At 37.9% G+C, this 140711-nt stretch overlaps 12 protein-coding genes across 17 annotated transcripts; 6 read left to right on the top strand and 6 right to left on the bottom strand.

The window, feature by feature from the left end:
• Positions 1-20439: 20439 nt before the first annotated feature.
• RB195_012192 (uncharacterized protein) lies at positions 20440-21690 on the bottom strand (the record flags this gene model as incomplete). The annotated part of the gene is made up of 2 exons (XM_013436552.2): positions 20440-20663; positions 21594-21690. 2 exons carry the CDS (start codon positions 21688-21690, stop codon positions 20440-20442), a joined length of 321 nt encoding a protein of 106 aa, XP_013292006.2.
• A 354-nt stretch (positions 21691-22044) lies between these two features.
• Positions 22045-22393, bottom strand: RB195_012191 (uncharacterized protein; the record flags this gene model as incomplete). The annotated part of the gene is made up of 2 exons (XM_064193939.1): positions 22045-22052; positions 22108-22393. The coding sequence occupies 2 exons, from the start codon at positions 22391-22393 to the stop codon at positions 22045-22047; spliced, it is 294 nt and encodes a 97-aa protein (XP_064051522.1).
• A 2791-nt stretch (positions 22394-25184) lies between these two features.
• On the top strand, positions 25185-26190 carry RB195_012190 (uncharacterized protein; the record flags this gene model as incomplete). The annotated part of the gene is made up of 2 exons (XM_064193938.1): positions 25185-25254; positions 25709-26190. 2 exons carry the CDS (start codon positions 25185-25187, stop codon positions 26188-26190), a joined length of 552 nt encoding a protein of 183 aa, XP_064051521.1.
• A 372-nt stretch (positions 26191-26562) lies between these two features.
• RB195_012189 (uncharacterized protein) lies at positions 26563-29295 on the top strand (the record flags this gene model as incomplete). The annotated part of the gene is made up of 3 exons (XM_064193937.1): positions 26563-26913; positions 28496-28669; positions 29257-29295. 3 exons carry the CDS (start codon positions 26563-26565, stop codon positions 29293-29295), a joined length of 564 nt encoding a protein of 187 aa, XP_064051520.1.
• Positions 28579-29429, top strand: RB195_012188 (uncharacterized protein; the record flags this gene model as incomplete). Its single annotated transcript, XM_064193936.1, has 2 exons — positions 28579-28669; positions 29257-29429. 2 exons carry the CDS (start codon positions 28579-28581, stop codon positions 29427-29429), a joined length of 264 nt encoding a protein of 87 aa, XP_064051519.1.
• A 1806-nt stretch (positions 29430-31235) lies between these two features.
• RB195_012187 (uncharacterized protein) lies at positions 31236-36352 on the bottom strand (the record flags this gene model as incomplete). The annotated part of the gene is made up of 14 exons (XM_064193935.1): positions 31236-31367; positions 31452-31575; positions 32511-32578; positions 32730-32810; positions 32870-33038; positions 33276-33365; positions 33577-33668; positions 33742-33855; positions 34061-34180; positions 34536-34652; positions 34893-35005; positions 35381-35489; positions 36105-36230; positions 36290-36352. The coding sequence occupies 14 exons, from the start codon at positions 36350-36352 to the stop codon at positions 31236-31238; spliced, it is 1518 nt and encodes a 505-aa protein (XP_064051518.1).
• Positions 36353-37863: 1511 nt separating this feature from the next.
• RB195_012186 (uncharacterized protein) lies at positions 37864-46589 on the top strand (the record flags this gene model as incomplete). Of its 2 annotated transcripts, XM_064193934.1 has the most annotated exons (12): positions 37864-37948; positions 38305-38411; positions 38754-38870; positions 38968-39097; positions 39251-39423; positions 39749-39904; positions 39969-40136; positions 40205-40342; positions 41415-41599; positions 44643-44689; positions 44776-44841; positions 46570-46589. In XM_064193934.1, 12 exons carry the CDS (start codon positions 37864-37866, stop codon positions 46587-46589), a joined length of 1392 nt encoding a protein of 463 aa, XP_064051517.1. The 2 variants fall into 2 exon arrangements, with proteins under 2 accessions (XP_064051517.1, XP_013292004.1); XM_013436550.2 differs by lacking the exons at positions 44643-44689; positions 44776-44841; positions 46570-46589 and having other exon boundaries at positions 41415-41603.
• A 33-nt stretch (positions 46590-46622) lies between these two features.
• On the top strand, positions 46623-72712 carry RB195_012185 (uncharacterized protein; the record flags this gene model as incomplete). Of its 4 annotated transcripts, XM_064193932.1 has the most annotated exons (57): positions 46623-46730; positions 46791-46940; positions 46995-47162; positions 47274-47403; positions 47863-47969; positions 49956-50099; positions 50173-50302; positions 50402-50507; positions 51259-51343; positions 51405-51565; positions 51619-51756; positions 51828-51963; positions 52144-52251; positions 53514-53615; positions 53678-53824; positions 53883-54077; positions 55958-56102; positions 57313-57447; positions 59001-59030; positions 59092-59207; positions 61321-61410; positions 61549-61653; positions 61760-61876; positions 62018-62125; positions 62184-62267; positions 62330-62451; positions 62506-62635; positions 62691-62885; positions 63120-63161; positions 63304-63462; positions 63532-63711; positions 63876-63998; positions 64284-64394; positions 64960-65061; positions 65198-65401; positions 66086-66253; positions 66360-66423; positions 66483-66598; positions 66697-66816; positions 67641-67730; positions 67889-68073; positions 68134-68317; positions 68734-68875; positions 68931-69088; positions 69150-69308; positions 69395-69697; positions 69760-69944; positions 70142-70385; positions 70464-70563; positions 70620-70767; positions 71094-71256; positions 71396-71548; positions 71613-71683; positions 71770-71879; positions 71966-72084; positions 72273-72421; positions 72643-72712. In XM_064193932.1, 57 exons carry the CDS (start codon positions 46623-46625, stop codon positions 72710-72712), a joined length of 7614 nt encoding a protein of 2537 aa, XP_064051515.1. The 4 variants fall into 4 exon arrangements, with proteins under 4 accessions (XP_064051515.1, XP_064051513.1, XP_064051514.1 ...); XM_064193930.1 differs by lacking the exons at positions 55958-56102; positions 57313-57447 and having other exon boundaries at positions 59001-59207; XM_064193931.1 differs by lacking the exons at positions 55958-56102; positions 57313-57447 and having other exon boundaries at positions 59001-59207; positions 61312-61410.
• A 1244-nt stretch (positions 72713-73956) lies between these two features.
• RB195_012184 (uncharacterized protein) lies at positions 73957-76566 on the bottom strand (the record flags this gene model as incomplete). Its single annotated transcript, XM_064193929.1, has 7 exons — positions 73957-74113; positions 74182-74270; positions 74551-74664; positions 74785-74893; positions 74965-75166; positions 76204-76283; positions 76502-76566. The coding sequence occupies 7 exons, from the start codon at positions 76564-76566 to the stop codon at positions 73957-73959; spliced, it is 816 nt and encodes a 271-aa protein (XP_064051512.1).
• A 614-nt stretch (positions 76567-77180) lies between these two features.
• RB195_012183 (uncharacterized protein) lies at positions 77181-79997 on the top strand (the record flags this gene model as incomplete). Its single annotated transcript, XM_013446184.2, has 3 exons — positions 77181-77319; positions 79618-79704; positions 79837-79997. 3 exons carry the CDS (start codon positions 77181-77183, stop codon positions 79995-79997), a joined length of 387 nt encoding a protein of 128 aa, XP_013301638.1.
• A 74-nt stretch (positions 79998-80071) lies between these two features.
• Positions 80072-97490, bottom strand: RB195_012182 (uncharacterized protein; the record flags this gene model as incomplete). Of its 2 annotated transcripts, XM_064193927.1 has the most annotated exons (18): positions 80072-80167; positions 80446-80652; positions 80705-81453; positions 82168-82301; positions 83294-83446; positions 83527-83693; positions 84176-84238; positions 89903-89992; positions 90053-90157; positions 90309-90484; positions 91755-91914; positions 91973-92078; positions 93054-93124; positions 93197-93414; positions 96064-96142; positions 96241-96372; positions 96432-96549; positions 97453-97490. In XM_064193927.1, 18 exons carry the CDS (start codon positions 97488-97490, stop codon positions 80072-80074), a joined length of 2862 nt encoding a protein of 953 aa, XP_064051510.1. The 2 variants fall into 2 exon arrangements, with proteins under 2 accessions (XP_064051510.1, XP_064051511.1); XM_064193928.1 differs by lacking the exons at positions 80072-80167; positions 80446-80652; positions 80705-81453; ... (12 more) ...; positions 96432-96549; positions 97453-97490 and adding exons at positions 86364-86495; positions 96917-96945.
• Positions 97491-101611: 4121 nt separating this feature from the next.
• On the bottom strand, positions 101612-118990 carry RB195_012181 (uncharacterized protein; the record flags this gene model as incomplete). Its single annotated transcript, XM_064193926.1, has 19 exons — positions 101612-101725; positions 103096-103812; positions 104294-104348; positions 104450-104543; positions 104674-104773; positions 105020-105158; positions 105218-105317; positions 105377-105497; positions 107841-107939; positions 109002-109111; positions 110000-110065; positions 110523-110700; positions 110914-111023; positions 115468-115603; positions 115675-115810; positions 116162-116387; positions 116470-116577; positions 116661-116847; positions 118919-118990. 19 exons carry the CDS (start codon positions 118988-118990, stop codon positions 101612-101614), a joined length of 2868 nt encoding a protein of 955 aa, XP_064051509.1.
• Between the last annotated feature and the right edge of the window lie 21721 nt (positions 118991-140711).

Raw genomic sequence — 140711 nt, 5'->3', positions numbered from 1 at the left:
TAACTTAACAGATGTGTTCCTGTCTTTTTTCTGGGGATATTTCTTCCATTTCCAGATTTCCTCGTTCAGATTTTTTCTTCGAATTTTTCAACTTTTTCTTCGGAGTATCCAGGAATCAAATGATCAAAAATCACTTTGAAATGCTTAACAACAAGAAAATGATGTAGAATCATAGGACATAAGAGCGTGAAGATTTTTTTTCAATTATCAAAACGTTAAGAATTCAAAAAGAGGTAGATTTTGCTGTTTTTTTTTCCTAAAGAACAAAGTTCAACAAAAAATCCATAATTATCATGTTATTGCTACGTTATTGATGATTTATTGTCCAAACATCCTATCAAGGTCTTCAGAAAAAGACAAAAATCTTCTTCAACATCTCCATTAACTTCCCAGTTTTGTTCTCGGAGACTGTGGAAAAAAAACATAATAAAAGCAACAACGTTTGAATTTTCTTTTGATGTCAGTGGGTCACAACCGAATCGAAATTGTTCTGGAATAAATTGTAAATTGTAAACAAAAAAGTGGTGAAACATAAACAAAACACAAATAAAATATAATTGAATAAGTCCAAATTTCTCACAGAGTAGGTGTTATCCGCAAAATCTCTTTCTTCCGTTTTTCTGTTCGAGAAATCTTTAGAGGTTCAAAGTTTGAGTTTTTCTCGAATTAGGTTTTATTTTCGGTTCAACCGCAGCACCAGTTATATTTTTTTGCAAGACCTGCCGAGGTCCGGAAACTGTATAACTGTACTATTGTAAAGTATTGTGACAATACTATGTATTACTGTGCTTAGATCATAGTAATTCATACGGTATCTTTGGCGATTGAACGTATTAACTATGAAGGAAGTTATTAAAAAGTAAAAATAAAGTGAATAAGGTAAATAAATGTATGCAATATAAAAGTGAAGCAAATCCTAAAACTATTATTGTAACTCCTTTAAATATTTAAAATAGAAAATAGCAGAAAATATTGGGTGGAAAAAAATCAGTGAAAATAAGCAATGGAAGGGTGAAGAGGTGATGTACACTCATTTTAGTGGCATTTAGCAAAAATTCTCGTACTCAGGCCAAAAAAGAATTACATTGAAGTTATTATAATAACATCTTTAAAGATTTGAAATAGAAACAAACAGAGAACTTCGGAAAAAATCAATGAAAACAAGAAAAGGAAAAGTGAAGGAGTACTTTACGCTCAGATAGTTACATTTAGCTGAAAGTACCACACTTAAGCTAGAAAAGGGCTTACATTGAAATGTTTAATTAAATTATTTAAATTAAATTAATTTGTTATTTATTTATTTATTTACTTATTTTAAATTTATTTAATTATTTAAATATTATAGATATTTCTTGAAATATTATATCGTCTCAAGATATTTGAAATAAAGAATATCTTTGAAAAAATTGAAAAAAATCAATGAAAATAAGCAAAGAAAGGGCGAAGGGTACGCTCATAGCAAAAAAAATGTTGGAAAGAAATCAATGAAAATTACCAGAAAAAGAGTGAGGGGGTACTGTAGGCTTGGATAGTTACATTTCGCTTATTTAAGTACCGTACTTAAGCTAGAAAAGGGCTTACATTGAAATTACTATTATATCATCTTGAAATATTTAAAATAGAAAATGGCAAAAAAAAATTAAAAATCAATGAAAATAGCCAAAGAAAGAGTGAACGGCTACGCTCATAGCAAAAGATGTCGGAAAAAATCAACGAAAATAATCAGAAAAAGAGTGAAGGGGTACTGTAGGCTTAGATAGTCACATTTAGCCTAAAATATCGTACTTAAGCGGGAAATATCGTGCACATCATGGATATTTCCCGTAGCAAGGAAGCGCCGATGCGTCGGTGGTCGTTATACACATCATATGCGGTGATTAGTGCGGCGAAAAGCAGAGAGTAAGCGTGGGAAAGGAACCTGTTCACGGGACAAAACGAATAATCGAAGGGGTTTAAAGAACTCCTCCAGGAGGAGGACGAAAAAAACACCCGATGGATTTATTTGGATCCAGAGATCTAAATGCGCGGAACACTGAAAACAGTCCGGAAATGGAAGTTTCGTTCCTCCGAATTGAAGTCACTTTACAGTGAAAAAAACCGTCGCACGCGCTCTCACGAAAATGAAAACACTCTGAAATGAGAAATTTTCCTTGACGGCTGGTTCTGGATACCAGCTAATAGGGTACCCAGATTAGAACGAGATTTTACAGCTATACGAGTTTCTACCAGAAAAAAAATGTGTATTTGAAGTTAACGCAGAGAACTCACTTCAATTAGTTCATCGTTAGTCGATTTTGATATTTTTACCTATTTTTAAATATTTTAATTTTTTTTTCGTTCTTAATTAATGATCAATGATTGATTAATCTTAAGACGAACGTGAATTTTATTGATTTTTAATTATACTTTGCTATAATATTTTTATTTTTAAACTATTTTTATTTTTCGTTGCTTTTGTATACGTAGTGTTTTCGTTTTTTTTGATTAATTTTTGTTCCGCCTCTTTATTTTTTTTTTGTTTTTACCTATAAAAGAGTTTGAAAAAACGAAACGAAACGAAATGAAATGCGAAATCATTAGAAACATAACCGCCTCTTACTGTTTATCTATTTATTGTTCTTTTTTTCTTTTGAAAGAAGATTCCGGAAGCAAATGTCCACTATCCATGAATCAGTGGATTTGTTTGTTTAAATGTAAGCACTATAAGCATTTTTTCAATTTTCAATCAACTTTTCTTTTTTTTTCGTTTCTTTTTCTTCCTCCCTTATTTATAAGTTGTATACTAAATCAAAAAATAATAGCAAGATTTTTCCCTTTAAAAAATTTGTCTACATCTGAAATTTGGTGATTTAAAGGAACTTGATATTTTTCAAGGAGTATGCCTGGTGTCTGGTGTAGACGTAGACGACAAACATAAGAAAAGTAAGAAAAAATGCTGATTTATTTCGGTTTCGCTTTTTACAAAATCGATCGGAAAAATAGAAAGAATTACTTATTACACTATGTACTATTATTTTCAAGTGTTTACAATTTTATCGGCAGATGAATGAAGATTTCCGCGGTGCAAAAAAAGTGCATTGAAATTAACTCTCTCTCTCCACGAAAAAAGAATACTTCAACAGAACGATTTCAATCTCGCACATTCACAGAGTTCAACGAACTTGACTATTCAAGGACTGTCTGCACTTCTTTTATAGTCTGCTACTAGCGATACGGTACGTTGGGTCAGGCGACGATCTTTGCTCATACTTTTTCCTATGAGAATACTGTACCACATACCATATCACATCGCAAAGGATGCTAAATTTTAGACGAAATTCTGTGCAGTTGCGGTTTACTCCAAGAAAACGGGTTTGTTGGTGTAAAAAAGTATTTAATAACTAATTAATTACCACCATTCTCTTCCAATTTTTTCGTCTTCTTCCCCTTCGGAACTAAAATATCTAGAAATTTGTCTGAAAATTAATTTCCAGAATAAAATTCTGAATCGTGTACGTGAAGTTCTTGGATTATACTCAACAAACACCTAAAACCGTGGTTTCAAGAAAAGGTTAAAAACAGTGGTTTCAGGTAAAGTTAAGTGAAGTTTTTTTTTAAAGTTTTTCTTTAAGTTTCCATCCTTTTTCAAGCAGAATTAATCAAATAACGTTTAGTCCATAAATTAATTAGATTTATCGCTTTTTTTCTGTTTTGAAATTGCTGACACCAAGCGGGTCCTTCAAATTTTCTATGGCGTATCAAAGTGTTCTACTCAGCACAAAAAAATGAGCACTTATAAAAGGAGATATTTGCATCGTTAAATTTTTTTGCTACTTTTTTCATTTTCTCATTTAATATTTAATTACGTCCCCAACCTCAATTTTTCACTTATTTTTTCTCTCTGCTAATTGATCCTTGAATTCCATTATTCCATTATTCAAATTCCATTATTAAGCTGAGAATGTGATGATCTTGGAAAGAAGAATAAGGAAATTCGAGGAAAGATTATGAGTTATTGGACCCCTTTGAGAAAAAAAATCTATACAAGATGAACAAATCCACAAGGAAAAGGTGTACGAGTGCAAGATGGACAAATCTACAAGGAAACGGTGTACGAGTCACCGGGAAAAATCTGGAAACAAGTACTGGAAAATGATTCCAGCCCGTCTAGACAATTACGTGAGAAATTCGGACACACACGAGGACACGATCATTCGATCAGGCGCATTATGTCGTCAGCGGCTTTAACGAGAACAATACGGATCAACTACGGGACGAAAAGAAGAGGAAGACTGATCCTTAACCAGTGAAGCTGTAAATACAAATACGCGCTCGCGCACACACACACACAAAACTATCAAAACCTCTCCACAGGGAGGAGTAGAAACTCCAAGTAGTCGGAAACCTGCTTCTTTTATGGATGAACGATTTTAGAAGTGAGTGATGAAACCTGTTGGTTGTATAATTCGCTTCGTACAAGAAGAACTGGACGAAATCAGTAGTAGCGGGCTGATGCTGGATGCGATGATGACGAGAGAATGAGTGCGATTTTATCCAGATACAGATTATATGTGACCGAGTAAGAATTTTACGGTCAGCTAAGAAAAAAACATCAAAAGAGCCAAAAAATTTGTGCCAGTTGTCCGTGATACGTCACCTGGCAGTAAACAATTTTTTGGAGGAAAAAAGCGACGACGATGCACTACCATAAGCTATGGTGCAATTGAACTATAAAAAAAATATAAAATTATAAAATAAATAATATCCCTTTGAGCTATCCCTTCGAGTTACTGTATATTTTCAGTTCCGTTAGTTTTATACAAGCCCATTGTCATTGCTTAGTATTTTTAACTTTCTAAATAACTGCTCCTGCCTTTTTTCTAGGCTTTTGAGCCTCCCTCCCCCCCTTTCCGGTCCTCGAGGCTTCTAGGCCTTCTTCTCACTAACCTTTGAGTCAAGACTATCCGCAAAACAGGTTTTCCGCGAAAATCCTCAATATTTATTGGGTTACACTAAAAATGTGAGCCTAAGAGAGAATTCCCATCGAAAAATAGGGGAGAAAAATAGGTAAAAAATTACAAAAAAATTACTTAATCAAATAATACTGTAAGTAGAAGTGAGTAGTACTACAAGTTAATAGTACTGTTTTCTGAACGAACGATTGACTGATTGACATGACAATTTCCCAAAAAAACAGAATAATTACTGGAATTAATAACTTTCTGAGCTTTTTTTTCCTGAGCCTCAGAGCAGTTCAAATTACAGTTTTCTCGCAAAAATCCACGATAGTCATTGGATTAGAGTAAAAACTATGAGCAACAGAAAGGAATTCCATTAAAAGAATCTAGAAAAACTACAAAAAATCAATTAAATTGCCCCTTTTGAACCATATAGATGGATGTGAACAGTTTTTTTTTTTGCCCGTACTAAACTTATTCCTAAAAATTATCCATAAAGAAATTGTTTACAAAAATAGGTGGTGAAAGGAAAGAACCTCATTAAAATTATTTACTTGCATATTTATTTACATAATTCCAATTGCCATGTCGTAAACATGATGATGAAGAACAATTACAGGAAAACTGGATGGTTTTGCACGATGTTCCTTGCTACGGTAGAAAAGCTCGGAGCGGACGACTATTAAAGGATTTGAAAGGGATTAAAGTCGAACAAAATTAAGTGAGCATAGTGTAACACCGAAAAAAAATCGAAAAATTCAGAGAGAAAAAATAGAAATTCAAATTTTTCCCAATGCAAGGAACTTCTTTTACGTTGTATAAGCCAGAGCAGCTACGAATTATCGCCTCTTGAAGGGTAACATAGAGGAAATTGTAGAGTGTAGATCTTTTTTTTTGTTTTTGAAAAAAAATAGTAATTGAAATATTATTTTTCGTATTTCTACGAAAATGTTAAATAAATAAAAAAAATAAAAGGAGTTCCGATAAAGGTGGCAATCCCCAAACAAGATAAAACAAACAAAAAACTATAAAAATATATAAAAATAAATCCAATTCTATTCTAAGTTTTATAGTTTCTATATACTCCATTCGTATTTTCGATCATATATTCTTTAAAGTCGAATCCCATAAAGGTGATTAATTGATCACAATTGAAAGAGCGAATTACTGTATTCGGAAGATCATTTCCGTGTAGGATCTATCCAGAGGACTACTTGAATTGTGACCACTAAATGCTTGAAAAAGAATCTGTGAAAAAAAAACACCCAAACAAGACAGTGAGAAAAGAAAAGAGGACTGGATAACCTAAAATCTAATTGTGGACGTAATTAGGACCAGTACCACTATCCTAGGCCCTCATACATCCATTCGAACAAATTTCCAGTGTGATATTCACCTTATGGACACTGCATAACTCAATCAATAACTAACTTAATCAATCAATAACCAATAACTAACCTAATAATCCTACAAATGAGGTGAGGTTAACGCTATTAAATGTTAGCCGAAAGAAAAAAAATGTTGTTAAATTTAAAAAAAACTTAAAATTAACCTAATTAAATTAAGTTTCAAAAAAACTATGTTAAATTCTTGACTAGCGAAAGAAATATAACCACTCCATTTTTTTTTCTCTATATCTAGAAACATGTAGATGTAATCGAGAGATGACAGGAAAATTATCGCGCAGCTGGTTTTTCCTTTGTTCCCGAGTAGGGTAAATTCATTGCACGCTACATAGCTTAAGTGCCTTTGATCGATCAGTCTCCTGATTTCTCGGATGTTTCTTTTTTTCTCTATAATCCATTCAATGAGGACGCATCAAACGCTCGAAACGTTGTGACAACGGACTCCAATAAAAAAAATATTTTAAAAAATGTGTTAAATAATTCGACAAATTGGTTTTACACTTGGAAAAAAGTGTTCAGAGCTCCACGACGAGGACTTTGAAAACTATGAATAACTTTAATGAACTAGTTTTTTTATACCTTTTTTCAAAATCGAAGCAATATCACCTTAGCTTTTCTTAGAATATAGTGCCCAGTCCGATCAGAATGCTTTTGTCAAACCTTCAGTAATCCAAGAATTATCTTGTACTCGTCGTTGATTCGCTAATATTAAATAATCCATTTATAAATCTAAATAAAAGACTCAATATAAATATATAAATAATCCATTAAACAATATTTTTAGTTGCATTATCATCATTATTTATTAACCTTCATTATTATTATTATTATTATTATTATTATTATTATTATTATTATTATTATTATTATTATTATTATTATTATTATTATTATATTCTCACTACATTATTTTATTATTATTGTACTACTAATAAATTATGGCTATAATGAATATGCATGCCTATTTTATCTTATATTTATATATTATATATATTATATCTATAATTTATTTTTATTTTATTTTTTTAATTTCATTTATTTATTTATATATATTTTATATATTTATATTTTTATTGTATTTATATCTATTTATAGTTATATGTTTACTAAATATTTATTTATTTCTTTTAAAATTATATTTTTAACGGTAGCTGAACAAAAATTCAAACACACTATATATTCTGACAAAATTAACGAACGATACGATACGGTAGCTGCCGCAGGGTTCCGGCCAAGAAACGCTTAAAGACGCGGCGACGATTCCTAATTCTCCCATAAATACCAGTTCGGCTGCTACGACAGCAAACAAAATCCACACGATACGGTCATTGAAGATCGTTGGATGAATGGCTGCTATTCCACGATCCATGCTTGGAGTTGATCCATTTTTAGTGAAATCGCGTTGAAAAACGCGACAAGCGGCAGAACATCAATCGATCGATCGATCATAACTAGTTTGTAATTACTTTTTCATTGAAAACTTGCTTCACACTTATGAACTCACTGAAAACGAGTACTCTTGAGAGTTAACAAAAGGCCACACACACGCACGCACGCACATCCAGAAACAGAGAAGGAAACCGGCAGAAAACAACACAGCGAAGTACGGATGGCCCCCATCAGAAGCGTAGATAAAAATAGCCAAAAATTTGAAAAAAAAACCCAATGAAAATTGAGGTAAATCCAGAAAAAAAAGCGCAGATTAAATCAAACGGACCATGATCATTAGGAGTTGTTTTGAGGCGAAGAATCAACGCGATAAAATCTTTGCATGACGTGAAACAAGTTTTAGGAGAACGAAAAAAAAAACAACGGAAAAACCTCGTTTTTTTTTTTGCATAGAAGTCACATCGATCAAAACCAAACTCTAAAAACTTGAAATTTTTCTAGATAAATTCCAGAAAAAAAGAGTATGCACTTCTTCCATAGCACTTTAAAAGGTCGCTTTTGTTCATTTATTGACGACTGCGAAAAATCCGACATGTGTCGGAACGACATATTTTTGAATTATCGAACGGTATGGAAGGAGTGACCAATTAATTAACTCATTAATTACGCTCAATGGCATGCCAAAAGGACGCCGTCTATCCAGAAATCCTGGTAACGGGGAACATATTACAACGTAGAATATAAGAGTACAAAATTTAAAATAGTAATAGAAGAAAATAATAGTACAAAATGGAAAACACGTAATGTAGTAATTTGTTGCACTTTCAGGGTGTTTTTGTTTTTCTCGAAATCATCCGGACATTTTATGAATCTCCTGAGTTTTCTGGTTTACATCTTTTCATTCATTGTTTTTCTCTTCTTTAGCAGGGAATTGTTTTGAAACGAGCGAATAGTTTGTTTTTTTTTTTTTTTTTTTTTTTTTTTTGGGGGGGGGGAACGAGGTGGGAGGAAGGGGAAGAAAAAGCGTGAGCAGCGGTAACTCGATTGAAAATGATGGTTCCAAACAATAATCTAAGATCATATGGCTCCTAAACGAACATGGAAAAATTATCCGTACCCCAATGCGACGAATCCGAACCTACAGGTGAACAACAGCTAAATGTGCAGTTGTCCTCTCCGGGTAACACTTTGGTCCTCAAACTTCTAATTCTGTCTGTTAATAATTTAATTACCTTCTATTTATTCTGTTAATAAATTAATTAACTTCTAATAGTCTTACCTCAGAAAATGTGTAAAATAAAATAAGTACATGTAAAATATGGATAAATAAATAGTTAAAATGTAAATAAAATATAGAAAATTGCATTCTTCATCTTTTTCAGCACAATTACTCATACTATTATGTAGAAAATGTGAAGAAAAATTTCCTCATCTAATCGAAGAATTCTGCCAGCTTTCATTCCTCTTCTGAATGATTTTCACCTTTTAGAATCCTAGAATTTTTGAATAAAACTTTTTTGCAATTTTTTAAACAGATGTTACAGAAGATAACCAGAGTCGTAGATTTTTTAGTGTCCCGCGGGGAACAATCGTAGGTAGCACTGTCAAAATATCTCCTATCCCTCCAAGTTTTATTGGTTGCAAGATTTTTGAAGAAAGGTGTGGTACTATCTGATTTCTAACCTATTTTTTCCTTAAAAGGTGTAAGATATCGACTATTTCTCAAATGTTATTCAATTTGTGATGGTTGAACACTGATACTTCGGGACCGGTGCTTCGAAAATTCAAAAAATTCGTATATCTTTGAAACAAAGGGATGACAAGAGAAAAAGCCAGCAAAGCTTCCGTCTTCTTCTCCTCCCATCCAAAAATATTTGGAAATTTTCAATGGATTTCAATGCGGTTTGCAAATAAAATTAAAATAATTCAAATAAATAGTTAAAATAAATAAAAAATAAAATAAAATAATGACCAGCATAATAATTAAATTAAATGATTTGAATGGGTTTCTCACTGCTTTCTTTAATCATTTTTATTTATTTGTACTGATTTTTACATCAATTACGACCTGCTAACCTGCCTTTCTTATTTCTGTTTTCTGTTCATGGCAAACCTATGGGTGTTTTCAAATAACTAAATAAGTAAATAGAGTTTTTTTTTATATTCGACCACCCTTTTTTACGTTAGAAACGCATCTGTCCCACTTCGATCTCTTTGAAAAATGTTTATACGATCGAAATCATTAGCTGAGAGAAGCTGAACAACTTTAATGATTTTCGCGAAAAAAATCTCTTTCGCTAAACGAGAACTGTTCCCAATCGATAAGACATACAAAACTTCGAGAGAGAGAGAGAGAGACGAAGAGAAGCAAAAAATGAGCAGCAATCCATACTAACAAGACAATACAGCTGTTCCGTAGAAAATCCAAGACGAAAACAAACCGGATGAGAAAATCGGATCAATACCGGCTATTTTCTACCGATTGATCAGCGTTTATGATTTTTCAATTGAAATCATTCTTTCTTCTTGGAAAACAAACTCAGCGATCACTTGTGATCAACAAAATCCAGGGCGTCAGAATATCAAAATAACATGTAAACATAAACAAAACTTATCACAAAGTGCTAAAGGAATAGAGCAGAGCTAAAGGCGGGACTTCTTGGGAGACCACGCCCACCTCCACAAAAAAAAACAGAAGGTCCTTTTCTTAAAGTCATAATTATTGTAGGATTCAATCAAAAACAGCTACTTCACAAAATCATCACTTCCAATTCAACGATTTCTCTCAGACTTGTCGCAAAGTATAAACGTTACAATTAATTCAGCAGCAAAAAGAGGTTTTCGTGACGTTCCACAAGGCAAACCACCAGAAAAAAAAATAAAGACACATCTTGGGAACGGAAAAACACACTAAACGGCAAGCAATTAAATTTCAATCACGTCAGTTTGAGTGTGTCGTAATTACAGAACCAGATAATATGGGGTTGTTGTACATACAAAACCCAAATAGCTTGTAGGTGTATTTTGTGTCGAGTAAAGCGTCAGCGTCCAAGATCTTACAACCAACAACAACGACAACCGCCAACCGTAAACAAAAACAAGAAAAACAAGAACGAGCAAAAGCTAGACATCGGTACGGTAGAGGCAATTAGAACAGAGTATGTATGTTATCAGTGTAACCTCTACGACTTCACTCAGCAAAAAAAGTGGGAAACCCACGTAACTTTCCTAACCATCACGCGCGTAGCTTTCCTAAGCTCAGTGAAAAAATGAGATGGTGTTCTTCCTATCCTTCTTTCTTCTACCCTCTTTTTCTCTAAAACTAGGAAAAATATAACAAATAAATATAACAATATATATAAATATAAAAATATACGTATAAATCAATCAGTGAACGTTAACTTTGGTCCAGAGTTCAAGAAGCCGAAGCCAGCACGTGAATACTTCGTAGGCGATAAATGACGGCTTTTTCTGTCTCATACGCGGATCGACCGCTAGCCGAATCCATGCAATCTCATCCGAACAAGTTCTCGTATGATCGAGATCTTAAGGAATTGATCTGTTTAGGATTTCTGATAGATTTCTTGATCAGTCCTTTCAGGGGATCATTTGCTATGTAGCGTAGTTAAAGGTGGAGTGTGAAAGAGAGACGAGACGTTAACGTCGTGGTGTCCTTTGAAGTCCTTTGACGAAAAAAACATAAATAATCTTCCTACAAATTCAGGATAACTTTAAGAAGAATATCTTTCCGGTAGGGAACCCCAAAAATTTTTCCTTCACTGGTTATGATTTGCTTGGGAGCGTTGAAAGCGTACATCCAGGTAGTACCGCTATTTTAACAACCATTTCTAGTTGGCCCCGCTTTTTTTTGGTCAACTTCGCTGGTTATTTACCCACTATTTTATTTATTTCTTATTTATTTGAAAACATCTGCAAAAGTGCCAAAAACGAGTGAAAAAAAACAGCTCATGCTGTTATGCTTGTATAACTACTAGAAAATACCAAAATTCCATTTCATGAGAGGAAGTCAGCGTGAAAATTGTTCTCAAAAAAATTAATCTAATAGATAAAAGAGTGGAGGTGTAAATAAATTTTTAAATACTTATAAATATACAAATGTAAGTAAATAAGTAACATAAACAACTGTACATTGATATAAATACGCATATCACAACACAAATAAAAACACAACCATATATGAGCCAAAAAGGAGAAGTTGTAGAAGGAAAATAATAAAAGAGTAGGAATAGAACGATTTTCACAAGGCATTCTTGAAAAAAAAAACCGCGTTTAAAAAAAACAAGATCATCGTTATAAAAATTAAATAATATTAAAATAAAAACAAAAATGTTATAATAGAAAGGAGAAGTAAAAGAAAAGGAATAGGATTATAGAAGGAAAATAATAAAAGAGTAGTAATGGGACGATTTTCACGAGGCATTCTTGAAAAAATAAACAGCGTTTAAGGAAAAAAACAAGATCTTTGTTTAAAAAAAAAACTAAATAATATTAAAATTAAAATTAAAATTTTATTAAAATAGGCTGATACTACTATTAGTAGTAGTTTTAGTAATGGACGGGGACCATGGTGTATGTGGACAACAGATATGGTCTCTACCTATCTCGTCCCACTTTGTGACCGTCCTGTTGATTAGGATCTTCACGATGAATGAGCACGATACGGGAAGATCGGCATGGATCTGATGTTGGTCACGTGGAGCGAGTTTTCATCGGGGCTGGACGACATCGAATATTCAACATTAATCCGCTTAAAAATCAACTGTGGATCTTTTTTTTTTGGGGGGAGGGGGGGAATTGTGGAAATTCCAGATTCTATTTGACATTTGTGTTCAGCTCTTTTTCCAACAATTACGGAGGGAAACAATCCTTGAAAAAGTCTCTCTTTCACAATTATTTCATACGGAAAAGGGAAATAGTCTGTAGATTCACATGAAGCAAAAAAAAAAGAAAGCAGCAAAAAATCCTTTCGGAAAAAAATCTGGAATAATGTAAATTTTTCAAAATCTGAAAAAATCTAACACCAGATCAGTAATTTAAATGAAAACAAGGTAAAAATTCGGGGCTCCCGGGTTTGGAAAACTGGTTTTTATTATAAAAAGAGGGATTTTTTAGAAAAAAAAACGAAAAAAATTTCTCCTTCTTGTCACGATTTGGACAATTTCATCCTTTATATGAAATATCATATAGAAGTAATGATGAATAATAGTAATAATAATGATTATGAGAAATATGAAATTCATATTTTTTCTTTTTTTTTGAAAATTGATAACAACCAAGTACATAAAAAAATAAACTAGTAAATGGATGAATGAATAAATTTCGAATGAACAAACCAATGAATGAATGAATGACTGAATGAATGAATGAGTGAATGAATGAATGGATGAATGAATGAATGAATGAATGAGTGAGTGAATGAGTGAGTGAATGATTGGATGAATGAATGAATGAATGACTGACTGAATGAATGAATGAATCAATCAATCAATGAATCAATCAATGAATGAGTGAGTTAATGAATGAATGGATGAATGAATGAATGAATGAGCAAAAGAATTAATGAATTAATGAATTAATAAATGATGAATGAATGAATGAATGAATCAATCAATGAATGAATGAATGAATGAATGAGTTAATGAATGAATGAATGAATGAATGAATGAATGAATGAATGAATGAATGAATGAATGAATGAATGAATGAATGAGGTGGAGAATAAACAATTAAACAAATAAATAAGTTATGAAATGAACTGAGGAGTGAGCCAACGACAAAAAAGTAAGCCAGCCACTAAGATCCATCAGATGTCTGAAGGTTATCGATTGAATGATTTATGTATGACCGTGTGACCAGAGATAGCGAAGAAAAAAATTTCTGAAACTCGAAATATCAATACAGTATATCGGTATCAGTATCAGTCATATCAGTACAGTAATCGTAGCAATTGATTGATTGATTTTTTTTAGAATAATACAATAGTAATTGAATAATAGTGGATGAATAGTAATAATAATAATCGAGCTTTTATATCAAAGAAAATAAGAAAAATTAAGAAAATAAATAAGAGAAAAAATAAGAAAAAAGAAAAAATAAGAAAAAAGAAAAAATAAGGAAGAAAATTAGGAAATTTGTTCTATTACTAAGTGAAGGGTTATGGATACACTGATTAGTTTACTCTTGAAGATTCTAAAGAGATTTTCGGTACCCTCAGCCGTTCCACTGAAAGTTTTCATTTGAGGTGTAAAAGTAGGTAGTGTCCATGACGTTACCCCCCTAATGTTAGCAACAGATGCGTCGTACAATAAAAAAGTGGTGCCGCGCTATGGAAACGAAGGTTTATGACCTCAATTAATCCACTCTGTTGCTCCATTCGAAGGACATCTGCCTAGTTTATTGCGTGCCAAATGTAAACGTTTGAAAGAAAGCCAGAAAGTTAGAGAAAATTCATCCCAAAAAGAATGAATATTCATCCCGAAAAAGAAGGAAAAGAAAAGAAAAGTTAGCGTAAATTTTGCGTTTATTCTTTTACTTGAAACAGTCGAAGAAATATCCTATAACCGTTGAGATAGGGCCATTCAACATTCAAAGATAAGCTCACTGATTTTTAGTGAAGAATAATCTAAAAAAAAAACAAAAAATAATACAATGAGAAGCACAGGAGATAAGATAACAACAGGATCGGAGGGACATTTCATCCGCACTATTGATTACATTCCACTATAGTTCGTAGATCACGCTATTTTTTTCTGACCTATACCTCCAAACTACAGCAATTTCAGTCTCTGGCACATGAAAGGATACTGAGTTAGAAAGTGAAGTTTTTTTTTACTAGTACATATCAATAAATACTTCTTCCTGACAGTTTAAATTCATCTTTATTCTGTTAAACGATTTTTTTTTCTGGAAAAAGTGGAATGTGTTTATCGCTTCCTCTTCTGGACATGCGTTTCGATTCTACAAAAGAAATATATTCTATCAAGAAAGTTTTGAAAAAAGAAACTTTTGTTATGTTTAAAATGATTTTTTTAATCAAAATTATTTTTTTTTTAGATCAGAATAATTTTCTTTTTACTAACTCACCTGTTGTCTCAAGTTTAAGCATGCAAAAAAATGGCGAAGCTTATAAGTTAGATCAGAGATCAAAATCAGATCTCGTTCCTGGAACAATTAATTTCAATTTTTTTACATTCAGAAAATGCTCAACGACGCGTCGAGAAAGGAACACTAAGCGTATATTTTTTCCGGAGAATTTTTGGAATCTAGATCTATCGATAGAGCTTCGAAAGATTTTGCATCTTTTCTAGCTAAATCACACTCGTAGCACTTGAAGATAAATCGCGAAACATGATTTCATCGAGCAGAGCGACATTCCACCAAGTTTTTGGATTTTATACACTTAATTGAACTATATTCTATTGTGCTGCATTGTTAAAGGTTTTGTACTATTATTTATTTTATTTTATGTGTAAAATTTCTATTTCTTTTTCGCCTAAAATTTAGTTTTAGGCTAAATTTAATACATATTTCAAAAAGTAAACCCATTTCGGGGAACAGAATGGAAAAAAAATCCAAAATGAACAGATCTGAGGAAGATCTTAATGAATTGGTACTGTATTTGTTGCCGCTTCCCGAATTCCTTGTCCTTTCGTAGTCTCTGTTTCAGAAAATGTGCTGCAGTGTTTCGTTATGTAAATAACAAATAAACATATACATAAAACATCTATCGCAGTCGCTTTCTCGTATCCAGCGAACTACACAAAACGTGTGAGAAACCAATGAATCACGTCCCAATCAAAATTTGACGAGAAAAAAAACAAAAATAATTTTAAAATTCAAGGATAATTTCGATTGGAAACAAGAATAAACAAAGCGGAAAAAATAAAGGATCAAAAATCAGTCATATAGAATTTCTTAATAAATTCAGATATATTATATACAAATATCTGGGACTTTTTATTATTTTCCGATCGTCAGTGAAGGACTACGCGTCTCGTTTCCCATCCCTCTCTATAAGACTGCCACTATTCTTTGTATTTTTATTGTTATTATATATTGTTTATTATTATATTATATATTGTTTTTTTGTTAGTGATATACTGCAATTTTACTTATTGTCTTTTTATTTTTTATATGTTATTATATTATTTATTATTATTATATTATTTACTACGATATTATTTATTATTATTTGTTCTATTTACTAGCATTTTCTATTTGTTTATTACCCCATCTCGATCGAAAAAACGCTCGGTTGCCATAGGGCAGTTTTGAACTATCGACTGTGCAGTATGTGAAAGTCCAAAAAAATTGATGGCAAATTAAAAGTATTGGCAGGTGAAACGAAGTTGGTAAGAGTTTCTAATGTGTCTACACGATCGATCGTAGGTTCGAATCCGCCCTGGAGCCAACCAAGCCTTTCATTCCTCCGGAGTCGATAAATGGGTACCAGATTTGTCTGGGAGGATAAAAACACTGACTTCATACATGGGCTAGCCCCAGCAAGTCATTGTATAGGCTGATTGCACGTTCATAAACCTAAAATAATCCTGAATTGAAGTGAACGTGGGGGCGCATCCCTGGGGCCACAGACAACACAGGATATTTTATTCTTTATTTTTATCCTCCATCATATTATCCAACTCTATTTATTATTATTTTTATTTTTTCATCTCACTGCAACAGTTTTGTACTTCGAAAAATTATCAATAATTTTAAATTATTTTTTTTAAATAATTTTTTAAGATAATTTTTTAATTTTTTCAATGTTATTTACTATTTGTTTACTCAACTCGTTGTAACTACTTTGAGGTAGAAGAAATATCTCTAAAAACCGGATGTGAACGAGTACAAAGATAGTGAATTCGACATAGAATCGACCATACAAGTCGCCCGCATTCCTCTGCTACTCCAGAAGAAGAAGAAGAGAAAAAGTGGCGCTGACGGCTGACAAAAAAAAAGCGAAGAAAAGCGACAAGGTTGTGTTTTCAATTCGCCACCATTCCATTCCATTCCATTCCGAGAGTTTAATTGAATGCCGCATTTGTTTGATGGAGGTCATGTTGCGCGCGATACGTCCTCCTCAGCAGTTACTAGCAATTTCGATTTAGTGGAAAATGTTGTAAGATTCATTAAGGGACAGGGCATGAAATTGTCTTGAAAAATCTCAAAAATCCTTGGGAAAATTTCCTGGAAAAACACATGCCATATGCCTTCCTTAAACGCATCACCCCACGAATCTGAGCTGGTACGGATTTCAAGTGGAGTATTCGTATACGGCATAGTAGATTATGGGAAGGGGGGTGATTCCGTCCATTTCTTCCTAATTGCCGTAAAAAAACGGCCCGGAAGATGCGGCGTGTGCAGACGGCTGTCGCGCTCCAATCGAACTCCTTGTAGAAAATAGCGCGCTAGAACGCCCGAAGCCGTATCTTCCGGGCTGTTTTTCGCGGCAGTTAGGAAAAAATGGACGGAATCACACCCCTCTCCATAATCTGCTATGGCGTATCCTGAAATCCACCACCACCTCTGCCTTTAACTAACACTAGTGGATCTTCTAAGGTCAGAGCTTAAGTTTTAGGGTACCGGGGACCTTAGCAACTTCACACCCCCACCTTAGTAGCTTTATCCCGCACCTTACTACATAACTTTAGCCTATTCCACAGAGGAATGAATCCCCTCACCCGGCAACCCGAGGCACAATGAGCTAAAAATTCTATCGAATCAAATTAGGAAGATAAAACTAGTTGGAAGATGTTCGCATAGTAGAGAGCGCATAGAAAAGCCGAATTGAAAAAAATCACTAACTAGGCTTAGGCTTGGAACGTTCCAGAATCCTCTAATTAAACCGGAATGCACCGTAATAGAATTAACGAACCATCGATTTAATCACTTACTCTTTTAACCGAATACTCTTTGCAGTGATGTGGAAGCTTGCGCTCGTCGTTTTCTGCTGCTAACTATGTGGATCTTGAGCGAAAGTCGGGAGGAGAAATGACAGAACAAAGGTGGAAAAAAGAAGAACAAAACGAAGAAGTTAAAACATATGTACTTCCGACAAGTTATTGTCAATATACCTTTAGTCAATATAGTTTCTTCCCACGAAAAGAGACGTCATCGCATGCCAACGGGTTCTCTTCCGGGGAACTTCAGGATCCGTTCCAGAGAGTTTCGTGTTATTCCCGGGAGAGGTACTCACCTATTTATATCGCGCAGAGTTTGCACTGATCGTTACGATTTTAAGACACCACCCCACGAATCTGAGGTGGTACGGATTTCAGCTGGAGTATTCGTATACGGGATAGAAGATTATGGAGAGGAGGGTGGTGGTTCCGTTCATTTCTTCCCGATTGCCGTAAAAAACAGCCCGGAATAGACGGAACACTTCGAGAGTTCCGGCGCACTATTTTCTACAAGGAGTTCGATTGGAGCGCGCCAGCCGTGTGCACACGCCACGCGTCTTCCGAGCCGTTTTTTACGCGAATTAGCAAGAAATGGACGGAATCACCCCCCTCTTCATAATCTATTGTGCCGTATACGAATACTCCACCTGAAATCCGTACCACCTCAGATTCGTGGGGTGATGCTTTTAAAAGGAGAGATGTGGCAACCTGAAACTACACTAGCGATATTTTTGATTTTGATTTTTTTTTTCGAAAAAAATAACCATTAATCTTTTTGAGACTAAAGTAAGCTGAAACAGTGATTATGATTATACAGTGATTATTATTATGGTTATTTATTTATTTATTTCAAATACTTGCGTAGTTACTTATTTATTTGCCTATTTATTTATTTACTTATTCAATTATTTCATATACAGTCCTACAGAAAATGTGGAGGATTAAAAGACGTATACCATAACTTCCTTAACACCTTTCCACGAATGAGAGCTGAGCAATTGTGAAAAGTGTTCGAAGTGAAATTTATTCATGTGTTCTAGAAAAGACGGCAGGCAGGGTGAACATCCAGTGAGGAGCCCAGCTGCAGTCCCAGAAATTTTAGTTGAATATGATTAAATTGAATAAAAACCTCATCACATCTTGAATACACAGATGCACCGAACATCATTAAACTCTCTGTTCTGCGCCGGACCCTTACCGTACACACTTTATTGCGAAAACTGCTGTGAATGGGCGGATTTTGTCAATTGACTGGATTTGTCACATTTGACTGGTTAAATTCGTCAAGAATGTTTGTCTGTGTATTTCTGTCTGTCCATTTGTCCATCTCTGTGCATTTGTTTACGTGTGTTTACATCGCATTCTGAATCTGTTCCATTGATTGTAAAACAGCTAAGAAAAACATAATAATACGACAGAAACACTCAGAATTCCTAATTTTATTTTATTGGGAACACTATTGTTGTTTACTACATAGTCAGTGATATAACACATTGTTTTTTTTTTGTTTACATGTGTTTCTTTTTGTTTACATGCTTAATTTTTAAATGAAGGTATATCGACGGAACAACCATAACTTACTACGGTAATGACCCACCCTAGTTGATTTGAACTTTCTAATCAAAGCAGAATATCTTCAGCAGAAGGAGCGGTATTGAGCGACAAGGTGAAAATTACTGGTATTGATTATTATTGATTACAAAAGTTGTTAGTGTGGGTTTTTTTTTGGCATACTACCTTATTTTGTTCACTGTACTTTCCCCGAGAGGGTTTTTTTTTTTTTGGCTTTAGGCTATTTCTTTTAAATGGTGAAAACGATGAGGAGTTTCTAACTAACATCTGGTTACGGACCACCCCTCTCTGGGAAAAGCAAAAAAAAAATCCAACATCAGTCGTTATCAGAAACTAGCAAAGCCTGGAATCGTGGATAACCTCTTCTGGTACCTTGCTGTATTTTTTCACCATTAAATGTCTGCTTTCAAAAATTTCAATTTATCATGTTTAGCAATGTTTTCTAATTTTTTTTCTCGTTTTCGTTTTTTCGTTGTTTTTTTTTTCGTTTCGTTTTTACGTTAGCAAATCATCGTGTACATCAATGGAAGCTCACGGACGGAGCTGCGATCAGAGAATAGAAATTTTTCCATTGCGCCAATGGCTTCCCGTTTTAAAATTAGTTATCAAACAAATAATAAAATGATGAAGTGTTTGGCGTTAATCAATCCGTTCGGGATGCGCCACCACGTTCCATTCAATTCACAATTGAACCAGAAAAGATACGAAGCGGCAGCTCCCCTCTCACGTCCTTTCTGCTTGTCTGCAGCGCTCTCAAATCAACAAAATACTACTCCATAAATAAATGTTAGTGTGTATTTTGTAAATATTCTATAAATAAGTATTAAAAGATACGTAAAAGAATGAGGGATAAAGTGTCTGGCGTTAATCAAGCCGCTTGGGATGTGCCCCCACGTTCATTTCAATTCAGAATCGTTCGAGGTTTACGAACGTGTAACTGGCCTCCCAGACAAGTCTGGCACTAATTTGTCGACCCTGGAAGGATGAAAAGCTTGGTTGGCCATAGGGCAGATTCGAACATCCGATCGATCGTGCAGCCACAGCAGAACCTCTAACCGACCACGCTACACTCACCTCTACATAAATAGTGGGCCGCGAATATTTATCGCTACAGTCTCAGCTTACTTTTTACGCGTAGTACAGGTAAAAATATCATCATAATAACGAATTTATTGTGAAATCGTAGGCTATAAATGGTGGTTTTTCCTGTTTTTACGAGGACCGATCGCTAGCGGTATCCATGCTGATAGATTTTTCGGGAGAAGATGAAGAACGATCGTTTATTTCAGTAGATTCCGAAAGATTATTCCGATTTTGGGGAAATTTGCGACCACGACCACGTGAAGAAAAATACTGATACTCATCCGCTCCTCTTTTCTTTCTAACCATCGTCCGGAAATCACAACAACGACCAGATTTACCGCTACAGCAATGACCTGAATATTTCTTTCTTTTTATTCAGAAAAAAATGCAACAACAATTGATTTACATGAAACCATGACACACTTCCTAAGAAAATTCTCGTACTTGTGAGGATTTAAAGAACGAAAATGTTCTTGAGATACTTCTGCTGCACTGACAATTAAAAGGAATGCTAATGACCTTTTCCAGAGCTCACTGAAAACAATCAATGCTACTAAGGAAACTGTAGCTCATAATAAGACAGCAACGAAATAATCTGTAATATTTTTGATAATAAGAAAAATGAATATTCATGTAAAAAATTAAGAATTAACCAATGACAAAGAATTCTGCTCTTAAATTTGTAATTTTACGAAATTTTTATCCTAAAAATATCTATATATCTAAAAAAATCTCTCTATCTAAAAAATATAAAATATCTTTATCTTAAAAATATCTAAATAAAATTATCCTCATCAAAATCAAATCTTAAACGTTATTTACTAGTAAGGTACATACCATTCACCAAAATCATCTCCATTTCGAATATTCATTTTCTTTTACTTTTCTTTATTTTCTTTTGTTCGAATTAGTTCCACTACCTATAAAGTTCGAATGCTTAGGTAATCATTTCTGAATGGATTCGAAAGAAGTTTAAAATTGTGAGATGACAGTTTTAATATGTATACACTTATATTTCAATTAATACAGCTGTTGCTATTATGTTGTTATTATTATTACTATGTTGTTTACATTGGGATTGGTAGTTTTTTCTTCCAGCTTCAGGATTTTGGAAACTAAAAATTGTGGAAAACTTTGTGGATTTCGTGACAACTCTTCAAATCTTTTATAATTACCCGAAATTATATGACACGCTAGATTTATGGAATTCACCAACAGTGATGAAAATTTGTCTTCAAAGAATTCAAGAGTTATTTATCCATAGAAAGTAGGAACAGACTCACTTGGTGCTCGAGGAATGCATTCGTTACATGGATTACCGAGAAAAACTGTTGGAAGTAGAACGCCAAGCAGAAGCAGTCTAAACACCAGGCGGAACATCATGGACGTAAGTCTGAATCCAGCCGCACAGCTTTTTTGGCCTAGGCGGAAATGATTGTCGCCATCATTCCCCGTGACCACTGCTTAGATAATTTTGCTCAATTTTTTTCGCACGCTTTTTTTTCTGTCGGAACAGATAGAATATCAAACTTAATTTAAATTCATGAAACAAGCAATTGTAACGTGGAAAGACGAGGTAGCTAATAGAATAGCAATAAGGATAATTATTCTCCTTTTCAAGTGTGCAAATTGTAATTTTAGTTTTTTTTTATTTAAGTGTTGTATAGAATATTTTCCATACCTTTTCACATAACGTCATTCACAGGTACATTTAACATGGTACCGACATATTTTTTACTTCACTGAAATAAATGTTTTTTTCAGAGACAAATGATCGTGTATTTAAAGGCAACATACCACGAATCTGAAGTGTTACGGTGAATTTCAGGTGGAGTATCCATATACGGGGTCGTAGATTATGGAGACCGAGGTGGTTCCGCTCATCTCTCGCTGAATCACTGCAAGCAGCCGGCCCCTGCGTGCTGTTTTGTACGATGCCTTCTACTGCAGCGCGCCACCCTTGCACGCGTAGCGTCCCCCACTGCCTATCAGGGCAATCCGAATAGATTTTCGACGAATCACGGGACGGAGGCGGCGCACGAGGGTGGAGCGTTGCGGTGGATGGCGTCGTACAAAACAGCATTCTGGAGGCGGCTGTTTGCAGTGATTCAGGGATAGATGAGCAGAACTACCCCCGTCCCCATAATCTACGACCCCGTATACGGATAGTCCACCTGAAATCTGCACCACCTCAGATTCGTGGTATGCTGCCTTTAGGAGATGAATGGCTGGAAGTCGATATATTTCCACCCTTTCATATCACTGAAAATGATTACGGTTTAGTGAAGAAATGTTGTATAGAATCAAATCAAAAATTCAAATGTTGTATAGAAAATATTCCATACAACATTTGAATATCTGAAAATTTGCATACTTGAAAAGGAGAATAATTATCTTCATCTATTTATCTCCCTTTCCATGCTATATTTGCTTTGATCATAAATTTGAATGAAATTTGGTATTCTATCAGCTCGGACAGTGACAATAGCGTGCGAAAATTTCAGCAATGGTATAAAAGAGACAATCACTTTTGCGCAGACGTAAAAGGTTGTGTGGCTGGATTCAGACTAACCTCCAGGATGTTCCACTTGCTGTTTAGACTACTTCTGCTTGGCATTCTACTTCCAACAATCACTCTCGGTGGTGCATGCGATGAGTGCACCCCTCGGGCACCAAGTGAGTCCGTTATCTACGTGATATGGATAGATAACTTTTGAGTCCCTGTGGAAAAATTTGATCATTGTTGTTCGTCCAACTTCCATAAATCTAGTTTATCATAATTTTTGACAATCCTAGAAGATTTGGTAAGATTAGTCACGAAATCTTCAAAATTTCCCTAACCCCACTTTTTCACAATTTCTGGTTTCCGGAATCCTTTTTTCCCGACGAAAAAACACCAAACCCACCGTAAACAATGCAGTAATAATAATAATAATATCAATGATAATAATAATAATAATAATAATAATAATAAAAATAATAATAATAATAATAATAACAATAATAATAATAATAATAAGCAACAACTAACTAGTATTGAGTAAAAATTAAATGTTATACATCAAACGCTACCAATTCACATCTCGAAAGACTTCCAAACGGACTCAGAAATGATTGAATATAAGAACTAATAATAAAAATAATAAGAAATAATAATAAGAAAACAAAAACCATAGCGGACTTTTGTGTTCTGTTAGTTAACGATGACCACATTAACGAGGAACCATTTTTTTCATGACTGTTCCGTGGGACGACACATTTTTCTTTTTTTTTTCTTTACTGAAAATTTGTTAACTTTGAAATAAATGAGTGATTACTTAGACATTTAGAGTTGGATTTTTCCGGAAGAAACATTCAAATTGAAAAATAGTGAAGATTAAGGATACCAATCTGGTACCAGTTTATCGACCCCGAAGAGATAAAAGGATTGGTGAGCGCTAGAGAGGATTCGAACCTCCGATCAATCGCGCGGAGACGGCAGAACCTCTGCGCTACACCCGCCCCATTGAGAGATAAAAAGATATCGAAAGATACATAGGTATAAAAATATACAATAATATATTTATGTTAAAAAATGGAAGTGGCCTAAGAACTAGCAGATACTGGTACTAATTCGTAGGCGAAAAAAATTTATATTGAGGTTCGACACGATTTTAGCCAGTGGTATTCCACCAGCACCCAACTTACTCTTTCTTAGTTCTTAGCTTCGTTAGTATGCCTTTGCAGATCTCCAGTGCAGTGAAATTTCCAAAGATTTGTAAAATTACAAGTTTGAAAATGCACTTTTTTCGGTCTGGTTACGTTTTTCGAGATTATTTCTTATATCTTTCAAACGAAAAAAATTGGATTTATTATTTCGCTTAAAAATACACTATTTAAACCTTGAAGAAGGTAGCCAATATTCGTTTTCAAAAAAAATCTTCCGAGCAGCATGTATATCTCAAACTAACTGAATTGCAGTTCAAATCTCCAAAAATATGAGAAATTTCCTAAAAAATGCCGTGGTTCCATAAACACTTTTTTTATTGTTACATTCTTTCTGAGATAAAAAAAGAAATTTCAGGTTATTGCTGTACCGGTCCATCTGGACGATGTTGTTTGGCTAGAAAGAAGAGAAGCGTGAACGACTTTCGTTATATTTGAGAGGGAAAATGCTTATACTCACCACTATTCCCCATTCGGGATGAGATTGATGCTTCCGCTTGACAGCACGTCATCTTCTCTCCACTGAACTGTGGAATTCACAATAAATTCGTTATTATGTTGATGTTTTTAGCCACAACATGCACCAGAAGTGAGCCTAGAGCTTAGCGGTGAATGTTTGGTTTCAGGATTTCTAATATCAGAACGAGAAGCCACCAGTGCGAACGAGACACTCTTATTAACTTATCACAGCTTTGTCAGTGAGCATCCATGAAATTTTATGAGGATTTGCTAACCTAAACGAAAATCAAAAGAAGGATAGAGACCATTACCAAATTAGACTGATGGAAATTTGTAAAAAAAAAATTCCGCAAGGGGAAATATTTCAATGGTGACGAACAACTGCGTACCAGGAGAAGTTGTACGCGATCGCAGACTTAGCTAATTCCTGTACATCGTTGATGTTAGCTACAGCTTTTTTGCGCTTCCTAAAACGTGGCAAACCGTAGCCAGACGTTAACCAGAAGGATAGGATTGGCTAGGTTTGGCTCATAATGCTACTGTATCCCGTACTTCGGTCCGGCCAAAAGCAAAGTGACTGAGAGGTGCAAAGGAGGCGGTTTGGAGTCGCTTCCAACAAATAAGGTCCACCTCACCATTTCCCAAAACCTCATAGCACTAGAGGTTTGCAACCTGCCCATTGGTTTTAAATTTTCATGCAAAACACAGTAATGGAAAAGAGCCTCCTGATAGGAAAACCTGATCCAGAAGCGCTAGGAAAGACGGGGTTGCAAGAATCATGTAGGTTACCAAAACGGAAAAAAAAAACTAGGATGACAATCTGTACTTATAACCCCTGTACGCTTGTATCGGATGCGACCACTGAAGATCTAATCATGCAAGTCAGGACGTTTAAAGGCATCACTCCACGAATCTGAGGTGGTACGGATTTCAGGTGGAGTATTCGTATGCGGCATAGTCGATTATGGGGAGGAGAGTGATTACGTCCATTTCTTCCTAATTGCCGTAAAAAATGGCCCGGAAGATACGGCTTCGGGCATTATGGCGCACTTTTTTCTACAAGGAGTTCGACTGGGGCGCGCCAGCCTTGTGCGACACCGCATCTTCCGGGCCGTTTCTTACAGTTAAAAAGAAATGGACGGAATCACCCTTCTCTCCATAACCTACTGTCCCTTATAAGAATACTCCACCTGAAATCTGCACCACCTCAGATTCTTGGGGTGATGCCTTTAAGTACGACGTCATCGGAATGACCGAGACGAAGCGACGCCACCGACTGTATGGCACTGGAGAAGAACTGTTATTAGGAACTGTTTCGACAGTAGAGGAGTAGGTGGACGTGGTGTTCTCTTCAACACGGATGTGGCAATAAACATCGACTTTTTCGAACAACGTTCATGGATGAGAAAATGTGGTCTAACGCCAGCCTTGACAATCTTCGTCGCTTACGTTCCAAAATCAAGCTACGAATTAGACGAAGCTTTTTATATGAACTTGGAGAACTTCTACAGAGGAGATCATACCTTCTATAAGGTCATAATTGGTGATTTCAAAGCCAAAATTGGCCCCAGAAGAACGCCTGAAGAACTTGACATCGTAACCCCCGGCCTTCAATGGAATGAGCAGGTAGAGAGGCTTTCTGAGTTCATCATGACGACTAAGACCATCCATGGAAACTCGCAATTCCAGAAGCCCTTCTCTCTACGCTGGACGTGAGAGTCTCCAGATGGAGGGTATAACAAGGAAATTGACCCATCATCGTAGCAGTAAAAGGTTTTGCCTGACGGATGTCGCTGCTGTACCAAAGTTTCATACGGGATCGGACCATCGCCTTCTTCGAAGAAGATTTCCTTTCACAAAGAGAAGAGAAAAACCCGCAAAGTTCACAAAGCTTTTCCCCAGAACCATCATCGACTGAGAGCTCTTCGCTTTGTTTGTCGGGTTTTGAGAAGATACCGCTATTGATAACATCGACAATGAATATGAACGACTTCTTCACGACTGTACGACGAAAGCGAATAGTTTCAAAACCTCCTAGAGACACCTGTCTCCGAAAACTCTAGAGCTGATACGTCGGCGTGGAGCTGCATGAGCTGCAGGCAACCAAGAACTCACGTGCAAGCTGCAAAGCTTTGCAGAGAGGTGATAAAAGAAGACCTCAAAGAAAGAAGAGCAGAAGTGTCGGATGAAGATGCAGAGGCGGGACAGAGCATTCGCTACGCCTGTCGGAACTTCTTCAATCACAAAACAATAATGACTGCTCTCCGGACCCCAGATGGAACAACTATAGCATCGAGAAGGGAGATGGAAAAGGTCATTCACGACATCTACTCAAATCTCTTCAACAGTCACGTCCACTTTCCTCCTCACCATCTGAAGGAAGATGGACATGTCATTCCAAATGTTCTCCCTTCCGAACTCCGACATGCCATCATGTCGGTGATTAAAAATATAAGGTTGTATTTGATTACTAAATATAAGGTTGTATTTGATTACTGCATATGTCTTTGTTTTCTTGAGTTGAGCCAGGAACGAAGTTATTTTAATCTTTTATTCTTGTGACGGCTGACTGTTCGGTGAGTTTGGCTTCAAAATCTGAAATGGTGAAGCCGAAGCGCCTTATTTGCATTGCTTTGCAAATCTGTCATTCTTCTAAAAACTTGATTATCCTTAATCTTTTCTTGATTCGCGTCGATGTTATGCAATCCTCATGAACCTCAATGGACTGGGCTGCGATCAGTTAATAAAAATCTCTCCATTATACGGGAGGCTTCTCGTTCTGAAATTAGAAAGGGCCCAAATAGTGATAGTTAATGTTCACCCCAACACTCTTGGCTCATTTTTTTAAATGCATATTTTGGCCAAAAATATCAGTATAATAATGAATTTATTGTGAAGTCCACAGTTCAGAGGAGAGGAGATGAAGTACGATTGCGTAGCGGTAGACTCCCAATGATTTTTCCGGCTTGAGAAAAAAGGTGAATATGAGAATGGTTCAGGGCCAAATATTCATAGCGATCCATTCATGATTTTCTGTCTGTCTGTCTCACACTTCATCGTCCAAGTGGACCATTTCAACAACATTTCTATTTCTTTCTTTCTTTCTTCTTTTATTTCTTTTATTTCTAACCATTACTACAACACATTGTACATTTCTTTTTTCAGAAAGAATCCAACACAAAAAAATATGCATGAAATGATCACATTTCGTTGGAGATCTCTGGTATTTTTGAGGATGTAAAATACCAAAACGTTTTTCTAGGATACGTTTGCTACTCTCTAAGATGTTTCCGCTGGAAAAGGAATACTGGTGAGTATTTCAGAAACTAAAGAGTGTATTTTTGTGAAGAAAAATCCTTGAAGAAAACCGACATCATTGTGCGCACTCAGATGAGTCATTACGTTGCCACCACGGAGAGGTAGCAATCAGACTTGTATAGGCGGCCCGCGCTCTTTATTATTGTTATCATTATTCCTATTATTTTAAAGGGATCACTCCACGAATCTGAGGTGGTACGGATTTCAAATGGAATATTCGTATACGGGATGGTAGATTATGGAGAGGAGGTGAATCCGTCCATTTCTTCCTAATTACCGTGAAAAACGGCCCGGAATATACAGCTTCGAGCGTTCCGGCGCGCTATTTTCCACAAGGAGTTCGACTGGAGCGCGCCAGCTTTGTGCGGCACCGTATCTTGGAAGAAATGGACAGAATCACTCTCCTCTCCATAATCTACTATCCCTTATAAGAATACTCCACCTGAAATCTGCATCACCTCAGATTCGTGGGGTGATACCTTTAAAAAAATGCGTTCAAAAAAAAGCAGCCAGAGTTCAATCCAACATTCAAATATTTGGAAATTTCCGTACTTGAAATTGTGGATAACGTTTTCTATGTTAATACTTGCTTGCTTCATAAATTTTAATGAAATTTGGTATTCTGTCACCGGCATCGAAAATAGCGTGCGAAAATTTGAGCAGTGGTCACGGGAATGAAGAAGATAATCACTTTTCCCCACAGAGACAATACGCTGTGCGAATGTATTTAGACGGTGTGAGGACGTATTTAGACGCTGTGAGAACGTATCCAGACGCACTTCCAAGATGTTACTGTTTGGACTCCTTCTACTTGGCGTTCTACTTCCAAGAATCGTTTTCGGTGGCGCATGTGATGAGTGCATACCTCGAGGACCAGGTGAGTCCGTTTCAACTTACTATTGATAAATAACTTCTGAACCCCCCTATGGAAAATTCTCACCTCCGTCCGTCCAAATTTCATAAATTTGATATAATTCTCTGATAATTTGATATTCTGATAATTCAAAAAGTTTTGAATGCCGCGTAATTCAAAAATTTTCTTATGCAATTTTTTTTTACATTTTGTTTAGTTGCCGAAAACCTAAAGCTGCATGATAAAGTAACAAACTCGACATGAACAGTATACAATAGTAACAACAACAATAATAAGTAAAATATAGTTGCTACACATCAAACACGTGAGCATAGTGTTTGGCAAATTATCTTAATAGTGACTTTTTTTTTAATAGTATAGGTTTTCTTCAAGCAAAGTTTTCTTCACAAAAATACACTCTTTAGTTCCTGAAATACTCACCAGTATTATTTTTCAGCAAAAACATTTTTGAGTGTAGCAAAGTTATCTTAGAAAAATATTTTCGTATTTTACATTCTCAAAAATACCAGAAACCTCGGACGAAATATAATTATTTCATGTGTATTTTTTTATGTTGGATTTTTTCTGAATAAAAAAAAAGAAATGTTCAGGTCATTGCTGTAACGGTCCATCTGGACGATGTTGTGTGACTAGACAAAAAAGAGCAATGGGTCGGTATGAATATTTGGCCGTGAACCATCCTAATGTTCACCTTCTTTCTCAAGCCGGAAAAATCATTGGGAATCTACCGCTAAACAATCGTACTTCATCTTCTCCCCCCTGAACTGTGGACTTCAGAATAAATTCATTATTATATTGATGTTTTTGGCAAAATATGCATTTAAAAAGGATGAGCCAAGAGTGTAGCGGTGAACATTAACTATCACTATTTGTGCCCCTTTCAATTTCAGAACGAGAAGCCTCCCGTATAATGGAGAGATTTTTATTAACTGATCGCAGCCCAGTCCATTGAGGTTCATGAGGATTGCATAACATCGACGCGAATCAAGAAAAGAATAAAAATGCAACCTTATATTTTTAATCACCACTTCGGCAACATTCTTTGCAAAGTTAATATGAAGTAAAGCTGTGAGTCTACCTAACCGCTATTCATTATATCATGGCGTGTCATTGATGGCAAACCTCGGACGAACTCGATTCCATAGAGAGGAAGCTGTTTGGTTGGCTGTATGGCTACTTCTGGATAAGCGTCAAAATAGGTGCTGTGGACGAGTTTACCCGTCATAACGATTGCTTAACACCATTCCTCGATTCGAAATCACGAAAAATGAGCAAGACCAGAATATACCATCATTCGCTTTTTAAAACGTGGGACTGGTAAGATCACGATGCGAGGTGATCCTCGATTGTCACGCCCATTTGCCGTAACTTGACGGGCGGTTGGTGGGCCTCTAGCAGAGGTAAGGGAAGATTACAACTGATCATAATTTCACCATGGGACCTAAAAATCGAGAATAATAATAGGATTAAATTAAATTAGTAAAAGATCGCCTTTGACGTTTTTACACTCGTTCGATTGTGTGTGTGTGTGTGTGTGTGTGTGTGTGTGTGTGTGTGTGTGTGTGTGTGTGTGTGTGTGTGTGTGTGTGTGTGTGTGTGTGTGTGTGTGTGTAAGTGCACAGAAGGGTGACTATAATGCACGATCTGGAGGAATGCCTTATGAGTTGCAGCGAACCTCTCGCTGTGGATCCGACAAACATAAGCATTGGTGCCTGTGCAACAAACATCGAAATGTTCAGAATCTGTTTCCATGTACTTCTTAGCTCCAATATCCACGCTGGGCTGTTACGCCGAAAATTGAGGTCATTCTGTAGACCGATGGCGACTTTCCTAAGAATCAATTTGCTTAGGCTTCAATTGAGCACGATTTAATCAAACTGCATGTAATGTGGGCAACCATAATTATTTCTTAATTTTGACATATATTTGACATTCTATGCCCTATAACCGCTCATCGCCAAAATTAGCCTGCCCACATAGATGCAGTACAATTGCTTAATACGAGTCATTAAAACTCAGACATTACCAATCGAGTTTGTAGAGGGTTTGAAAGAAAGAAAAACGATCTGCTGCACCAATCTAAACCACCCGAAAGTCTTCAAATTCTTACATTTCTTCTTTAACCACCTGTAGATCATACTTTAATGACTTCTTTCAGGATCACATCCGCATTGCACTACAGAACCATTGACAATGATAATTTTAAAAAACATCAATACTTAACATACTTACTCCACCTTCAAAACAAAAACAAATGCACAGCAACAACAAGTACAGTATCAACAATCCACCCGACGTGTGCCAACGCTTAAAATTGACTGACCTGTGGGCAGCTACCCGCTGTCAACCCAGGTTAAATTTACCCAATCGTGATTTAAAAAAAAAAACATAAAAGAATTCTTCGTTCTGTAAAACTTCACCCACAATCGACAAAGAACGATGAGACAGAGAAAACAGCGGAAGTTCCACGAATCAATTTCTCTGCATTCGCACATACCGAGTCGTTTGTCTCTACTATATTTCATGGTTCTGCCTAGTGAATACTCTTTATTACTTCGTCTCCTCTCCATCAGTTGTAGTCTCTCGCAGGCGACTCGCCACGCAATTCTTTACGTTCCTTGTTATATGCGGCCCATTCAAAATCAGCCGGCTTCGACTTATTGATGTGATTCGCTCTGTTATCCTCGGAAAACTGTTCCACCTACGAATATTCATTTCAGTAAGTGGCTTATAACTAAGGACAACAGGCTTCCTAAAATAGAAGCTGATAATGATCAAGGTTTACCTGTACTAGAAGTGAACCCTCCTCACTCATATTTAGATCGGTTATCATATTAAACAGCGCCACAGGGGTGGGAAGATCAACGATGTCCAATTTTTGGAAGAACGCCAATACATTTTCTATATCCCTAGAAAAATCAAAGTAGAAAATTACTCTTGAATTAAAACTGATCTGTATAATTACGAATAGAGTTAAAGGCAGGAATTCTCAAAATTGACGATGTTTGGGTCTCTAAACCAGATTCAACAGAGTTCAGGTTGTGGATTAATACGAGAATATGAATATGAATAATATGAATACGAGCGTACCCGCGCTCAATTTCCTCTAATCGCAAAAAAAAAACGGCGCTTGAACTCCTATACGAGGTACGTGGAGAGGTACATCCTTGTACACGCGCTGTGTCCACGAGCGAGCTGTCGAAAATCAATTAATTTTCCTTACGAGCCTATTCAAGTAAAACCAATGAATTGGCTGCTGAGGTGACCGAAGCGAGTACAACGCAGCGCATTCTAATGTACCTCGTAGGAACAAACGCTATTCCCACGCGGTTTTCTTTTTTTCTTTTGATTAGAGAAATTCAGCAGTGTCACCCTCTTATTCGTTATCTACATCCCAAAATCTATGTTTTCCATTAGGTTCATTACCTTTGAAAAAGGTTGAGCTCAACTGGAACAGGTTTTGAGAATCAAGCCGATGTTTGGGTCTCTAAACCAAAAGAGTAGTTGTGGATTAATAAAAAAAAAAATAAAACCGTACCCTCCAAAATCTATGTTTTCCATTAGGTCGAAATACGAGTAACAAACCAATAAGCTGGTATTTCCAACAAAAAATGACATTATAGTCACGAGAACGAAAAGTTTCTAAGTAGTTAAGAAAACAGTTCTATTCATCATCTTTATAGATCACTCCTACCACTTTCTGAAATTGTCGATTTAAACGTAGATTTCTTGGAATCACTTAATCACTGTTCAATACTTCGCAATAATAGTTATCCGGAACATGACTTACAAGTGGCAATTCATCCCCGAAAATTTCCGCGAGTTTCAAATCTACGTCTCTTACCTGATGAGGTAATGGAGATTTCTCGGATGTGACAAATCCATTGCTTGCGAGACATCAATAACGAATACCTGAAAAACAATACAATCCACACGCTGAAAGAAATGCTATGCATTTCGAAAGATCAGTCAAAGATTAAAGAAAAAGAAAATGAAGTTCAAAAACTGGTCAAGAAAGTAAAACAAAGACAGGAATTACTAGAAAGTTGGCACAAAACTCTACCTTTCCAGCAGCTAACAACAAGTTGAACTCGCTCAAGTCCCCATGCACTAACTTACATTCTTTGTACATGCGACACATAATCTGAATACACCAAATTCAGAGAATGAAGAGGAATGAAAACCAATCATAATACGACTTACATCCTGAACTTGCAAAAAGATATTCTTCCTTTCTTCCGTAGTGAAGAAATCCCAATCGATGTTTTTCAGACGAGGAGCTGCTTCACCTTGTTCTCCAATGAATGACATCACCAACAAGTGACGCTTTAACTTCACTGGCACTGGGCACGGCAAACCTACCTTTGCCATTCTGAAATGGATACAGTAGGTCAGGCAGTTATAGCTGGAGGCACGGTGTCCTTGTTGGAATAAGCACAGCGTTCCAAATACTCTTAACTTCACAGTGATTTTCTCCCTTCGTCCTTCAAAAATGAAAATGGAAGAACTCACTATCAAAAATAATAACTTCTTTACAGAATTTCTTTTTTCTAACGAGATACACTCAAACGGATGAGATCACTATGACACAACATCAAAAGCTACTTGCCTTGAAAGATTCATAAATTCTCGCTCAGCCCAGATTTTCAGTACTCCACGAGGATTTTTGAAACGAAAATCATCTTTGACATATTCAGATCTGGAAGCACCAGTATACATATCCACAATTGCCACACCACACATTAAGCTTTTTCTAGGTAGAGGTAGAAGAGGCAAACTAAATAAACTAGAGCAGTTGTACAGCCTACTCTAGTTAAATAAATTGTAGATAAATCATATAAAAATAAATAATCGACAAATAATAGATGATAATTTTTCAACACATTACTACAAAAAAGTGCTGAAATAACCTGTTCTTAAATTCAGTTAAACTGGTCTTGTAGACTTTCACCGCGAACCTTTCACCGGTTTCATCACTGGCAACGTTAAGAACAGCACTCTCCTAGGAAAGGTTACTTTGGAGCCGAATAAGAACTTCTTCAAAATCCCAAACTAACAAATAGAATATTTCATACTTTGCCAGTCGCAATGATCCCTTCTACTCTGTCGAACACACCCTGATTAATCCATTTGAACAGATGGAGACGAGTCACAGCATCCATAGAAGTTTCAATGGTGGCCTTCTCTTCCTGAACTAAGTTTGTAGTTGATGAATTCGACATGACAAATCAATGATAGTACAGTGACTTATAAGAACACAGCACAATCACAGAAATAAACAGAACATCCTTTTACAAATAGGAAATTCTCTCAGTTTACAGGCTCACGAACTTCCCTGACAAACAAGCACAAGAAGAGGAGAACTGACAGGGAATAAGAGGCCCATAAACTCACCTTGTCCTTCAGTTTGTGATGTCTCTTTGCCTCAGTCTTTGAGAAGCTCCTCAAGGAATTGTAAACACGACTGTTGATTTGTTCTTTTCGCATGTCGCCAAATGCCAAATTCACTTGATCCTTCAATATTCAAGAGTTCATAACTTTATAGGTTCTAAACCATAAGAAGTGATGCTACAGACACAGTTGGAACACATATACTCCTACAGTTTGAATACATATGATGAGATTGTGCCTTAATGGCCAAAAATCTTGGCTTTGCTCATGGGAATTCTTCTTTGTAGTACGTCCCCTTCGTGAAATTCTTCGCGGGAGATTTCCCTTGAAATCCTAGCCAGATACGACAAATCATTCCCCATCACTGTTACACATCCTCATTCAAAATCATACAATACACAATAACAGCAGCATTGTCCTGTACAAGATGTGTGAACTAAGAATACCAGTAAAGAAATCATACTACTATCCAACTCACATTCATTGTCTTGTCCGCATTTCGCCTAGCTGAGACATTTGCGTCGTGTTTAGTGACGAGTTCACCTCCGGCATTACGATACACACTTCCACTGTGTGCAGGCACGTCATCCGACAACTTAACAAAAGCTGAATGAGCAAACCATTTAGGATTAAGAATGGCAGCGTTGCGATAATCGAAACATTTTCCAATTTACTTTAAAAGGAAACTTGCAAGATTCTTATTTGTCACAAAGTACAACATTCGGAAATTTTAATTTTGAGAAGAAAACGTGATTAGGAAGCAAACTGGACTGTACTATCCGGAAAAATCACAACAACAGAGATGAAGTAGCAAACAGAAAATGGTCCAACAAACCTTAGCATAAAGTAGATCAGTAGCAAACTGTCTTACGTCCTCATCGTCACTCGACTGGTCTGAGTCTTGGGTGGTTTTTGGACAATAACGGTCGGGTGTCACAGTAATAGTGGCTAAATTCAAATGGTAGCCAGATGAACATTGTGAGAAATGAAATAATCTAAGCATTAAATGCTTCATCAATGTACATAAACATATAATAAGAAAAATATGAAAATATATTGAAATGAAACTAAGTTTTCGTTTTTTTTCGTTGACCACGAGGAACGCTGCAGGTTCGCGTTATCGATCTGCACGTACCCGAGATCAAGACGTACCGAAAAGTAGCAAAATAAAAAACAAAGTCATGTTGTGTGATTTTTTGACGTATCCGTGAGCTTCTACGTACGCTTCAGTCACGCATATAAAAAATAAAAATAAAGTGGAAAATTCCAATACATTATATGATTAAACTGATGAAAATTGAGGCTATAGCGGGAGGAATTTACCGGTACTCTTTCCTTTTTGCTTTTCCTGATTTAGCCTCACAGAGAGATCGTACTCACGGTCAAACTCACGCTGCAATGCCCTTGCCATCTCCTCGTCATTGCTGTACACCTGAAAGATCAACTAAAACACTTCAATCGAATGTTTTAAACTTTGTTCGGGATGAAAATGCAATTTTTTATCCTAATCATTTCTACCACATGTCCACATAAACTAAAATCGTACTCTTCAATTAGTAATAGCCAAAGGGAAATGAGATCTCTGGCTATTCATTTTTTCTGCAGAGAAGGTCAATAGGCCAAAGACTCTTACCGTATTTTTCAAATGTTAGAAGAGAATAGCTTCTGAACAGTGTACCAAAAGTCCATTAAAAATATTCTTCTGTAGATGTTTACATGTTCTCAAACATAGCAGGGTCAAAACGAAATGAAGCTCGGTGCAGATGCGTAAGCTGCTGCGTTCGAAGCAGTGCGGTGAAGATAACGGTTGGGACGAGGTAGAACCATCGCGAGCTGCAGAGACGAATGGTGTTAGCAAGGATCCCCGACCGATCCTAATCGCTGCGCTCCATCGCATCGCTTCGAGCGCATCTGCCAACGCAACTGCGTGATGCTACACGTCGTTTCGACCCTACTATACCTGGTATGACAAACGACTTGATTTCTTTAGAAATAAACCGTTCTCGCGGAAAAATTCAAACTATTGCATTTATTTTGTACTTCTTACCGGCGCAGATTCACTGAGCGCAACAGTGTTCAGATAGTCCTGTTCTTTTCTCCGTTCCTCCTCATTCAACGAATCAGCCAACTCCTCACTCATTATCTCCACGAAAGAAACAATGGGCTCGCAATCCTTAATCGATGTATGAGTAGAGGTAAAGAGAAGGTTCAGGGAGATGCACAGTGAATTACCTCCTCTCGACGTCCCCACGCTGTTTTCCCACCCCATGCGCTGCATTCTCCTTTCCCCGACATTTCGGCTGTTGCAAACAATAAATAATAAAGAATTCAAATTAAAAAGGAGTAAAAAACCGGAGATGTTTGCAACAGATCCGAAATAGAGTCGAGGATTAAACCCAATAGCTTTGAGGGAGATGTTGGCCCTAAAAAAGCAAATTTTACACAAATTACGCGATCAGAACTCCTATTTCAAAAAACAAAACAAAATGAAGAACGTCGCACACACTACATAAAAACTACAAATATCAAGTAGTTATCGACTCGTGTCTGAAGAAGAATAACATTGACAAGACAGAGACTGGTAGAGTCCAGAGGATTCCTTACACGATATATTGAACTACAGAAGCCAATGGAAACAAACTGACAGTAAACAACCAAGAATTCCAACCGAAATGTTTTGAAATATTGCATCACAACGGAGCTGCAAATGATTGGCACGAATTCAGCGGCCACAGTATCCGCCCGCCTGCGTATCTAACATGTATTCGTGGCTTGCATATCATCTGGCTTCCTTCAAACAACATGCAGCTGTTGTTTTCCACTTTAACGCTTGGTTCTCGTCACGTGTGGAAGCATCGTGTGCACGCCGAATACAGTTTCGGTTACTAACTCACTGATACTGAACAGTATCCTGTGGTCTCAGTTGATAACACGGCAATATAGCCACGAGAAAGCACCGATATGTTGTTTCTTATTTCGTTTGCTTGAAAGGAATGTAATTTTACTTCTCCGACTCATTATTAGAGTAATAAATGTCTATTCCCAATCTCCTGACTCCTCCAAAGACCGGGAACAGTCAATCTTGGAAGTCATGAAGTTTTTCGCCATCGTATTATGTCGTATTGAAGGGTATTTTTTATTAGCAAAAAGTTCAGGTTGAATCCAACAAATCCAATTCAGTTAACACAGCAGAACGCATGTGTTACTGATCTTTCAGATCCATACCCTGTAATTGTTGACCGTGGAGGTCCGCTGCTTAAAGAAAATATCTGTGAGCCGATTTCTTCTAATCCCTGCGTTTCCACAAATTTTTACTTGGTTGCACGTCGAGTGTCGGATAGTTTTTTTTTTTTTTGAAAAGGCAGGGAATTTTTCGTGGATGCCGGAACAATCCTTTTTCCATGACGTTGATACTTCTTGTGATGTAGAAACTCGTACTGACGGCTTAAACAAAGATGGAAAATCAATGTCCCTTGTCCGCTATAAGCATTTCACCGTCTTGTATGCGGAAATTTGATGGTTTTTTGGCCTTGAATTTTTTCATGCTGTAAAGCTCAATTATGAAGTCGTCCTAGTGCAGAGATCTTATGTATTTTTTATATTTTTCATTGTTTATATTAGACATTTATGTTGTGAGAGAATCAATCATTAATCTTTATTAATGTAGATTTAGATTTTTTAGATGCGTCACTTCCGCTTGTTAGGTTGCAGTGATAGGAGAGCAATAACAGTTTTACAGGTTTTTGATTCGCAACGTTTGTAAGCGCCTTGCTTCGTTCGTTCGCTAACAGTGAAACGTGCTAGAAATGTCAGGAGGGACTGTAATGGATCACATCACGTCTCTTCCTCACCAGAACGAGCAAAATGTCATTCGCCATCTGACAAATTTCGGTTCGTTACTGTTTTTTTTCATAAATTTCCTGAGGCGGGTGTGGCGCAGTCGGTTAGAAGTTCGTTGTAGCCACGTAGTCGATGGTTCGAACCCGACCTATTCCAAACCAAGCTTTTCATCCTCTAGGGCCGATAAATTCTTACCAAACCTGTCTGGTAGGATAAAACCACTGATTTGATCATCGACTGGCCCCCGCCAGTCGTCATGTGTAGGCAAACACGCGTTTCAAAATTCCAATGATTACGAATTGCAGTTAAACGCGTTTGTCCATCTCCGCCAGTAATTTTATCCTTTTTAAATTTAGGTTTTCTGTCTGGTGATTTTTTTGGGCACGTGAAGTAATTTCCTGTTTCAGTAAAAACACCAGCTTCTGGTGATGCAGACATCAAAAAGAAAGAAGAGTCGATTATGGAGCTTGGCAATATGCTCGCTAAGAATAAACAAACAGAAGAATTGCGAAAGGTTTGGTCTCTTCACAAATTTTATGCTGCTCTGGTACGACAACAGAACTAGGTTTAATTATTGTTACATTAGCTTTCGTTGAGTTATCACACACAGTAAGCGATGAAAAAATTTTCGAAAACCAAAAAAAAAGAAAATCAAAGATCCGACTGTTTCGCAGTATTTTTTGCTCAAATTTTGGGAGTTAAGGTTCGTTCCAGCTTGTAGAAGTGAATCATAATCGATTCCATTGCGCCAATATACTAATGTGTAGGAATGGAAAGTTTACTGATGTTCCAACGAACTGCGCTTAAGTTGTTTACACTATTCACAGTTCTACATTTAGCTGTCTCATCTTTGCAGATGATCGAACAGACTCGTCCTTTTCTCGTTTCCTTAGGAAAGGCAAAAGCCGCGAAGCTTGTCCGAAATTTAGTGGACTTGTGCCTCATGATAGATGACCAGGATGGTGACATTAAGGTGACCAGCTTTTGGTTTTGTATTTACTTCCATGAAGAGTTATTTCCATTTAGTTTGGCTTAATTATTTGTTCATTACTTAAATTTTTCGCCTCCAGATTGAACTGGTCCGTGAATGCATCCAGTGGGCTATGGATCAGAATCGTACATTTCTTCGTCAGACACTCGAAGCTCGGCTTATACGACTGTTCAACGATCTCCACAGATACACACAAGCCTTGCCTTTAGGTGAGCCGAATTCTCTCTACATTTCCTTCCTAAAAACTAGCGTTTCTTATTTCGTTTTGGATCTCGTGCGTTAAAATTTCGGGGTAGACATTAGCATATGCGTCTACTCTTCCTGACCTACAGTTCACGTGTCAAAATCTGGTTTTTTTATAGCTGCTGATCTTATACGTGAACTAAAGAAATTGGATGACAAAGACGTACTTGTGGAAGTGGAATTGGAAGAAAGTAAAGCATTCTATCATCTTGGAAACATTGGAAGGGCTCGCGCTTCACTCACTGGAGCACGAACAACAGCGAATGCAATTTATGTGCAACCGAGAATGCAGGTATATGGTAACTCAGTTCGAAAAGGAGCAGCTGTTAGCTATTCAACTCAATTAAGCGAATTTTCTCATTGCAAGGATTGGTATGGAGCCGTTTTATCACGTGCATTCCTATACTTTTGCTTCCCGAAAATTAGCATCGGGGAACTTTTCATGTGTAAATTTTATTGAATTTCGTACGATTGACACAGAGGAAATGAATGTGAGGGTTGCCTCATGAAATTTGAACGTGAATATGTGAATAAATTTGCTGTGGGAGTATATGTAAGGTATACTGAATGTGAATTCGATTCGGCGATTCTCGTTTCTTGAGTAATCACTCTTACAGGCAGCTCTAGACCTGCAGTCCGGGATTCTCCATGCAGCCGACGAAAAAGACTTCAAAACAGCGTTTTCTTACTTCTACGAAGCTTTTGAAGGTTATGACTCAGTTGATGAGAAGAGTTTAGCATTGCTGTCATTGAAATATATGCTTCTTTGCAAGGTAACATTTTTCTAATTTCTTAATTATTCCAAGTCTCACCAATCAAATCATTATCATGTTCTAGGTTATGCTTGATGTGCCAGATGATGTAAGTACGCTGCTAACGGGTAAACTCGCCCTCAAGTACTCCGGTTCTGATTTGGAAGCGATGCGTGCGATTGCCGCGGCTGCAAAAAAGCGTAGTCTTGCTGATTTTAACACCGCTTTTGGTGCATATCCCCAAGAGTTGCAAGTGAGTTTTCATGATCGTCAAGGTGTTCATTAAGTAATTTCTTTAAAGAAGTGGAATTTTCCGTTTAGATGGATCCAGTTGTACGCAAACACTTTAACTCCCTTAGTGAAAGAATGCTCGAGAAAGACTTGTGTCGTATCATTGAGCCCTACTCGTTTGTTCAAATTGATCACATTGCGACCAGCATCGGTATCGATCGGGAAAAGGTTAGCTATTGTTTTCGTGATTTCATGAATCGTAATGCTGAGTCAACAGCTCAGCAACACCAATACCCTTTCACAAGCAGTCAGTAAAGGAGTACTGGTTTGAATTGAAGTAATCGGAGGAAAGACATATACACTTCACTAGGGATACATAATAACTGCGCAAGGTTTGGAGAACACATCTTTATCAAATTTTTACGGCAATGATCCTGCCCACTGATGTCTGCTCATCAGTATATATGGTATAGTAGTATCAAAGTGTCAAGAAGCACGGCGTAGTTGCGCAGCCGGCGCAATGGAGCGCTGCGGTTAGGATCGTGGTGGAACCCCTATTAACACCAACCATCATTGCGATTTGCGTTGGTTCCAGCTCGATTTCGCTGTGGTCCGCCACGCCGCTTCGAGCGTAGGCTACTGCACCGAGCTTCATGTCGTGTTGACCCGACTATAACATTTAAGTTGAATCCGTCGTATTTGCTCCTATTTTAGAAGTTCATTCTCGCTCCTTGTCCGTGTTACATCTTCACCAGGTTGCACTGCATTTACGTTCGTCCAATCTTCGGTCATCGCTTTTTAGCTAATATATATTATTCCTTCCTTATCTGGCTAGAAGTTGTACAATTTCACTCGGCTTTGTAGAAGATGAAGGATCCTAGCGACAAGGACAACAGCTACCCGAGTTCAGCGCAACACACATGGTGCCACTCTAAATTACATTGCTCAAGTGTAGCCCCAAATTATGGTCTTGACGCCTGTCGGCATTTCGTTCAGTGTTGGCTTCTCTTATTCAGACTACCTTTCGAATGACAAAAATCTGCATTGCCTCCAAATTGAGGGCTTACTATTTCATCTACACTTAATGTTGATGTCAGTTTAATGGATCGGGCACGGTTAGAAAAAGGTCCTTCATTATTCCTTGTATCCTTTCGATCAGCATGTTAATGAGAGTGGGTTGAACTGCACATAACAAAGGGACAAATGCATAAAGAAACATTTATCCACGTTGATGCACTTTCCCATTGCTTTTTCTAGACCGACTATTCAATTTTTTTAGTTGATCTCAAAGTGTTTTCAGGTTGAGAAGAAGTTGTCCCAAATGATTCTCGACAAGAAATTCAGCGGTTCATTGCACCAAGGTGACGGAATGTTGATCGTCTATGATGTCTCACCACCAGACGCCACATATGAAACAGCATTAAAAACGATTCACGCGATGGGCGAAGTGGTTGATGCCCTATACCAAAGAGCGAGCAAAATTCGGTAGATTAGCCATATGTTTACTGTTCATTCTCATTGACCTACCCGTTTTCTCAACTTTTTTTTCTCCCAAATTAAATGTCGAATCGCCTGCCTAGTTAAATCGATTGTCGTCTGGAACCTCAATCTCTCGTCACTATTGTAATATACTTGAGCATTCTCCCTACTGACGGATGGTCAACGTGGCGTGTGTTTAGCTGATACCATTCGTGTATATTTTCTGTGTTTCTCTTACGTCATTTTCCCGCTGAACTGTACTGTTGAGTGTTTGATTGAATGTGCACGAATGTGCAATCCTGGGTGATCCGCTTAGATTCCGCCGAAACTCCCTTAGGTTTTGCCATTTAATCTCCTTTTAACCGTATTGAGAAACCTAGGTGTTGATACGGTGTGAACGCTGTTTTGTTTGTCCCTACACAATTTTAAGATCAAGAAATCAATGAAGTTTAACGTTCTTCGGATGTACAATGTTCAAGGGTATGTCGCTTCCTTGTGGATACCTGAAAAACATTTATGGTTCGCGATGAGCAGGCCATGATGGATTAGACTTGAAATGAATCAATAGATCCTGATGAAAAGATGCATGACAGGTCGAAGGGTGCTTGTGCTAGGGTATCTGCAGGAAGTAGCTATTTTTCAAAAAAAAAAAAAGAACTTCCTCTTAAACAAAGTTAAGGCGGGAATGTGTTGTAAGGTGCAATTCGATGTCTGTTAGGATATTCCCCATCCTCAGGTGTTCATCCATCATTTCTAACCATGTTTTTTTTGGCTTGAAGGTGAAATATAATCTGGAAAATAGCATCAGGTCTGCTAGGATATACTGAGTTTTGTAATGCCGTAAGAACGCGAACATTGATAGAATAGATGCTGTCTCAAACTCAAATTTCTGGCCGCAATTGATCTCATCGGATGAGAATGGCCCATAGATTTCTTGTTTTGAATGAAGTTCAATGAATTGAGAAAGGTACAGTGTGGTAAATGTGTAATTTGTGGCATCACTAAGCCTGCCAGTGAATGCAACTCTACAAGCAGTAGTGATAGACGAGCACTTATGCTATACGATCGATGAGGATGTAAGGGGGGATTCGTAGTTTCGTACAACCGTGGAATTTACATAAGGTTTGAACTTAGCGACTTCTAGATCATAAAACATGTTATTTTCTTATTATGATCTAGAGTTTCTGACTTGGCATCTCGGTTTGCTGCCGCAATCCATTATAAGGCCGCCCATGCGTTCATAAACCACAAACGACTTTAAATTGATGTCGAACGCGTAGGCACATCCCTAGAGCACTTTATCCTTTACTTTTTAAAATCCGTGGAAAATAATTACAACGAGCATCGTCGAGGCTTCTGTTTTGCGCCGAGTTCGAAAAAAGCTCTTAACGACATAATCTGGTAACGAAATTTGAATTTTAACGGTACAACCTGTAAGTTTCGATTCATTAACAACATTGTAATCAAGTAAGTTCACTGATAAGTTGCTGCTTTTGCCTCTCTACCTTCCCACGCGCTAAAGAAGGTCCCCTCGTTAATCAAGTCGTATTCAGGCAAATGTCGTTCGCATGGTGAGTCTTCTTTTTTTTTTTTACAATCCTTTTGGTTTCTTGCGTATCATTTTTTTGCGTGTTTGCTTAAGGTATTTTGAATAGTTTTTTTCTACAGCATATCTTTTTTCACTTCGAAACCAATTGTTGCGGCTAAACGTACATTTTGAAGTAAAACCCGTCTTCTTTCCGACTCCTTATGCAGAACTGTTTGATAACCGCATGGTGTTCACATAAATCCTCAAATTTACACAAAAAGGGTGGGGTTAACGAGAACAGCGCAAAGATTTACTTTTCGTTATCTTTCCAACTAGTTTTAAATTTCTTTAAATCTTTTGCTTTTATTCTGGATGGGTGGGGGTGTTCTGGTTCGATCGACTGATAATTCTACACTAGAGTTAGAGTGATTGTCTTTACCTTCAGAGTGGCTCTTCTTGGGTAACCATGGTTTGGTAGAATATTCTGACAGTGTGCTATCCTCTACATGAGCATTTCTAAAAGTATTTCTTAACGTAGTCTTACCTACTCTTGGGGCTTTTTCATCTCATTTTTCTTTCTTTCTTTTTTCTATGCAAGTGTTGTTATGGAGCGGGTTAGACCCAAGCAATTTATTTATTCCTTCTGGTAGTTAGCGAATATTCTGCAGAAAAGACCACACTCAAAAACTAATTATATTCATGGTCGTCACAATTTAATAAAAACACTCTTGAATGAGATATCAATCGAAGTGTTCCTTTAAAATGTCAAAGTCAGTGCAAATGTGGTTGTGACTCATTTTCTCTTTGTGTTCTTGGTACGATACAGTATGCTTAAGAGGGAATCTAGGGGGAAGGAACCTAAGAAAATAACGATAAAATGTTATCGATCCAAGCGTTTCTTTCTATTTGCAAAGTAATTCAGTATACGTACACCTTATCAAAAATTTCTACATGAAAACAAAAGTAAATAAAACACTGGAGTTAATCCATGACAACTAAGAATCAGCGTAAGCAAACAGGGACTCAATATTTTCATATTCTTTCGAAACATACGATTAGTTCTCGAATCGCTGTTGTTTCTAGCCCAACACATGACAGATTTTTATGAATTTGCGTCGTCTGTAAAGCATCTCGTCTTATTGTCATTCAGCTCAAAAGAATTTCGAGGCCTACATCCATTTATTTTATCTCTTATCGTGTGGGCAAACTCATCCACAAGTTTCTTTTCAAATTTTATTCTTGTTAGCAACCTTTTTTCTTTTTCTGAGTTCTTAGCTGAGTTTCCCATTCTATTGTGCCAGTATAGTGTTGCTTTGAAGTGTAACAGGGCAGATTTGAAGTAATTTTTGCAAGGTAATTTTTCCATTCTTAGTTCCACGAAAAAAACTTTGACTACACCTGGGCTTCACTTCTCGGGAAAATTAGGTTTGATCGATTTTGAATTCTATCCAGTCGAGGTTCAAAAACGACATATCGATCAAACAATCACCCATGGAGCATTTTTTCTTTTTTTTTTTGAAGTGGAAAATCCAGCACAGCGCCCGCCAGTGTGCTCTGCTCATCGTACGGTCTGTGGTGTTTGCATTGTGTCATGTGCTGCCAGTCAGCACGAATAGCTGCTGTCGTGCTAACAAGTTGTGTTTTGTTTTTGCAGGAGCAGGGCTTACCTACGGGTTTCATATCCGTTTTTCTTGTCCCGCTGCTCGTGCAAGCGTACAAGGTAAGTGATAGTTAGTATTTTCTGGATATGACTTTCTTTTCCCCATTGTACACCACAATCTTTTTTTGTTTTTAACAGCATGTGATTATGCTTCATTGAAACAAAACTTTGTTTCAATGAACACCTGAAATACCGCGAAGGTCAGCTGATTTCTCGTTTGTAGTAATGAGAAAATACCTTTACAGCTAGAGAACTGCGCATATAAACTCGGTTTATGATCCATAAGCTTGTCGAATCTCTGAAACCTCTCCTAACTGGCCTATTTGCGAACCAAAATAACCATTAGAGACTATCCTCGTACTTTTATACGCTCATTTTCATATTTGATCCAGATAGTTCCTGAACCTGATAAATGGGTTCGAGATGCTTAATTTATGCTATATATCTCCGCATTTTCTCATTTTCGCAAAGAGTGAGCCATCTTCCGAAAAAGTAAATCATTGGTTGATCTCATTTCTTTGCTCTTTAATCAAAATATCAATATTTACTTTATTTGAGGTCTAATATTCCACTTTAATCATCATAGTCATATCTAAGGTGTTCACGTTGACGCGTACTTTCATTGAATGGATAAGATTTTGAAAGGAACATTGAACTTGGTATATTTCTTTTGAGGAAACCCGACATGAGCATTGAAACAGGCGACTTTATTGGTGTCTGATAGCAGTAATTTTGTTGATGTTCTCGTTGATTTTTTGCAGTTTCTATTTCTGCTTTTATGATAGTGTAGGAAAGGCTTGTTTCTAATATTAAAATGAATCACGTTTCCTTTTCAATATAACAATTTCTCCCGTTTTAGGAAACTATTGTTAATACAATTGACAAAACTTCAAGAAAAAAGCTATCCGTAACTTAAGCGTCATACAGGAAAAAAAAGTGTAATTTGGTGTGTAAAAAGGTTTAGAAACCATTTTGATGGAAGATGAAGTACTACGTGATATGACTGACTGACTGACTGCCTGACGAAAGCTAAGTTTGGCCCCAATGTTCGTAACGAAGACTGCTTAGTCCTTTTCGAGCTTTTGTTTTTCTTATTCACTTCTTCATTAAAAATACCAATTTCTATCTTTTTTTGATGGGCCTTTTTCTAGGCCGAATCATTTTTCTTCGGATTATTCACTTAACTGTGTTGCTGGGTTTGCAGAAGAAAGTAGAGCGTTTCTTTGCCATAAATTTAAAATATGAAAGAACTTTTGACATGTCCGTATTGTATGAAATGGTGCGAAACTTTGTTTCCTCGTAGTCCTTTCGAAACTACCAAGAAGATTTTTTTTTTGTGTTCTTGGTTATAACAGTTTTAAATTTCTGCAGTGAAATCCTCAAAGCTATCCAAAGTTTCAGTTAATAGTGATTTTTACATTATTTGAACTACCTTCCTCTACACCTTCACATACACCAATTAGTTCAAGAATGTTTGTTCAATCATTCTTCAGAAATACATCCGATATGCTGTCAAATGATTTTCTGCTGCTTAAACCGGGAAAAAGAATATGCTTCCTGCACCTCACATTTTTAGGGCTAGAGCTTGTTCTACTTGTGTATTTTCAAGTTATAAATCTTTTGCTGAGGTGTATTGCTTCGTAATTTCGATGTGGATTTCAACAACTAGGATGAAACTACCAGAAGACGAATGTTATAACCAGTTCCGACATGACTAGTTATGTCACGGGCAGAGCTGGCATCTGCTGTAGTTGAGTGTTGAACAGCGATGATATTGTTCATTTCCAGGAACACTCAAAGGTGAATGAGGTGGTTCACAATCGACGTAGTTGTGTATTCGTATGTCGATCGGCCTGTCATCTCCGGCGCGGTACTCGCTTAGCTACGTTGATTCGTTACTCACCGATTTCACCCAGTATCCTCAAAAATCCATTCAATTTGTTTTCCAAGTGGGTACTTTCATAATGTGATTTTTTTTTGCTGTATTGCTTGCTCAACTATACATTTAGCGACTACTTGTTACTTGTGGTGCGGACTGTGGTTCGCCAGCGGTGCATTGCGCGCGGGTACTTCTCTCCGCTGTAGGATTTGGTCAACCTCTTCCACCTGGGCCGCGTAGATCACTGGACGAGTCTACTGCAGCCCAGCTTATATTTTTGGTAGGTTTAAACTCATTCTGATTTTAAAAAATTTAATTTTCTATCCTTTCTCAGATTGTCAAGTTTGCAACAGAAGAGCAACCAAGCAGAAGCGTCCTCGAGCTTGCCGGCGCTCGGAATATCTTCAACGCCCTCACCGACAGAGTCAGCGCAGAGCTTCAAGAAGCTGAAGCGACCAACGACGGTCAACTTCCGCTATTGGTTCAGTCTGTGTCATCGAAGGTGCGTATCGATATTCCAACGGTTTTCGTACAATTGACTTTTTTTTCCGTTTCAGTTAGAACTGAAAAAACTTTTGTCTTTCGTGGTTTTGATCTTCCCCACCTCTTACAGGTTCTTCCATCTGCATCTGACGTTCAACTCTGCCTTTTCTGGGTTTCCGTCACTCCAGGGAAAGCAGCAAGTTTAATAAACCCATTTATTGGCCAATTGCTACATAATTTCTTCGTCATCATCGTATCTAGTGAGTATTAGTATCTACTTCTTAAAAATAAAAATGCCTTATGATTTGTGTGGTAGTACACCTGAGCTAATCCTGAGGAAAAAATTAAGCTGAGATGTGAAATACCACCATCCTCGCTGGCATCCTTTTTTTCTTTACAGCCTGGGCTTCGTTTTTTCTTAGGTCTTCTTTTGTTTTGCTCGTGCACACACCGGTTACCCAGTTGCATTTTACGAATAAACCTATAAATCGATGTGGAGTTTGGAAATGCGTAAAAGCATGGAATTTTTGGTGTCCTGTAACGCAAGAAGAACAATTTCCGATGTTACATCAGATTCATATTATTATTCATATTCATATTATACGGCTTTTTAATGTTTGACTTATGCACAGTATTTTTCGATCTTTTGGTTTTTTTATGTTTTACCCTTTGATATTAGATTGTTTTGTTCCTTATCAGCTTCTGAGTGGCATGTTTAGGTAAGGAGAGAACAGTAATTCGGACAGAGTTTGTAATTCGTTGCATCACTGCGTACTTGGAGGGCGATTTCGATATCGGTACACCAGTGATAACGTTTTTGCGAAATGTAAGAAACTTATTTTTAATTCTGTTTTTCTCAGTAAGAAAGTGTTTATTTGGAGAAATGAGTTGTTTGACGGTTTGACTTGAGTTTTCTTCGAAAAATGCATCTCTAGACTTTTTTCTCACTTTGTTTTGTTGTTTTGTTTCATTATTTTTCCCAAATTTCTGCAGTTCTCACTTGTGCGTTTCCTGAAAGCTTATCCACATATTTTTTACATTTCTATCTCTTCTCTGCAACATTTTGTTATTTACTAATCAATTCGTTTCAATCTTTTCCATTCCTCTTGCTTTATATTTTATAACACTTGTCATCCACGCTAACAGCAATCATAAGTAAGTTATTGCGTCAGCAAATGGCCCATTGCACGAAAACCTAAGTGCAGGAGTTCAATCGCATTCGCGAAACACCACGAATTTACTTTTCATCATATAGTATCGTTGTTGCTCTTATCGTGAGTTATACGCACTATCTTTAACAAGGAAATACATTTTATAGTCGTTTTCTGGGATACTGTGCAAACATATCAAGCGTAGACACAAAACAATTGGTTAACCGAACGTAATCGTACTAAGCATAAACCAAACATCCTAACGGTGTGCTCTCTACTCACTAGCAATCCCACCAGATCTATGAAATCGATAATGCAATGTCTTACAAGGTTTTGTATCACAGATATTTTTGTGATTTTGAAGGTTTATTGAGTATTTTGCCCAGCAGCACGCAATATTTTTCGTCTTACTCCTTATCAAATTTACTGTTTTGTCAATCGCCATGTCATATCAACACAATAACGTGTGTAAAACCACCCACACGACCATTTGAAATGAAGCTGATGAAAAATGCAGAGCATTCTTAGGAGACGAGGTCGAGCAATAATTGGGTGCGATTTGATCATTTGTTTCCGCTTAATTTTTCTCTTCTGTAAAAAATCGTGCTATTTCGTGCGTTTTGTAGGTGGTTATTTCGTGAAGCCACTAGGAATTAAAAAAAAATTGAGTTCGAAGGAAAAATCATTACTCAACATTATTTTTCCACAGAATTCTATTTACGGAAGGAGTAACTGCTGAAGGACCAGTGTAGGCAGCAAAATTTACAACAACCATACCATTTTTTAGTAATATGATTAATCAATACATTGTTCGACACCAGTACTTTGTAGAGGGGCGGAGGGAATTCGTCGATTTTTTCTTGACATCGCTTGAAATTATTTGGTACAGACATGTTTATTCATGTTAGTACAGTAGTATGGAATGTTTTTCATGTTATTTTTGAACGTGTACAAAATAAGGTATACATGTTTAACATGTTCTATTGATCGGTCTTAACCTGAAACATATAATTAACTATTCGAATCTCTCCTTTAACTATGTTTATGTATAAAACATTCGCTGTACAGAATTGACAGCGTTATCGTATATTTTCGCACCTAGATCCAATCGCAGCCGAAACGTCGCGTTATAAATGTTTTAATCGAAGCGTATTACGAGTTCTTAGGAAGTTGGTATTGACGGCGCCGTCTGAGTTGATTAACATACGCTTTTTTTTTGCGAAAAATTTCAGCTATATTGCTTTTGTAGTTGTAGTGAATGTGGATCGTGTTCTTATGCAAAAGATTCTCGAAATTACGAGTTAACTTGCATTTGATCCTATTATGTTTTGTGATTTCTTTGATATCTTAACTCTTTCATTTTCTATTTTGTAGAATCCATTCTTGCTTTGTTCTTCGAACATCCTGTTTTGTATCCTGTTTTTTTTTGTGCATATGTTTGGTAACGAAAAGACTATAAACCATAGCCCAGTACCCGAAATCCCCGATTGCGTTGCAGCATCGATTTCCGAAATCAGTGTTTGATTTTCTATTGCACATTTATTACTCTATCTCTCATTTGTTGTTTCCAATCGTCTCACTTTTTCATTTCCAACTACTAGGTTTTTTTTTTACTTTGCATGTTGTGCAGTCGTTATCTGCTGTCAACTGCACAGTTGCAGCACATCGCCGAAGACAAAAAACATATCTTTAACTCGTACCTCGGCCAAGTCATAGCAAAAGCGGCAAAATTCTCCGCTGAAGTCGACAACGAAGCCCTTATAACGCAAGTGGAGCAACTTTGTGCAACTGGGACTTATAATTCGGTATGCATCGCACAATTCTTCTTAATTGTATTTAAAAAGTCATATTTCTTATGAAAGTAAGCAACTGATACAGGCAGCAAAGAAAGCGCTGTTCGAAACGTCGAACATGCTGCTGGTCGGAGTGGTACAGGGAGCTGGCAGGTCATGTACGGCCAGTGAAGAGGCGTTTCGTGCACGTTTGAATGAGATGACGATGACCGAGGGTGAGGTTAAAGTTGTCACGCAAATTATGTTCTAAAAATTGCAGTAGCGCAATTTTTAAATAATCACTTCGTTAATGTGTTTGGATGTGAGTATTTTAGCTGCTTGTTTCACTCCATCAACAGTTGCTTTGGCATTGGTGTCCTTCTTGGATGGCGGCCCGAGCAAAACGTCAGCGCAAGCAAAGCGTCATGCAAGCTTTGAAAGGTTTGTTTATTGGATAATACTGTTGCCCTCATTCAGTTCTGTTAGCATATTTCTTACGATAATGTAGACATGAAAAACAGTTGCTTTGAGTTCCACAGGATAGTATTAAAGTTTTTTTAAAATGAAAACTGGGTTAGTGTATTCTTCAAGAAAAAAGTGTTTAAGAGTTTATTTGCAAATTATTGCAAGAGCGATACCTCTTTGTTTGCGTAACGCCTTCAACCGTTAAAAAAAAATTCGTAATTCAAAGATGTTCTATGCAAGATTTTCTAGAGAACTTTAATATACTGTAACCGTCCAGTCAGGAGTGCGTTTAGAAGAAAAAAATTGACTGATACATGTGGTAACACGCTAAATGTTTGCGATGATAAGTTGAGTTAATTGAGACCACAACATCAATTCATCTCATCATTTTGATTCTTAGTTTTTTGGAATCACATCAGACTTGAATGAGCACTTTTTTAATGTAAAGCTAGTGTTTTATATTCTTCTTCCTTCTAGATGACTTTGTTATTTGATTGCAGCAATTATTTTGAATAAACTTTGGGATTTGTTCGAAGAAACTGCGTAGTTGGTTGTACTGTAATTTTTTTTCTGTTTTTGTGAGAGGCTGTACCGTCAATAATGGAATGGTAGCTATGAAAGGTGCTTCAACAATGGGTCACATTTTTCAGAACTATCATATGTTAATGTAATATGTCGAATTCATTCACTCCAAATTTTATCAGTGAAGAATTCCTTTTTATCCTAGAGCCGGTCCAGGTGTATCAGAGCTAGACGTTCCGGAAGATCCACCGTGGAATGGGAAAGTTTTTGCATCAGTTGTCAACGAGATGGTAAGTGAAATTTACAAAATTTGTATGACTCTTTCCGTTTAATTTCTTTCAATCATTAAAGAATCCAAATCTTGACTGGTACGAGGTATTTGATCGGCTGGATGATGTACAAATGCTAGTTACACGACGACAATCTCTTATTACTCTTATTGATGCATTAAAAACTGGACTCAGGGATAAGCCATTTCCTATAGCAAAATTATATACGAAATGGCGGTGCAGGTACGAAGCGAATAGATCCAGACTGCGATGTGTTTCTGTAACATCTGTTCCAGGGAAGGACAACTTTCACTGATATCATGTATGCTCGAAAATCCTGATGTATTCTGCATAGCTGACTATCCACATAGGACTGTACCGACAGGCACGCTAAAAAGTACCCCCGATGAAAGCGATCGACTGCTGGCCTCGTGGTAAGACGGAACTACTGAGGAAGATTGAAAATATTGATAAGGTTTTGAAGAGAATTCGAGATGACTTTAAGGTGCTGTGTGGAGCTGACGGAGGTTTTGTTAACGATGGCTGGCGAACAAAATGTTCAGACGGCTGCTATTCGACTACTACATAGTGCCTTAGAAAAGTGGCCGGATGTGGTGCTGCTAGCATTGTTTCAAATACCGGTAAGTGAAGTTTTTCTGGGATTAGATGTTTATGATCTGTATTTTGTTCTGTCTATCTAGGTCCCGTGAATGAGAAATTGTTTTTGACACTTTTGTTTTGTTACTGACGAGATGATGATGTTGGAATTACTCATATTGGTCGAATCATATCAAGAACAAGCTTGATTTTTGTTTTTTTAGCCCCCTGTCACGGATCTACGTCAAAAATTTATCGAGATGATTCTACCGGTCTTCATTCATCATCACACCAACGCCGTATCAGTATTAAATGCGATTTGGAATAGTGAGGTACTAGTGTCACGTTTTTTTTTTGTACTAAATCGTGATTTCTAGTTAATTTTTCATTATTGCTGGCTTTGTACTCTCTTTTACCTTGCAGTTAACACTTTGGAAAGTTTTAATGAACCACCAATGTTTCCGTAGAAGTACCTGATTGCTTGCAAATATGAAACCCAGTTACAAAATTGTCTACAAAGACTTGTTTCATGAATTTATATAATTTAAAATTTTGTTAAAGGCATCACCCCACGAATCTGAGGTGGTACGGATTTCAGGTGGAGTATTCGTATACGAGATAGCAGATTATGGAGAGGGGTGTGATTCCGTCCAATTTCTTCGTAATTGCCGTAAAAAACTGCCCGGAAAATGCGGCGGGTGCACAAGGCTGGCGCGCTCTAATCGAACTCGTTGTGGAAAATAGTGTGCTGGAACGCTCGAAGCCGTATCTTCCTGGCCGTTTTCTACGGTAATTAAGAGGGAATGAACGGAATCACCCTTCTCTCAATAATCTACGATCTCATATACAAATACTCCACCGGAAATCCCTACCACCCCAGATTCGTGGAGTGATGCCCTTAAGAGCCCACGAAAAAGACCCTAACCTGATTTGGTGCATGTGGTGTTGAAAATTCTGCATCTCTACGATAAACTAATTTCAATTTGATAGAGGAATGTATACTCGCACTTCTCCATATTTATTTTCAGTAGAGCAGATCGTTTTCATGCTGCTCCACTGTTTTTATACTACAATTTAGCGGTTGTTGTTGACTGATTGAGCAAGATATACTTACCGATGTCATAGTGTTGCTTCAAATTTTGGATTTCTCGCAAGTATTCTGCTGAATTATCTTAATGACTTGTATTCAGTTGCTTTCAAATTTCCATGAGTCAGCGCATTTTTTCCGAAGGCGACTATGAGGAATTCTTTTAAAAAAGTTAGTGAAGAACTGTACTATCTGGAAGAATGAGACTCACCGTTACAATCCTTACTTTTCTCTTTCTCTTTATTTGACTCATTCTTCTTCTTTCTCCTTCTTTCTCTCTCTCTCTCTCTCTCTCTCTCTCTCTCTCTCTGTCTCTGTTCCATTCCGGCAATGTAAAATTGAGGGAAAAAGCGGCCTCATTCCTATCCACGTTTTCTTCCTCAAATTTTTAGAGAGCTCATATTGTTTCATCCCTGAAAAAATATCAATGTAAGTATGTTGTAATGAAGATTTACTCTATTCGCTTGATATTTATTGGAAACAGTGAACTTCAAAGGTGAGTTGCAGGTCCTGCCACGAACGACCGTACACAACATGATCATCAATGCCTTCTTAGCTTTCCATGCGAAAGCACCGGATGACCAACAAAGACTAGCTAGGATTTTAGATGTGAGTAATGTCTCCTTTTTCAGGATACTGCTTTTTTTTCTCTGTGTAGAAATCGATTTCAGATTGCAAACGAATTGAAACCGGGTGGTCTGGCGGAGCTATTCAGTTGCCCTCATGTGCCGTTCATTGTAGAAATGGGTTTACTTGCATCAAAACGGGATTATTTAAAATTGGACAAGTGGCTTGAGGATAAATTCATCGAATTAGGAGTGAGTTATTAGTTTTTGAAGGTTTACTCGCATGTAACGTTGATATATCCCTCTTCAGGATCCTCTCGTTGATAGTGTGATTACACAGCTTCAAAGACGCCTTTTTACGCCGGCTTCCAGCCATTCGCTATCACCAGAGACTTTTTCGATCATGATGACTTTTCTCAGGAATCATGCAGCAAAATTATCACCGCTTTCGAAACAGAAGTACGTGGCGCTAACGGAAAAACTCAAGGAGATCCAACAGCAACAGGTTGGAGTTTGTAGTAGCAGTAATTTTGTATTAGTAAGCAGCAGTGGAGAAAGAAGGTTCATGACGTTGGAATCCGGCTCATGTATTCATTTGTGGCCACAATTCTTGGTATATTTTCATCAAATACTACTGAAGAAGCAATAATTAACTGAAACGCTGGAATTGATTTTATTATTTCTAGTTTTTTTGTGGTATTCTTCCCAGTTTTCTTCCAAATCGAGTTAATTCTATCATTTGAGGCTGTATAGACACAATTGTGAAAATGTAAACAATATCAGAAAACTGCCATCAGTTTTCAATATGAAATCGAAGTAGGTTTTTTGAGATGCATTAAGTTATCGATCGAGCACGAATGGAATCCAAGTTGGGAATGTGGAACGACTCGATGCACTTTTTCACAGCAAAATGTTTACCATATGTGTATTTCAATGCATACATTTCAAAACTTACTTGCAAACTATGACTGATTTGAGATTAAAGATTCTTAAGAGAGTGTAAATTGACACTTTCTCCTCGATCAGTGCTACAGAGTAAGAGTATATTCTTTATTTGTCTATTTATTTTTGGACTTTCTGGGGATTGTCGAACTTCAATAGTTCACTCGTAACCAGAAACACCCAAGGTAGAGGCAAAAATTTGTGAACGTGAGTGCTTTTGTTGGTAAAGGAGGGTCAAAACGACCTCAGATGTGACGCTTAACGTGCGACTGCGCTTGAAGCGGCATGCTGGAGTCGGCGAGCTTGTGATCGAAATGGGATCGTCGCCAGCGCTCTAGTACAAGTGGGGTTAGTAACAGTACCACTTCGATCGCAACCGCTGGCCCTAAGTCGCGGTTTGAACGTGGTGGTGTAAGCATCTGCACCAGGCTTCAGGTGGTTTTGACGACGATAGTGTCTGGGCTAAGTTCGAAAGGTGAAGTAAGCATTTTGAGGACGAATAATGCACTTAAGGAAGTGCTTTGGATTACTGAAGAACCCCATGGTAAATCTTATCTCATCTCTCTCTTCACTTATAATAACTACTAATTGTTAGCATAGATTAATTGGGTAAATATTGAAGTATTTGATGAAACTTTTGCGAAGATATTTTATATGTTATATTTTTATTTTTGTTTTTATATTCTTTCTTTAACCCTTTAAATTTTTTAAAGGGTCAGTACTGAGCATTAACACTAGCAACATATATCTTTATGAGATGTTCTATGTTCTAGGAATTTTCCAGTGAAGAACCATTGCTGAATCCGGACTAATGCTCTTTTCCAACCGAGTTCCAGTGTTTGCAAAACCAGTAAAATTCGTTCGAAAAACGATAGGAAAAGCTTGTGCCCTCAGTTATGGAGGCAGTGCTCTTCCATTCAAGTCCCGTCAACGTCTGTGTTCTCTCCTGTTCGCGGGCTCTCTAGTAGATGGTGTAGATTAGGACTGACAAATTTCCAGATGTCTGTCATCTCACTGTACAAGAATTTTGCACGTCGCCCTCACCCACTTGTCAATAATTAAAGGAAATTAATGTAGAATCCCTGCGCCTGCACTGATTTGGATCAAATTTTGAGGAATTCTGGTGATGTTATCGATTCAGTAATGAATTATACAGATTTCATCGGCTTACGACGTCCTTCTGTAAAACTTTAACATTTCGATGGATGTAAACTAAGTTTCATGGGTGAAAGGTAAATAGGTCTTTTCGGTGAGATTCTATCGACCTCTATCGATCATATTGACTTTACTGGTTTTTAACAGACGGCTTCTATTGGAAAGTGTTGAAAACTGCAATGTACTCGAAGATATCTGAAAGAAGTCAGAAAGAGAGGAAGAAGATCAATGTAATTAATAGACAAATCGATGCTTTCTCGCCAAAAGTAGCTTATTTACCTGTCACAGATTTTACTACAAGTTCATCGTACTGGAATCGCTGGAGATTGGCCGCCGGTTCTTGAGGACCAACCAAATTATTCGAAAATCCAGCATTCGTTCATTTGCAAGAACAATTTCTGCGAGATGGAACAGTTCTTGAAGATAAAATCCGGTAAAGTCTACGCGAAGGAACTTCGGAAGCGCCTACCAACAGATAACGCTTATGGCACCGCATACCGTTGCTTTTATGACATATGAAATAAGAATTATGTTGTTGACATATCAGATTTGCAAAATTTGACATTTAATTAACATAATTCAAATTTGTCGCTGCTTATCGGGCTTTTCAGAAGGGTATACTGATGATAAATGACATGTCCGCTTATCTGAGGATGACGGCGCCCCCGAAAAGATTATCGCTTCTTTGAGGGGGCGATTATCAGTTGATATGGCTCGTTGACGAGAGAGTTGAACTCGATATGAATCGCTCCTCTCATTTTGAGGAACCAGAAGTAGGAATGAAAAGACTCAGGTTCCCCTTTTTGATAATTGACGAAGTCCATAAAGTATGTATCGATCTTTATGGATTTGGTCGTTGAAATGTGACTAACTCTAGTAATCCTGCTCTTCTTTTAGAGCAAACACCGCCAAAGTAGTTGTAAGCGGCTTAAAATACACGTCACGCACATATGGAAAACGTTGTGAATATCATGCGAAAGATTATTAGGACCTCCTGGAAGTTTCTTTCCTTAAACAAGAATACTTTAGGATATTTCTTACAAAAAAATGTAACTAGATGGAACTAGATAGATAGAAAAAATTGGATTTAGCGCCGAAAATGTGACATCAGGAGCCTTGAAATGATCCCAGTTGATGTGGTTTCATGGATATATGTTAAGAAACTCTGGTGTGCGAGCCTTCCTGTGCAACTTATTCTGTACACGCATGCAATGCCTAGAAATACCAACCACATTGCGAAAAAACCGTGAGAAGCGAATTATCGGACACGATATCTCTCTTTCTGTGTCCTCTTATCGAATGTCCGTATGTTTTCAAATAAATTATTCCGCAACTATTACACTGAACGAGATAGAACGTTGTCTGCACTCTGTGATTGTCTCATACTGGTTGACATCGTTCCGATATAAACAATAAGAACGGTCATCACTCAATCATGATCAGTATGTATCACGTGCAGCGTATTATGCGCTCTGCGACGGAAAAAAAAACGAAGGAAGAGAAGAAATCTGGCCGACGGCCAATCGAACAGGTCGAGATACGCGCCGCGCGGCAAGTTTCATCGCCGGCGCCGCGTGTGCTGCTTCCCCCACCAATATCTTTTCTCCTCCGAAGGCAATATCTCCGATTTCACAATCGTTAAGTTCTGTGTGTTGGGTTCTGTGCATTTCGTCAGTGCTGTGCAATCGATGTAAGCGACGAGTCAGTGCGTTTTGTGGATTCTCAATCGTATTCAACTATCGTCGATTTTCCTGAATTACTAGTGATCCGGCTGAGTGGTGAGTTGGCGTTGAAGAGTTTCACGTTGAAACTAGCTTCAACTTGTATAACAAGTGTTTATGACATGTTTAAACGTGTCCTCACTTGTCCGACAGCTTCTAGCACCTTTACTTTTGTCAATTCCTGAGCTTTGTAGTTTTTGCAAGCGATTTTTCTCCGTATATGTGTTTCCTGCTGTTTTTTTTTCCTGAGAAACTCAACGATGTATTCAGTATCTTCGGACGGTTAATTCTGTCTCGTTTTTGATCTTAACATATGCTAAGAGAAGTTTATAAAGATAGTATAGTCGTGACCTCTATTGTTGACGCTTTTCTATGCAGTGAATTTTGCTAAAGTTGATTTGGAGATGTGGGAAATCACTTAAATATCATAGTTACTAATGTTTGCTACGGAATACTTTTGCTCAAAGAATAGTACAAGGTGAGAGAAGTTCAGGAGCTGGATTCAGTCGTTTTACCGTGGTTTTTACCTCTTGAAAAGATCACCCTTTAAATTGGAGCCAAAAACTTTGTGCACGAAATTCGCAATTTATTCATTCTAAGAATTTAAATTCATTTTTTAGGTTTAAGAGATTCAGAGCCGCAGTATAAAACGGTTTCTATCCTTATGTTTAGAAATATTGGTTTGGCTGCTTGTTGAACTATTCCAAATTCTGTTGCAACATTTCCTTTTGGAAAGTCACTTGCGAACTGTTTTTATATCAATTTTTATAGTTTTATTGCAGTGTTGCTTATGACAGCTGCAAAAAAAACTGTAGATACTGCTAATATACAAAGTAGTTATGAACTGTTAAGCAGGTTATTTCATACGTCTTACGCGTGAGTCTTTGAGAACCTCGCTACGGTTAATAATGTGGTTCCGAACCTTTTACTTTTGATGAGTCATCGTTCCTACAAGTTGGTACTCTTTGTTTTCGCCTTTAGCATTGTTCGAATACTATTTTGTTTTTTGTTTTCAACATATGTTAATATTCCTACGAAAAAAGGTATACTACAGTTTGTTTGTGTCAGCATTAGAGTTGTAACCGTAATAGGTCGATATGGTAATTTTTTTTAAAAAGTCATACCTTATTGTGGTTTTGATTGGTGTAGTTTCTAGGATAATACAGAAAAAATATGCAAAACAAGAGAACCGAACTAAAAAGGTCAGCCAAATTATGTACTTCCGCGGAAGATGATGTTGATAGGAAATGATTACACTCTAATTTCTCTTTAAGATGCCGTGCACATTATATATATATATATATATATATATATATATATATATATATATATATATATATATATGACTAAACTGAATATTAAATAAGAAAGAGCCCATACAGTTTTATGCTTTAGAGAAACTGCTGTTTCTAGATATAGTTGAACCACGTATGACTACATTTTATACTGTTATCGTTAAGTCACTATTATGCGGCGTCTCTGAATTGATTAGCACGAATTGATTGGCGTGGTTAGCTAGTTTCCACTCAGCATACATGCGTATACTTCCATTTTTTGAGAACTTTGTCTGTCATAAATCATAATGTTTCTGTCATAAATCATGTATTTAGATGAGGGAATCCTCAGCACGGAGTTCATCGGTGTCGTCAACCGGGCGATCACCGATTGTCGGCGGATTTGGTATGGATGCGCGATTCCCAGGTCGACCGCCTGGAGCCGGAGGACCACCACCGCAGTCAATGCCACCGCCTCCACAACCATTTCCTCCGAATGGCGCCGGCGCCCCACCACCGCCTCATAATCTACTGGCGATGCAGGTGAGTGGACTAGATTTGTTCGTTAGAAATTGGATATGACCATACGGTATCGGGGTGCATTGTTCCAAAATGCTGTTATGGATGGAGTTGACCTTGGCGCACAGACGGTCACGCGGCGCCATTTACTGGTTAGGAAAAGGTTACATGAAAGCGCTTTGTTGGGGTCAATTTGGGTAGTTGCAATAATCAGATTATTTAAGAACATTCTCTTTATTCATTTGATTTGATCTTAAAATCCATCCCGCTAGAACACCGAAAATATTGAAATTGATGGAAACAAGGAATGAAGAGCTGTGCAAACATCACTGAAGGATTGAAAAAGTGGCGATGGTAAATTCTCCAGAAAATCGCTGAGGATGCAGTTTTTGCGGCATATATTCTCCGTTATTTTACGCTTTTATTTCTATTCGCTCCGTCACTCCCAACTTTTTGTTAAGGTCCTTGTCGTCTTTGTCGTTTAGTTAGTTCGGAATTCTTTGAGAAGAGGTGATAATCTAGTAGTTTTACTGTTTTGTGTCTTTTAGAGCGAAACCTTTCTTTTCTGAAAATTTGATAGCGGCCCAAAGACCGAGAGATGAGATTTTGCTGAATGGAAGACGTATTTAAGCGGATTTTACGGGGCCTGCTTCCCATACTTGTGTCAATTTTGGTTATTTTTAGTTCAGATTCATCTGCACGTTATTTTTCCCAGTTTTTTTTTCGCTTCCACAGCAAATTCATCTGTGAACTGTGATATGTTTACAATGAAATTTGAAGTAGAGCCACTTTCACTTTCTCGGTGTTCCAATTTCTTTGTAATATTTTACACGATCATAGGTCTTTTACTTTCAATAGTACTTTATAATTATGCAATTTCACTTGATTGTCTCAACACTTTTTACAACTACAACTAAGCTTTGCATCTGTCGTCAATTCTTTACAGGAAATACAAAGTACGATGGTGATTGATAGACCCATTCACTTTTGAAGTGTAATATCTGTTGTCTCCTTTGACAGCTCGTGCTTTATGACGTTTTGTCGCCGAAGAGCTGCATATTAGTTTTTTAAAGGTACCATCTGCGCCAAGCGTCGTGTTGTTTTGGGATTTGTTTGGTCATGTTATTGATTTTTCAACTATAGTGTATGTGGCTAACTGGGTATTGCAGGATTTAAGTGTTGTAGTACAGCTTACATCATGTGATGATTATGACCTTTTACTTATTTCTGCAACTTTTTTTGTTATTTCTAAGATATTGAATCGCTTCATACAATGTACAGCGTAGCGTACTATGCAATGTATGAAACCACGTGGTTCAACAATTCTTACCTTAAAGATTATTTCATCCTACTATATACATCACACAGCAAGAGTCTTTAGGCTGCCTTGGACGTAATTTGAGGAGCTACGTAGTTATGTCACCACCTTCCTTAATTTATCAGTAAATTATAAGGGAATTGTATTTTTTGTCTTTTCTGTTGTTTTGTAACTCCGTAACTACTTTTTTATGGGCACTATTTGAGCTTATGTAAACGGGTTCCGGCTTATGCTGAGCCTCGTTACGGCACGCCGCAGAAACAGATCTTTAGTAGTCGAGTGTCTACTATATTTCCTTCTGACTAGCATTTGTCACCGAGGAAAATTACTGTCATCATCATCAGTGGGAGTAGTATAGAGAAAGGAGGTGGAAGGTTTGAGGAGTTCCGTAGGTTTGAAAGGATTAGTGGGACTTACTGCACTCTTCTTATAAAACGAAATTCTAAGTGAACGAGAGTTATTTGAGAATTTATGAATGTAAGAACATTAAAACGCACAATTCCAAAAAAATGTCGACGCGTCAGGATAGTTGAACTGAAAACTGAGATTGGATATAATTATAATTTGTATTCAAGTTGCTTCCCTTTACTTTTAAAGCTAATTTCGGTCTATCTGAATATATTTCTTCTTACTATTCAAAAATGAATAGTAAAACTTTAATTTTGACCTTTGCCGTTGACTTAGATCCATTGTGTTCGGAATTCTCGTTCATTATCTTCTCGTGAAGACGTATCCGCATATTTGCGAATGTTGTATAAGGAATGATGATTAGATCCACTACTTCACTACTTATAACGTTATACTCTTTAGCACTTTAAGGCTGGCCCCCAACAGCCTGTATCGAATCCAGTGGGACTAGGTTCGATGTTTGGTAGCAGTGCCTTCGGAGGAAGTCAAGACTTGTTAAGGGTAAGCGATCATAGTTCTCTTTCCACCAGTTCGTGATGTTTTGTTTTGTACTTGTTAAAATTTGTTTGCAATAAGAAATTTTGGAGTTGCTTCTTTCTGTCAGAGTTGTATGTATTGGAAGTTACTAATGTAATTCAGTCTGCACACCCTGCTGCAAGTCAACCATTCGGTGGACAACCTATGGCCATGTCACCGTCATCACAGATGATGCGATCTGGTATGCCACCAGCTCCACAACGACAGGTAGGAACGGAAAATTAAACGTTTAAATGAGTTTTTCCATCAACATTCGACTGAAGCAGAAGCACAACCGTTTTAGATTCTTAGATCTGTATGGAAATTCTTTTAGAATTCTGCTAGTGGAGTGGGCTGGCAGATGGGAGGCCCTCCTGGTCAACAACGAGGTCCCCCAACGCCATCACAACAAATGGACTTTCAGCCACAACCGCCGCCTACATCATCACAGGTACTTCTAAATGTTTAAAGGAGTAATTATTAGTTGTTAAAACCTCACCTATAGGATAGCTTAGCTCACAATTTATATTTATAGTATCTTCTTGCAAGTATTTTCTTAAATCTATGTTAATCAAACGTTTTCCCAATTAAGGTGGACTTGCGCTCCGCTCCAATGCCTCTAGGCGCTGGTCCAGTAGTTATCGATGACATGAATTTTCCAAAAGATGTTCAAGATGAAGCCAACATGTACTTTGAACAGGTTCGTCTTCATTTTGACTCTCTTTAGAGGAAAATTATGGTAATTTTTGTGCTTTCAGATTTATAACCAGTCATCTATGGTTGGTGACCTGATAATGCGCTTGAAAGGGTTGAAAATGTCCCAAAATCCTAGAGATCAGAAAGTGAATAGGCTTGAGACTTCGAAATTTTGTTACTCAAAGATCTTTAATCTTTTTATTACCAGGTGTTGGCATGTGTAGTTAAAAACCTGTTCGAGGAATATCGATTTTTCCATGAGTATCCTGAAAGAGAACTAAGGACAACGGCAGAGATCTACGGAGGGATCATTCGGGAAGGAATCATCAGGTGAATTACATAACATTGTTTTAATCAGGTTACAGAATTATTTGTGGTTTACAGTAATTTGCATTTCGCTACGGCTGTACGAAAAGTCATCGAATCGCTGCAGTCAGAAGTAGGAAGTATGTTGTGGACGTTTGGAATAGTTTCATTGACAGCGTGCCGCTCAAAGCTGTGCTCATATCCAAAGGTCAGCTCGTGAAGAATTAACCATGTTGCACAATCGTAATTTTTTACCTTTGAAGGTCTGCTCCATGATCGCTCAACACGAGAATTTTTCGAAATTCCCGCCAGGACTCAAGGAATACGTTTTGGCTGGTTTGAAAGGCGAGCTTCCAGTACAAAACATCGCACCTCCACCTATGGACTCGACCGGACGATCCACACCTCCACTCAGTTGGACACCCACGCAAAGGTCGTCGAGTACGGAAAGTGCTAAGGTGAGAGTGATTTTCTGGCTAAATCTGAAAGCGTACGACAGAGATTGTCGATAATCAGTTTAGCCCTTCATGATATATTACTTTAATATATAGTTATTTCAATGCTTGTTAAAAGTGAGACCAATGCATCAATAAGATCTTCAGTAGAAAGTACGAACACTGAGGATGAAGAGATAAGAGAGAGCGAGAGAGAGGTATGGACAAGAGAGAACTGTTAGCATTATTCAATTTTAGGCGACAACAAGCAGCACCAGCGTAGGGAGCACCAATCGAACTGTGAGTTTTTTTTTGGCTTGGTTTTTGTGGTTATTTTCATTATTGCTATTCTGAGAATTCATGGCTAGTAAATGTGTTGTATAGAAGAGAACGCAATGGCGTTGTCAATGGCCACTCAAATAATTTGTTTTTCTACTTACAGGGAAACTCCGTACTATCATACACCAATGTCGACACACTGGTTTCTGCTACTGAAAAGGAAGGAGCAGAAGTAGCACAGCCTGAGACAGCTGTTGTCGATAAAGTACTATTCTTGTTCAACAATTTGTCGCAGAGTAATATGACAACAAAAAAGGATGAGGTAATAAATCCTTCTTTGTTTTTCTTGCTGGCATCCATCTTATTGGAAATGGATGTTGATGGTGTTTAGGTGCTAGCACTGATAGATGAACATGGCGAGCCTTTTATCCGGTGGTTTGCTCAGTATGTGGTGATGAAGCGGGTATCGATTGAGCAAAACTTCTTGCCGCTCTATAATCAATTCATCCAAGCGATAAATCATCCGCTTCTGGATACGCATATCAAGCGGGAGACGTTCAGGAACATCAGGGTATGAAATTGTTGAGGATATGTCTCTTTTGTTTTCTTTCTGGAATATTTTAGTTCATTACATCTCAGGAATAGTTCCTTTTTATCGTTTTTTTTAGAAGTACTACTATCGAATATTACTTACTCACTTATTTGTATATAACTTAGCTCACCGTTCTCTTTTAGATTCTGCTTCGCTCGGACAAACGGCAAGCTGCGTCCAACTACAGTGACCGTCAACTACTGAAAAACCTTGGAATGTGGCTAGGGTCGATCACGATAGCACGAAATAAACCGATTCTGATACATGTGAGTTTCTTCCTTCTTCAAAGTCGATTTAGTTACAGATTTAGTTTTTCTGGTGGTTAAATTCATATCGTTGGTTGCTAAAAACACACATGCACATGCTTCACTAGTAGGGAGGCATCCTGGGATGCTTCAGAAATTTTAGTGCTCTAAGAAAGCTAAGTTTCGAAAAGAAAAGCACGTTTTACCTATGTTGAGATATTATGTGGTTTCTGGTCTTGTTGAAGTTGACTCTTCTACTTGATCGTGAATTTGTTAAGAATGGCTTAAAAGAAAGTTTGAATTTAGGAGTTGGATCTGAAAGCTTTGCTGATGGAAGCGTATTACAAAGGGCAACAAGAGCTACTATTTGTCGTACCTTTTATCGCGAAAATTCTTTTTTCGTGTGGCAAAACACAGGTTAGCTACATTTTCTTTCATTTTCAATTGTAGTACTGAATCATGTTAAAGTCTAGCTTTCTAGTTATTGATATTGTGGGTAAAAACCAACCCTTACTACCATATTTTTTGAGTACTAGTAATTACTAAACAAAATTGCTAATTACTCGCTGAAAATCACTAGAATATGTGAGAATGTCTGGAAATACAGTAATATTCGTTTCTTTTCCTTGAGATAGGTTAACGCTGCGTGTTGTGGTTAGGTTCTATATGGTCACGATTTAGGGCTTAGGGGTAATTAGGTTGACCAACCGAATGAATGCGTTGTAGGATTCACATTATTCTATCATTGCTTTCTTTCAGATAGATATATTTGCATTAACATTTCTTGGGTTTTATTTTACTTTTGCCCCACCTCCTTTATATTTCTTCTTTTGGGAAGAAATTAGCTTTTTGTGGTGAATCTAGAGAGGTTCAGTAAGATAATTTACGATATTTTTTGATCTTCACAACAATTGTTGTTGGTTTTTTAAAATCACATTTTTCATCTATTCGTCCCATTATCATGACGCTGTTGGCATTTCAGTTGTTCAGTGCAACGTGCGCTTGGATACGCTCTATATTAAAAGTCTTAGCCGAACTGCACAATGAGCCCGATTTAAAGATCAACTTGAAGTTCGAAATAGAGGTGCGTGTACCTTGACATTTATCGATTTTTTCGCCGAGGTTGTCCAAATTTCCATCATTCGATTCACGTGTTGGAGCAGCAAAAAACACGGCGGAACAACCAAAGTAAACATACGTTCTCATGGTAATCGTTATAGGTGCTGTGCAAGGAACTGTCGGTGGATTTGGAGTCGCTACCAGTTGAGGGTATCCTGAAAGACACGGACCGTCTTGTGAGGGTCACACAACAGTTATCAGATCTGAAGACGTTACAACAGCCCGATCAAGCGAACAGCAGTCCAGTTCCGGGACAAATGAGACTAGCACCGGATTCCGTGTCAGTACCCGGTGTGGATACAAAGGTAGGTAACACGGGTGTACACTTACCTTAATGATCCTCGTTATCGATCCACATTTAATTTTCTTTGCTTAGTTTCGAAAACAAGTAGCGCGTGTACTGACGCGTCAGCATAAGGCTAATATGAGAAGCTACGTGATTGCTAAAAGTAAATACAGTTTGTTGTAAAGATGGATGATTTTTTATATGTCGTTTACGTGAATTTGTTCTATTTACGATGAACAAAATCTTTATCTTGATGACTCCACATCACCTAGTTCAACATCGTTTGACTCATCATTATGCCCTTTAGAATCCATAAATTGGAGTGACAGAGTTCTCCGATGAAAGCTAACTTTTGCGTGGTTTATCAGTAGAAGTTATAGCTATTAACTTTTCTGGTTCTCTAGATGATCTTAGGAGAAAACTTGTCTCATGGCTGAATACTACCCTAGCATTTGGTGTTTTTTCTTGGATTGCATCTCTTTTGAGAAAAACACAAAACAATTAAAAGATATTCGGAATGATCAGTGTCTAGTTCTGTTGTTCCATTTGCTGCTCAACTGTTCAACAGCTTGAGTACAGTCTTCTCGGAACATTGAGTTCTGCCATTACGGTTTTACTTTTTATATAAGTCAAACCTCTTCCTTTTTCAAATCTGCAAACTTTTGAACAGCTTAAGAATGTTTCATCTAATTTTTTTTTCTAGCCATCCACACCAAACCCGGAATCGGATGGGTCATCAGCTATCGTTGAAGGAGGTGCTGGGGCTGTGATAATACCGCCGCTTCATTTTGCATATCATGATATCAATGTGACTTCTTATGAAGGGCTCATACCTCATATTAAGGTTCAACTGTCACTGCCGTTGTTTCAGGTGTGTTTTAAGTCACGAAGATTGAGCGTTTGGGTGTGGAATATTCTTTATTCTCTTTAGAGAATTGGAAGAATTTTACAATTGAATTAATGTTAAACTGTTCTAGCTTCACCCTCAGATGAAACACCATGTTCGACCGGCCCTCACGCAAGCCATCAAAGAACTCATAGGTAAATCCTGTCTCTTTTGTTATTCTGTTGGTCTTCATAAATATGAGGTCACTTTTCAGGTCCTGTGGCTGAAAGAGCGCTGAAGATAGCTATGATCGTCACTGAAACCCTTGTACGCAAGGATTTCGCTCTCGATCCAGATGAGAACAACATGAAAAAAGCAGCTTTCCATATGGTTAGATATTCTTTTCTAGAATATGACGGAGCAGCTGTACAGTATTGTAAAAAATGTAATGTACAGCTTTTGCATCTGATTATACTCCTTAATTGTAGATGCGTGCGATGACTGCTGGAATGGCGATGATCACGTGCCGCGATCCTCTTGCCGGAACGATGGTGTCATTGTTGCAGCAATCGTTCACCAACTCGTTGCGTACTTCGAACACCGAACTGGTTAGTGATGATGATGGAATCTGTTTAAAAGTACTTTTGGTTCGGTGCGTCACTGTGTTCGTCAGAAATTTTCGAAAAATCTGGGATTCCTATTTCTCACTGCGGAGCTTTTTGAATGTAGAAAAAAGGTGTTTTAGGTGGTCTCCATTTTTAGACTCCTTTGATCTGCTCTTTTATTATAGTTGAAGGAGGTGCGCCTTTCTCTCGGGTATGTTATATCAAAAGTACAGTTACCGTAGACGAGTGGCTTTTTGAATAGAATTACCGAAGCTACAAATATCCACGATTCGAATTTAGTCTACAAATGTTTCATTATTTTTATTTCTAACTTTTCGATAGCTCACTTTTTAAGCGGCGAGAAATGCATAATAATGATACAGTCTCATTTGATTCCCAATAACCTGTACTCATACCATTCATTCTCCAACTTCGACATATTTTTACGAGGAAAAGTCCCTCATCCTATTGCTCACACTGTACACAAATGGTTTCCCATACATTTTTAGGCAGTTTTGCCGTTTGAGCACCAAATTTTCTGGCGCTCTTCATTTTCGGCATATATTCTACACAATAATATATTCACAATCACTTTTTTCGTGTTATACTATTCAATATTTTGGAATAGTTCCTGTTTACCGCATCATAATAGTAACCAATATTTCATTATTTAAGGAATTATTACTGAGAAATTATTCAGGAATTATTGTTACTACTTCTAACTTACTTATTCTGCTACTTATCGTTACTATTCAAGAAAATTTTTTAGTAATTAAAGAATAGAAAAAATTCCCTCTTTTTGAGTTGTAAAATTACTCTTATTTCAGTCAAAAATGATCGAGGAAGCGGCGAGAGTAATCACGCAAGATAATATCGAGCTAACAACGAACTTCATTGTGAAGACAGCTTGCGAAAAGGTATTATTCATTCAACAGTTCTAGGATTTGGACAATTTTTCAGTGCAATGATGTTCTGATTAGAAAATATACCAATCAGATGCTTTTCGTGACTCAGTTGTGAGTCAACCACATGACTCAGTGCGCAGCCTGAGGTACGCTTATAGACAGCATTTCAGGCAGCAGCAGAACTGGAGAAACGTCTCGATGGCGAAGCGGCTCGACGGCTCGCTGTTCGACGCGAAGGCGCCGAATGGCATGATGCCGCTATGGAGAAGATACAGGCCGAGCTGCCTCCTCGAATAGCTGTGCAAGTCGGCCCGACGCGGAAAGAGCACATTGCTATTTACGAGCAGTTCAGCAGGTGAACTTTTTATTTTTTGTTGGTATTGTCATCAGAATCAAGGAGAATTTGTGTTTTTAGTCGGATTTGTGGCTTTAAACCAACCATCAGTGATGAATCGTCAGCATCTGCTATGGAAACTGTGAATAGAACGATGACATTACCGGAAACAGCAAAGGAGGTGGAGCAGCTCACTCAGCAATTGAATAGCATTATCAAGGAGGTGGATATAACTATGCAAGCTCAACCGAATCCTACGAATAAGGTATTGTTATCTCCTCGATGACTTAAGATAGCGTCATTTTCGGTTTTTTTTTTTTTTTTTTTTTTTTTTGATCATCCGAGCACAAACATCAGTTTTTTTCTCTTCTTCTTTGCAAATATTTTTCGAGGGTATTTTCGGTTTATTTTAACTTGTGGAGAGAGAGGAAGGATGAAGGCCGATTTGTGCTTTAAGCATTCAGTCTTCTGGATACTTAAATTTCTACAATACTTCACCAAATATTATGTTGAACTTTAGCGGCATTTTTTGTGTTCATTCATTCTCAGATATTTTTGGATCTTTGTCTTTTTGATAACCAAACAAGCAGTTACGTCTAGTATTCACAGTTCTTTATTGTTATCTTTCGTAGTTTTTTTTTCTCTTGTTTTGTTCAGTTGTTCATCTTTTCATATGTTTAGGCCTTCCAAGGAGTGGGTGCCATCAGAGATCTGTTGTCACAGTTAGCTTCGAACCCACGTGATTCCATGACAGTTGTGAATCTCATCACAAGATCCGTAGAACATCTTCTCCATGCCTATCATGTTGATAGCACGTCGAAAGGTAAGAGTTACATAGAAGTAAGTTAGAGGATCATGTGGTGGAGAACATGTTCTAGCTCTTGACGTGGAATGGGCCAGGAGACTTCGGGATTTGTTCCTGGGAGTATGTCGTGTACTCCTAACACAGTTCACTATCGCTGATTTGTCAAGACGTATCACTGGAAGTATCGTAAATGTGAGAATGGATTACAAGTGGAACGTAGAGGCCATTGAGGTTATTTAAAGTATTTCCGATTGAACTCATCAATTAAATTCTTTAATGGATTCCTCTTCAGGTACTGCTAAAACATCAGCTAGTACAGACGCATGTCTTCGATCAGCATTTGGCCCATGTCATGGATGGAGGTTCGAATATGGAGGCGACATTGTTCGCACAAAGGTTCTTCCGCCTTATTGGGTTTAACGATGCAGCTAGGATGCCTGTGATCAAGGAGGTATAGTAGATTTGAACTGTGTTGTATTTGTTCCATTTTCTTCTTGTGTTCTTTCTTTTTTTCGGCACTATTTTGTAGATTTTCAGGCTTTCCCAGCAACTTACGAACAGCTCCTTAAAATGCAACAAATGCAAGCCCTTCTACGGCAGCAAGCTGCAGCCGCCGGATCCACGGAACCGAATCTTGATTCTCCTCTGGGACCTGCTGCAATGGATGCCATTGTAGCGGCTACTGCAGGACCTGGAGTACCGCCGGCAGTGCAACCTTCAGCAGAAGAACCTGGAATGTCGGACAAGGTCGAGATCATTCTGAGAGAATGGATTGGACTGTGCTACACACCAATGGCTCAAAGAAATCCGAAAGAAGCCTTGTTCCAAATGATTGTGATGGTTGGTAAAATTATATGAGGAATAACTATAACTACAGTACGTGGATCAAAAAGCTGTTTCAGATGCATGAACACGGTGTACTATCTGGTGATGAGAAAATCTCCCAGTTCATACGTATGTGCACCGAAATGTGCGTTGATGTTGCGTTGAGACTCTTGAAAACTGACGCCACAGCTCCAGTTAGCCAATCTAACATTGTACGTCAACGATGCTACTACACTCTCGACGCCTTTGTGAAGTTGATGGCGTGAGTTATTCGGCACTTTTTTGATAATGGTGGTTCATATGACAATCGCAACCCTGGTATAGGTAAAATAATAGATTTAACGTCGATTTTGTTTCTTAGTCTGCAGTGATGGTTGAAAAACTAGAGGATTTAATCACCTGCTCTCGGAGATCTCCTCGATTGAACTATAAAGTTTCAAGCTAAGAAGAGGACTTTAGGCTCATGATCAAGTATTCGGATGGAGGAAGCGCTTCACCGTCAGGAACATCGAAAATAGCGCTACTGAAGAAGGTCCTACACATCATCACAAGTGTATTGCACGTCGACCATGAAGTCAGAAGACACGAATTTAACGCCATGCCCTATCATCGGATACTCATCACGTTATTCATCGAGCTAACCACACCAGATGGGTCAAATCTGGAATCGATTGCATGGTCGATCATCGAGGCTTTTGGACAGGTGTTGACTTTGTTTCAGCTTTTTACGTGTTATTCTTAGTGTACTTTTGAAGATAAATTACTGTTTTTTTTTCTCCAGAACGCACTCTTTTTGCTCCAACCCCGTCGATGTCCAGCATTTGCCTACGCCTGGCTTGATTTCGTAGGTCATAGAGCTGTGATTGGAGCGCTTTTGGGAGGTATGTTCTCGATATTTTCACGATTATTTAATATACAAGTAGTATTTTGTTTTAAGGCAACGGTTTTGCTGAAAATGTAGACCCAATGAAAACGTCAGCCATGTACACACAGTTGTTAATATGTCATCTGAAGTTCCTCGCACCGTTCCTGAGGAATATTCATCTACCGAAGTCGATTGCGGTGTTGTACAAGGGAACATTGAGGTAGTTCAAACATCAATCCAAAAATTATTGTTTATACCTTAAAAAGGCTAAGTGTAAACCTACAATTTTTAGTCAGTTAGGCTTGCAAGTGAGCAAAACATCAATCCAAAAACTAAAAAAAAAATGTAAAACCAAAGAGGATTTGCACTGTAATAATCCTAAATTGAGATGAAATCCACTTATTAAAGACGTTTGTTTTTTTTTTTTTTCAGATTAATTTCTGAGTGTTCTGTATAAGGTTTTTTTTAACATCTAAAATTTCGGCTATTAGTTCTTGTTAAGGCAGCCTATTTAAAATGTTCTAATGCATGTTCTTATTTTTCCAGAGTGCTGCTGGTAATCCTGCATGATTTCCCTGAACTTCTGTGCGAATATCACTATGTGATAATAGACACAATCCCACCGAACTGTGTGCAACTCCGAAATCTTGTCTTGTCTGCGTATCCACGCAACATGAGGCTTCCAGACCCGTTTGCGTTGAATTTCAAGGTGAGACATTTAAATTCTTTCAGGACTTTTGTTTGTCACTTACAACATTCTCCATCCATAATCTGCACTGTAGCTCTGATTTTGTTCTATATCCGTTTTTTTTTTTTTATTTATTTGTCGAAATCTCGATGTTTTCCAGCAAGTAGACAGTATTCCGGAGATGGCGATAGAGCCCAAATCTAATCTGAATATGGCTTCGATCATACCAGATTCCATCCGATTACCCCTGGATGCTTACCTGAGGACAAGATCTGCAGTTGATTTCTTGTCAGCGCTGCCAGGAATGTTGCAAGTACGTTTGGAGTGGTGTTTCGATCATAAGTCTGTGAATATGGAAAGGATGCCACAAATTACAGATATCCGAGAATCCCGGATCGAAGTATAACAGCACAGTGATGAACGCAATGGTACTATACGTTGGAATGAAGTGAGCCTTTAGAATTTCTGATAATTTCCTAATGGGAGTGATTTTTTGTTGATCTAATTTACTATGCACTTCGTTTTGCGCTCCAGAGCCATCGAAAGTCTTCACGAGCGTCGTCAACGTATTTCCATCCATACGATTGCTCATACAGCTTTCATGGATATTTTCCAAAATCTTGCTGTTCAGCTGTGTACTGAGGGTGGGATATTTCTTTAATTTTTTGCTTTGGAATAGGCTTCCTTATCGATAGTTGTAGTGCTAACTCAGTGATGTCATAAATTTTAGGTCGATATCTTTTGTTTAATGCTATCGCGAATCAACTACGCTATCCTAATGCACACACTCACTACTTTAGCTGTGTTTTCTTGTTCTTATTCCTGAATTCGGACCACGATGCGATTCAGGTAAGATTTTTTGTGGTAATTTTTATTGGAAATAAATCTCGTTGTATGCGCTGTCTTGTTTTTGTATCGGTTTCTTCTAGTTGTTTTTTTTTACGTACTATTAAGTTGGTAGATAAGAGCGAATTCCTTGAAAATCGCTTTGAAGTAGCACTATTCTTTTCCATTCCATTCTATTCAAAAATATTCAGGAACAAATCACTCGAATTCTGTTCGAACGTCTGGTAGCACTTCGCCCTCACCCATGGGGTCTGCTGATCACATTCATCGAACTAATCAAAAATCCTGTGTACAACTTCTGGAAGTACGAATTCACCCGGTGCGCTCCTGAAATAGAGCGGTAAGTTTCGGTTGTATTTTTTTTAGAAATCCAATTTGTGCTGCGCTCCAGGTTTACAGCATGTGTGCTGAGAAAAGAAGAATAAGAAGCTGAAATGTGGTGAAGAAATAGATTACTAAGAAGAGAAGGAAAAGAAAAGCTTATGAAAATAGTTATTTGTGAATAATCAGTTTTCATAACATTGTCAACATTTTGCTTAATTAAAGGTGATATCATTGCAGATTATTCCAAAATGTGGCGAACACTTGTGTCACAGCACGTCCAGCTGATTCAGAGGCGAGCAAAGCTTGAACTGTTTGCACATTTTTTCACCACCGTTTCGTAGTGTTCACGTCATTTGTGGGGGCAAAAGACGTGATAGGAGCGAAAATCATCTAACACCGATCGGTCGGGCACTCACCCCGTTGATATAGTCCCATGTACATGTTGCTGATAGTCTGTGTTTATGTGTAAGGTGGCTGCCGACGGCCCATCACAGTTCGAGTCATTAAAAATCGACGTGTATTACAGCTTCTCTTTAAGAATTTTCATTTTCTTTTGTTGTTTCGTTGATTTCGAATTCGCTTCTGACCAACTGTGAATAGCGTCGTCGTTGTTTGCTCGTGTATATTTCCCAGTTATCTATGTGTGTGTGCGTGTGTGATTACGTTTGAATATGGTTTTTGTTGTATCTCATTCATTCATTCATTCATTCATTCATTCATTCATTCTTCTTCGCTCTATTATAATTTTTATTGTTGTTGGTGTGTTTATAATTTGTTCATATAGCAGATTAACTATATTGAGCATAAAAGACTTCAAATGTTTGCTTGAATAACCTTTCACGGGTAGAATTTCCAAAATTTTGGCAAAAGTATGTTCACGGGTATAACTGAGCTTTTTCTCCGTTGAGAGGATGATCAACATTTGGCGCAATGTCAAAGCAAAAATAAATCTACAGGCTTGTGTTTTGCGTTTTAACGAAGCTTTGTTTTTTTTTAAATCAAAATGAACCTGTGAGATAAAGTGAGTACTGCTTCTGTCAATCTTACCGTTGTTACTTTGACAATGCTAACCGACGATGAACACCACAATCGCTGATATTAGAAACATTTTTCGATTCCACCACTTCTTCTGAATGGAATTTTGGTATATTCAAAAGCACGGAATATTTTGTTTCTAATTGATTGAGAGCACTAAAATGTTGGAAAAATCACTTGAGATACCCTTCCGAAACCATCTTCATTCAAATTTTCCCGGTGAACTAGCGCTCCCTTCAATGATATGGTGATCGCTTCGCCCAAGGATAGAGAAGCGCTTATTTGTGAATTCTAAAACACGTCGAAAGATGAGGCTATTTACATTTACATAACCTTTGAAGTTGTCGCGATGAGATCGGTGTAAATACTTAAGGACGTGAGACTCTTACTGACTCTACATAATTCAAGGTAAGACAGCACAATCAGCAGCTTATCAGTATTTTATTGGGAAAAAAAAAGACCAAAGGAAGGAAATACAAAGAAAACCAATGTTTGCAAGTTCCGAGGTAGTCTGCATCAACAATATCGATCTGATTTCATCTTAATTCGCTTTCTAAGTAAAGTCTCATGCAAGTCTCCATCTTTCTGCGCTCTCTTTACGGATTTCATTTCGAAGACGTCATCAGAAATGGCTCGCAGCTTCGTGTCGACTTTTGAGTGCTGATACATCTTCCTAAATCGCATTCACATGAGCTCTTTACCACAAATAAACGAAAAAAAGAGAATAATTGAATGACATACACATATGCTTGTGAGCAGTCCTTGGCCGATTTTCTGTCTTCAGCTGATCGCCAGTCTACAGGTCCTGTCTTTTGGGCATTCGTTCTGATCTACAATGAAATTTATCTTCTTCAATTGGCTCAATGGTAAAAAAAAAATGCTGCAAGCAGGCCATCTTGGGACCTGATTACTGATAAAGTGGATCTAAGTGCCTTAGCATATACGGTGGAGTTAAGAATATGACATGTGCGGTATGTCTACACAATCAGAACAACGAATTTGGTCGCTTACAATAAAATGCTTTCTCAAATGGCAACCATAGCCCAGAGGAATATTTTCGGCTCGTCAGTACATACAATCCATTCGAAAATATCAAAAAATAAAGCTCACATTGACCATCTCGTCTTCAGTAGCTTTTTTGCTAGCCACATAGATCAGACCATCTTTATCAACAGCCATAGTCAAGAATAAGGGATTACAAACTGCTTGTATAGCGGTTTTTCCCTGCAATAGTTTTCATTTCACTAATAGAATCGAATAATTTTATACAATCATTAGTACATCGAATGAAAAAAAAGTTTGCTTTTAAAAAAAGCCAAAAAATGCAGATATGAAGACACGTACATCCTCGAAAACGACTTGAAAACGTTCGCGTGTACCAATGGCTTCAGCGGTGGCAACCAAAGCTCCATTAGAATCAACTCCGATATATTTACCATAACCTGTTTTGAAACTGAAATTCAATAATATAACGCAATGAAAAGTAGGAAAAGCTTTCGGAGGACAATAAAATCGAAAGTATACCTTGTTTTAGGGTCGTCAGGTGTCTTAACGACTGCAAAAATTTCCTCCGGACTCGGTTCTTCGCCTTCCGGATGTGGCAAACCGATGGTAAATCGGCCGTTGTCTAAAGCCGATAGGTAGCAGCTATTGCCACTACCACATTCGAACGAAACATGCTCGCCTCCTTTGAGATCCACTTCGTCAATAACTCTCCACCAACCACCTAAAATCGACAACATCATCTTCTTCTAGCAGATCAACATGATCAAATCAATAGATCAGGAACAATGAACTCGAAAAGAAATGAAATTAACAAATAAGATGTCTGGAACTGTACAAAAGCACATATTTTGGAGAACTAAAATACTGTCTTATCGTTTAGTTTGATGAAAAATAATAAAAATAAAATAATAAAAAATGAATAATGAGAAATAATAAATAAATAAAACAAATAATAAGATGGAAAACGCCTACAACACTTAAACAGTTTCCATATGTATCTTTTAATAAACGTAGGCATGACGATGATTCAGTATTTGTCTTTCAAAGTTGAGCCGAACACAAGGTTGTCAAAATCCTTTATTTTTGGTAAGCGTTTAGAAAAGTTCGCCTTCTTTAGAGTCTGAGATGGTGAATTCGAAAGTGATTTGTCCGATAAAACCCTAAAAAAGAAAATACTAGGCGCACTTTTCGATTTCATAGCTATCTACACTTCCAGTTGTAACTAGGGGATCTACAAATAGACTTAGGATCTTCTTTGTTGGGCGGATACGTCATTTGACCGGACAAATCACTTTCAAGTCCACCTTTTCACGCTCTGAAAAAGGCGAACACGCCAAAACGTTAGCCAAGAATAAAGGATTACAACAACCTCGTGTCCTGCTCAACCTAAGAAGATATTTCTCCGCTTAAGAAGAAAAAGCTAATTCTAAACATATCGCAACTTTCAACAGCTTTCAGTACATTAGACCAGTAGAATACAGATCTGACAGGTTGGAAAGTAGCTGTTACAAAAATCATGACATAAGTACGGCTCGTGTTGCCAAATAGGTACCTTCTATGATCAATAATTTTGATGCATTGAAAACAACAATCTGAAGAAACAAAAGCAAAAAAAAGTACTCGCAAAGAAAGCTGCTGCTGCTATTGGTAGAGTACACTTCCAATACAATAAAATAAAATAAAGAAAACAAAACCGAGACCGATACAAACAAAAAACAATTGAATTCAGAGGAGCCAGGGCAAAAATCCTGCACTTACCATGAGCAATCGCGTCTGGATCGGGTTTATTAGCTTCAGCATTCTTCGACTTGTGTTTCTTTGGTTTATCAGCTTTGAACCTAAACTAGTGAGCTTATTGTTCCAGAAAAACACAGTTATTACGGTGGTAAATTACATTGTAGTAATTACTACATTAAAAGATTCCCACTAATTCCAAATTTCCTATTTTAACTAATTAATACACTCATATACATCGCACTTTGAAGCTGAGTCTAGCACATAAGTAGTTTCTGGTGACATTTACCAAAAATTAAAGTTTAAATTAGTTGTAACTTACAAGGCTTTTTTGTTTCCTTTAAGCTTCAAACTGCCACCTCTAACTGCTTTGTAGTCATCCGACATCTAGAGATCCCTCGAAATACAAAAAATAGTCCTGAATAGAAAAAAGTACTATCCAGAAGCCACCCAAACAAGTGCGAAAAAAAAACGTTGACGTAAAGAATATCGGAAATGAGTAGTCGCGCTCCAATCACGAATCTGGCGAAACGCCAAGAATTCTACTACGCTGCTACAGTAGTCGATGGCTGAGTATTCGATCCTCGATGTGGGTGGAAATTTCGACATCCAGTCGATTTTCGTCATGATTTCGTAGCATCGTGCGGTTTTCTGGGTTTGTTTACTGGCTGTTTCTAGAGATTGCTTGTAAGAGTTCTACTTTTTTTGCTTCCCAGCGATAAACTTCAGGAAGTGGAGAGTATTATTTCTGCGCATTTAGCTGGAAGAGCAGTTTCGTATTCATTGGTTTCTTGTTGCGTATTTTTTCTTCTTTTAAAGTGGCAAGCAAGTTACATTTATGAGTTACAATTCGTGACCAGTGGTTGTTGTTGTCCTGATTCTGGGGATTGGTGTTTTATGTTAAGATTTCTTCTTTTTTTCTTTTCTTGAAGAGTTATATTTCGCATTTGTGTTGGTTTGCCTTGACTTGCCTATTCATTCTATAATGGTCTTTTTAAGTAATGCAAATCTTCGTGAAGACTCTCACGGGGAAAACAATCACCCTCGAGGTTGAAGCCTCGGACACAATCGAGAATGTGAAAGCTAAGATTCAAGACAAGGAGGGAATCCCACCAGATCAGCAGCGTCTGATCTTCGCCGGTATGTCGTTTGCTTTCTCTGCTCCTTTCACTGGAATGATATAACGCAGCAATCTAGATTTCAAATCCTTACTTTTTATTTCTTTTCAAAAGTAGATAATAAATACATAAAGTTGGAAGCTAAACAATCATAGGTGCGATAAGGAGGAGCCGGACCCTCCTCAGGTGAACCGGGTCCAGCTCATGGGGTGCAGCTTAAATGGTGAGGATCCTTTTGCCAATCGTCCGAAAGTGAAGGGGGTCCCTTTGCCAGTCGTCCAAAAGTGAGGGTGTCCCTTCGCTAACCGTACAAAAGTGAAGGGGGTATCTTCGCCAACCGTACAAAAGTGAAATTGGTCGGAGCACCGGGTCCGACTATCGCATATATGTAAACAATCACTCTTTATGGAAATAAATCCTGTCCATTGACATATATCCGGGCTATGACTCTTTGCTATCGACTTTGTGTGCAGTTTCTCGAATCAGTGCATCTGTCGTCTGTCAACACAACTTATAAAAAAAAAAAAAACTTTATTTTGACTTTGTGTACAAGAGTATGAATGAAACTAGTCACTGGCATGAAGTTTGGTTGTACCATTTAAGGATTACCTAATTTTGAATTTTAGTTATTCTCTTCTTGTATCTAGAATTCTGCTTTTTTGGTTGCTACTACTTTTTATTTTTCTGTGTTAGAAGAAGGTAGTTGTTCTATGCAAAACTTTCATGCTTTCATAAGTGCTAGACTTTTTTTTTGCCAAATTACTCATTTCAAGTTTCGTTTTGTAGTCTATACAGCGACTAACTAATTAACCTTACAAACATACCATTAATTAATTTGGAACTGAGGATAATCAAGATTTGTCCGCAATATTTCTTAGACCAAACCACATCAAAGATCAGACAAGCTTTCGGAATCTAGAGGTCCATTTTTGTTGCAAAGAATGGGGTTTCTCATAGAGTTTAGCTTTCAATTTAAGTTTTTCGTAGTAGCTCTATTCTAGAAGATGAAGAGGTGAAGTAGTCGACGTTAATTGCATCCTTTGAAATGTGTGAGGGGGTTCGACTTCAATTCAGAATCATGGAGAACTGCGAATGCGGATGCGGTCGATAATACGGTTTGCAGGCCCGATTGCTACTATATCAGGTCATTGTCCTCCAAGACAATTTAATATCTTCTCGTGGGGATGAAAACTTTGGCTGACCTGGTGCGGTGTAACATTTACCGTGTAGATGCTGTACAAAAATCATACCATCGTCTTTAACCCTATTCTTGAACACATGGTTATTTTGGATTATGCGCTCGGTGTTCCAGCGCTGAACGTACGATTAGTGGTTTCGAAACCGCCCAGGTTCTAACCATACTTTTCATCAACTCCAGAGTAGATGAAATTGTACCAGACTTGTCTGCGAGGATAAAACATCGATTGGACCCGCAAGTCATTCCATAGGCCAACATCCGTTTATCAAAACGTTAATTAAGCTAAACTTTCCCCCATCCCGGAATTTTTTTTTTATTATTTGCATGATATATTACGTAATACAAATACATATGCAGTCGTTTACGTTTAAGAACAAATGTACGATGGAAGTTCAGTCTCTAGAATTTTATCTGGGCATTGTTTGTGAGATACTTAGAATTTCGTTTTTTTTTTTGTTAAAACCCCAACTTCTTTTTTTGTGAGCGTCCTTAATAAATTTCTCAACTTCTCACGTCTTTATATTTGCGACTAGTATATATCATATGTGTCCGACGAAACTTTACAGAGTCTGCTCACAATCTAACCATCTTACAGCTCTGGCTCATTGTTTTCCCCTTACATTCTTTGTTCTTCTTTGCACTTTTTGAGAAAATATCTTCGAGAAAAGAAGAACAAACTGGATATCCCTGTAACATAAATTCCGTCCTCTGATCTGCGTTTTTCACCAGAGATTTTCGAGTATTCAAGGTTTCTTGATGTAAAGGTTTTTCGTCGAAAGCCACGGGTGTGTTCTTATTCTTTTCCCCGATTATAGGATCCAGTTATTGAAATTATTTGCCGTGTTGCTGCGAATATCTTGTTATATATATTTTTATTTCATGGCATAGTCAAGTTAACGCGTCCTTATCCCGTGTATAGCTTGACGGCTTCTGAAAAACTGTATTTACATGGTATCCGTAGCGTTTTGCTGTGAGATGCATTGCTGAAAGCCAATAAAATGAGCAGTTATGCATATTGATGCAATTTCGCATTCTTATGCAATTTCGCATTCTGATGCAAATTTTTCCTAATGACTTTATTACTTTTTCTGCTCTAGTATAAAGATAATGTCATATTTACAGGAAAACAACTCGAGGATGGTCGCACACTTTCTGATTACAATATCCAGAAGGAGTCTACCCTTCATCTTGTGCTCCGCCTTCGAGGAGGTGATTTCTTCTTTCGTTTTTTTTTTGTTTGTTACTGATATTGGAGAAAATAATATCTGAAACTAATCGAAGATTCGTTCTTCAGATTTCCTAGTATATTCTTTTCGATTGTCAGACTGTTATTTTTGTTAGGTATCATCGAGCCCTCCCTTCGTCAGCTAGCCCAGAAGTACAACTGTGACAAGCAGATTTGCCGAAAGTGCTACGCTCGCCTGCCACCTCGTGCTTCGAACTGCAGAAAGAAGAAGTGCGGTCACTCAAATGACCTTCGCATCAAGAAGAAGCTGAAGTAAATCTGTATGTCGGGCTGTTAATTGATAAATTTGTTACTTTATTCATGTTTATTTCACTTATAAAATACTTATTATTAGTCAGACGGACATATAAAAATGAAAGCGTCTTGTGTACGGCGCCGAAAGTAGCCAGCTCCTTTCCATCGACGGTCAATAACTTGACGAGTTGTCTGAAAGTATGAGATTATCGGTGAGAGGAGCATTATTCCGAACATACTCTGAACGTCCGTACTGAAAATGTTGATAATTAAAGTAGCAATTACTATTACTGTGTTCTTCGCTGTTATGGAGAAGTAAGAGTCCCGCATTCTCATATCCCTTAACAATTGCTTTTTTGGAAAGTTTTGCACTCTAGAAATTGTTTAAGGAAAATTCTAGCGCGCTTTCTGTCGTATAAATTAAGAATGTGTATATGTAGAAAAAAATTACATCATTACTTTGAACTAACCTTGTAGAAGTCCACTCGGTCGCTAAGTGCTGAGTATTTGCTGAGTCGTACGGTATTTCGTCTGCATTCAATGTAACGCCTCCTATACAAGCATAACCTTTGGCATTCATGACCATCTTTCAACACTATGAAAGAGAATTCCACTAAAACGTCACTAGCTGCTGGGTCCAGGATCCGAATCACATGACCATTGTCGAATGGGAACGCCTGAAGTGCTCATGCAGAGTCAGAGCAAACCAGCGTAGCGGTTTAGGCTTACCTTAACAATATGTGTATATCCGCTGGGGAGGTTCTCGCCTCGACTGAACACTGTGACCCCGGCGGGGCTGCGTTGTGAAGGGGGACGTGGCCGATACTTGCCTGCGATCACCATCACCGAGAAGTACACTGATGGATACGGTAGGAAGTCGTCGAAAGAGTAGACCCATGTATTGAGTTCACGATCGAAGTGAGGATTGTCCGAATGAGGAGTCGTGAGTGGAGTTAATGTTGAATTCAATGCCGGCCCTGGGGCAGCTGTCATTGAGGAGGTGATTGAGATCTGATCTTGGGAGAATGCTTTTCGTCCGGAAGCGGTCATCGGTGCCTTTTGTTCTTCAGTTGTGGTGTTGAAAGCGTCCGTCAAAGCGGATTGCTCAAAAATCTGTGTGGAGTTACTATCTACTAGCGTCCGGTTGTCGTTGAGGGACAACTGTTCCTTATCGCCGATGTTCAGAAGAAATACCACATCATCTATTGGCACAGTGCTTGTTTTCTCTACGCTAGCGCTAATTGTCATGGGAATAGCTCGCTCTGCAATTTTTTTCTTCTTTTTTTCTTCCGTCAATCTCTCGTGTGCTTCCGATAATGATACGCAAACGCCTTCCAAACATTTTGATGCATAACATGGATCATAATCGTTGGAGAATGTTGAACAGCTAGCTGTTGGCATCACTCGACTGATGCATTTCCGCTGATGAAGTTCACAAAATGCCATCGGAGAACTTCGAGAACAATGGGAACAGTTGTCTGAAAAGTCATATGACGAGGGATGTACCAAAAGTTTGGGATCAATCAATAATATTGATGAACAAGCGAATAATAATCGATAATATAATGGAATTATATACTCAATAATAAATTAACAACAAATAAATAATAGTTACTAATATAATTAAATAAAAAAAACAATAATATAATTAAATAAACAATAAAAATCCGCTTGGGATACGCCACCACGTTCATTTCGATTCAGAATCGTTTGAGGTTTACGAACGTGATAAGGCTTGCTAAGCACGAGGGCGGATTGGAACGTCCGATCGATCGTGCAGGAGGCGGAACCTCTAACCAACTGCGCTACATGCGCCCCTAATAGTCAATAATTATAATTAAATAAACAGTAAATGGCTACGAATAGTAGTTTAATCGACATGAAAGTCGAGCGATGAGTGATTCCAGGTTCACACAGTTGATTTTTGAGGTTCACTCGAAAATACCTCTGGAGTAATCCTATCCTGGTACATCAGGTCCTGCTCTTCCAGTACTGTTCGCCAATCGATAGAATGAATGACTATGTTGCTCTCATTGGGCAGATTAAAAAAAAAAACGATTTTGTCATCTGATTTTGTCAAAAAAGATGTATCTTATTTTTATTTTATTGTTCTCATTTTTCGTAATAACTTTTTCATCCCATTTATCATTTTATTTATTTTATGTTTTTGTTCATAAATGCATAAAGATCACCTTCCGTTTGTTTCCATTGCCCAAGTTGATAGAGCATAATAAGCAGTTGTGCTGCGCGACTAGCGCGAATTGCTGAGGTCAACGTCTCGTTAACGGCCATACGACGAAAATGCGATGTGAGACCGCGAGGGACTCTGTAAAATCACTAAGATCAGATCGTTCTGTTGTTAGCGATTTCCACCAACTATGAACTCAAATATTTTGGATTTCGCGGCAGTTCTGAAAGTAAATATGAATTCGCAAGTAGAAAATATTGTGAATCTGTATATCGTTACAAACATTTTATTATTATGTGAAACCAAAAAAAATCGTTCCGATTAAAGGCGGTGCATCACGAAACTGACGTAGTTGACAAAAATGTGAGAAAATATAGAGTTTGGAGTGTAGATTATAAGTATGACCGTAGTCGCACACGGTTCCAATTAATCCTGAAAAACTGCGTGGGAACTGTCTCAGTTCCTACGAGGTACGTTAGAACGTGTACTTTTGTAAACGCTCCGGTTCTTTCAGGAGCCTATTCACTTATTTTATTCGAATAGACTGATGAGGAGACCTCATCGATTCTCGACCGCTCGCCCATGGACGCGGCGCGTACCTAAGGATTGACCGTTCTATCGTACCTCATAGAAACATCCGCCGTCTTCCAGGCTCTTTTCTTAAAAGGACAATTGAGGAAAGTTTAGCAGGGGCTGGACTTGCATTCCACACCACGAACTTTATGTTTTCCATCTGGTTTCCATACTATGCCAATTTCCTGATGCGCCGCCGCCTTTTATAGTAAGTGACTAGTGTTGAAGTAACTTTAGTGAAGTTAAACTTCAGTAATCATTCGAGAAGGAAAAGAAAGTGCTTCGTATTTGTTACTGTTAGACTTAGGTCACACCTTATTTTTTCAGTCCCAAAAAAATTTTCGTAGTAATGTAATCATGTTTGATCAATGTCAATCAAAAAAAAAAACGAGAGTACATTATTTTTGTAGGGGATATGGTCAAGTAAGTATTTTTTAAAGTTTTTTTGGGACAGATTCCAGAAGAATCCGTTGTTGCGGTGGCTAAACCGTAGGCAAAAACTACCTCCACTATGCTCACTCAGTTATTTCAGTGATAAAATATAAAAAAAAAATTACATTTCCCTAACGATCTTCTCCTTAGCACGACGTCTTCCTCTTCTTGGAAAAAAATTCTCGCCAAACACCACAGAATCCGCTGGCCATGGTAATCGTAGGTCCCATCTTACGTCCCAATATGGCATACGTTTAGGCGCTAAAGCGTTGTCAATGCTGCAAAAGTGTTGCGTAGGCATCGTACATAGTCGCCTAAGCGCCTATTTCTTCCGATATCCGTCAACCGTCAAACTAACCGTTTCACGATTTCGCATAGTTGTACGGTGGCTATCGCGCTGGCAAATCGTCGTGGACCAAGCAATCGCCGTTCGTGTTTATACTCGGCGAGCAGACGAGCGCGATCCACAGCTGATATGGTGCGGATTTCGTGTCTTGACGCCATGTCGCCGCATTCTATCGGTGGCTGTAAATAGTTGATTAGAAAACATATCCACTATCATATTATTTTTGTGAAGATTAAATGATTTTTTTTAAAAGGATCTTCCTGATTAGATGGTTTTTTTTTTCAAACCAGACTTTTTTTTCGTCGGATTTACTAAAAATTTTATGATTTTGTGACTTCATAACTCATTTTTGAATCAAATATGAAATTTTTAACCTACTAATTTTATTTATTTACTTCTATTTATTTAGTTTCTTACTTTTGCAGTTGTATATACTACTATATGTTGTTTTTATTCATATTTTTTAAATTTTTATTTCACTAACATTGAATTATGAATGATTTTCATGGTATTACAGATAACTATAAAATTGTTACAGTATGCTAACTGGTACCCAGATGCGTTTTTTCGCCGTTTCGTCAAGAATCTTTACTGTAACTGTCCACAGCTTTGGATCTATGATACGGTACGGTCCCCACTAGAAAGATGTGACTGAACTTACCAGCAATAAAGCCTCAAAAGATGAAGTGATCAAGAGTACGGTAACAAATACGGTATAGAGCATCTGAAATAATAACGAAATAACGATTCTTCAGCTATTAAAGCGAATGTTTGTTTTGTTTTCTTCGTTGGAGAAAAAAAAAACAAGAAGAGATGAAAAAAAAAATCATATGAATATGAACAAATCTGTTTGAAAATTCACGTTAAGAGTACCAAAGGAGGAAATGATTCCACAGTTAATAGATCTTAGAAAAATAGGTAGATCAAGAGATCAAGAAGTGATGAGGTTAGACATGGAAGGCAGAATTTTGAAATCTTTCTGATTATGATCTATTAAGATCATTTTACCCTAAAAAAATGCCACAACGTGGAAAAAACCAGGTTTAGGCGACTCGATTTTCTCTTTTCCAACAAGTACGAAAAGAAAAGAAATGAGGGAAGAATTCTCCTCATTTTACCGAAACAGAGGTCCTAAAAAAAGCAAATTTAAATCGCATAGAAGTTAATTAATTGGTTATATATAACTAATAAGAAGAAAAGTATAATGGATGGCAATTTTTAACCAAAAAAGAAATTTTCCAGGCTAAAAAATGAAATGTAATCTTCTTAGCCTTAGGAAGTCGAGTTGTAAAGAAAAACATTGTAATCGCCGCAAAAATCGTAAGCTGATATCAATGATGATATTTTCCTCGAGTGAGAGATTTGGATCGATATTTTTGGTATTACAATTAGAAAGAAGGACAAGATCAGCACCGAAAAAGACTCTGCGTGGCCACGCTCACTTGCGAATAAAATTAATGGTGTAGAAATAATAGGCTATAAATTTTTTTACGGGCCCTTTTTAGTGCTGTGTAGAATTTAAACGGGTAGAGAACCGAATGGATTGGATTGGATGGACGAGTTTACATTTTGAGCTGCTCGTGGGAAGATTCCGATGTGTTCGATCTTTAAAAGTGCCTCAGGGGCGCTTTTTGATAAAATGTCTATTGTGGTGAACAACAGTTAATCTTCGACCTAATTTATTGCTGTCAATAAGAATTCATCAAATAGCAGCATCTGCTACTAAAGAAAAAATCACTACCGGTCGTAAAAAATCTGTAGGAAAAAAATTTTTCGAATGAAAAAGAGCAAAAAAAAAACAGCTTCACCAGTAGATAAATTAGCAATGAAATTGAGGAAGTGCAGATGAACTTAAGGGAATCAATTGAGAAAATCGGAAACAGCTTATATGGAATCTGTCCAACTGAATTAGTGAGGCGCTTTGAGTGGAATTCTGAAGATGGCGAAGGTTCATGGTTGAAGAAGAAAGGAAAATGTTGCGAGTGGAAAGAGCGGACGAAGCAATTCTGAAAAAAAAATGCAGAATGGATAAATTTACTTGTGGATGAGTAAACAAACGAATAAACAAGGAGTCAATCAAATGAACAAGTGAATTGATAGACGAGTGGATGAGTGACCAAGTGAATGAATATGAAAATAAATGTATGCATGAATGAACGAATGAGTGGACGAATGAAACTGGATGAATGGGCGAATGAAATTGGATGGATGAACGAATAATTGAATGGACGAATGATGGAAGAAATGAATGAGTGAATGGACGGATGGATGGACAAATCAAAGAATGGAAGTGGATGAACTGGCGAATGAGCGATCGAATGAATGAATGTACTGATGTGTGAACGGATGAATGAACGGACGGTCGGATGGACGAATGAATGAATGGACAAATGATGGAAAAGGTGAATGAGTGAATGGACGGATAGATGGACAAGTTACAAGACAAAGTGGATGAAGTGGCGAATGAGCGATCGAATGAATGAATGTAATGATGACTGAACGGATGAATGAATGGACAGTCGACGGACAGTCGGATGGACGAATGAATGAATGAATAAATGAGGGGAGGAATGACTGAACGATTAAATGGATAGACGAATGAACGATTAAATGGATGTGCGAATGAATAGACGGATGAGAGTATGGACAAATGAATAATTAAATGAATGAATTGAGTGAATGATGAATGAATGAGTGAATGAATGAATTAATAGCGCGATTGCTTAACAATAACATAGTTTCGCAGTGCTCTCTTGATTCAGCCATGACGTTTTAAACAAATAAACACTTCCTTAGAAACTTTTTATGCAGAGGATTCACACACGAAAAAAGAACTGCGCCTATCGTAGCTATACCGTGTACAGTAAGATTCGTAATTCTTCTATAGAAGACGAAAATGACGCGGATCCATGTTCCTCTTCTGTCAAAGCAATACCGATCTTACTGTATCCAGAATGAATGAAAGTGGCGGATTCAAAGATCTGGAATTGGAAAGGATTCCAGAAAAGTCGACGACCTATTAGTGAAGAGTTTTGTTATGAGCTCGACGAGAGTTCGAGTGGAGGCGGATTTTTCGGCAAACGCTCGGATTTTCTGCACGAATTAATTAATCGTTAGCGAGACAAACGTGATAGAAATTGGATTGCTTATACTACTAAAGGGGACCGTAGAAGCGGGCGATTCTCCGGGGACCAATCCTACATTAATTCTGGAAAAGCTGTTTCGGTAGCGATTATATAGGCTCGTAGAAGCGGTGTTTTTCTGGATTTAATGAGCTATTCTACTGAATTGGCGTCGGCTACTTGCTGCGTTTGGCTTAAACACGTCAAGGATGGGAAGTGGCGGTATTGGTGGAGATGCATGTATTAGGAATCAGATATGATGCTGGACCATTCCGAATAGTATAGAGGTTGTAGCGAGAAATGACCCGTAACCGGTCTGTAGATGTGTGTAAAGTTTATTTGATGAATCAGTTTTCGTTTTGATGAAGGCTGATCGTTCGGGAAAAGTAAACAAACCGTTTCTAATGCTCTTTCTTTCTTTAACTTTTTGGATGGCTCCTGTGGTATGAATATATAGAGGATAAACGATAAAGTTCCTGGCGTTAATCAATCCGCTTGAGATGCGCCCTCACGTTCACTTCAATTCGGAATCATTTTGAGGTTTACGAACGTGAACCTGGCCTATACAATCACTTGTGGTGGCTAACCGATGTGTCAAGGCAGTGTTTTTATCCTCCCAGACAAGTCTGGTACCAATTTGGAATGAAAAGCTTGGTGAGAACTAGGACGGATTCGTACCTCGGATCGATCGTGCAGCCACAGCGGAACCTGTTACCGACTGCACGAACATATTCCTTACAAAACTGATTTGTTATATTTATAACTCGAAAGGAAACACAGAGACAAAGTTAGGAAACATTAACGTTGAAAAATAAATTTTAAATACTAGGTTTGATTTCCTAAACTGCTCTTATCCTCAGAAGTGCTACGTCTCTTGCATTCGTTTCTGTCGAGTTCATTCATACATTTATTTATTTATTTATTTATTTATTTATTTATTTATTTATTTATTCATCCATCCATTCATTCATCCACTCATTCGTCCATTAGTTTGCCCATCCATTCAGTTGTTTCAGGCTACAAATGAGGAAGAATTCGAAAAAAGGAATTTCCATCATTTCTTCAGTAACATCCAACAAGTAGCATAGAACACTGATTTTCCAGAGCAGTGCCATAAATGTCGAAATATCTTCTTTCCTATCCACCATGACAAAAAATGGCACCATAGAATGTGAAAAAGCGATCAGAAGTCTCTTTGAAACAATCTCACACGGGATTCCTCTCACATCATTTCGCAAGAGCGCCTTTTGTTTTGTGACATTTTCCAGCCTCCACTGTTTTTGTGCTTTTCCTGAATGTGTTGAACAATAGGCAGGAAAAGTCAACACGGTCCTCTCTTAGGAGCGGGGCTTAGAGTGGAACGTCGACGTAAATAGGTATAGTAGTTGTGAAACGGTAGAAATTGTAATGTGCACTTAGAGAGGTATTGAACGACTCTTCAACAACTTATAAACTAGCAATACTGTTATTAAAAATTGCAGTAGTTGTAGATGACACCGACATCTGTTCCTGGAAGATGGAACAAATCCAAGACGTGCGCTAGGCAATCAACTACAGCATGAACATCGTCTTTTGCAGATTCAGCTGAAGACCGATGCATCCACATGTTTCGTCGAATTCGATCAGAATTCGTTTAGCTTAGCTGATGCTAGATGGCATCAGAATGATGACATCGGCAAAGAGTAGATCGTGCAGTTGCCGTCAATCGACCTTCACTCCCATGTCGTTCCATTCCAGCTTTCGCATTGCGTTCTCGAGAGTGGCCGCGAATATTTTAGGTGCAATTGTGTCACTCTGCCGGACTCCTCTTTCCACGTAGAATGGCGAAATTCCGGTGCTGAAGTTACTGCACAACCCTAAGAGTACCTTTATACACTGAGTACGGACGCCTGAAGGACGGTCGAGAGATACGCCTGTGATGTGCCACCGCATAGTCTGGAGGCTGATGAGCGCCGATAATTGCGCCGCGCGACTACTAAGAGCGCCATAGTCGCGACAGTAGCATGGTCACTCTTCTTGTGCCACGTTCGTTTTTTGCCACGTCCCATCGGCCTAACTGTCAATTTCACCGCGTCTGCTGTACTTTTTTTTGTTCGCAGCACCCGCAGCTCTTAGGGTACGCTTTTGAAATGAACAAAAAAAGGAAAGCTAAGAAGTTGTTTGAAAGCTGTTGTTTGTTTAGATAAAGTAAAGTTTAAGAAGTTGACACAGTTGAAATGCCGTTTAGAAATGTGAGCGGATCGTTTGTTATCATATTTTGAATGGAAAGTACCCATTCATCTGCGGAAATACCAGAAATGTTTCTAAAAATGCCCACTGATCGATGTCATACCAAATTTCCTTACTTTTTCCTTCTTCCAAGGAATTCTTTTTGGAAATCTAACTAAGTAAATCTGGAATCCAACACTCAACACGGCGCGAATAATGCCTCACAGACATAAATTGTGCTTGATGGAGTATCCCGAAGGTACAAAGGTCTTTATTCGCCACTAATACACTTATCTGTGATATCGACTTTATGCAGAGAATACATAGAAACAAGGCGATAGAAAGGTAAAAGGTAGAAAGGAGTTCAAAGAATATGTCTGGAATTACTGGATGTGCGAAACTATATCCACGTTAGTGTTTTTTCTGCAGCACGTTTTTGTTAAAATCCTTATGTGTGCGGAGTTTCTCAAATGACGTCAATGTAGACCACGACCACCATCTTTTAATTGGATTAAGGAATTTATTTCACCTTAATTTCTGATAATATGCGCTCAGTTTATCAGAACGTTGTATGTCAGAACTTCTATTAGTGTGTCGTACATATAAATTTAAAACCCATTGGGCAGGTTGCAAGTCTCTAGTCTCATGGGGTTGGGGAGGACGTTGCTTTCTCCCACAGTGGACCAATGAGGGTTATTTGTTGGCGGCAACTCCAAACCGCTTTTCTTGCACCTCACAGTAACTTTATGCACGGTTTTGAGCGGACCGACATGCGGAATAAAACGATTTCATGAGTCTGTCCTGGTAGAGCAGAAACAGAGAGTCCGTCTCCTAAATCCACCATCTCAAGGCAAGGACAAGGTCGCTTTTACTTCGCGATTAGCCCTCCGCCAGCTGGCGTCGCCGCTAGCCGGCTGTAATCCCTCTAGTGAGAGAGATCCGTGGTTAAGAGAAAAAACCATAAGAATCGACTTATTCATTCCTCATGATCTATTCCATCTACTAAGAACTAGAAGTTTTGCTATCAAGAAGCATAAGAAATGTATTATGGAAGTCACAGAGCTGCCGAAAAAAAGCCCGAGTTGCCCGCCGATCTGAGAGATGAATCCAGGCATCGAAAGGAAGGGGATTTCTATGTATTCTTCGTACTGAAAGAAGTAATTTTTATGATAAATACTTTATCGATCTAAGATTGCAAAAGAACGTACGCTGAGTTCTTTATAATATAAATCCATTCGGAATGCCTTTTTTTGTCTTTGTACGTTTGTAGAGTATTGAAAATTGAGATCCCAGCGATCACAGTTCAGGATACACTAGAAATTGATGAATTGATACTCGCATCCAGGAGGATGATTGTCATCCTAACATACCCTAACATACTGAGTTTTGTTTGATTATAAGAAATCCGCGCGGTACTCGCATTTCAGTATCCAGCCCTTATAGTGACATTTGAATCAAACCAACCTTCTTTTTGAGGGATCTTGACGATTGGATCACATTATAATGTTCGATAATAATATGCGGACTGCAGATAGGGTATCCTCGAGACGCTTCTACGTCTCGCAAGTAAGGAAGGGTACAGTTGAGTGGTTCGATAATGTATTCCTGAAGCCAACGATTCACGTAGCAAGTGGAACGTCCTGAAATACAGAAATTTTGCATGTTCGGGCAAAATGTCAAAGAACTGTCTTAACACGTTGACGGCACTGTTGCTCAATGGTGCGCGACAGCCAGCCTGTCTTATGGGACAGCGTCGCTCATTGCTGCGCGACAGTATATATTTTAGTCAAAATGTACGCGATTGTTTTGTTTTCTGTTCAAATAATCAGTTCAGACTTAGAAGTATCTTATGTTGACATCGACCGACTATCCATTGAACTTCAAGTTTTATTTATTTCATTTTATTTTTCGCCTACAATTACTAACAATTACCAACAACACTAATTACAACAATCAACAATTACGAGTTGTTTGGAAACAATCTAAACAGCAAATTTTGTCGCACTCATTGCATTTTGCCTTAGTCCTCTTAGCCAGGTTCCGGGCAGTCGATCTGCCTGAAGTTGCAGAAATCGAGCCGTAGCAGTCAAAGTAAAACCGTCTGTCTTTGGTCTTTGCGTTTGTATCAGACACCAGTTTCCGCTTGCTAGATCTTCTACTGCTGATCGAGATGATGTTGAAGTTCTTGTACAGCAAGTCGTCAACAATCAACTCTTTGAAGTAATTGATCCTGATTTTCCTGACCTTCTCGCAATACAAAAACCAAGCATTGAACTGGGAAGTTACGAGATGAAAAAACAGCAGGATATACTATTTGGCTGTCTTACTCACAAACGGAGTATAGGCAGCCATCTGGTCGCTGAGGTCCTTCAACGAATCCCTTCATCATGTTATATTCAGCAACAACCATGAGCTTGCCTTTTGGATGAAAGCTGGCATCATGTTTATGAATATGAATGTCATATGAATGTCCTTCTTGGCCTTCCATTTTAACTAATTTTCTTCATTTTTTTAGATTTTTTAGTTTTAGTATATTTTTAATTTTATACTATTTTAATTTCGAACTATTTTATGTGATTTTGACTTTAATTTTTTGTCTTATGTTTTCAATATTTAATTTGACATTCCTGATTTTTTACATTAATTATTTAATATTTTTGAATTTTAGTTTTTAATTTTCAATTTGAATGTTTATTTTTTTTTAAAAAAAAGCCCAAGTCTAAGTATCTAATTAATCACACATTTATTTCAAAGTTAACAAATTTTCAGCAAAAAAAAGTGTCGTCCCACGAAACAATCATGAAAAAAAAATGGTTTCTCGTCAACGTGTTAATCGTTAACTAACAGAATACAAAAGTCCGCTATGTTTTTTGATAGAGTTTCGATCTTTTTGCAAGGTTAATAACTTACCTTCTTTAAGTTGATTAACCTCACAACCACCCTTTTGTTCCATCATTGACACTTTTCTCAGTTTGAAATTCACCACACCGTAGTCATTTTCAGTGATATGAACTCGAGGGAATACACCAATTTCGGGCCATTCATCTCCGAAATACACGATCACCTGTTTCTGAAAGATCACTTATTTCAGAGAGTTAGAAAATCTGTCGGTATTGTGGTAATTGTACCTGTGCATCACCTTTAGTCAATATTCCTGGATTCCGTTTAAAGACGAGACGTAGTGCATGTGACTCGCCACCTCCTTGTTGATAGTAATTATCCATTCGCATACATCTAAACATGCAAAGAGTTGATTTTTTTTGCTTGTTTTGTTTTTTTCTCTTTGTATCGGTTTCCTTTGCAACATAACGTCATTTGTCAAACACATCCAAGCCCATTTCATCGTTCACTCTCCCTTTTGGTAAATAGTAGTACGACTACATTTTACTGACAAGAATTGTGGAGGAAGTTGTTGAGAACTCCCTATACGATGTGAGCAGTGGTTTGCCATAGATTCCGTCGAATAGTTTTTTTTTCCTTCGAAACCTTAGGAACCCTAGTGAAGTCTTTGGGACATGAGAAACTCGTCACATTTTCTTGTGTTCCTCACTATCTTGCAGCGAAGGTGACTGTGACAAAAAAAAAGTCGCTAGGGCTCTGAATTAAACGACACATCCTCTTTATGCTTCCCCTAATGGAAAGGACGTAGCCTAATTGCGAGCACAGTTAAACGGCAGAATTATCCAAAATCGTTATTTACTTGTTGCCTGAAATAATTATTTGGATTACGGTTCGCGAAAGAGCAAAATTAATTTACAGATCATTGAATTAATGATGTGGTAATAAACTGTGTTCGTGAATATCTAATTTCGATACAAACGGTTCAACCTGGCTAATGCGACGCGAGCATGAAAAGGGCGGGGTCTAATGCAACGATGCTGAGAACCAATCACAGCAGCGAAAGTGAGTTATCGATTATCAGGTTCGTCAGAGATGGAGCGCAGTAACGTCTGGCTTCGCGCTTAGGCGACTAAGACAAGTTCGTAGACCACGGTTGGTTTGATTTTACAGCTAATATATTAATTATAATTGATAGGTAGTTATTTTTGTAATTAATATTTATTGCGGTAATTTTATTTTTATCCATTAACTAATTTGCTTACGGTAGTAACCAGATTTTAAAACCTAAGAAGAAAGGAACTGTGCACATCACTAATTATTCTTTGGAGAAGTCGGTTAGTTATCGTAGATTTCCAAAAAGTTTCATACCTTCCACGTAGCATCACATAACTTGGCTTGAAATACCTGCAGCAATGTATCGGCATACAGTGGTCGAACATCTGAAAAAAAAAACACTAGCACATCGAACTCGTCCTGATCTGCGTAAACTCGTCCATTCGTTCGGGACGTACATCTTCACATCGAATCCCATTCTCCTCAAAAACATATCGGAACATGGTGAGTAAGGATCGCTCGCCTATCCATCTATCCAGCAATCTTTGCATTGATCTACGGTAGTCGCCGCCCCATTTGTAGACGTTTGTGCCTGCGAAACCCGAACCAGCGACGAAGTATAGCAGAATGTCGCGTTTCACATCGAAACTCAAATTCCCGAGTCGTTGATCGATATCTAAATATCGATCGAGTTGTTTTAGCGTATGGAAAAGCCATCTGATCTCAAATCCAGTATACCTTGTCTGATTTTAAAAATACTGGTTCAGAATTTACAAATAAATGTGCTGACAAATACTATTCCACAGATCTCACACATTAGAGAGATTACAGCCAGTTAATCGCGAGGCTACGTGGCCCGTGCATCTCCAAGTGACAGATAGGGAGCTAATCACGGACCGAAAATGACTTTGTGGCTGCTTCGAGATGCAAATGGATTTTGGGGGCGGACTCCTTGTTTCTGCAGAGCCAGGACGGACTATGACATCCTTGTATCCCGCAGGTACGGCAAAAGCTTCCAATCAAGTGACTGAGAGGTGCAAGTGATGCGGTTTGGAATGCCTCCAACAGGGTAAGCTCTACTTGTCCACAACGGGTGGATACAACGTTCTTCCAAAATTCATGTGATCAGACGCCTGGGACCTACCCATGGACTTTGAACTTATATGCAGAAGAGAGTAATAAAAAAGAGTCTCTTGATTCCGGAAGAAAACCTGGTACGGAATTGAGCCATGTAGGCCACCGAAACAATAAAGAAGTAGTATGACGATTTGTGCTTACAACGGACGTCGTTTTTATCAGAAGCGGTCATCGAAGATCTGATTATGCAAGCCAGAAAGATTAATTACGACGTCATTGGACTGATCGAGACAAGACGAAGCCGCCCTCTCAATGCCGTATACAATGTAAGAAAAATAAATATATATATATAAAATAAAAAATATATAAAATGGAGGAGAACTATTATTAGGAACATGCGACAGTGGAGGAGTTGGTGAAGTTGGCTTCCTCGTCAACATGAATATGGCAAACAACATAGACTATTTTGAACAACCTATGACGGATCAAATCTCTGTGGAGAAGAAGAAGAGTTCCAACGCCAGCGTTGAAAATCTTTTTCAGTTATGCCCCAACATCAAGCTAAGAAAAAGAAGAAGTCGATGCTTTTTAGAGGGACTTGAAGAAGTTCTACAGAGAAGATCATACCTTTTACAAGGTCAAAATCGGTTATTTCAGCGCCAAGATTGGCAACAAAAGAGCGTCCGAAGAACTTCACATCGGCACCTACGGCCTACAGTGGGATGAACAGGGGGAGAGGCTTTCCGAGTTCAACGCGATGACTAAGACCACCCATAAGAACTCACAATTCTAGAAGTCCTCCTTACATTAGACGTGGGAATTACCCGCTAGTGGGATCGTATGAACAACATCGACGAAAAGCTTGTAGAAGATCTTCACGGCTGTACAAGAAAGCAAAGAGTTTCAGAACCAGCAAAGGACCACGTCCCTCGTGGAACTCTAGAACCAATACGTCGGCGTGGAGCCGCAAGAGCTGTAGGCAACCATGAACTCACGTCCGAGCTGGCGAGGGGCAGAGAAATGATGAAAGAAGACTTCAGAGAGAGAGAGAAAAGCTGCAGCAATGGCTGAAGCAGCAGAGAGCAGAGGTAAGAGGATTCACTACGCCTTTCGGAACTTCGTCGATCATAAAACAAAAATGACTGCTCTCCATATGGAAAAACTACAGCGTCGAGAAGGGGGATGGAGAAGCCAATTCACAACTTCTAGTCAAATCTCTTCCACTTGCCTCCTCACCATCTGAGGGAAGATGGACATGTGATTCCAGAAGCCCTCCCTTCCGAAGCCCGACATGCCATCATGTCACTGTCGTTGTTCACCAGGTACTTCGGATGGTCAGGCTTGACTCTGTCGGTTCCCAACATAGTCAAGCCTGACCATCCGAAGTACCTACAGTCCTCACCAACACACTGGCGAGGCTTTTCACTCGTTATTTGTTGGAATGTAAGGTTCTTCAGCTATTTAAAACCAGTAAGACACTGCTGTTGGTTAATAGAGGGCCCAAAAGACATCGGCAACTATCGTCCAATCTGCTTGCTGTCTGTCATATACAAACTCTTCACAAGGACTTCGCTTTCATGGACTTGAAGAAAGCTTTAGATACAATTTAAAGCGGAGCGGTCATGGGAGCGTTGGACAACCAAGCCCAATTGTTCACGAACTCTCAACTGCGTGGGATTACGTCCTTCCGCTGAGGCCCCAATGGAGCTCTAAGGCCTGCTGACAACCCGTCCACAATAGGTTCGGCTAAAACCATCTCAATTCAGCGAGGATCCCTTAGAGGCGCTTTCTCCTCGTCCGCACGTACAAGCGCCTTGGGCCCTGCTCTCAGGCCGAACGAGATGTCCAATCACTCGCAACCATTTGCACTCCAATCGAACCCTGACTCTCCACCACCAGAGATGTCACTAAGCTAGTGTAACTGAGCAGCTCCCTACGACCCTCAATGAGCTCTTTATATGGATGGGTTTACCAGGTGACATCATACGGGCGGCGCGCACGTGACTACCCACCACAATTCAAATTCAATCTTACGAAGTCGACAAGGCAATGTGATGAAACCACTACCTACGGTAAAACCATGCATGCAAGAAAACACCATGCAGAAAAATAGACGCAACACCATTCTAAATGTATACACTAGTAAAAGTAACCGACACTAAGAATTAAGGTTATAATTTCATTTACCAGTTCGAAATGATAACAAAATAACTTTTACGATTCCTCGGAAACAACACTTCTCGCCTACCTTGGAAAATAATGTTGTAGTTGAGATGATACGGATTTTTTGGGCACACATGAATACTAGGTAACAACATGGTGGCATTCTGGTAAGAAAAAAAATCTTTCCGAACATTTTAAGAGGAGAAACTCATCGGATTAGTCTCTAGCACGGAAGAAATACCGATCAAATCGATAGTCATACCTGTCGTACGGTTAGTCTCGTAGTTGTTGGATAGCCAATGTAGTCATCTAATACCTCATACATAAAGTATGAACCTACCGTCAAAACAAAAATTAATACCCATGTCCATAGTAATCTCTGAGACTCATCGACCTGAAAGGTTCAAATTCTCTTCAAAAAATCAATAAGTGATCAATATAAATGAAACACACCCTTGTAAGCATGAAAAAGCCATGAAATGGTGGCGCAATGTGAACTGCCGCTGAGCATGTTCTGTGCTTCGTAGAATTCTGTGTGGAGTTCAGGGTTGACGCTGATTGTATGAGCTCCCTTAAGGAAAGCAAGGATTAAACACTCCAGGAGTGTGCTGGAAATCCGAAGAAGGCGTTTCTGTGTGTTCACAATGACTACGCGTTCTGACACCCCCATAATTGAAAAAAAACCTTTTCTACAACATTCTTCTCAGCCAAAAGTGCAAATATGCGTTTGTTTCTAATGAAATATGATGCGGTTATGGTGGAAAAGTTTCTGGATTGAATATTGCATAAGTTTTTTCCCCTCCGCCCTCGGGCATTCAACATTCATAACTTGTAGAGCAAAAAGAACAAGAATTCCGATATTGCGATGCATTTCGCAAAAATGATCATAACAAACTTGAATAAAATGAAGTAAACAATGTGTTAGTGTAAACAAGTACACCTCGTAGAAACTAACGCCGTTTCCCATGCCATTCTAAAGCACGATTACGGGAAATTGAGCTGCGACACTCCCAGGTTCATAATTTGAAGGGCGAACTCTACAGTTCCCCACGAGTTACAAAACTACAGTAGTTTCGTCAGGACAAACTTTCCCATCCTTCAACTCACTAATAAAACTTAAACTTCATGACAATGATCGAGATTTCCAAAACCATAATTCTAAAAAAACTATCAACATAAAGAAAGGTTTTTGGCTTAAGACCAAGATTCCCAAGAAAAAACTCTAATTTTTGCTAGGGGTAACACGTACCTTGGAAACAAAAAGCTCAAAGAAGATTTAGCAGTACATATGTTTGTTAGAGACGAAAAAACAATACGAGCTAAAATATTCATTGGGACCTTGCACCAGAAACACGTGGTACACAGACAGCAAAGTTTTCGTTAGGCGAGTTACGGATGAATATTAGATTTCCCGTTGCTGGACTTCAGCACTAATTGTTTGTTTAGCAAATACATAGAGATTTTTTTTTGTTACCTAAAAAATAATGTTCCACGTTTGTTCTCTGGACTCATTCTGAATTTATCCTTCTGTGAACATATCATACATATTGATCTCTGCTCAATGTATTCTCTTCTTTCTATTTGTCGTTTCACTACGTAAATGTTTACTGCATTTGTTTATGTTTGTTCTTGCCACATATATGTATTTTGGCGCGTCATTGAGCGCAATGAATTAATAAATAAATAAGTAGATGAATGTCATTAAATTTGCAACTATTTTATTATTTGTATTCGATTATTTACATTCGATTTAAATTCAGTTTGAATAAATAAATAAATATTATTATTGATAATTCGTCATATTAATAGATCGTTAATTACACAAATTATTAATGTATTATATACGTTGTGTCAATAAATAGGAATAATAGTTACCTATTATTAATTGAAGGAAAAACTTTCTGGCATTAATCAATCCGCTTAGGATGCGCCCCCACGTTCACTTCAATTCAGAATCGTTTCAGGTTTATGAATGCGTGTCTAGCCTATATAATGACTTTTGGGGTTATCCAATGTATCAAGCCAGTGTTTTTATCCTCCCAGAATTAGGTCTGGTACCAATTTTTCGACTCCGAATGGATGAAAGGCATGATTGGCTCCAGGGCGGTTTCGAACCATTGGTCACTCGTGTACACAGAGCCAAACTTCTTACCAACTGCGCTACACATGTACTGTACATAGCATTCCAAATGAACATTGTAGACGTTACAGTACTTGTATTGAGTCGTAAATTTCTCTTAGCGTCTGCAGCAAGAGAATGAACTATCGATCCATTAAATAATTTGCTTGAAAAAAACTAGTTTTGTTGTCCAAAACTTAGCGAAAATTCTAGTGAGTTCTCTTGTTCCATGTTTCTTTTTTTTATGGCACAACCATGGGCGTTTTCAAATAAATAAATAAGTAAGTAACCATTATGATCACGGTCAATCCTGTCTAACAATTGGTAACGATCGCAAAAACCAAGAAAAATCACTAGACGACACGTGGACCTCACCCTTTCCGAGCACTACGAAACCGATACTAAAAACTCACAGATCCCCAGGAACACGAGGACTAAACAATTTCCAAAAAAACGATGATCTACTCCCGATGTAAAGTATACTTTTCTCGTAAGATTTAAAAAAATCCCATTCAGCCATCTTCGGAAAATCCCCGACTTATTTGCGAACATATTCGGTTGTGTAACTTAACGTGTACGTGTAGATGTGTTTCGCGTGGCATAAGGCGTGTGAATTCAAGTAATTCAATGCTACACATGTTCAGCTGATATACGATCTGCAATTCAACGGATCACTCCAGCGTGAGTACGAGAAGCGGGCAGCGGTAACTCTACTCGTATGTGCACTAGATTTCATTAGATAATCGAATTTTTTTCTTCGAATACATTCGAATAATATTTTCGAACACACCCACAGGTTCAAGAGGTTCCTATCACATTTGGTGCGAAAGAAGGATGTAGGAAACTCGTGATAAGCATCCACATAACATTTTCACATATTTTTTTTTTCGTAGCGATAATAACTTAATTTTTTTCTTTTTGCCCTACCCTGATATACCTGGATTCAAGTACGGAAGGAATCTTCGCACACATGAAGATAAAACGGGAAATTGCCCTCTGAGTTTCCTGGATTGCAGCATGGTACGCGGATTCGCAATGTCTGAACATTTCATCCAATGGGGATCGTAAACTTCACTGTTTGTATGGAAGATCGACTATTTGAAATTATTATTTTTAGAGGTAAAGAACATAAATTTTTCTTTAACTCATTGACAATAGCGCAATTTTTGAGTATCCGGCGTCAATCGACTATGAGTTTCTTCTGCGTTGCACGATGGAACTATATTTAAAGTAGAAAATAATAGCAATAATAATAAATAGTAATAAAATATCAGCAAATAATGGGCGGGTGTACTGTAGCGGTTAGAGGCCCCGCTTCCTGCACGATCGATTGGAGGTTCGAATCCGCCCTAGCGCTCACCAAGCCTTTCATCCCTCCGGGGTCGATAAATTGGTACCAGACTTGTCTGGGAGGATAAAAACACTGACTTGACACATCGGCCAGCCACCACAAGTCATCGTATAGACCAGTTACACGTTCGTGAACCTCAAACGATTCTGAATTGAGGTGAACACGTTGGTGGGTCCGAAGCGGATTGATTAACGCCCGAGACTTTATCCTTTTTATCAGTAAATACAGAAAACTTCTAGAAAACTAAGATGTCATGGAAAATAATCGTTGAAACGAGTGCTTACAGTTGAACCGCGCTGTCGTCAAGCAGACAACTTTTCTATCCTCCTTTCTATACTCGATAGGCCTTTTCTTTCAAGAGAACCTTCATTTTACTTCACTTCCAGTGAAAATTAAGTTCATCACACTAAAAGGTCCTTAGAAGTTTGCAATCAAGCAGAGAAGGTGACTAGTGCAATTTTTACCTTGAAAGTTTTCAATTTCCACTACCCAGTTGTTCCATTTAAATAAACAAATAAACATGTTGATAACTGTCACATACCTCGATCATAAACATTACAGAGGATCCTTGCTCCTTGAACAATCAAATTTTCACGCACTCTGTGGTTTTTAAATATGAATTATTTAGGGTATTAGTACTAGTGCATGAATCCACTTATATTTGTACTTTCCTCCAGATTTGATAAGAAATCTTTAAGTATTATTCAATTCGGAAAGTTTAGTAAAATTTCTGTCCAATACTTGCGATAATTCCTCACTGTTCCGTTATGCATTCACTGCTTAGACGTTTCCACCGTTTCCACGCAGAACAACTATTCCTGGTTTTTTTTCAAACCCATTTTTCTAAGCAACAGAAGCGTTGACCAACCATCACAAAGAAAATAGATATGGATAATCTTTATCTTCAAATGTTTGAACACACCATTCGATTATGATCTAAATATATATACTAATCCACTCCGAATAGCGTTTCTTGTGAAAACATATAGAAAATAAGGCCATTCTCGACGTAATATATAATTTTGAGAGAGAATAAAACATGTAAACTCTTATGGAAAAACAAGTAATGAAAATAAAACGAGGAGTGCGGGAAAAACGTAAAAAAAAGAAACATGGCTCCTACAAACTCTCCCTGAGTTGTGGAAATGCGAAAGAACATTTGGGGAATTTTAAAAGCGAAACACATCACGAGAGGCAAAGTGCGGGTGCGGCGCGGTCGCAGCGCATGTGCGTTGCGGTCGCGATGCGCCACCAGATGGTTGTTCGGCGCGACTTTGTCACTTTCAAGATGATTGGGAACGTGAAAAATTGCAATAAATAAAAAAATTCAGCACCACATCAGGTGACAATCAATCGCCCAAACAAGCCAAGGTGAAAGATAACAAAAATAAAATGCACGTTACTGGCCGCAACAAGAAGATCTACACAACAATTCCTGTTCCTGTTAGCAAACAAGTAACGTGAGAGAGAGAAAAAAAAAACCAATCAATAATTCAAAATAAACCAATCATTTCATAATTTACAAACACAAACAAAACAGACATATGTGATTGGTATGTGTGGAAGATTTTCTGGGGATGTTTGTCAAATCGATGAAAGTGAACACTTATTGCAATGATGTCATCAATCAACATATGAGAAAGGCTTAACAAAAAAAAACACACACACACAAAGTCAGTATCGATCAATACGTATCGAATGACTTTGGTGCTTATTACTATACGAACTTATATTGCAGAGGAGATTGTCATCAACGGGAGGAGAGTGTAGTTGAAAGAGCTATGTAGAGATGCAGTAGCAATTCGTATTCGGTTAGAGTTAGCGGACAAAAGGAAGATTGAGGAAGATTCGCTTCTCTAACATGAAATGAATTGTACGTGCGTTTTTTTACACTCACTGTATATATAAAAAAAACATATATATTTGGGTATATGCAAATATAACTGGGATCATCATGAAGAAAGACATTTGTGTATGTGTTTATATATGTATATGTATATAGGTGCATACGTGTATATGTGAATAAGCAAATGTGCAAATGGTGCGGGTATGTCGCAAATTTGAACAAATGCGTGCTCTAGTGCTACTTCCGTTTGCTCTACGGCTAAAAGAACGCTCAGCTGCGAGCGCGATGCGATGACGTCCTTTGATCGTACCGATATACTACTGTTGTTGATGATGTTGTTGTTGTTGCTGCTGATGATCAGCATCAACAAGACCGACTAAATCTCCAGCTTCCGGAATCTCGTAGTCTGGAGCCAGGGAGCGGACAAAGTCCTGAAATAAAGTCGTTCCAGTGTAAAAAAAAACATACGATTGATTACCGTAAATCACATCATCCAAATTTATAATGAGATCAGTGTATTTCATTTGGTTAGATTATTGTCGGTTAATTATATTTCATTCAAAAGGTTAGTGTGAAGGATTAAAGGCATCACTCCACTAATCTGAGATGGTACGGATTTCAAGTGGAGTATTCGTATACGGGATGGTAGATTATGGAGAGTGGGTGATTCCGTCAATTTCTTCCTAATTGCCGTAAAAAATGGCCCGGAAGATGCGGCGCCGCACAAGGCTGGCGCGCTCCAGTCGAACTCCCCGTAGAAAATAGTGCGCCAGAACGCCTGAAGTCGTATCTTCCGGGCCGTTTTTTACGGCAATTAGGAAGAAATGGACAAAATCACCCCCCTCTCCATAGTCTCCAATCCCGTATAAGAATACTCCACCTGAAATCTGCACCACCTCAGATTTGTGGGGTGATGCCTTTAAACTAGATGTGGGTGCAATTTTGTTAGCTGGGGAGGAGGGAGGGGGGTAACTCGCATTTAGGAATGTGCGGGAAGCAAGGGAAAAACTCGTACAGATGTATTATAGCTTTCCTACTTGATATGACTGGAGTGGTCTATGATTGTAGAGTTAGTTAATGTGATTTGTTTTAAAAACTAAAGACCCCAATAACAGATAGATCAGAGTATTTTTAAGCCTTACAGCGTACCAATTATTAGATTAATTCAGTACTGGGCGGAGTTAGTAATGGGACAAAATTTTGGACGAGTTCACAGGGAATGCTCAAAAGGTCCCTCAGACATGAAGCATCAGCATCAACGCGAAACCAAAAAACAAGAAATGAGTGAGGGTGAGACGAGGGGGCTTCCATAAAAGCAGAGAAATTTTTCCATAAGAGCAGAGAAAAACCAGATTTAAATGACCCTATCTGCTTTACATACTTTGCTGCATACATCATTCGGATATATTTTTAGTGCAAGTTCGGATCTAAAAAAAATCATAGACCTAGAAAAAACTCAATGAATAATCGAAATGGGTGTGGCTTCACAAAAAAACAAACGATTTTGAAATTTCCTAACGTTTTACCACAGTTCGTTTTGTCTTTCTATCCACTGGATGACTATCACTGTTACTTACTATTACTAGCGAGGGATTAAACTAGATTACTCAGTTATTTGGTTAGGCAGAAATTTCTACAAAAAAAAAAACGTTTTTTTATTTCTGAAGAATTTTCGAAACAAAACTATCACAAGTGATTTACCACCGCCATCACCATCACCATCACCATCACCATCACCATCACAACCACATTTTAACATGCATTGTTGCGTGATTAGTATAAAAACACTAGCTGTACCTACCATACCAACCGCAGATACGACGTTACGACTTGCAAGCTGCCGTGCGCGACGTAGTTTCTGATTTTCACGCATTTTCGCCAGTCGTCGCGCTCTTTGCTCGGGTTTCTCGTTCAAAAGTCGCTTCCGTTGATAGTCACGCAGTCGTCGTAGTCGATCCTCTTTCGCTCGAGCCACGATATCATCAGAATCGCTGACGGAAGGGCTGTCATGACGGTATTCTTTCCTACGTTTGTCCGGTTTACTACCGTTTACGGTATCTTTTTGCAACCTATATCGTTCTTTCATTCGTTGTAGACGATGCTCACGTTGTTCTGACGTTTCGAATAATCGCTTTAGCTTCATTTTTTCCGAAATAAGTTTCTTCGTTCGTTCACTTCGATCTGTCTCAAAGTTCAAGTCGTAAATACGCTCCAAGCCTGCCGCTACAGTATCCACAATCACCCGCTCTTCATCATTCTTCGCCGAACCTTTTAGCAACTGGATCACCACAACGAAAGACGTCAACTCGTCCGCATCGAAGGTTTTCTGGAGTGATGTTAGAGTGTCGAATAATCCGTCGTATGTCAGTGATGTCACGTCAACGGCAGGTATTGCCGGTGGTTCTGCAGAAGTCCCGGCGCAATCTACGCTCTCGTTCAAGGAGCTGGACATTAGTTGATTCAGACAGGTTAGTGCAGAAATGGCATTCGTGTCAGGACACACAGATTCGCCCATCGCCTTAATACAGTAGTATTGTCAAAGTTGCTGACAATCTGACAGGGCCACAGAGGGATACATCCAGCGATGAAACGAGGACGAGTTTCCGCGGGTTCCTTTTGAGGGTCTTCTATGAAGTGCAATCTACGTGATCTCGGATGCATTTCAGAAATAGTGGACGTCACGGTTGTAATTGCAGAATCAGGAATTCAGCACTTTTCTGAGTACTGTAGAGGAAGACCAAATTCTGCATTACGACCACCATACGAATTTAGCCAATATTTTTGAAATGAATTGTACAACATCTAGGGAAACATGCAATTTTTTCACCAGTAGACATAGCGCAGAGAAGCAGGCATTACTCTGCGTCTATGCGCACAAAAAGTGTGAACGAAAGGAATTTGAGCACACAGCATGCAAACACGACACCACACCAAAGCTAGGGTTAGAGCATTAGCAATGATTTTTGAAATATTTCTATAAAATTATCGTAAAATCGCACCTTAAACAATTCGCTCTGGAGCAAGTTATTGTTGGCACCTTCAGAGAACCAGAACCTAAATAATTAATTCCATTTGTGTGTAGTAAAGGAGTTCGTTGGACTTTTTTCCCTCAAATTTTCAAATCTCCACCCTCGACAGAAAAGTATAGGACTCACTTCGCCAAAGCCATGTCCCTATCAACCTTCTTCTCATCGGATTCGTCAGTAGACGTAGACGATGTTGACTGCGTTTCACTGGTCACAACAGACCCTACAATAAACATTTCTAAAAGAAGAAAATAGGGTGAAGGTGAGCCGGACATCGAGTAGAGACAACCGGCACCAGTTAAATCAGCCTTCTATTTTCCTGAAGATCTCGGAAGAGACGAGAGATCGCTTACCGTTCAGATTTACGATGGTCTGCTCCTGAGGTGGAGGAGCAAGTCCCATGTTAGCCGCCAGCATATTGTCTGCTGCTCGTCGGATCTCATCGAAGGCATTCTGAAGGAAAGCAATATTAAGATCAAGAAAGGAATAAAACAGCCATCAAAATAAATTCGACCTAAATCCGAATAAAAAGAAAACATTGAGCCCGGAAAAATGAATAATCTAGAAAAAACTTCAAGATCTTGTGCAGGATCAACGCTGCAATAGCGTGTTTTTCTGGCACACTATAACCTGAACACCAGTCGGCCTGATTTCATTCAAAACAAAAAATATTCGTCGCGTTAAAATCTTTACACTCACCTGTACCGTAGCCACAGGCTCCTCAGCCTCATCCTCGTGTTTGATTTCACCTTCAACTACACCGGATCCTGGGACAAGTCCCACCAGTGCAGCTAACTTATCCGACATGGACATAGCATTGAATGGATCATCGTCGAGGCTGCATGAGTCAATAAAATCGATATTTGTACTAAAGACAGAAAGAACATTACCGCTTACCTTTCTTTCTTCACAGCTGGATCACCTGAATGACGTGCTGCCATGGTCTGACTGATGAACTGTTGAATCAGCGGAGAAGCTCGAGGAGCAGAAGGATTTGCTGGAGAAGGATAACATAACAAAAAGAGTCGCAGACGGTCAGAATATTTAAAAATTCACCTGCACTTGCAGTGCTAGCATTTCCACCTCCACGAATAAAATCGATCAGTTCGTTCTTAATTTTATTCGGTGGCCCGGTGACATTCTCCTCGACACGCATATCGCCTTCGAGTTTCAAAACCTTGAAAAATATTCATCATATAGATTATTGACCATTGTTTAAATGGAAATACGGAATTCTAACTAGTTCATAAGTAGCTTTCAAAGATTCCATGACTCTTTCTGAGGAGAACCTCTTGAACCTCTCCATAATATTCTAGTCCCTCGACCCAACCCAACACATTCTGAGAAAAATCCCTTGAGCCTGCCTACCACTTCGTGAGCCATCGCTGGTGGTTATGCGTAATCATATATTTCCGTTGCGCTTCTAACTTAATGTTTTCACCGCGGTGTACCTGTTATTAATCAATCAATATTTCGGATATCAATAATTGAGGTCTATCCTACATAATTCCTCTTTCACTACACGAACATTGAAATACGGCGAAGGGTCCGTAGCCGCTTTCGTTTATATTGCGAAAAAATGCATGGATAAACAAACAGAAGACGCTGGATAGAAAATTGAATTCCAAACGAAAAGTCGTTAACAAGAGTCATAAAATTGAAATAAAAAAGGGATTGGGAACGTGAAAGCTTGGATGTAGTCAAGGATTACAAGTCTTAAGCGAAAGTAGACGGCTCATTAATTTTTTTAGTAGAAAGATTTCGTCGCTTTCGCTATATTCCTGTTGTAATTTCACGTTGAGTTGACTCCAAAGCTAAAACTCGTTATTTTCCTTAAATTCGATTATTACACATTATTGCATTCTAATTACTGTATATCAAACGATAGTATCCCCCTTCCTTCCTTTTTTTTTTTTTTTTTTTCGGTCCCTCGCCGAATTCGGTAGAAGTCAAACATTACAAGCATTTCACCCATGTGAGTCGTCCTTAGTCTGCTGTGTTGGTATGTCTAATACCGTTATCAATACAAGTATTTCAGCGAGCAACGCAGCATGCTCGCCACATTCATCGTTCAACTAAAGGTGACCCATAAAAATTGATAAAATGTGATATGATACTAGTGATAGAGGTAGGGCGGCATGCTGGCGTCAGGATGCTAAGGGCAGTTCCGATACATACATACATACCCTTTCAAATATTTCGTTTGCACTCTAAGTATACCATAAAGGAATTTTCTAAGGGACTAGGAGAAAACGAGTAAAAAATTAAAAATATAGAACAAAAAAGTTGAAATTGTGCTGCTACATTAACTATGATGTACTGAAGACGTTTCAGACGCCCATAATCATAGCAAAAATCTCGACACATACAGTATACTCTGGATACTGTAACTCCTCTAATAGGGTCCATTAAGAGCATTTTCTAACCTGTTAAAAATCAATGATTTTCCCAGTTCAAATGAGTATTAACATGTTTATTCGCGTTAAGATTCAACATGTTCATTCGCGTTAGGATTCATGCTCGATATATGGTACTGGCGTACAGTACAACACGCAAGACGAACCTTCGCGCGTTTTTCAATTTTTTGGTGATTTTTGTCCTATATGTCGTAATTTTTGTCTTAAAAATATGGAAATAGAGCATCTTGAAGTGCAGTACAAATCACGTCCTCTAGGCAAAGGAATTTGTTATTGTTAAATGTTAACATTTGTCATGTGCTATGCACTTTTGACGTGTCGGACAGGTAATAAACACTTTTCTGTAGTTTGACATTTAACACTTGTCAATGACGCTATCATCCATACTTTTCTGGAATGTGAATATCTTTTGCCGAATGACTTACTTATCTGAGTTGTTTATTTTACTAAGTACTTTAAGAACTATAGAGGTTTCTCAATAAAACTAGTCATTTGCGGAGATGCCCTATACATTGCCAAAATAAAAGGAGGTTTTTCTAGATTTTTCTGGATAGGTTTTTCTGGAAGGAAATTTTCCGCAAGAATGACACTAGCCGTTCGCGGGTATTCCTATTCGTATTCATTTACCCACTAAAAGAGAGGATTTTTTTTCAGAGATAAGTTTTCCCATGAAATTCTTCCGCATCTTTACAAACTTATCGTTTTATGCATCCTAGACGTAGATACAAAATCCTAACTATCCTGGTAAAGTTGTCTTAACGTACTCTGACTTGAAGGAAACTGTAAATCAACAAAAAATGGAAACTAAAATTATTGGATATTTTGTTAACATCCTGAAAAAGCTACTTTTTCTCAGAAAAAAAAAAAACTAGAGGATTCTGGAAACATTATTTTTGCAAGACGTATCCCTTAATAATCCACGGTAATTTTTTACATTTATTTTCTTTTAACTAAGATATTTTTTTCATGTTGACGACAGAAAACATTCACTAAGTAGACCACAACCTATTCAAACATGTTCTCCCCACAGATTATTTATCTAAAAGCTTGTAGAGGTAGTGTCCAAAAGAAGTATAAAGAAAATCGCTTCTACTTATTCTTACCCTCTCGTAATCGTCCTTATGATGAGCTTTCAGATGCATCTTGAGGTTTGTGCTGAAAGCGGATCCTGTCCGGAAATTGCAATTGATGCATCCGACCATCTAAATGAATGGGTTTGAGAAGGTTAAAGCTATCGTTTTAAAAAAAGACAACGTCTCCAAGAAAAATCCATGCTAATTTCTAGGAGATAATCAGTATGCACTAGTGCAAAAAGCCCTCGAAGTTGTCTAAAAGCAACTTTTCAAAATTTTCGAAACCACCAACAAGATCTTTGATCAAAACTCTCTCAAAATAGTACCAGCAATCTCTATGTATCTACTTCGTTTTACAGGTTTAACCCTCTCCAGCTGGCATCACAAATTTCTGCCGTCTTTCAGTGAAATTTTCCACAATACTGAATTGTTCCATTTGCTATTTACTGGTAGGTTTGCTACCGGTTTCTAAATTCCAATAGTTGGTTTTTTTAGAGGACTCCTAATCAAAGATTGAGTTCCTCTTCAAATGTTCTCTTCGTAATGCTGTTTTTTTTTTCAGAACGAACGAGAACTGATCCCTGTCATAAGCACAAAAAAAGTCCTCACAAAAGTCAAATAATGAGAAATGTTGTTTTTAATGAACTAAATATGGGACCTTCTACACAAGAAAACTCATATATCGAACAGGACGACCGATACTTGGAATTTTTGTTCTGCAGCTTATATTATTATTCTATTCTCAAAGTTATTTTATAGATAATAAATTTGTAAACAACCTGATCAAGGTTTTTTCCCATAAAAAAGCACTTCTGAGTTATAATACGTACACTTTACGCCGGATATTTCTAATCATAGATCATTTTTCAAGCCCTCCCTTTCCTCTTACTTCCTCATTCCCCAAAAACATAATATAATACTAACACATACTAATAGATACATAATAGTACATATTAAGAGGTGTTGTAATAATAGTAAATACATTTTATGCCGGATTTCTAATCACAGGTCATTCTTCAGTCCCCCCACCACCAATTTCTTATTCCCCATCAATGCTGAGGTATGTGTCTGGTAAGGGCCGAGCGCGTGATATACTCATCATTTTATCAGCTATCATCAAACAGTATGCGGACAATAAAAATGGGCTCTTAAAGGCCGCAAAATGTCGTACATTCATCACGACTGACTCACCCTATCTTCTAGATCCTTGAAGAACATCCACACAGGATGTCGACGTAATCGACGACGTTTCGGTTGAGGCATTCCGTTCGCATCGGTGCCGTGTGGTGCTGATGGCAGATCTTAAGCAAAAACGATACTGAAAATGACATTGCGGAGAACCGTGCAGCTTTTGCAGACAATCTATCGCTAATTGACATGTTGACCAGGATAGAACATGTTTCTAGGCGTTAAACTGACACGTCTTAACACATCTCAACACGATTTTTCTTGATTCATTCGAAATGAAAAAAAAATTCGAATCGATAAAGTAAACACAATAATGGAGGGCTTGTTTTTAAACTCCAAGAAAAAATTCGAAGCTGAAAATTTTCAGGAAAATCAAATGACTTCAAAGACATTATAAAAGATATGCTACAAATATTGTTTTCAGAGAAATTCTAACGTCAAAGAAAAATATTTGAATCAGAATAGAAAGACTACCTTCTAAAGAGATTTTGTAAAAAAAATAATGTTGCTATACGTACATACATCAAATTTATTATTATTATTATTATTATTATTATTATTATTATTATTATTATTATTATTATTATTATTATTATTACTATTATTATTATTATTATTATTATTATTATTATTATTATTATTATTACTTCATTATTATTACATTTTTATTATTTTATTTGAATTCCTAAAACTCATGTCATTTAAAATGTCACATCATTTAAAACATAATTTTTGATCAGAAAATATTCATTTCTTTATAAACCAACCAAAATCATTTCTAATCACATTTCTTAACAAAATTCTGCTCGGAAATAAAACTTTAAAAATTTCGCACATCTTTCAAAACCATCTAATCCCATATTAGAGGTTCAAAGCGCTAAATCAATAATATAACCAGAGGTTACCGCAAAGACGTCCAAAGAATGCCTCAGAAAGCGTCAGATAACAAATGACTGGACACAGAATATTCTAGAAATCTCTAGAATTAAACTGACACTCACCTCTTTTGATCGGATTTAGAAAGTTGAAATGGCTGGTGAATTGTTCAGGTGTCATGCCGAGAAGAGCTGTAATAGAATCAATCAATTAAATATTAATGGAAAATTTACCCAGAAAAAAAAAAACACTGCTACGATTCTGCCCACTAAGTAAAAAAAAAAACGAGTGAATGTCGGAAATTCCGATATATTCACAATGTGTTTAGTTTTAGGACACATATGTCGGCTCCGACTAGTCATGAAGTCATGAAAGCGCCAGATAAAATGATTACAATGCAATCAGGGACAAGTTATCAGAACATGCACATGCGATGTTGGGGCACCTGACACGAAAGTAAACGCGGTTGAAACTATAGGATTATCGATCGATTCCCACACAATCGATAAGTATGTGTACGTTCTCTACTCGCGGATACTACGCTTTAAGCACTCACAGAACTATGTACTATAGATTATGCGGTAGATTACCAGTTGTTTACCAGCCTACAAACAACTGTAAACAAATGTAAACAACCGCAGATCTTACGTTGTGGCGTAGCATTCAGCTGATTCCGAGCCATTTGATTCAATGCTGCCAGATTTGCGGCGTTCAACGTCAATGGAACCTGTTGTTGTTGATGAGATGGTTGTTGTTGTTGATGCTGTTGTTGTTGTTGCTGCTGTTGTTGTTGCTGTTGTTGTTGCTGTTTCTGTTGAGCTTGAGCCTAAAAAGTCGATAAGGTACTGTAGACTGCTCAAGACAAGACGTGATCACCATAAAGCGATTATATCCAGATCAGAACATGGACAGACCCATGCGCAACTTTTGGGACAAGAAACCGAAAATTTCCGAAATATGTTTTTCGAATACATCCGCACGTCCTGCCATGCTATCAGGATGCAAAAAAAAATTACTAATTAAACTGTGTTCTACTAACCTGTAACTGATTTTGTACTTGTTGTAGTTGCTGATTCAGCGTCCCGGCAGCTAGAGTTTGTCGCAGCACGCTGTTCAACGGGTTGTCATCACCGGCTGATTGACTTGCTACTGAAATGAATCAGAGAAGTGTAGGAAATGAGAAGGAAATGAATGAAATATGGTCGTTGTCTTCATTTCCCTGCCATTTCATGTGTTCCTAAGATTTCCATTTTCTTGCTATTATTTTTAGAATTTCTACTTGGAATTCTGGCCAACGAAAGCTTTCGCATTTCTTTTTTTTCGCCCATTTTGGAATCCCAGAACTTAGAGTGAGGAAAGTCATGGCTTTATAATTGTATTTTTAAGCTACCTCCCCCCCCCCCTTCAAAAAAAAAAAAAAAAAAACCAAACACAGTGAACCATGGCTAACGTAGCCTAGTAACAAAGACTAACCGTAAAACTAGTGTTCTAGAAGTTTACAATGAAGAACTTGGGGTTTAGAGATCAGAAACAGTAATATTACTTTGAAATTCAAGAAATTTTTGGGTTTCGTTATCCAAGTAAAATTCTAAGAATTTCCTAAATCTCAATGTCTTAGAAAAATGAGAAATTGAAAGTTTCCGAGGCGTAGCCAATATATCTCTAATTAGCTCATTACAATGTTGTTTTTGTTATTCCTGGAATTTTCTCTCGGATTTTTTTCAAACATTTCATATTTATGCTTGAATTTTCCAACATTTATCTTATCTTATATTTATTTATTTATTCGTCATAAACAATAATACTTCCACTATTTCTAATCTTCGTCATCACAACTGTATAATTCCGGAAACTTTTCAAATCTCATTTCATTGAAAATTGGCATTTCCTAGGGGCTTTCAGGATGTATTTCTGATTAGCTATCCATTGCACCGTTTGTTTTGCTAATTTAAGAATTTTTCCGGAATTTTCAAAGTTACGTGAGTCTTTATATGTCTAACTTTATATCTTTATATTTCTTTATATATTTCTTTGTATTTTTATTTATTTATATATTTATTCTTCATACTGTTATATTTTTAAAGTTACGTGTTATCTTTGTATGACTAATCATACATCTCCTAACTGAACATTTCTATTTAAATTTTTGAAAATTTCGCGTTTTGTAAACAGTGGTGCTTGTTTATGACAAGGGAAATTTTCCACTTTTGTTTTTTCCCATTGTTTTTCTTGCTCCAGAATTAATCTGTATTCCTCATTGCAATTGTACAATTCCCGAAAACTATGATCCCGGTGAATAAACGCCGTCGTCGCATCAGTGAGATCGCAACGCTCGGCGATGCTACGTCTGTATTAGGCAAATATTGAAGCTCTGATACAATATGAAACGGGCATTGTGTGCAAATAATGGATATAGCTACAGTCAAGCATTGTTGAATACATACAATTCGGTAATAGATCATGTGCCATCATTGCCCAGAGCCGAGAACGATGGACAAAAATATATAGGGGAGATTCCAGGGCATCTCAGGTAACTTTTCCTTGCAAAACCAATCTATCCGGTTTTTATGACTGTTTTACATTAAATCGACCAATTTAGATTTTGATTTTTTTAGATTTAGACTTTTTTTTCAGATTTTTGGCATGAATAATAAGTGAATAATGTATAAATAATAAATAAATATAAATAATACACTACATACCATTACTAAATACACTACAATAAATGTACTATATGAATGAAAAGTTATAAAGTGTAAGAATAAATATGCTATACATAAATAAAAAAGAAAAATAAATAAATACACTAAATGTGTGTATCTATAATAAATATACAGTATGAATGAAAAGCTGTAAAATGCTCGATAACACTCTGAAGAGCTTAGTGTGCGCTGAATCATGCAGCTATTAAGGATTACCCGATGCTTGCGCAAGCAAAAAGCTAAACATCACTCCGGAACGAGTCATACCACATAAAATCTTAGTCATTCCCCTATGCAATATTCACCACTAAACTTCAACTTTAACGTTCGTTAAACACAACCAAATGGAGTTAGTATTAGTAGGGATGTTTTTTTTTCACCTGCTTTGCATACACAACAAAACTGTCAACAATTGAAGGGTAAAAAAAAACAAATAGAGAATAGACCTGGTACTCCAGAGATTCATGAAATGCTAACTACTCTTACCCATCCTACCGTAGTAGTGCACACGTGAAGTCATCAAAATTTGGTTAAAGGGAAAGTCATTCCATGCGTAATGTGAACATCGGTCTTTCAAAGTGTTACGGTTAGCCATTTTCTCATGAATTCTGACCTGCTGACTCCTAGAGGTTAGACGTCCAGAGCTCTACCGAGTTGAATCCTCTCCTGTTCACTTTGTAACTATACTGTCATATTTCAATGACATATTCACTTAATAACACTTTTCATGCGCATAATTTATTCAAGTAAGAGTAACCCAACTGGAAAAAGGAAGAACAGGCTAGTGAGATGAGAAAAAAAAATAGAATACTCTATTTGGATCCAAAATAATCATCCGGAGTCTGCTCAACATTTCCTAAAGCCAAAAACGATCAGACAGGAAAACGGAAAATCCCAGTAAGAAACATTTTCTTCTTTTTTTCGGATCATAGAATTTTCTCAGGATTCTCTTAGATGGATAACAGGAGCGGTACCTTAATAATCAGAGAAATTATATCTTGTTGAATTTCGAAGTTCTGCTCTGAAAGAAAACAATACCTCTGAAGGGCTCTTATCCGCTTTTTCTTTATGACGAAAAAAAAAATGAAGACGACAACTATCACTTTTTCCGAGAATGGGAACTCGTAGGTCAAATCAAATAAAAACATTACAACTACTATAACTCAAAAACTATCCTGTGTTTATTTGTCCAATGGGTAAAAAAAAAACCTTATAGTACTTCTTCAATGGAAAGTACGCTATAGTTGAAGAGCAGCAAAAGAAACTGTTCAAGAAACACGGATACAGTTACGAAACGGAGAAAAAAATGACCATAAACTATTTATTTTTCTGGAATATCCAGCAAAAACTGTATACTTACATAAACTTAGCCAAGTGGCTAGCATAACGCAGGTGGCGGTGCTAAACAGTCAGTTCTGGAAAAAAAGTGGACGATTTTCGGGTTGTGGTCAATGCGGCAAAAATAACAACGTGCTGTGCTCTCGTAGCAATGTTATCTCGTAGAAATGAATGAAACACACACACCACAACGCACAAACGCATACACGCACTCCTTCGCGAAATACTTGCGAAATTTTATCGCATCAACCAACGTAAAGTGCACCTTTGATCGTTCTCGAACGAATCTCGACGAAAAACATTAAGTGAAGTGCTCTTCAAGTGATTATTTTATGCTTGCAAGATTCTTGCAGATTTTTTGTGTTAAGGTTCATGTTATGCTCATGTTACGTTGCTGCCACAAAGTGTTAGATTCAGACACACACGCACACACACCCGGAAAAGAAATATAGAACTGGAAATGCCATCAGTTTATTTTTTTCTTGATAATTTCGATTCAAAACAACCTCTTATTCAAATATTTCCACTTTTCTAGAAAATATTTTCGGAAAATATTCCAATTTTGTCCGCTTATGCGATTCTGAGAAAAAGAAACTTCATTTGAATAAAATTCGTAATATTCGTGAACAATTCATTCGTGATAAATAAGCAAATAAATAAAATAAATAAATAAATTTGAGCACAACATCAAAATTGTTTTGATTAAACGGTTTCAAATAATTTTTTTTTCACTAAATAATTTCAAATAGTATCTATTTATTATATAATATTCGTTGAATATATTATTTATTATTATATTTAATTTATATTCGTTGATTAGGTTTTTTTCCCACCAAATGTGTAAATTTTTTTCGCGTGAAATTAAGAAAAAAGCGTGCAAAGAGATTCATCACAAGTTTTCTGTTTTCTTCCTGCCTATGTGAACCATGAATACAATTTTAAGGGGATTTCTTACCACCTTTAAACCGCAAACGGAGAATCCAGGATTTATATAGGATTTATACGGATATGTCATAAATCTGAATAATTGCCGTTTCTATCAGTAGAACTATAGATTTATCAATATAATTATAAACTGTTATTTTCCCGCTAATCAAGGTCCCATTTATCGTATTTATGAATCGAAAATTGAGACATTTGCAACCTCTAATCCATAGATAGTTATTTACTTCTCCCACTCTCCTCTAGTTCCAGAAAATCAATCAATCAATTAATTAATTGAATATCACTTATTTCTCGAAGAGTGGCTGACTTCATCATTTATTAGCACGACTTCATTCGAACAGTTATTCGGTCACTCAGCTTATCTTCCGGAATTTTTAAGTCCTTATCCTTAAAGATTGGTAACGATGCTACTTTTGGTGGTCTTTCTTCCTGGTACTTGTTATTGGTATCCTAGAAGATCAGGATAATTGGACCAAAGGCCTTTAGTGATCGATACAGGATTTTGAAGCGATTATGTAAGGGCACATCTCCTTTTTCTGGGGCCAAGATCTCCCTTGTTATGCTTATGGATCCTTTTCGATACAGTAAATACTCCAGATTTGACTCACATTTATTGATCGTCATCAATATGCTACTTGTCATTGGTGGCATTCGTTTTCGCGTCAAATCGGTCGAGAATAGTTTACTTGAATTGCCGCTTAAAAGCAAAGCATTCAGGTTCAGTGCATCTTCTGCTTGAATCACCTGTAAATTTCGCGATCAACGAACGATCGATAATCGATCAGAATAGCTCGTTTTTTTCTCTCGAGACAAACCTTCTCATAATCCGCTCTATGATGTGATCGTAGGTGTACTTTTAGATTTGTACTGAATACAGATTTCGTACTGTATAAACATTGTTTACATCTAGCTGTACCATCTACGACGTCGAAATACGGCCAAACGGGATTTCTAAACATTAGACATTAGCGGTCGTAAACAGGTTTGTTCGACGCTAATAGCGATCAAAAGGCTGCGCGAAAAAAAAAATTGCACGTCTGCTGCTAGTTCTGCAGTCTTTTCGTCGGAAAATTTTGAAAGCAACGTTGCATTTCTGGTTGCACGTCATTGCAGGTTAATAACATTGATTGTGCTGCGGAACTACCGACACTCGCGTCTGCCTCTCTGCCGTTTCACCGAGAGAGAGTCCACGAATCTCCGTCGTTAACTCATAGTCACTCTTCCAGAGAAACAACAAATGTAGTGCAATTTTCGCTGCATTTACGAGGAAATCCTCGATAAACGTTGAGAAAATTACCGTACCTTCTTTGCCGCTTCCGTTTTGTCGGCGTGACATCATGCGCGTTAGGAGTCTGAGCTAGTGACGCCGCAAGTGGTACTGTAGCCGCCTGCGGTGTCGGAATACCGGGAATCATGCAACTGGCCAGTTTTTCGGCCAACAACGGGTTGTTGTGCAATGATGTCAGCAGATTCAACGCGGGTTTTTTGTCGTGAACCTCGTCATTGAACGCTTGAAGACGCAGTATTTCTGAAACATGTAATTTTTTGGTTCTATCAGTGGGAAAAATTCTCAAAAAGGAGAAGAAAAAGATTCCACTACTGTAACTCACGCCGCTGCAGCTCTGCGTCTTCCGCTGAGATCATCTTTGAGCCTAGAAGGTGTGCTTCACCGGATGAAGAGGTAGAGACACAGTCGGGTGACGGATCCCTATCGGAGCCTGAAGAAGAACTTATTCAGTAACCGAAAGTCTGTCTAACGTCTAATCTGCTCCGATCAGGCGTCGCACGCACACACACTCGCCTGTGCCATTGTCAGGCGAGAACCCGTTCGATACCGGGAATTCACCGTTCAACTGATCCGATGACGGTGTCTCCGTGCGTTGATCCGTACATGACTCCGGCGTCGAGTATTGCATTTGTTCGGTGCCCGCCTGCGAATACGGTGGTGACGAGTTCGAGGTCGTCGACAATGCAGTTATATCCGCATTCTGAACAACATGGATATCAGTGGAAATGGAAATAAATAGGAAATCGTCACCAAAACACCTTAAATTTTGTTAACATTCTAAATTACGAATTTTAAAGAAAACACCCAACAGAGAATCTATCCAAATAAAGTTTCAACGGCTTTTTTTTGCAAGACCTAAAGGTCTATCGCTTCCTCCAGCAACAGACATCTAAACCGGAAAAATAAGCTGTTCAGAACGACTCAACAATGGATGAGGACGCTTTGTGGGCTACGGATTGGACAGCGTTTAGCATTATTATCACATCCACAGTTTTATTTTTATCGGATTCGGCCGACGCAGTTATTTCGAGAACTTTTTTCTTCCTATTCTGCTACTGTATGCTCTTCAAAACATGTGAATTTCACATGATTTCTGGAATTTTCGTACTGTACGTTGATTAAAGGTCGTCTTTTTTGGGCTCTCTTGAATTCGCGCATTCAGCTGGACGAAGCTGAAATAACGGAGTTATTTCAGATTTTTTCTTATCTTTATATTGCATCCACGGCGCATTTACGCAAATTTCATATGAATTATGGAAAATTTTGCACTGTACTTTGTTTAAAGGTCTCGTTCAAGCGGTCTCTTGGATGTATTACAGCTAGAAAGACAAGGAGTTTCGAGAGTTCTCAGAGATCTTTCGGGTCGTCACCAATATGGTAAATGGAAAGGGATTTATCCGGGAAGACTTTCATTTCAATAGTGTCTGCAGAAATCTTCCTTTTTTTTCGACTAGACAGCTCTCAGACATTTTTTCTTCGGTTTTTTTTTCTGACTCGACAGCTTTCAGACACTTTTTCTCTGCTCTACGCAGCCAAAGAACCTTTACAACGGTTCAATTATAAAAAAAAAAGTGAAAGGCTCGTCTACTACAAATTACAGCATTTCTACGTTACTTGCGCTATCACATCATAGTGATGGACTCTGGAAGAGTAAAAAAAATCTGGAAGGAATCTAGTTATTCCGAATTATTGGAGTTACGTACGTTACAATTCCGTCAGAATATTTTTCAAAGGATCGCTAAGAGTTTTCCAATTATTCCGTGAAAGTAATGCTAGATATTATTCGATTACGAAAAAATAACATAGAGGCCAACAAATTTTGTACATATCAGAAAAATGTGGTTTTTGTTGCGATTTTCTACTTCCACAAGATATTCGTCTGATATTTAAGAGAAATCTGAGCCTAACTCTCACCACTTTCCTTATTTTTTTTGTTTTCTAACAGAAAGAAAATGTCGGTGTGTTGCTTTTGTTCCGGAATTGTCTGGTGAACGGTAAGTGAACGAGGAGTAGTCAATGGGAGTCATAAGTCATGCCGCTTACGATGAAACGTCAACAAGAGCATGCCTACGTATTACATTGTAACGTTGTGTAAACTTGCACTTCCAGTACATACTCATTGAGATCTGGCAGAGCTAAGAGCAGACATTTGGCCGGATGCCAAGAGTTTACAGCATGTGACAGACCGTTAAGCCACTTAGTATTCGAATATTTGTATGCACTTAGTCATAACGGAGCATGGAAGGAAAACTGTAACATCACTTCATTCCACAGATTCGAGCTGAAACCATCGGGATGTGCGTGCGAGTGCGCCGCGAGCGCAAATGTCAAGATGAGAGGTGAAAATACGAAGTTGTTGGAGCGGTTACTGTAAATTACTGTAAGACCAGCCACAGCATAACTAGAAATCTCGAACAAACTCAGTTTTGTTTGAAGGAAAGACCTGGTTATGAGTCACAAGAAAGATCTGGAAAATAAAAGCAAAAAAAAAACTATGATTCAAGCGAAAATTCGTCCGTCCACAAACAATGTAAATAAACCATCTCTAAAAACAGTTTGGCCACGTTGCCACGTTAGGTACGCAAATTTGCGTGAGTTTTCTTTTTCTGATTATTCTCATTGGGACAATTATAAGTTCATGGGCTGTCTAGATGCATCTTCCCCGTACCTTTTCGATTATATTTCAAAAATTATGAAATTATGGAGAGCCAATATACCCGTGAAATCCGCTGAAAATTAAACGGAAAAAAAATCGAAAAAAAATCACTCACATTCTGTTGAAAGGCCGCCGCAAGTTGTGCTGGTTGCAGAAGGGCAGCAAAAGGGTTCAAACAGTCCGACATAGCACTCGTGGCAACATGCAGCGGCTGCTATGGCTATCTGAAAACTCGGACGATTGGGACGAGTTTTTTCTTCCACGACTAACGAGCACAAACGATTCAACGGATCGAGTAAGCGGAAAATATCGGAAGAATGGAGGAAAAGCGAGTAACAAGCAGTAGTAAGAAAACAGAAGAAATTGATCATCGACAGTCGGGATCGATTTATCGATTAAAAGTTCTGAGTACGTAGTATACCTTACTGGAACAAATAGCTGAGAAGAAAATTGAGAAAATCGCCTGAAATTTCGAGATATCACGAAATTAGAAACATTCAAGAAACAGTTCAGTTTTGATCCAGAACTAGAAGAAGAGCAAGAACAAGAACAAGTTTGCGCTTCTTCAGCCTACGGTAGATGATAGAGCCCGTAATGACAGCCGTCTGTCCTAAGCTAGCAAGCACGTATTTCGGACCAACGTAACGACCGGCTAACCGTGCATAACTGTCATCATCGACTCGAGACAGTACTCTAAAATTCTTCCATCGTCCCGATAACCTCTTCGCTTCGCATACTATTTGATTGCGACCAGCTTTCTATTCTCTACCGATCAACCGCACTATTTCTTCATCGTAACGTGTCTACGTCTCCATTTTAAGCGCACACTCATTCCGAGTCAACAAAATGACAAATACAAACACATAATCGTACTAATCGTCTCGAACCTCGTGCGCACGTCGACCACGACGATCAAACGCCGGATGGACGACGGGTGGTACTGAAGCGATCTGCACAACGTAAATTATTTACATATATTATAATATTATATTACTTTATATTGATCATGTTGATATATATTATATATTATTATTATATTTTGTGTTGATCAGATCAAAATCGACGTAGATCGAATGGAATAAACGGAAAACGAATATTACGACTACGAAAAAATATTCAAATGACTAAAATTACGGAACACTCTCATAGTTGTTAAACAGACGTGTATTGTATGCAAACAATGGATTCACATCGAGATCGTACTCTGTCCTTCAGCGCTTCATCACTGTGCAAACGAGAAATGTTCTTCGGATGAACATAACATTGTGAATCCACGTTCCTCCGATTATTCATGTTTGGAAGGAAATGGAAAGCGGAAGAATGAAGAGAATAAAAAAGAAAGAAAAAGAGAGAAAAAAAAGTGCAAGAAGAAAATGTGAACAAGCAAGCGGATAATTAAGAGGAGAGAAATTTAAAAAAAAAGTAGAATGAATCTCAATCGATCCATCGTCCACCGGAAAATCAAAGGGAAAAATTTGGGATTTAGGTAAATTGAAGAAGAAAATGCACCGTGACCTGACACTGAACAGCTTCCTAGGACAAATATGTCCTTTATAATAAGTAAAGTAGCCAATAATGTGCCCGTGAATGAATTTATTCCAGAACAACACCATAGTGTTAAAGGGGGAAAAAGACGATACGAGACGGCAGAGTAGGCGAAAAATGTGAATTCGATATCAGCTTACAACAGAAACATGGAATTTCTTCCTTGCTAATTTAAATTCGGATTATGAACACGTTATTCCATTCAACTAACATTGAGTGAAGCTAATAAAACCCACTTAAAATAAATCATATATAATATATTATGACAATATAATACTACTAATGTAATATTACATTTTAAAATAATAATATTATTAATAGTAAGACCGAAACATCTCGGATGGATCTCATCTCGGATGAACATCTTTTTGGATGTTATATCTAATGGATTTTTTCAAGGTAAAGGTTTTTTTTCGGGGAAGTTTCAGAAAAAAAAAGTATTGAGGGTAAGGCGAGAGGGGTAGGGCGAGAGTTTTTCTACTTTAAGGAATCAAAAAACTTCAAGGAAAAGTGAAAGTAGTAAAGAGCAAGAAATTTTTGTGATTTTTGTGAGCACGTTTTCGTGATCTGCACAACTTTGACCTTTGCGTTACTTTTTGGCACTCGAAAAACCAGGATTTCTTCTTCGGAACAATCAGAAAGGGCTCCACTTTTCTTAAAAAAAAAAGTGCAAATGGAAACAAAAAGCGCCCTGTGTTTGGAAGAGGTAGAAATTCACATTATCCTGTGATTTCAAATACCTCTAATTTAAAATAACTTTATTTTATTTTGTTTTATTCTTCATTTTCCTTTCTTCTTTTAGGTTGATTCTCCTTTTAGGTAGTGAAAAGGAATTATGAGGTGAAAGGAAAAAATCTAAGAGATTCCAAAAAAAGCGAAATTTTCCGAAAGCATGATCTGCAACATGGATCTAATCTATGTAAAATGTTAGAGGGAGGAGAATAAGTATAGATTTCTAGTCGGATTCCTTTCGTCAGCTGAGTACCGCGTGATCAGTAGTTTATTTATTGAAAAAGTGACAGTGCTTAAGTGATCCTTTAAATAATGTATCAATACTACTTGAATAATTAATTATGCATTAACGCTTTATAATTAATTAGACATCACATTCATGGAATTAATGAAAAAAAGTGGCATCCTTCTAATATTGTACTAAAAACATGAAATGAAAGTATCTCGACGACAACATCGTAATCGTTGAATGATGCCTTGAATGTATCGAGACCGATTTAAGGCTGTTTTTAACGTTGTTAATTAAATATGCTCAAGTTCAGATTGGTAGCCGAATTTGCAGCTGCGTCTGTAGTGAAAAATTTGAAAAAAAAGATTTCCCGTTCTATTCTTTTCCGTGTAATCGATGTTGTAGAACTCGTTGTAGAACCGTGGCGAAGGATCCGGAGGAAAATACCTTTCACAAACCTTCTCACTAGCTGACTTACGCCAACAAATCCAAGCTACATAAGAAGCTTACATGGGTGTGTAGTATTTACAGGACCACATATATACGCACACACGCCTAAAATAGCCTCTAGCGTAGGTCCCGCCTACGTCAATGTACTTTCGAAAATCGCTCGCTCTCAGCACTATATTTATATGGAAGTGACGGCGATTTTGTGTTGTACAGTGAAGAATTTAAAATGTGACTTCTATGCGCGTTGTTTTTTTCTCGAAGACGACATTCTCATTCGAAGCGGAATATTTCGGTACTTGACAGTAACGATGAACTAAAGTGATCTCCTGTAGAAATCGATATTAGATCAATGCTCGGGTGATTGCGCAAATGTCTGGAAGATGTTATATGTATTGGTGAATCAGTTCGGCTGACATTCTGTAATAAGAGGAACACAATTCTGTAGCAAAACAGTTAATGCGAAAAGCTAGAAATTTCTCAAGAATTTCTAGAAAAACAATGGATCCGGAATCTCTCAATTTTACAAAAAAAAATTCAAAACACAACAATTTAATCTATATTTAATCTATAATAATATTAATAGTCAATGAATGAATTTTTATATGGTTGGGTATAATTGTGCAATTTAATTTTTTTTTGTAGATTTTTTTTTGTAAAATTGAGAGATTTCGGATCCACTGTTTTTCTAGAAACTCACATATCAAACATACGAAAAAAAAATTAAATTATACAATTATACCCAAGCATGTAAAAATTCATCCATTGACTATTAATAATATTATAGATTAAATATAAATTAAATTATACGTGAAAAAAACTCCGAATAGTATTTACAATAGAATTTTAATCTATTAAAGAATATTTCTTAAAAAAAGGAAAAAATAAGGGAGAAAGGACAAAAATTTGAATTTTCATGAAATACACACTTTATAGCTGTAAGCAGAAGCACTTGCAGCAGCTGTTAGAACATTGAAAAATAAATATCACACTTGTGTTGTATAGTCGTTACACACACACACACACACAGACAGCTAACAGCCAACAGTTTCATGGTCGTCGTTTTCAAATCATTACACAGTTATTACATTCATCATTCATTTAACAAAAATCTCTAACATATTTAGTAGATGAGGGGTGGAAAAAAAACTCGAACACTACATTTGATTCCTGTCTTATGCTCTGGAACAACACATCAGTTAAAAAAATCCAAAAAATAACATCAAGTCCAAGAAATGATTACTGTAGACGTTTAGACACACCGATGCGAATGATGCGTTTTATGACGTCAGCGTAGAGCAGAACAAAAATCTTCGGTTCAACCAGTGGTCAGTACAGTAACAACGATAACTATATGTAGAACTAAGCACAACCACACATACATACACTATTCGTGGAATGTTGCTTTTTGAGGTTTGTACGTCGCGCGCGCGTCGAGACCCAACGAATGAGCGTGGCTAAAATCGGCAACGTTGCGCGTACAATGAAGTCGTCGCTTGGACAAACACAAACAGCATTTGCGCGAAACAGCCACGAGAGCGATTATGTACAGTACAATAGTAGTGAAGTAGCCAATCCCTTCTATACGAAGTCAAAAACAAACACCGCCCACTTTTCGAAACATCATTCATCGGATAGAGACCTACGGTCGATATATTGAGCATTGGTTGCGGATAAATTAGTAACGGAGAGATGGGAGCTAACTTAGAATCTTTTCCTCTGTCTCGCTCTGCTCTGTATTGCAGTAAATAGTATCCGAACATCAAAAGTGAGCACGATTTGCAACATGCCCCGCCCACAAGGAATACATAACTATATATGCGCGCTAACTGTGAGCTCCACAGCGGTAATATCGCACATAACGCATACATCGTATATTACATAAGTAACTGCACAGACCATAAATAACTCTGATTTGTAGGAAAAAGTCTATTCATGACAAGGGGCGGGTCAACGAAGCTAGTGCGGCAGTGTTGATGCAGTGCCGCCATCAAATTTACAAGCATGGCTGAAATTCAAACGCTCGGAAAAATCGGAATGTGTTTAAGCGGGCTCTAATGTGGGACAGAACATATAAAAGGCTTAACATTCGATGCAAACATTTGAAATCAAATCGAGCTTTTGCACAACGTTAGGAAATTGTGCAGCCAGAGACTTAGTAGAACAAAGAAGTACACTTTTTTCCTTCATCAACATAAAGTCGGACGTTTTCTTTGGAATGTTGTAATATTGTGAAACGGTATGATAATAGGAGAGGAGGATAAGGAATTTTTAACGGATGATTTACTCGACAGAAACCTGAGGAAGAGTTGTTCACTTCATATATGTTTACTCAAATCTGTGCTCTGAAATAAGATTACAAAATTCTCGCCTCAACGCGAAAGTAATTCTTTATGTCGCATGCAGTCAGAAACATCAATATTAGAAAAAAAAACCTTTTTCACGTATTCTACAGGGTAACGACCCAAAAGATCTGGATACAGAATAGTTTTCGCATATTTCTACAAATAGAACTTCGACGATAACATTTCAGCAAACCCTTACGTCTAATCCCGATCAGCAGTGAAAGAAATCTGCAACAAAAAGCTGAAAAAAACGGACGAGACGAGGCCTGAATGCTTCACACAATAGCAGTATGACTAAAAGTGAAACAGAGCACACAAAGAGCAATAGGTGCAGCACCATCGTCGACCACACAGCAGTCGCAAAGTTTACTTAGTTCGTGAGCGCGAGCTCTTGGGAACGACGAAGAGAGCCGCAGTCGACGACAGGCGAACGACGGCCGGCTGGTCGACCACCGCCGCCGCCGCCGCTGCTGCTGCCGCCATCGTCGTCGTCGTTGCGCGTAATGCAAACCCAATATGTAACCTTAGCTAAGATGTAAGCGCGCGAAACTCTATCCGGCGCTCGGAGCCTATGCGAGACGACGATGAAGTACAGAGTGGGAACCTGGCCGAGCGGGAGCGGAAGTAGAGAATATATGAAGAATGGGTGAAAGCGAAGTGAATGAGCACAAAAAAAAGAGGAAAAGTGGAGAACTCCCGAAAAAGTCCCGAACTGAGCCACGGACAAACAATCTAAGGAATTTTATAGAGGGCACTGACATCAGATAACGTTCAGCTGTTCGGAGCAAGCATAAAACACTAATTTCACATTTTTTTTTTCGGGAAGAAACAGCAACTTCTATGTCAAGTATTTAGTAATGTATGTTACATATAGAACTTGCACTTTTTTGTCACTATATAATTTAATAATTCAGTATAAATATCATTTACGTAGTGTCAGGGCATCAATTCATACTTTCTTCATGCTTTAGAATCCGCTCCGCATGTAAAACTAAATTCGAGGCAACTTATTCCATGTAAAACTAAATTCGAGGCAACTTATTCCATGCAATTTACCTTTTTTTCAAGAAAAAAGAAAACTGGAAGAAAAAGTAAACAGCTTCTTCAAGAACAGCACGAGAAGAAAAAAAAAGAACTTCTCTCAAATTTAAGAGTTGCAAAAACTACAATATCAGTAGCCAACAAATCTGAAAACGTTTGGAAATGCAGGTGGTCCTATGGGCGGCTCCAAACTCGTTGCGGCTCAATTTCTAGGGAACTCAAAGAGATGTGGTGCCGTTTTTATAATGTAAACAAGAAGTGGAGCATTTAATCAGTTCCACATGTTTCCATTCAACAAAACGCAACATATGCGTACTTTTTGAAGTGGACTCGTGATTGAAATCGAGTCTTTGACTTTCCATTTTTGTCCGTTATAAACATCCCCCAATAGGTCTGTGTCGTCGTATCACTCAAGTATGTACTGAACTCGTGTGTGTGTGTGTGTGTAACCGTGGCCGGGTGGTCAGAGTTTCAGTCAGCGTTTCGAGCCGTCGCCGTCGGTCACGACCCGTCCGGCTAGTGCAAACAATCAGTTGATCGCCGTACACACTCTCTCCCACAAGTCACTCACTCACTCACATACACACACAACGATGAAGGCTTTTTCGGACCGCACGAGTCCACCTTCGTCCTCCCCACCTCGTCCATAGTAATAGGCTCTTCTTATCCGTCTTGCAACTCTCGAGAGACAATGCACACAAAACGTTGAGCTGAACTACGGGGACTGTGCAGCTACAACTGCTGCTGCTGCTGCTGCTGCACGCCGGGTTTTCGTTCGCCAGCCGGAGATGAGCCGCCGTATTCTATAGTTCTGACTAGTTCGTCATTGAGCCGAGAGCAACGGATTTACAGATGATCTGCTTAGAAAGAACCTTTGTTGAGCAGCAGCAGACCATCGCTGTTGACATGTCATGTTGCAATTCGTTGGTTCGTCAGTTTGAGAACTCCAAGAATTCTTAGGAATTCGTAAAATTATTCAGCACATTTCAAATATGATCTGTATTTGCCTTGTACAAAAATGAGAGCACTGTCTCACAGTAAAGGGTTGCAACGACTTCAACCGGCATACGCAGCCGGCAAAAACCATAATGGGGTCCCTATTCCTATTGGAAACGAGGGTACATACTTACATGTATGTAAAGGAAAAGTAGAATAATGACTGAAATTAATAGTGACTTTTGAAGGAAACCGAAACTTTTTAAAAGTTACCGACATTTCTACAGTACGCTAATACCGATAATCGCTGAAAGATCACACGGAAAGGGAACGATATCATTTTGTTGCGGGAGAACGAAAAAAGCGAAAACATTTAACAGATTGGAATTTTGGAAATCACGTACCTTTTTCAGAGTTAGAACGACAACTAGCTTCTAGAAGACTTCGGGGAAAAAGACATAAAGAGATAGAGAAAGATTAGACACACACGCAAAAAAAAGAAGAGAAAAAACCAAGCACCTCATATCTATCTTTAGAAAAAAAAGGATTTCAGAAAGATTAAGTGAAGAGTTTGACGATTTTGGAAAGAGAATATTTATTAGAAAAAAAGATGTATTAGCGCTAACAGTACTTCCATGATAGACAAAAATGACAATATTAAATAATAAAATAATAATAAAAATAATAAAATAATAAAACGACCTAAGAAAAAATTTAAAAACATAATTTAAGAAATAATGAAATAAATTTAAATGAACAAATTAATAATTGATAGACGAATTAAAGTAAGGATTTAGCTTTAACTAGTAAATTAGTTGAATGCTCATTTTAAACCCTATACTTTGAAAGAAAGCTGCGTGCTAATATCACCCTGACGTATACGGACCTCTAGACGATTGTTACAGTTTCAATTTAATTTAAGTGAAGAAAAATATTGGAGTGTCTGGAAGCAAAAAAAAAACACTTTGAATCACTTTTCTCTACAATATTTCCGTTGATACGATGACAAAAACCAAACAAGTCCTTCCTGTATGAACAATAAACACTCCAGGAAAAAAAAAACCACACACACACACACTAGCACTTGATAACTATCTAACGGCTAACTAGATTCGTTTCGCGGTCTTTTCTCGTTTGTTTTCCGCTGAATGGCAATGAAAGTTTAAACGGGTAGGTATAGTACACACACACACACACACGTGCACAAACCCATGACCTTGTAATGAAAGAAGAAACATGTCGGACAGAGCGCTGTCTTCAGGAAAACGACCTGTTTGCTCTTCGTTCTCGGTTGGGGGTAAAGATGGTCCTGGCACGGATAGGATTCGTCGGGATTCGTGGCAATTTGTAACACACCGTTAACCTGGTTACGCATGACTACGATATTTTGAGATTTGTAGAGGCTGGACACCGAATTTCCCTCCGAGATCCGAGTTTATTTCAAGGAGATCACCAGGTCCATAAATAAATTCCAGAAGACCCGGAAATATTTCAAGACGCCCCATAAAATGAAGTGACCCTGAATGTTTTCTTGGTGATTTATCATTGTCACAATAGGCCTAAAAAAACTTTTCTAAACTTAGAACCTTGCGTGAGAAAAAAATTCTTTAGGAAAAATCCCTTTCTTTGAATAATGGGAATTGTACATCGTAGGCTCGATGAGAGTTTGCCTATTCCAGCATTATTTGTACAGCCTTGCAACAAGAGAATAGGAAAAAAAACGTCACATGTACGATCAAGAACACAATCGTCAACATCAAAGTTTCGTATTCAATTACAAGCCTTTTACAAATTTATTGAATCAGGCAAACATCATAGAACCCATAAACGTTTATCGTAAAACTTCAATTTCTTCGCTGTTGTATCTTAGAGTATTACTTTACAGAACGAATGTGTTCAGAGCAAGTATTTATTTGACTGTAGAAGAAACACATATAGAAAATTATTTTAATTAAATTATAATTAAATCTTGGAAAAAAACGTTATTATAATGTACTGAAAATCTAAACGGTTACAGGTTCCAAAGGAAGCCACGCCTACAAACTGGGAATTCATCCAGGTCTTGGCTGGATTATCAGTGTAATCAAATCTGTGAGTTCTAGAATAGTACTGTTAGCCGCCTGTGACAGGTACCAAGCTAGCGCTACGCTAGCTCTAATATCCATTTTTAATCCAGAAATCATGTCACAAGACAGAGAGTGCGAGAATTACGCTAGTAACAGTGTGATAATATCAATCTCATCACTTTACATACGAAATCTGTGTACTTGTCCTTTGATTCGCACGTGAAATGTGTGTTTTCGTGCAGCTGTTGCACTTTTCTTTTCGTTGCAGAAAATTCTGTGGAAAAAAGCGATCCCCAAAGCTATTTTGTTTCCCGTTGATGAATGAAAGCAAACGTGAGCCTAAGTACATTGATCGCTACAGAGTAATGTGTTAAGAAGAGCGCATAGCACAGAAGAAATGAACTCTTAGCTTTTTTTTGTGAAAAAACAACATAACGTCAACATTTTGCTGGTATTACTTCCAGAAAATCCCGTATTAAACAGTCTTTTCGTTCGAGAATTTCGTACCAAGAAGTTTTGCATACAGTAGTCACTCGGAGAGCTTATCACAAAATTCCAGAATTTGTGAGGGCCAACTTTTCTGAATAAAACCTAGGCGAAATTCCTTACTGAGCTCTGTCACTTCTTATTTCTGTTCTATGGCACAACTATGGGTGTTTTCGAATGAATAAACAAATAAATAAATAAGTAAAAAAAATAGGTTCAAGTGTCATTAGGCACTGTTTTGTTTTCAGAACACAAAAAAGAGCTTCAAGCAACAAACACAGGCTTGAAATTTGCGTCAAACGTAACACAGTTTCGATCAAGATCTCATCCTAACCTTAAATGTTAGGTACTCGAAACTTTTATCGACGAAAGAAGGAGTCAGGAAATAATTCAACGTCAATATTCAATCAAAAATCAAACTAAACCTTCAAAAAAATACAAATTGACATTACAATGCGTAGCTGTTTGTACAGATTCTGGGAGTAAAAATGTCGTCCAAAAGTTCGGCACCAGGGAATCAGAATCTGTTCAAGCCGGCAAAAAAAAAAGTTAAAACAAAAATTAAGTGATGAAATTGATATCAAGATCACAATTAAAATCAATACACCTACTAATATCAAAGAATTGAATATAAAAAGCGAGCTTTTGAGTAAAATTCGGCATTAGTTCTTGGGTTTCGACCGGGATACAGTCCTGACTTTAAATGTCAGATACTCGAAACCTTTAACTTCTAAAGAACAAGCTCTTCGAATAATTTTCAACGTCAAAATTCAATTATACATAGTCATCGATGCGAGAGAATCAGAATCTGATCGAGCCGCCAAAAAAAATGTTACAAGAAAAATCTGAGTGATTAGATTGATATTAAAATTAAAATTAAAATTTATACACATAGTGATGCTAAAAAATTGAGCTTCGCACCGAAATATGAGGAACTGTTAGAGTAAAATTCTGCGTTATTCCTTGAGTCGGTGGAGAAAAGTGAAAAAAAGTCGAGCGACTAGTTTAATCTACTAATTATAGTTTATACTCCATGCATCCGCCGGGATTCGCGTGGCTCTAACACGTGTAACAAGTTGTTTCTTGATAAAGCTGGAAGTGATTAACCTTCGAAACCTCACATGTTGACAAAAACAAAACGTAAACAAAAGGATGATAACGAATTTCATGGGCACGAAGGCAACAGCGGCACGATTAACTTCATGTAATCAGTGGATTAGTGCCTACAGAAATAACAGTACTCTCAATATTTTTGTTATTGACAGCCGAGTTGCGAGTTGCGGCGCAGATAAAGACGATATTTATGCACCATCAGTCCAACAGTGGTACAACAGTGTTGCGCTGCGCTCGGCAAGGACGCGCTCGGATGGCGGCGCTGATGGTGGAAATGGGCGAAATGTGTCCACGTCGTATCTCACATACAGATGATACACTAAAGATATACAGCAATCGGGTCAACACATCAACGGACACGCACACACACACACCACACACACACACAGTCACAGACAATGGAACGATTTAAATATTTAGTATGCAAGATGTTCGCAACATTTCAGCAGCATCCGAGGACAATAGCAATAGGATAACGCAGTGACGTAGCTGATTGTCACAACTATGTAGCTCTATGAATTTTTGATGGGGAAGGAAAAGTCCTAACGGTAGAAATAAGGTACTAACTAGGTCAACTAACTTAACTTACTTAACTTAGTTATTTCTAAGTTCGATCTAGCTCCAGAAACCCATCTGCGCATCTGGTTAGCAGCACATGGGACAGTGAGCGATTCCAGAAAATCGACACAGTCTCTAATTAAATTCGCAGACCTATTTCGCGCTCAATTTCCATAGCTGCACCCTTTAATACAAAAAAATGGGATGGAAAACCACGAGGGTGTGTTAAAGAGCAGTAGAAAATTGCGCAAGAAAACCCTTTTCAGTGAGCACAAACATAAATATTACTGAATAAAAATAGTATCCCTGAAAAAATTATAATCTCCATGAAAAACTAGAGATTCTTAGAAGTTCACACTAGAAACGTATAGAAATTTGATGGAGACACCCAGGGTTGAGATCGATTCTGGAACTGTTTCTGAAAAAAGCGGGTAAAAACCGTTTAAAGGCCTGGTTCCATGACTCAACGTTGAAAAAACGGTGACTATGGAGGCGGTGGAGTAAGGATACAAAAATTTGAAATTCTCAAAAATGGAAGATAGGGTTAGGAGGCACATAGGTATTGGTGTGTTGAAAAAAGTTCTTCCCATGTATTGCTGCGGAACAATGAGAACTAATTTTAAAAAAGCAGTAATTGCAATTAATTAAATTAAGACAGTAATGCAGTAATTTGAATTTTTTGAACACTAAACGGCTTAGCCACCTTCAAGCGATTGTGAGCTGCTGCTTTTAAACAAAAAAAGATAGTTTTATGTTGAGAACAACACTTATCCAAACAGATATATTATGAGATCACAGCAAGTACAGGAATCAGTGCGTTCTTACCAGAAATTAACTTCAAATTCAGCAAAATGTCGATCATGGTAGGCGTAAGAATCCAAAGTCAGAGATTTTGTCGTAAAAAGACCGGAAGAAGGAAAAACTCCTGAATGTCAAAGACGAGACGTGCGGATTACTCTCCTTAATTCGGAATCGAACCACCCCCCCCCCCCCTCGAAAAAAAAAACCTGCACGGATGAGTTAAGAGTATAATTTGAATTTGGTTGCGTCTGAAGAGTAAGGAATCCACCTTATGCATGAAAAGTTCGTTGAAAGCTTCGTCGCTTTCTAAGTGCTTCCAATTCGATATTTAGCCGCAACTTTTGTGTTTTACTTATACATTTAACTAGTTAAGAAGGAGAAAAAGAAAAAGTTCCATCATCAAGTTATAGACCTGTTCAGCACCTGACTTGACGATTAGCTTCAAGTCAAATGGAAGTGACTGGTAAGCTTGAAGATTCAAGAACTGGTTTTTAGGAGAAGAAAAATTACGAAGCGATAGTTTCTATCCGCGGTTCAGAAAGCATCGATAGGGCTTGGCTCGGTGCCAACGCTGGGCACCGCACTACGATACGTTGGCGCTGACGCAATCTCGGACATCGTCTAGTGCATCTAAAAAGATGTTTAGCGGCGCGTCATGAACGCTTGTGTATAGAAGAACGCTAAAAACTCGCCAGAAACGCTCGGCAGGCGTTGAGTTCCGTGCCCTGAGAAAGGGAGAGAGAGATAGAGAGATGGAGCGCTTCAAAAAACTCGTGCCGCCATTTCTCATCGCTTTGGATTCGGAGTCGGCAGAGTGAGAGTAGGAAAAAAAATCACGGAGCATGGGTGAAAATTTGAATAACAACGCTATGCGCAAACCTACAGACAGATGTAAACACATGTAGCAAATCAGGGATTTTCTCGAGCGCAAAAAAAAGAGAGGCGAAAAAGAAACGATGAAGAAAACCGGGTGCGGGTGCAGTTAGGACAACAACATTTTTGAAAACGCACAAAAGAGTGTAAGAAAATAGGGGAGCTAAAAGTCAAGAAAAAATTTCACTGATTTTGACAGATAACGAATCAATAATCTGAAGGTCAATACGGGGAGCAAGGGGAAGCGCGATGATGAAGCTCGCCGAGACCTCTTGTGAGTGTGTGTGTGTAGTAGTGAGTGCATTGCATTACAACACAGTAGTAGTCAGATTGAGACCTCAAAGTCTCCTGTGCAAAGACCTCCTTCACACACACACAGACACACACACACATACACACACACCCCTCCGCCATACATTCTTACTACACTCACGCGCACATATGTGAGTGTAAGTGTGTGAGTGAGTGAAAAGTGTAAGAAAATGTCAGGTAAACAGTTAGACGTACGTACGAGGAACGTACATAGTAAGATAGAAAGACGGACAAATGTTGAAACAAACACCCGCCCGACTTTTCGTAGTCAGTGATTGTGGGAATGTTCGAGCATTTGTTGTGCCTCAAAAATCACTGAGTCACTACATAAAAATCACTGCAAACGTTCACACTGCACGATTTGTGCGCGATATCTTAGCCTTCTATCAAGGGGGAAGAGAAGGTCGAGAGTTCCCGTGGATGCGCACAGTCACGGGTGTGCGTGCACAAAAATGGAAGAAAAGAAATTTTCAAAAATATGACGATTAAAACTGAAAACTGAAAAACTAAAACCAAAATATGTAGAAAATAATATTTTTTATTTTTAATCCAATATTTTTTTTTGATTGTAAAAACCTATGAACTATAATTTCACTTGACAAAATTTCCACTGTTTGGAAACCGCCTCTCTCCAACATCTTCCGTCCCATCAAAGATCATAACTATGGCTAAGTTTAACCTGAAGGTAGGAGGTTCTACTTTCTAGATCTACTCGTTCCCGTACAACGTTCCCACACAGTTTTTGTGCCCCGAATTGGGACTTAAACGACGTTAGACCCTCGATAAGTATAGTTTGATTCCTCCTCTTTGTTCCCTTTAAAAAGTGGGCGATGGAGAGGAGCAGGAAAGAAGATCTTTGCACCCGATCCACACCTGGGCGAAAACGTAGAAACAGCAGGGAATTTCGAAGAACACTGCGACAAGATCCCAGTTTTTGAAAAAGTCCAAATCTTTAAGGTTAAAAAAACAAAAGGCTAGCTATATCAGTTGGTAAAACTAACGAAATAAGATGAGAAAATCCTTTTATTAGATTCAATTTTTTTCCAACTGTAATTTCAAATCACCTGAGGAACGCTACTTATTTATGAGAGAAATTTCCTTCTTTCCTTGTATCTGAAAAATCCTAATAGCGACTCCAGAACTGTTTAGGAAGTGAGAAACTTCTCAATTTATTGACCAACTGTAGAGAAATAAGGGACACCCCCACCTTTTCCACATGCACAAATTATGTCGTTATAAAAATAATGTGCACGTAGACCATTCAAGAATAAGAGGTTAGAAAAAATATAAGGAATTTCTGGAGCAGGTCAGCTGCAAGTATTGTCTGCGTTAACCTATACGTGCGCAGGTATTCATTTTTTAACCTTCAAGGTGGTGGTGCAAGCTAACTCTTCGAAAAAAAAATCTTGTTAAAATTTTCTATGTTGTGGATATTCCAGAAAAGAAGGAACATCTCAGTTTTCAAAACAGATGACAACTTTGTTGTGACTGTGACTTTGAGACATACTTCCGTAGTGACCAATGACAGAGTTGTCGAGCTCCGCCCACTAAGGAACAATGTGGTGTGGACATAGCTTCAACGTTTTTCCAGAAACAAGATACCTGAGTTATTATAGGCGAGAGGACATGGTAAAATGTCCTGTACGACTATGATCGTTGCTTCGAGGCGACAATCCACGTATGTAGGTAACATCTGAAGGAATCTATGAAAGAAAAAACGTTGAACTCAACGTGGACGCGTACGCGTACGTGCACAGCTTGTTCTTCATCGTGATGATAGTAGTATTACACAAAGCTCGAGAGTTCGTGGTGGAGTGGCGGTGTCTGAAACATTCTAGAGTGATCGATTCCACAAATCCGACTCTAATAGAGGACAGCTGTGAGATTGACGCTCTTCCACACTACTGCCTCGAGTAAAACGCGCTCAGTCAGCCGATCAAGGTGTAAACTAAACGAACGACGTAACGACGAAACATACTAATCACTAGCGATTTCAAGAGGGGAGCAGGAAAATTCGAAGTCAGGGAAGAACTCTTTTTCCCCTACGAAATAATGCCGTTCGAAACGCCGACACAGTTAAGGATATTTCGGATGCTGTTGCTACTTAGAGCTGAAGTTTGGGTAAACCATGTAAACCTTCAAAAAAATCAGTGAATGATAGAGAGGATTTTCAGAAAAAGTAATCTGGACAGTCAAAGTTTGAGATTTAGCAAACGTCGAAATGAAAAGTACAGTCCTTGTAGAAAAATCACGAGCTATTGTTGTTAAAATAGTCGACCCGCATGCTTCAGAAACTGAATAGTGGACTCAATGCCTCAGAAAAGGTCCGGGTAGATCAATGACACTGATTACTCGTACTGACTGTTAAGAAAGGTGCAAAAATTTAAAGCAACATCAAAATGTGCTCAAAACTTGGTCCCCATATCCTTCCTTCCAAGAAATGCAAAATCTCTTTGTTGAATTTTTAGAGTACTGCAACTTGTGCACGTTGTTTTCTGAAAATTAGACAGCACAGAGGAGAAGAAATACAATTGCAGATCTAATGAGGGAAATGAACAAACATGGACAATACATCTTAGTGCCTGGAAGAACATTCATAATGTTAGACGGTAGCTATTACGTGATTGTGACCACACGCCCTAGTAAAGAGAATTCTTCACGGTTTGTACGGAGGAACCCGAATAAACTGAGGTATCCGAGAAAAAAAAATAAAATGGGGCCTCGAAAAGTCTGTTTAAAAAAACGCTGACTATAGGTAAAACCTGCTTTTTATTCTGGATCATAGTTGTTTTTTTTATTTTTATGCTTGTAAAATTACACAATGAACTTCCCTTTAGTTATTTGCACCATTCGCTTCCATTTATCTGCCTGAACTTACTGCAGACTTAATCTGCAAGGAAGCAGAAGTTCAAAATTTCACCCGTTGGTCAGCCCAAACCCTGCGTGCATCTGTTACATATCTTCCTGCGCCCTCAAAATTGTATGACCTCAAGGATTTCATTTGAATTAAGAAGGATATGATATGTTTTTTTAAGCAAATAATTCCCTCTCAAACTTACTAATTTTTGTACCAAACAAAAAACTTGATAATGAAAACACAGAGAAGTTCCGAATAGCAAAAAGAAAGAAGACAGAGGATCCAATCAACGGAGCCTGGAACTATGCATGTAGAGCAAGAAAGAGAAAGAGAATCATAGAAATGAGCAGATAATAATGAAGTACTGTAGTGGATTAACCAAAGGATGGAAAACGCTGAGAAGGGACTGTAATTACGATAGAAAAATATGTAGGTTATTAAAAATAAATAAATTAAACAAATTTTTAGGCCTTTGATAAAGACGAAGTTGTCGACACTTTAGGCCAGTAATGAAGCTTCACCAAAACCTCGTTAAGCCTCGGCAAAACAAGAAAATATGTAGATAGGAAAATGTAGACATTTTATATGTGCTCTTTTTTTTACTTTTTCAGAAAATCACTTCATCTCCTACGCGATCTGTGAGGCAGAGCACGACTTATCGAAGAGGCGAAAAGGAACTGAGAAACTAGTCAAATCTTTGACCAATATTTTTCGGAATTTTTTTTGCGAGAGATCGAGTGATTAACTGATCCAGAAATCAACATTTGAAGAAAAAACCAATGCATTTTTATAGCTACAAGATTAAGAGCTATAAATGTAACAATGTGGTCTCATTGGAATTTCTTATCAGTATGTTTCACCAAGCTTTTACAAAACAATATCTATTAGTGAAGAAGCGCTTTGGTTATCATATACTAGTTGGGAAATTCACACGTGCATCGTTAATAGTTCAAAATGCAATTTTTTTTCATTAATGCATTAATGCACTTGCGATATTAATGCATCGCACTAATGTCGCATTGTCCAAGTGATCTCTTAGACTCAGATAAAGAATACAACTAAGGTTAAGGATCATCCCAGCATCGGCATCTCAGCATAGTCCACGCGGGTGGAAATTTAAAGGCATCACCCCACGAATCTGGAGTGGTACGGATTTGCGGTGGAGTATTCGTATACGGGATCGTAGATTACTGAGAAAAGAGTGATTCCGTCCATTTCTTCCTAATTGCCGTAGAAAACGGCCTGGAAGATACGGCTTCGAGCGTTCCGGCGCACATCTACTGGGCCGTTTTTTTACGGCAATTAGGAATAAATGGACGGAATCACACCCTTTTCCATAATCTACCATCCCGTGCACAAATACTCCACCTGAAATCCGCACCACTTCAGATTTATGGTATGCTGCCTTTAAGGAAAAACAGATATTAGCAAAAAAATACAGTTGTTAGTTGCCTTGAAGACAATAGGAACGATGAACAAAGATGGCACCGCAAGGTCGGCATTGACGAATTTCCAAACGTATGCAAATATGCCGTAAAATATGCGAATTTTAACGCTTAAAATGTCGTACAATATAAATGCATGTAAGAAACAATAAGATGTTAAAATTCTCCGAAACATTTTGTCACGGGCTTTTACAGAAATGATGAGAACAAGAATCAAGATGTGGATTTAGGGAATTGGAGGTAAAGCTGCTCAGAAGCCGCATTTATAAAATATGAAATTCCACTCCAGAGTAACTGCAGAGAAATGTTGTCGTTTCTTCACGGCAATAATGAAAGGTTACGAAGAAAGGGACACTGTGAATTTTCTGTTCTCAAAAATTAAATAAAAATTCTAGGTGTCAGGCATATGTACGACTATGCCCTATGTTGCTTAAAAAGAGATCTTCTCTCACAAAAATATTCAAAAACAAATCATAAAAAATCATAAATCATACAACAGCAGCAGTTCTATGGAAATTTCGCTGAGAGGAGGTTCTTAGTTCGTAAGTAAATTTTCATCATAAATTTTCCAAATAAATTAATGAAATTTACTTTAGCTTTCTTCGCAGCGACATCAATTCTTAAGTACAATTAGTAAGGAAGCGATCAGAATTTATTCGTTTACATCATGCGTCTAAAACAATGCAAATCTAGCACAAAGGTAAGGCGATCATAGTCCCAACTCCCTTCCAGAAATCTCGTCCACTATTAATTTAGTAGATCAAAAATTGGGAAACGATAAGAACGAACAGCCGCAGAAGATGTAACCTTTGTCGTTTCTATACAGCAGTACACAAAAAATGCAATAATGTCAATATCGCTACCGTAGTCGCCGTAACTACGTATAATACGCAGTAACCAATCAGCGTGCAGCGGTAGGGCAACGTTGGACGAGTTCCCTCGTCGAAAGCCAGTTCTTCCCGTGTTTAAACATTTCTCGACATAACGTAGTAAACAATGACCTAATTGAGAAACGATATCGTACCCGTATCCATATAGACAGGTTAGACGCACAGATGCATCATTCACATCTAGAAAACTAATATTACGGTATATACACTTTGATCAAGTACTCGCATCAAGAAATACAGGTTTTGACGCACGATGGGCAGCTGAGAATCAAATGGACAAACGATTTTCCATTTGTTTCGTTGAGAAATCCACTTTTTTATAAGAAAACTCATCAAAAACTTATGATTTCGATGCACTATAACTAGTCACATCGGGAGAATTTCAGTACAACAAAAATTCGTGTCATGTGATTTCACATGTACATTTCGTTGGTGTTGTTTGGTGCTACGTGTTAAACATGTCAGCATTACAACAACATGTTCCTTAACATGTTGTTTGTGAGGGTTTGGTTTAAAAACTTGTGTTGGACTTGTTAAACATGTTACATTCGTGTCACTGCCGCGTTATTTCCGTTCATCGTCGAACTTTTTACTCAACTGATCAAGTCATAATACGTGATTTTACAGGAATTGACACGAAAATCGACTAGTGTTCGTGTTAATTCTCTTCTCGAAAAAATCAAAACAAACACCATTTTTCACGCGTTGTCAGCTGTAGATGTACCTATTTTGTTTTTTTTTTTGACTTAGTATAATTCTTACTGACCTAATCAATAGGTTTTTGTTTCAAACCTAACTAACAATTAGTTTTATTTGATTTATTTTATTTAACTAGTAAGCTGTTGTTCTATAAGGCCTATTTTTTCAAAAATAATTTCCAATCAGGTACCAGGTAGGGCAAAATAGAGTCATCAGGGACTATTGGTATATTGCACCTATCCAAAAAATTGTTGAATCTACGTATAGTTGCCAGGAAGCAATGTAAAAGTAAGGAGAGTTTTTTTTTTGTGAAAATGAAGTACGCACATTATTTTTCCTGCTATTGTAAGCTGGCACGCTTCCAAAAGTGTGTTATTTAGAATTAAGAGAAATGCGTTGTTATTCATGAGTTTTTATAAACATGAATGGAGCAGGAATTTGTAATTGGAGCAATAAGAAAACTCTTCAAAATACAACCCAACCTTTTCGATCAGATTCAGATCAAGCGATTATTGATCGAATAAACCGAATTGTTATTGTGTCGAATTGTAAAGCGTCTTTTCAAATACCCGCAGAAAAAAGAAAGCAACAAAACCTCCGCGGTACCACCTCGTTCAGAACTACAACACGATTATCACAATCGTCTGCATTCTATTCAGCTTACACTATTCATTCAGTGGAATTCAATCATCACCGGTGGAGCGCTAAAGAAAAGCTTCGGAAAACTCGTACACTAGCGACAATTATTCGACTACAGTGGTCCTAGCTATGATGTATAATCGCTTAAAGGAGGAAAAGATTTGGCATTTGATCAAAAAATTCGAAATTCAGGTGAGTGATTGGTGCAGATATTTTTATTTAATATTTGTACTAAGTAATAAATAGTATTACTTTATTAATGACCTTAATAGCTAGTACTAGTATTACCAGTATTATTAGAACCAGTACTCGACCAGCATATTCGTGTGGGGGGCTGTCGAAAGGAATGGTTTCTAATTCACCAAGCTATGGTTGAATTATGAAAACTTTCTTATTTATCTTACTTGCACCTTACTTGTTTAGATGCGACAGGAAACAACAAAATTAGAAACGTGAAAAAATCCTAGGAGATTCGTTTTGAATCCTGAAGGCACACATTCTCATGGTTTCATTTGTCCCGAAGGCGTGGTGACCATACAGAAAAACTAGCTGGCGTCATTAGATCCACTTAAAATTTTCTGTTGAGACGTATACGCCCAGAGATGGATATTGACCCCCGTAACGGTCCCAAAATGATCACAACCAATTGTCCTAGGAATCTCGTTCGATGCCACAGACACACGAGATCGCACTTCTGATAGTGACGCACAACCTCTCATTTACTATATTTACTTCTGGTTCACAACTGTTTGGTGCAACAAAAGAACTAGAATCGGAATCAAGCTCTGCTGACGACATGTTACAGCTTCGCTTTATGATTTAGCGATCGGATCGACATGAAAGTGCACCATAGGGCGTGGATGGAACGTCGTGATACCGTGGGCGCTCGCTCGTGCGCGCTCAACGGACCGATTGACGAAAACCCGTTCGAAGTTTCATAAGGTAGCCAACAGCATTCACTCTTCGCTCTAGCTCTCTACGGAGACAATAGAGAGGAGCGTACGATCCGGCGTACTTGTGTCTCGTATTTGGATAAGTGGGTCGGAGGTGGGGCAAAGTCACCTAGTGAAGGGAGAATAGATCGACTACTGTACAAAGTACACACACACGTACTTTGCGGCCGCATTTACTACTTCCTCATGGTGATCTGTGATCAGTTGAGTGTACTGGCAGATCTTGTGAATAGCTGAACAACAAATCGTTTCCTGAACCGTTTCTATTTCCTTGACATGAATAAGTTGGTAACTTTCAACTTTACCCTATTGCTAAGGCATTTCTAAGTATTTATAACAGGATGTAAGGCAAAAAATATGAATGCAGCTGCATAGCGAAAGAAAGGTCAAAATTTTGAAAAAAGCAATGTACAAACCATTTTTAATCTAACGTTTAAGCACATATGAAGCCACAGATAAATATCACCCCAAAATCGCAGCGAATCTTCTACTGTGAGGGTCTACAATAATTCTGTAGAGTTAGTAGAGTCTCACAATAAAAGACATGAGTCTGCAGAATAATGTCTAAACAAGCACAATTTTTAAAAGTTAAAGTTTTAGAAACAATTTTATACACATTCACCTGTGTTTATTCTCTTATCCGCCTCTTAGAACTAATGATGCAAAATCAAGCTTCACCCCCACAAACACTGTCCATCTACTAAGTTGTACAGAAGGATCCATCAAAGTGAATTATTTGTCATATGGAAATACTAGGGATCAATCCGCCACCACAAATCCACAAGGAGACAAACGCATAACTACAGTACCTCAATACCAGAATACAGTAAGAAACCGGTCAACAACTTACTTCGTCGAAAATCATGTAGCACAAGTAAATCGTCCGCGATCTCGTCGTATGGTGGCGGTCGAGTGCGGCGGTCGCTGGTTGTAGAGAGTGC

The sequence above is a fragment of the Necator americanus genome, chromosome III, assembly GCF_031761385.1.
Source record: "Necator americanus strain Aroian chromosome III, whole genome shotgun sequence".
Lineage (NCBI taxonomy): Eukaryota > Metazoa > Nematoda > Chromadorea > Rhabditida > Ancylostomatidae > Necator > Necator americanus.
Note: the sequence above shows the minus strand (reverse complement) of the source record. Positions and strands in the feature narration are given on the sequence as shown.